At 42.7% G+C, this 121,896-nt stretch overlaps 2 protein-coding genes and 1 long non-coding RNA gene across 7 annotated transcripts; 1 reads left to right on the forward strand and 2 right to left on the reverse strand.

Moving 5' to 3' along the window:
• Positions 1-9,474: 9,474 nt before the first annotated feature.
• MCCC1 (methylcrotonyl-CoA carboxylase subunit 1) lies at positions 9,475-72,948 on the reverse strand. Its single transcript, XM_007534040.3, has 19 exons — positions 72,745-72,948; positions 70,128-70,174; positions 68,973-69,109; positions 65,005-65,100; positions 64,399-64,520; positions 62,341-62,488; positions 62,132-62,253; positions 54,438-54,549; positions 51,182-51,263; positions 45,014-45,141; positions 38,097-38,280; positions 36,256-36,365; positions 33,648-33,864; positions 30,953-31,039; positions 25,224-25,273; positions 19,332-19,469; positions 17,096-17,203; positions 12,603-12,674; positions 9,475-9,939 (listed from the first exon to the last, which is right to left on the reverse strand). The coding sequence occupies exons 1-19, from the start codon at positions 72,831-72,833 to the stop codon at positions 9,811-9,813; spliced, it is 2,178 nt and encodes a 725-aa protein (XP_007534102.1). The 5' UTR covers positions 72,834-72,948; the 3' UTR covers positions 9,475-9,810.
• A 158-nt stretch (positions 72,949-73,106) lies between these two features.
• LOC132532814 (uncharacterized) lies at positions 73,107-93,827 on the forward strand. 4 transcript variants are annotated; one of them, XR_009544753.1, is made up of 7 exons: positions 73,123-73,246; positions 74,991-75,445; positions 76,087-76,177; positions 86,548-86,663; positions 88,940-89,007; positions 89,141-92,638; positions 93,012-93,243. It is a non-coding gene; the product is annotated as an uncharacterized LOC132532814 (long non-coding RNA). The 4 variants fall into 4 exon arrangements; XR_009544754.1 differs by having other exon boundaries at positions 73,107-73,246; positions 75,359-75,445; positions 88,940-92,638; XR_009544751.1 differs by lacking the exon at positions 93,012-93,243 and adding an exon at positions 93,326-93,827 and having other exon boundaries at positions 88,940-89,376.
• On the reverse strand, positions 78,206-109,835 carry LAMP3 (lysosomal associated membrane protein 3). 2 transcript variants are annotated; one of them, XM_016192923.2, is made up of 6 exons: positions 109,657-109,835; positions 100,946-101,649; positions 100,161-100,289; positions 93,375-93,432; positions 89,217-89,387; positions 78,206-78,755 (listed from the first exon to the last, which is right to left on the reverse strand). In XM_016192923.2, exons 1-6 carry the CDS (start codon positions 109,703-109,705, stop codon positions 78,622-78,624), a joined length of 1,245 nt encoding a protein of 414 aa, XP_016048409.2. In that variant the 5' UTR covers positions 109,706-109,835; the 3' UTR covers positions 78,206-78,621. The 2 variants fall into 2 exon arrangements, with proteins under 2 accessions (XP_016048409.2, XP_060028021.1); XM_060172038.1 differs by lacking the exon at positions 78,206-78,755 and adding an exon at positions 84,847-85,628.
• Between the last annotated feature and the right edge of the window lie 12,061 nt (positions 109,836-121,896).

The following is a 121,896-nucleotide window of genomic DNA, read 5'->3' on the forward strand; positions in this document are numbered from 1 at the left end:
GCCCCCGTGTCAATCAAAAATTTAAAAGGAATATTGCCAATCTTTACTGTCATAGAAGGGTGACCTTGTTCTAAAACAGGAGTGGTCCACAAAATCTCAGGCCCCGAATTTGTACCATTCAGGGGCGAACCATCTTTATGAAATTGGGACCAACAATCTCTCTTCCAATGAAACCCCTTACGACATTTTGGACAAACAGTACGTGGTCTCTGGCTCCCTGACTGAAAGCGGGGTTGCTCTGGCTGGAGGCGTGGTTTCCCTGACTGGAGGCGTGGTCGCAACTTATCAGGACATTGGTTACGCCAATGTCCTTGGCGACCGCACTGAAAGCAGGCCCCGTTTTGCTTACGTGGGGCAACTGCATAGACCTGCGTCGTAGCGGGTGTCCCATAATTGCCTGATGTAAGCTCCTGTGTCGCTAGAATCCAATTATCTGGGTGTAGGTGTTTAAGATTAAGGCATACCTGACGGAATTGTGGTGTCATGCCTTCCCAGACAATAGAGCGCAGGAGTAGTGTGCGGACGTCAGGATTATAAACCTTTCTCTCTAAGCTTCTCTTCACCCTTGAGATGAAGCTCGCCAATGACTCATCAGAGCCTTGGTGAAAAGAGTTAATGGGAGCTGATGGATCTACATCAGGTGTGGTCACCCTTTCCCATGCTTGTGTTGCACAGATGCGTACCTGTTCAAAATAACCAGTTGGAAACCTGGCTTCTGCCTGCTGAGCTCCAGATTCATAAGCTCCTGCTCCAAACAAAGCATCAGAATTCCATTCTATCTGTTTGTTACTATTTTCCTGCGATTGCCTAGAGCACTCATCGCGGAAACATGCCTGTCACTGAAGATAGAGAGGGTCTGGGAGTGCAGCACGAGCCAGTTCTTTCCAGTCTTGTGGTGTATTTAAATGCTGGTAAAAGCTTCTCAAAACGGACTTGGTCCATGGAGAGTGCATACCGTCCTCCCTGACTGCTTGCCTGAGCGTTCCAAGTTCTTTCGAGGAATATGGCTGCCACGGCTGAGGGTTTTGTTTAGAAGGGGCCAAGTTTACCGGGAATGTGTGGATTTGGTCCGGTGGCGCGGGAGAGGGAGCTACAGAAGTGGAAAGTTCAGTAGAAACTGCTGTAGTGGCTGCAGGGGAGACTAAACGCATATCTACGGGGACGGAGCTCCCGGGGTGGACTGCACATGGTTTAAAATCCTTAAATGCTGAAAAAATATCCTTTAGCTCTCGTATCTCAGCCACTAGATCTCTTAATGGTGATGTATCAGCAGGGGGCGGGGTCAGGGACGAGGAAGCCTCAGGCGGAGCTGAAACCGCGGCAGCAGGGGCCGGGGGCGGGGTCAGGAAAATGGAAGCTGCAGGCGGAGCTGAAACTGGGACAGCAGGGGCAGGGGCGGGGTTCAGGAACGCAGAAGCTGCAGGCAGAGTTGAAACCGCGGAGGCAGGGGCCGTGGGCGAAGCTGAAACCGGGACGGAAGGGGCAGGGTTCAGGAACGCAGGCGGAGCTGAAACCGGGACGGAAGGGGCGGGGTTCAGGAACGCAGGCGCCTCAGGCGGAGCTGAAACGGAAGCTGAAACCGGGACGGAAGGGGCAGGGTTCAGGAACGCAGGCTGAGCTGAAACCTGAACGGCGGAAGGGGGTGGGGTCAGAGGAGGAGCGTCCGAACACGTGTGCGTGTCTGTGGGAACGGAATTCTTGGGTTTAGCCGCTGATCGCTTAGGATGTCTAAGTCTTAAGCACATGTGATTTAACTCTCGTACCTCAGCCTCAAGGTCACTTATCCTTATGGCATACCACGTTTTACATATCTTGAAAGTGGCGACCACAGTTAAAAAAATCCAAGGGGTAGCGAAAATTAAACCTTTTATGACAGCGGGAATCTGTCCCAGGTCAAGAAATAATGACTGGGACACCTCCTCATAAAACGAGAAATTTCCCATAGTGGAGGGAAACGCGGGGCCACAGAAGTGGGCGGATGCCACTTACCTGTGTCTGGGCGGTTTCGGAGACCTCAGGCCGGGCATGGTGTGGGTACGGAACACGATGGGCGCCAGATGTTGTTGAGGTGGTCTGGTGTCGGGCTGCACCGCGGAGAAGAGAGCGGACGTCCAGAGCAAAGGGGTACACAGATCTTTATTATAGGATGGGGGGGGAGGTTTGGTTCAGACCACGTGGAGCCAGCCAGCAATGGCCGACCACGGGGGGAGAGCAGGGAGCGAGACCTCAGAGAGGGAGAGCCGAGAGCCCAGAGAGAGAGGGGGGGAGGGGTGAGGGGGCTTTTTATTGGGCGACAACCAGGGGTGACGTGTAGGGCCAGGATTGGTTGAAAGGGGGCACTCTAGGATTTAGCGAGGCATAGGAAAACCTGGGGGCGGAGCCAGGATTGGTTGAAAGGGGGCACTCTAGGATTTAGCGGGGCATAGAAAAACCTGGGGGCGGAGACTGCATCAGAATAAGTCCTCAGCAACAACTGACTCTGGATTCCACTTGCCAGTTGGTATGGCAGCCAGTGGATAGAAGAACAAAAACCAAACAAAAAACCAACTTTGAAACTCTTGTCTGTGGGCTCAGCAGTGGTGCATCCAGTTAAGCTCATACATTACTGTGCACAAGGACCAGGGTTCAAGCCTCAACTCCCCATGTGCAGGGGGGAAGTTTCACAAGTGATGAAGCAGTACTGTAGGTATCTCTCTCTCTCTTTCTGTCTTCCTCTCTCCTCTCAATTTCTCTGCCTCTGTCCAACAACTAAATAAAATATATAAAAAACAAAACAAAACACTTGTCTGTTTGAAAATCTCCAGGACACACAGCTGCTGATTGGAGTATGTCCTCTCTGTGCGCCCAGGGGCCAAGCCCACGTTGGCTTACTCGGGGCTTGAACACTGACTGCACTTTCACGCCTTACTGTTATTATTAGCCCTTGCTAGTGCCGCCCCTTGCATTGGCCTTGTCTTACCTTCTTTTTCCAGCTGGCAAATGGCATTCCTCCAAAGTCTAGTTCAGATGTCATTGCCTCTCCCTCAGCTTCCTGACCCAGAGGAGAACTTATTACTCCACTTGCTGCCCCCTGACCAAGCTCCCCTACAGCACCTATTTTCCAGATGATCCACCACTTACTGTTGAGTGTATCATGTTTTTGTTTTTTTTCCCCTCTGGAGCTGGATTCTGTTTCTCACCAGTGAGAGCTGGGGCAAACACCATTTATTTTTTCTTTTTTTAATTTTTATTTATAAAATGGAAACACGAACAAGACCATAGGATAAGAGGGGTACAATTCCACACAATTCCCACCACCAGAACTCCATATCCCCTTCCCTCTCCTGATAGCTTTCCTATTCTTTAACCCTCTGGGAGCATGGACCCAGGGTCTTTGTGGGGCCAAATCTTCATCCCAAGCACCATTTCTTACTGCCTTTGCTTCCATTTCATCTGCAGCAAACTCTCTCTTTGGAGGAAACAAATACAGTCAAGTGCAAAGGAATTCTGTCCACATAGAAACACAACTTGCAAAGTTTGTAGCGAATTCCACTGATGTGTGGGTTCTGGGCTAGCTGGCCTCAAATTCCTTCCATATACCATTCTCTGTGATCAACAGTCACCTAACGATGCAATAGAGGACTCCATCTTGTTTCTTGGGCAAAGGGCAACCCAAAGTGTCTCCAGAAAGCAGCTCTGTGTCTCCCTCCTGTAAACAGGGAAGGTTTTATTTGCATGAAGGGAAAGGCTCTGTTGCTAAAAATACAGCTTTGAAAGCACTGGGTTATCTTAGTCTTTTATTACATCATGCCCAAGTATCTCTAAGAACTTCCTAAGTGGCTTTCTAGTCTCCTCTCTTTTGCCTCACTATCCAACCTGTGTACTGATATCAGATAAAAACTTAATAAATTGAATTTTGGGGCCAGGCAAAGCACCCTGCTGGGCACACCTGTTACCTTATGCAAGGACCTGGCTTCCAGCCCCCATCCCCATGTCCAGGAGGGAAGGTAAAGCTGTGTGGCAGTTGTCTCAACTTTTCTCTCTCTCTGCTTTCCCCTCCCACCTCAATTTCTCTGACCTATCCAATAAAAAATAAAGGGGAGGGAATGGCTTCCAGGAGTGGTGGCTTCATAGTGCTGGTATTGAGCCCCAGTGATAACCAGTGGTGGCAATAAAAAAATTAAATTAAATTAAAAAAAAGAAATACACACATGGCACTTTGTGAACCAAGAATGCTCAGAACCACATCACCCAGGGTTGCAAAGCATTGACAACAATGTGAGTTGTATGTACTCATGACAATATAAGTACATGGAGGAAGTAACTGGCATGGCACACAGCATAAGACTAGTAGCTAAAACTAGTGGGATAGGAGTACTCACATGGATGAATCTTAATCATAAGGCTTTGTGAAATATCAAGAGTATATTCCAGGAGATACAACACGGTACCACTTTTATAGAATTCCAAAATTAATAATGCAATGTGTATGACCGCATGTGTAATAAAGCTATCATTTAATTTTTTAAAAATATTTTTTATTTTATTTATTTATTCCCTTTTGTTGCCCTTGTTGTTTTATTGTTGTAGTTATTATTGTTGTTGTCGTCATTGTTGGATAGGACAGAGAGAAATGGAGAGAGGAGGGGAAGACAGAGAGGGGGAGAGAAAGATAGACACCTGTAGACCTGCTTCACTGCCTGTGAAGCAACTCCCCTGCAGGTGGGGAGCCGGGGTTCGATCCGGGATCCTTATGCTGGTCCTTGTGCTTTGCGCCATGTGCACTTAACCTGCTGCACCACCGCCCGACTCCCGTGATTTAATATTTATTAACAACATTGTAAGATAATAGGGGTACAATTCCATACAGTTGCCACCACCACAGTTCTGTGTCCCGTCCCATCCCCTCCATTGGAAGCGTCCCTGTTTTTTATCCCTCTAAGAGTATGGACCCAGGATTGTTATGGGGTGCATAAGGTGGCAGGTCTGGCTTCTATGTAATTGCTTCTTCGCTGGACATGGGCATTGGCAAGTCAATCTATACTCCCAGTCTGTTTCTATCTTTCCCTAGTGGGGTAGGACTCTGGAGAGGTGGGGTTCCAGGACACACTGGTGAGGTCGTCTGCCCAGGGAAGTCAAGATGGAGTCATGGCAGCATCAGCAACTTGGTGGCTGAAAAGCATTAAGATATAAAGCAGGGGGAGTCGGGCTGTAGTACAGTGGGCTAAGCGCAGGTGGCGCAAAGCACAAAGACCGGCATAAGGATCCCGGTTCGAACCCCGGCTCCCCACCTGCAGGGGAGTTGCTTCACAGGTGGTGAATCAGGCCTGCAGGTGTCTATCTTTCTCTCCCCCTCTCTGTCTTCCCCTCCCTCTCTCCATTTCTCTCTGTCCTATCCAACAACAACAACAATAATAACTACAACAATAAAACAACAAGAGCAACAAAAGGGAAAAAATAAAATAAATATTAAAAAATTATTAAAAAAAAGATATAAAGCAGGACAAGTTGTTTAATAATCAGGAACTTAAAGGTAAGAATTTAGCAGATGAGATTTGGGGTCTTCATGTTGGAAAAAGCCGTTCCTGGAGTCTATTTTAGGCATATTCTGATGGGCCCGTGACTTTACTATTTTTTTGCCTGGGCCAGACAGCTAACATGTAGGTGGGCTACAAGTATTGTCTGGGAAGATTGTATCAGAGTTGGGAATAGGACTAGAAAGCTGGATCTGCGCAGAGTAGCTCCCAAGTATGGGGAAAGTATGTAAACACTGCTAACTAGAAACCCCATCAATCTGACCCACGGCCCAAGCCCATTCATCACATCTAGCACAGGAGCCCGTGTAACCTCTGCATTTTAAATTATTTTTCTGGGAGGATTAGAGAGCTAGCTCATGCTGTAGTGCACTTACCTCACCTTGTGGGCAGCCTGGGTTTGAGCTCTGGCACTATAGGGGAAGTCCTAGGGCATGAGGGAGAGCTGCAGTGCTGTGGTGTCTGTCTGTCCGTCTATCTGAATGACAAAGTGACCCAGAGGGGAGAAATCGTACATGTGCAAGGACCTGTCTTTTCAGGGAGAGAAAAAAATAAGGATGATTTTCTTTTCAAAATGAGAGGGTAAGGATGTAGCTCAGTTGTAAAGCATATGCTTCGAATGTATGTGGCCCTGGGTTTAATCTCTGACATCCTTCTCCAGCTAACTCAGTGTTAAGTTAAAGACAGTGATTAGTCCCAGGTATTGGGCAAAATGTTGAGCTAAGTGACATAGCCACAGGCAACTGTAAGCTACTGTTACTGTTCAGGGTACAGGACCGAACAGTTGCTTGGTTTCTGCACAGCCATGTTTCCATTACTAACATGTTATATATAAAGTTTATTTTATTTTAGTCACTGGGGTTATTGCCTCCAGCATTTCAAACCCCATATTTCTGGTTGCTATCGCCCCCCCCCCCTTATCTATTTTTATTTGATAGGATAGAGAGAAATTGAGGAGGGAGAGGAAGACTGAGAGGGAGTCAGAGAGACATCTGCAGACCTACTTCCCCCCCCGCAGGTGGGGAACAGGGTCTCAAACCTGGGTTTCCGCACATGGTAATAAGTGTGCTTAACTAGAAGTGGGATATCAGGGTAAAATGTTTGCAAATGCCTAAACTTGTGAAATAATGTCGAAGTTCCTTAAAAGGGCTCTAATAGCTAGGTAGTCTTTCTCTTCAAAAACTACTACTGCTCTAAAACTACTGCTTTCCCTGCTTAAAAAAAGGGGGGGGGGGGCTAGGGAGACAGCATTATGCTTATGTGAAAAGACTTTCATTCCCGAAGCACCAAATGTCCCAAGTTCAATTCCCAGCACCACCATAAGCCAGAACTAAGCAGTGCTCTGGTAAAATGAAGTAATTCAACTGAACTACTACCTACAAGATAAAATATAAATGTCACTTCATGCCAGTTATAACCCAGCTCCCACTTACATCATACACACCTTTCTTCTTCCAGGAAGGACTCCTTCATGTGCCTTCACCAGAAGCAACTTGCATTCCAGCTGGGCAGGTGAGCTCCTGGACACAGGACAGATCTTGCTCATTGTCAAGACCAAGGTGCTCCTGTCCTGGAATTCCTAGTCTATAACTCTCACCCCCCTACTCTTGCCCCTCGTTCTCCTTCCTTTCAGACACAGACCCCATCAACACCTGCCCGCAGCACTGTTTCATCCCAGTTCTTAAAAATATCTATTTTCGGCACCAATCCTAAGACATCATCTCCACCACTTCCCACCTACATCTTAGGATATTGAGTTTCGTGTTGTCTTGCTGGAAAAATGGACTTTCTGGCTAAGCTGTGTAATCAGATTTATCTGGGAACGCAGCATTTCCAATTTTAGCAGTGGGTACCTATCTCAATGCTCACTTGGCAATGGGGTTGCTTCCTTGGCAGCCAGTGTAAAGATTAAGTTTGGATTTGGTATTATCCTACCTAACTTTTGACATGCCTATGTCTTATTTTCCCAATTAAATATAAGGGCTCTTAAAGGACAGTGACCAACTTTTATATTTCTTTGACTTCTCCACATATGACATAAATTAAAAATATATTTATTGGATAGAGACAGAGAGAAATGGAGAAGGGAGAGAGAAAAGCAGCAACACTGCCTCACCACTCGTGAAGCTTACCCCCTGTAGGTGGGGAGCAGGGGCTTGAACCTGGGTCCTTGGCACATCGCAATATGTGTACTTAACTGGCTGCACTGTTGCCTGGCTCCTGACAACATTTTTTATAAGATAGATAGGACGAAGAGCCAGGTGGTGGCACATCTGGTTAAGGACACACATTTTAGTGTGCAAGGACCCAGGTTCAAGCCCTGGTCCCCACCTGTAAGGGGAAAGCTTCATGAGTGGTGAAGCAAGGCTGCAAGTGTCTCTCTCTCTTTCCCTCTCTATGTATTCCTCCCCTCTAAATTTCTGTCTCTAATAAATAAATATTTCTTAAAATAGGCAGAGAAAGAGAGAGACCACAGCATTAAAATGTACTTTTTTTTTTTTTAAAAGCCACCATGAATCCACTATTCCCAGGGAGCTTTTTTCTCTTTTTGACAGACACAAAAAGAAATTAAGAAGGAAGGGGGAGATACAGAGGGAGAAAGAGAAAATACCTGCAGCACTGCTTCCACCTGTAGGTGGGGATGGCGGGTGGGTGGGCTTGAACCCAAGTCCTTGTGTATGGTAACGTGTGCATTCTACTGGGCATATCACTGCCCAGCCACCCTCCCCCAAGTGTGCTATTTTGTTCGCCTTTAACATGATTTAAAAAAAAATTTATATTATCTTAACTTTATAGAGACAGCCAGAAATCGAGAGGGATGACAGTGATAGAGAGGGAGACAGAGAGATGCCTGCAGCCCTGCTTCACCACTCATGAATCTTCCCACCACCACTCATGAATCTAGAACCTTGGTCCTTGAGCATTGTGACATGTGTACTCAACCAGGTGTGCCACCACCAGCCCACATGATTCTTTTTAATAGTTCTCTCAATGTACTTCAATATATGTAAGGAATTTCTTTTTCTTTTCTTTTTCTTTTTTTTTTTTTTTTTGCCTCCAGGGTCATTGCTGGGGCTGGTTGCCTACACCACAAATCCACTGCTCCTGGAGGCTTTTTCCCCCAATTGTTGCCCTTGTTGTTTTATTGTTGTTGTGGTCATTATTGTTGTGTTGTGGTCATTATTGTTGTTGTGGTCCTTATTGGTGTCATTGTTGTTGGATAGGACAGGGAGAAATGGAGAGAGGAGGGGAAGACAGAGAGGGGGAGAGAAAGATAGACACCTGCAGACCTGCTTCACTGCTTGTGAAGCGACCCCCCTGCAGGTAGGGAGCAGGGGCTCACACAGGTCCTTCCGCTTCATGCCATGTGCACTTAACCTGCTGTGCTACTGCCTGACCCCCCCCCAACATGATTTTTATAAATGCAACAAAGATTTGGTTTAACAAGCATTTAACACTTTAGTGACTACATGAAAATGCAGACCATTCTGCCTATCTGTTAATAGTAGCAAGAAACACACCTAGAACAAAGTGAATAAATAGATTTGAAGGAATTTTTTTCCCCTAGTGAAAATCTGTTTCTAGAAAAAAATTATTCAGCAGTGTCAGATTTTTCACTTTTCTGTAAAATCATTTAAAAAATTATCCAAGTTAAATATTAATATACTCTAACATGTACTAATTTAAATATATTTTACAAACATATGTAAAATTAAATACAGAGTTTGCGTGTTTGTGTAGATATATCTGCCTAAGTTTAGAAAATACAGTACATGGAGACATCTCAGAGAGAGGTCACTCAATCCCAAGGATGAGAGAGCATCCAATCGCAAAGCTGCCTCACAAGAGGCTCTTCAGTGAAAAGAAAACCTTGGTTGATTTGAGCTCGGTGACATCCGTCTTCAAGGTACACTGGCATCCCTTTCACCAAGACTTGTTAAAGAATTCACTTCACACAGCCTTTTTCTTTTCCAATCATTCTCTTTTAATCAAATGGTTTCCTGTCTTCCTAAAAACATTACAATCAGTGAGACAGGCTGTGGCAAACACTACATTGGTCACCACTGAAAAAGTACAATTCAATTTCATTCGTGTGAAATATTTTGAGATCATTTATTGTATTAGCAACCCACATACACGATTCTTAAGTCTGAAAGGGTTTTAGCATGATTATACATTCACTTGATAACGGACTATTAACCTGGAGGAAAGCAGGAAGGCACTTTTTCTTTGTGGTGGAGAGACACTGTACTTGAAATATACTGCTGAGGTGAGGCAGCCATTTCTCTGAGAGAGTTCATTCTGCGTCCCTTCTCTCCGATTCCTCTTCCTCAAACTCCACTAGTGGTGCGTGTCTGTTGGCCTGAGAACCTTCTTTGTAGAACACCTTCTTGACTGTGCCATCCTTGGGAGCCTTGATGGTGTGCTACAGGACAAAAGGCAGGATGACAATGGTTGTGCTACTCACTGAGCACCTGGCCAGTGAAGAAAGTAAAGACAAAGGAGGCCAGGCGGTGGCGCACCTGGTTAAGCGCACACATTACAGTGCACAAGGACCCAGGTTCAAGCCCCCACCTGCAGGAGGAAATCTTCACGAGTGGTGAAATAGAGCTGTAGGTGTCTCTCTACCTCTATCCCTCTCCATCTCCCTCTGCCTTTCAATTTCTCTCTGTCTCTATCCCGTAATAAATTTTTTAAAAAAGGAAATAAGCACAAAGAGAAAAATGGGAAGCAGTAGCACATAGGACTTGCATTGGTTTCAGGCTTGATCCCTAGGAACTCCAACAGCCAGAGCTGAGAAGTGTGTGGTAATAAATAAATACATAAGTGAAAAGTGAAGCTATTTCTTTATTTAATTTTTTTTTTTTTTTTGCCTCCAGGGTTATTTCTGGGGCTGGGTGCCTGCACCACGAATCCACTGCTCCTGGAGATAATTTTTCACCTTTTGTTGCCCTTGTTGTTTTATCACTGTTGTGGTTATTATTGTTGTTGTTGTTGCTGCTGTCATTGGATAAGACAGAGAAATGTAGAGAGGAGGGGAAGACAGAGAGGGGGAGAGAAAGATACACACCTGCAGACCTGCTTCACCGCCTGTGAAGGAACTCCCCTGCAGGTGGGGAGCCAGAGGCTTGGACCAGGATCCTTATGCCGGTCCTTGCGCTTCGCGCTTAACCCTCTGAGCTACCGCCCAACTCCCTACTTCTTTATTTGTTTAGTGCCTCCAGGGTTATCACTGGTTATCACTATGAATCCTGGCAGCAATTCCACCCCCCCATTTTGTTGTTATGTTAATGATGTCATTGAGAAATCGAGAGAGGACTGGACAGAGAGGAGGAGAGAGAGAGACACCTGCAGACTTGCTTCACCGCTTGTGAAGCGACCCCCCTACAGGTGGGGGTGGGGGGCTGGAACCCAGATCCTTACTTACACCTGGCATTTCTTGCCATGTGTGCTTAACCTGGTGCGCCACCACCCAGCCCCTCTTATATATTTATTTTTTGATAGAGGTAGAGAGTGAAAGAGTGAGAGACAGAGAGAGAGAAAGAGAGAGAGAAAGAGAGAGAGAGAGAGAGAGAGAGAAACCATAGCACCAAAACTTCTTTCAGTGTGATACCTACTGGGCTTGAACCTGGGTCACTCACATGCAAATCAGTGCACTATCCAAGTGAGCTATAAAAATGGCTCTGAAGCCATTTTAAAAAAAATGTTGTATCAACCTTCAATACCTTTTTCATATCACAACCCATAGAGAATAATGGTTTTATGGCGTGCTTTTGGGTTTGTGGATCATTGCTACTGTCACACATCTGTACTTAGTTCTCAACTCCAGCTTCAAGTAGATAAAAATCTTACCTAAGGGAGTCGGGCGGTAGCACAGCAGGTTAAGTGCACGGGGCGTGAAGTGCAAGGACTGACTTAAGGATACCCTACCTGTTCAATCCCCTGGCTCCCCACCTGCAGGGGAGTCGCTTCACAGGCTTTAGCAGGTCTACAGGTGTCTATCTTTCTCTCCCCCTCTGTCTTCCCCTCTTCTTTCCATTTCTCTCTGTCCTATCCAACAACGATGACATCAATATCAACAACAATCACTACAACAATAAAAAAACAAGGGCAACAAAAGGGAATAAATAAATATTAAAAGCAACTTACATAAGAGAAGATAAGTCTTTAAAAACCACTGCAGGTGATTCAATGTAATATGTGGCCAGAGTTGAGAACTACTGGCTTAATAATTTCCAGCTATCTAAAAACTTAACCAGTGAATTTAATTTACTTGAGCTTTTCATTTATTTTAAATAAGTGAATCTTATTTATATATTTATTTGTATTGCTACCAGGGTTATTGCTGGAGTTCAGTGCCTGCACAACAGATCCACTGCTCCAGCGGTGGCCATTGTTTTTTCCTTTCTATTTGTTTATTTATTACAGGACAGAGAGAAATTGGGGGGAGTAAGAGGGAATAGAGAGGGAGAAAGACAGAAATATCTGCAGACCTGCTTCACCACTTGCGAAGTGTTCCCCCCCCCCCCCCCCCCGCAAACAGGGAATGGGAGCTTGAACCTAGGTCCTTGCACACGGTAGTATCTGTGCTCAACTGGGTGCACTACCGCCCAGCCCAGTGAGCTTTTCATTTTGATATTGATGTTTGGCATCCTGAGCTCAGGCTTAGAAAATACTAATAGTTAGGGTTGGCAAATAGCTCGCTTGGATAGGGAGTGCACTGCTTTGCCATGTGGAAGACCCAGGTTGGAGCCTGGCCCCCACTTACATGAAGGAAGTTTTAGTGCTGTGACTTCTTTCCCTCTCTGTCTCCATCTTTAAAAAGAGTAAACAGAGAAAATACCAGTAACTAGCACCTACAGAACCTTTGTGAATGATGATTTCATTAATTACAAGGGCTGTTTCATAAAATTAAAAAGCATTTATTTAAGAGAGGGATGGTTTGTTCTGTCTTCTGCAGGTGATACCCTACCAATTCATAGCTCTTAATATTGACAAATGACATTCACTGAAAGAATGTGGTAAGAGAATAATTAAACACAACAGCTTTGAAAGTTAGCTCATGACTGAACTCACGATTTCTCTTACCTCCATTTTCATGGCAATCATAACCATTAGAGAATCTCCAGCTTTCACTCTGTCTCCTGCTTTCACAAACACCTGGAGATTCAGAGTAACAGGTTACTATCAAGACACAGAAGTCCCTCATAGTCCAGGGCTGGTTCATACATGTACAGAAGTAGAGTCTATGCAACTGACTTGTCTGTCAAAGACAGATGTACTGGTTAAACCATTCAGTTTTCCTTGCATCAAATAAATATATTTTATATATTGTCTTGATTTTTTTTCCATGAGTGTACAGATCACACATACCAAAAGGAATAACTATACTTAAATTAAATTATACTTAGATTAATTAAATAGCTATGTGGGCCGGGAAGAGATTTTTTTGTTGTTTGTTTTATTAGGGAAGTAATGACTTAAAAAACAATGGGTGTCACATGGATACAATTTCTCATCAATTTTCCCCATAAGCAGTGTAGAGGGGTCTCATCTGGCCTTCAGGTTGTCTAGGAGATTATTTTAAGTCCTCAGGGCACTGTTTAATAAGTGTGTGGAAAATCTTCATGTGAAATAATTTGATTTACTGGCAACCATGTAAAAACAGCCCACCCTCTTTTCCTGCCTTCCCTCCTTCCTTCCATCTTCCCTCCCTTCCTTCCCTTGCCTTCTCACAGCACCACTGCTCAGCTCTAGCTTATGGTGGAGCTAGGGACTGAACCTGGCACCTCTGGTCTCGGGTGTGAAAGTCTTTTTGCATAATCATTAGTCTATCTCTTCAGCAATCTACTTTCTTTTTCACATGTACAAATGAACTTATATATCACATATGGTCTCTGTGTCTCCTGGGTTCTCATGACTTTCAAGGCACTTTTGGAAACATCACTCAGCAGAATCAGATTGGAAAAAATAAAAGCGCCCACCTGGGGATGCTCTGGTGAAATCAATGGTCTGGGTTCAGAAGCCAATCATAAGGAAGGTGTGTATCATTAAAGAAATATCAGACTGTTTCCAGGAATGCTGACAATTACAAGAGGCCTGAAAAGACTTAGATTGAATGAGCTGAAAGGAGATCAAAGTTCCTAACTGATACTGCCTCTGGGGCAGACATTTCCTGAGGTGAGGTGGTTGAAATCTCTTACATTAATTAAATAGCTATTTGGGCTGGGAAGAGAATTTTTGTTGTTTGTTTTATTAGGGAAGTAATTATTTAAAAAACAGTGAGTGTCACATGGATACAATTTCTCATCCTTCTGAGGTAGAGGTACTTGTCTACTCACTAATGCAACCACCAACTTAGGGTCTCCTCCACCATCAGACAGACACTGGGTCCCCAGTGCAGCTCAGGCCCTTACCCTCACCTGCCAAGTCCTTGGCTTTGCTGCAGCAGACCATGTCTAGCTCAATTTTCACTCAGGGTTTTGCCTTTCTCTCCTTGTTTCATTAAGTTCTACCCATAGTGAGATCATTTGGTGCCCATTTTTCTTCTGGCTGATCTCACTGAACACAATTCCTTTGAATGCAACAGATGTTTATGACAAAACTTTACAGGTCCCGGGCTCAGTCCCTGGAACTACCATAAGCCAGAGCTAAATAGCACTCTGGTAAATAAATTGAAAGTCGTTCCTTCTGTTTTTCCTTGGTGTCAAGAATATACCATTGAAATTTTAGGAGACACTTGAGGGAACTCTACTGCAGATAAGTACGTAAAAGGAGATGATTAATCTACTGCCACTCGGAGTTTATCATTGTGGAGCTCAACTCTGTGCCTCTTCACTACTAGCCTTTCTTTCATTCTTTCTTTCTTTCTCTCTTTCTTTCTTTCTTTCTATAATTGTGGAGCTCAACTCTGTGCCTCTTCACTACTAGCCTTTCTTCCTTTCTTTCTTTCTCACACTACTAGCCTTTCAAATGTTAGCACAGATGCAATTATGTAGAAATGCATTACTTTCTTAATTAGGGAAAATGCCATAATTAAATTTAACTAAAAAAAAAAAACTTTTTATGTTAATGCTTACTGTAGTCTGTTTTAATCCCAAGAAGACTGTTTAGCTTATCGGTACTTTGACAAAAATTCCCAAATTACAAAAACAATAGTCCTGGGAGTTGGGTGGTAGCGCAGCAGGTTAAGCACAGGTGGCGCAAAGCACAAGGACCGGCGTAAGGATTCCAGTTCGAGCCCCTGGCTCCCCACCTGCAGGGGGGTCGCTTCACAGGTGGTGAAGCAGGTCTGCAGGTGTCTCTCTTACTCTCCCCCTCTCTGTCTTCCCCTCTTCTCTCCATTTTTCTCTGTCCTAGCCAACAACAACGACATCAATAACAACAATAATAACTACAACAATAAAACAAGGGCAACAAAAGGGAACAAATAAATTTCTTCTTCTAGTGTTTGCCCTTCTTCCGTAGCCAGTCAACAGCATCAGGTTGAGCCTGATGTAAAGTTTCGAGACCTCCTTTGAATCTGGAGAGGTGGCAGTCGTTGACTATGTGGGTCATAGTCTGTCTGTAGCCGCAGGGGCAGTTCGGGTCATCTCTGGCTCCCCAGCGATGGAACATAGCGGCGCACCGGCCATGGCCTGTTTGATAGCGATTGAGGAGGGCCCAATCATAACGTGCTAGGTCAAAGCCGGGTTGACGCTTGCAGGGGTCTGTGATGAGGTGTTTGTTCTTTACCTCAGCTGACTGCCAGCTCTGTTTCCAAGAGTCTGGAACAGAGAAGTTCAGTGTAGGTGTAGGGGACCAGATTGGGTGACGAGACGTCAAGCGTTGAACAGGGTGGGTGAAGATATCCGCGTATATTGGCAGGTCCGGTCGAGCGTAGACGTGGGAAATGAACTTAGATGATGCCGCATCCCGACGAACCGGGGTGGAACGGATGGTTCCAGAAATGATCCTCATGGAGGAATATAATTTGGAATCGACCAAGTGGACATGGGGGCTACGGAACCATACTGGGGCACAGTATTCTGCAGTGGAATAGCATAATGCCAGAGATGATGATCGTAGTGTGGAAGCGCTCGCGCCCCATGAGGAGCTGGCCAGTCTTACAATGATGTTATTCCTCGCGCCCACCTTTGCTGCAGTTTTTGTGATGTTTGTGAAATGACAGAGTGCGATCGAGAGTAACGCCAAGATAGACTGGCTGGGCTTCATGTCAGATTCTCGTATCGCCAAGCTGCACATTAAGCTCCCGCGAGGCCGAGGCATGGTGTAGATGGAAAACAGATGATACCGTTTTAGCAGTGCTAGGAATTAGTCGCCATTTTTTACAGTAATCAGATATCAGAAACATGTCTTTCGTGAGTGTTTCCTCGAGGATGTCGAACTTTGATGCCTGAGTTGCACAGCAGATGTCATCAGCGTAGATGAACTTCCTTGAAGAAGTTTCTGGGAGGTCATTAATGTAAATATTAAATAGCGTAGGAGCCAGAACAGAGACCTGGGGGAGGCCACTTGAGACAAGTCTCCATCTGCTAGACTTGTCACCCAGATGTACCCGGAATCTTCTGTTTTGGAGAAGAAACGATACAGTGTTGGCCACCCATGGAGGCAGGCATCTTGAGATCTTGACCAGGAGACCACGGTGCCAGACCTTGTCATAGGCTGCTGTGAGATCAACAAAGACAGCACCCGTCTTTAAATTCTTCTGGAATCCATTTTCAATGTAAGTTGAGAGGGCCAGGGCTTGTTCGCAGGTAGATCTTCCTGGGCGGAAACCAGCTTGGACGGGTGATAGGAATTTCTCTGTAAGATGAGAAATACGTGATAGAAGCAGCCTCTCAAGGAGTTTGTAACACACGGAGAGGAGAGAAATTGGTCTATAGCTGGCAGCCAGTGTTGGGTCTTTCTTTGGTTTCAAAACCGCTATAATCTTCGCACGACGCCAAACTTTGGGCATAGACTCAGATTCCAAGATGTGGGACAGGAATGAAGCGAGCCACTTCTTTGCCGCGGGACCCAGGTTAAGAATGAGTTCTGGGGTGATGTTATCATAGCCAGCAGCTGTTCCCGGTTTAACCCTCTTCAAAGCGTCTTCCAGTTCAGACAGTGTAAAGGGAGAGAGTTTTGGAGATGGACAAGATAACCGGAAGTGGGATGACCACTCATGGGAAATTTCTCTTTTCCAGACTGGGTCGATCTTAGCACATCCAACTTGAGTTAGGTGACTGGCCACTGAGTTTGGAGATACGGGAGGATGGGAGATGGGAGGGGGTTGGCTACCGGCACCCAGTCTGTGAAGAAGCTTCCAGGCCTTCCTACTTGAGTGGGTGAAGTTCAGACTTTCCGTGAGTTGTTACAAATAAATAAAATAAATATTCAGAAACAACAGTCCTTATCATTAATTGGACAAATGAATATTTTCATCAAAGACTCTAATACAGGACATGGATCTATCAAAGATCCAGTAATTTTCTTTCTGATGAGTAAGATTTAGAGAGGGAAACAGGATAGATATGAATTCAATAGGAACACTTAGTGAGTTTCACCGGACATCAACGTACATCCATTCATGTGATTACCTTTTCAATTGTCCCAGTCATGGGGGCGACGGTACCTCCCTGAGTTCCTTCTGAGCTCACTGAAGACAAGTACTTGGGGACTGAGATGTCAATCTGAATACTGCCTTCCTGATAAATAGAAGACAGAGGGAAAATGAAAGTAAAACCTATTGTTTTTCCTAACATCCTGAGGCAGAGATTGTTTTCAAGTTATTTGGTAAATACTATTCATCTTTTAAAAAATTTTCATAATCTTTATTTATTTATTGCATAGAGACAGCCAGAAATCAAGGAAAGGAGGAGATAGAAAGGAAGAAAGACAGAGAGACAGCTTCAGCCCTGCTTCTCCACTTGCAAAGCTTTTCCCCTGCAGGTGGGGACTGGGGGCTTGAACCTGGGTCCTTGCACATTGTAACATGTGTGCTCAACCAGGTGCACCACTACCTGGCCCCAAATACCCATTTTTACAGTAGGGATCTAATTTAGTTTTGTGACCTTGGACAAACTACTAGACCCCTCTAAATCTTAGTGTCCCACTATACAGGAGTAGTTGTTTACATATTTCATAGAAGAGTGTGGGAGTTACGAGCTGAGTGGTGGCACACCTGGTAGAGAACATATGTTACAAAGTTCAAGGACTCTGGTTCAAGCCCCTGGTTCCCACCGGCTGGGGTGGGGGGAAGCTTCAGAAGTGGTGAAGCAGTGCAGCCGGTGTTTTTCCCACTTCTCTCTTAATTTCTCTGTCTCTATGCAAATTAAATGAGAGAGAGAGAGAGTATAGGAATTACTATATATAACCATAGGGAATGATGGATAATTTCTAGAGGCCATTTTCAACAGCATCCCTATTACTGAGTGTTGAGTCTATACCAGGAACTGTTGTTAATAAATGTAGATAATGGGAGTCGGGTGGCAGCTCAGCGGGTTAAGCTCACATGGCACAAAGCACAAGGACTGGCATAAGGATCCCGGTTCAAGCCTCTGCTCCCCACCTGTGGGGGGGGGGGGTCGCTTCACAAGCGGTGAAGCAGGTCTGCAGGTATCTATCTTTCTCTACCCCTCTCTGTCTTCCCCTCCTCTCTCTGTTTCTCTCTGTTCTATCTAACAACAATGACATCAGTAACAACAACAATAATAACTACAACAACAATAAAAGGGAAAATAAATAAATATAATTTTTTTTAAAAAGCACAAACTTAAAAAAAATAAATGTAGATAATATGTATAGACATTATCCAGTGATGAGACAGCTTTTAACAATTCTATGAGGTAGCTCTTAACACTGTTCTTATTTATAGGTGGGGGGAGGGAGGGAGCCTAGAGAGCCAAGATCACACAGTTAAGGGATAAGGTCAGGATTTGAATGAAAACAATTTCTCCTTTGAGAACTCATGCTCTTTAACCCCTAGATTCCTTCCTAATGGTCACCTCCTCCCAAATCTCCAGGATTCCAAGTGCCAGAAGACCAGTGACTGGGGAAAGTGCTCAACCATCAAATCCCTAAGAGGACACTGCCCATCCATCTTATTAAGACTGTTGGGTAAGAAGGATATAGGGACATGTTTCAGAATTAAAGGGAAAAAAATGCATGTGTTTGGCTGGGGAGATGGAATAATGGTTATGCAAAAAGCCATTCATACCTAAGGCACCAAAGGTCCCAGGTTCAATCCCCAGCACCATCATATGCCAGAACAGAGCAGTACTCTGGTAAAAAAGAAAGAAAATTCATGTGTTCAATGGCAAGAATCTCTGTGAACTAGGGGAATAGACTAAAGGAATGGTGAACTAAGGGTATGGAAGAACTAGAGAAGGGGGGACTGTAGCAAAGGGACAGAGTGAACAGGGAAATACAGCCATAACCAAAAGAACCAGCACTGCTCAGCTGTGGCTTGTGTGGTAGTGTTGGAGATTGAACCTGGGACCTCCTAGTCTCAGGCTGAAAGCTGTATGCATAACCACTGTGCTGTTTGCCCATCCCAGAAGCAATATCTTTCTTTCTTTTTTTTTTTTTTTTTTTAAAGATTTTATTTATTTATTTATGAGAAAGATAGGGGAGAGAGAGAAAGAACCAGACATCACTCTGGTACATGTGCTGCCAGGGATTGAACTCAGGACCTCATGCTTGAGAGTCTAGTGCCTTAGCCACTGCGCCACCTCCTGGACCACAAGCAATATCTTTCGAATCTTGTCTAGTGAAATGCTTTGGTCAAACACTTGTCTCCTAAATCATAACAGTGATATAAAGAGGAGATGCTACCATGGAAAATAGGTGGATAGTGTTCTCCAGGATAATCAGCTTAGTTTTACTAGCAGCTCCATTAACAGAACATTTCAGGTAGGTGCAGTCTTCCTCAGTGGAAAGGTAACCACGCACTTGGAAAATTTTATCTTCAATCTGAAAACACACAAACAAGAAAGATCCTTAAAATAAATCTCTGACATTAGAGATTTACTATTAAAGTTTCAAAGGTAATTTTCTTAAAGCCAGGTAGGAACTTTTCTACTAAGATTTATATCCAAAATGTTTTAGATAGGAACAGCAGTAAGATAGTGAAAATATAGGCATATAATATATAGCATATAAGGCTACAAGTAAGGTCCTGTTAAGAATAGCATTAAAATATAAAAAACAAGAATAAAGGGGAGTTATTAGATTCCAATTGAGTATGTTAAATGTTATTTCTAAATACTCAAATTCAAACTTAGTTTTACTGTGCTAAAGGTGAGTAATATAAAAAGTGAGAATCACACAATTAAATGGTCTATATTTTTATCTCACAAACATGTGGATCCAATTTATGAGTTTTAGTTATAAATTAAGAAGGTAAGTTAGCAGGATGTGGCTATAATTTTCTCACTCTAAAACAGAGTGCCAAGTGACAGACCTTACATTTAACCTCTCAGGGAAGCCGACAAAGACACGAGACCTTTCTGCTTCAAGGAATGTTTTCTCACATATACACTCAAGAAAAAAAAAATCCGGGAGTCGGGCGGTAGCGCAGCGGGTTAAGCACATGCGGCGCGAAGCGCAAGGACCCGCATAAGGATCCCAGTAAGCGCCCCTGGCTCCCCACCTACGGGGGAATTGCTTCACAGGCCGTGAAGCAGGTCTGCAGGTGCCTTTCTCTCCTCCTCTCTGTCTTCCCCTCCTCTCTCCATTTCTCTCTGTCCTATCCAACAACGACACCATCAATAACAACAACAATAACTACAACAACAATAAAAACAAGGGCAACAAAAGGGAAAATAAATATTAAAAAAAAAGGAAAAATCCATATACACAGAAAATCCGTTTATGTTACCACTCTCATTTCAAGTCCCACAATGTCAGTGCCAACATTTCTATGGCTATTCCTTATTTTTATGTTGGTTCTTATGAATCCTAAATTAAATATGACATTTTTCCCTGCTTTGTAATATACTATAAAAGCCAAGTAAATGTTTGTGAAACTCTCAGGACGTAAGGGTTAGATTGGGCATAGTTTTGTTGAGAGATTTACACAGGCCCATTCTCAATGTGTGAACACAGTTCCATGAGCACATGAGAATGAATCTTCAATTTCCATTACCATTTGCCAAGGGACAAGAGAGGACTGCAAGTGAGAAGTAGAGTGTGAATGACGACTTTTATATAGGTAAGTTTCTCATAGTTTTCCTCAATCCCAGAAAAAGAAAATGAATCTGTTTCAAAGTACTAGGAGATAAAACATTATCAATGACATATCTGCTCTGCAGGATTTAAAATCTCTTAGCTCATTTGTATGATTTATTAAAATAATTATCCTAGGAATTTTCACACTGCTTATGTAATGAACTTTTTAAAATTGAAGATTATTAGTTTTTGCACATTTTTTCTTTTTATTTATTTTCCCTTTTGTTGCCCTTGTTTTTTATTGTTGTTGTAATTATTATTGTTGTTACTGATGTCATCATTGTTAGATAGGACAGAGAGAAATGGAGAGAGGAGGGGAAGACAGAGAGGGAGAGAGAAAGACAGACACCTGCAGACCTGCTTCACTGCCTGTGAAATGACTCCCTGCAGGCGAGGAGCCGGGGGTTCAAACCAGTATCCTTACGCTGGTCCTTGTGCTTTGCACTACATGCACTTAACCCACTGTGCTACCACCAGACTCCCATACCTTTTTTCTTAGTGATTTAGCAGAGTTGGTTCAGAATTGAAACATTTCAGAGGTGTAATTTCACAACCACACATGGTCAGTGTGAGTCACCATAGCCTCCACCAAAATCCTGTGCCCCTTTGCCATCTCCACCCCCCACCCCCCGCCAACAGTCCAAGAGATAGATGGTATGGTTTCATTTTTTTTTCATTGTTGCAAATTCATTTGTTTTAGTCATTTATATGCCACACGTGAGTGACACCATCTGATAGTTCTCTACCTCTTAACTTATTTCACTTAGCACAGTCACCTCTAGTTCCATCCATTTTGCTCCACATAAAGACTACAATCTGGGGGTGGGGTAGTGGCACACCAGGTTAAACACACACAGTACAAAGCACAAGGACCTGTACAAGGATCCTGGTTCGAGCCCCTAACTCCCATCTGCAGGGGGGTTGCTTCAGTAGTCGGTGAAGCAGGTCTGCAGGTGTCTTTCTCTCTCCCTCTCTATATTTTCTCTCACCCCTCTCAATTTCTCTCTGTCCTATTTAATTAAAAAAATGGATAAAAAAGGCCTCCAGGAGCAGTAGTTTCTTAGTGCAGGGACAGAGTCCCAGGAATAACCCTGGAGGCCAAAAAAAAAAACAAACAAAAAACTATAGAGTTTCAAAATATGCTCTGCAGATTCCTTTTGTTTCCCAAGACTCTTTTAGGGATCAAGAAAGACAAAGTGCTCCAGTGCTCCATAAAAAAACTACTGTTACATATTTGCCTAGAAGGTTATCACTGGGACTTGGTGCCTGCACTACAAATCCACTGCTCCTGGAGGTCATTTTTCCCCTTTTGTTGCCCTTGTTGCTTATTATTGTTGTTGTTATTGCTGTCTTTGTTGTTGGATAGGACAGAGAGAAATGGAGAGAGGAGGGGTAGATAGAGAGGGGGAGAGAAAGATAGACACCTACAGACCTGCTTCCCCACTTGTGAAGCAACCACCCTGCAGGTGGGGAGCGTATTATATTTTTAATGGAAGAGAGACAGATACAGAAGGAAGGAGGGAAGGAAGGAGAGACAGAGAGAGAGAGAGAGAGAAGAGCTTTCCTCAGCTCTGGCTTATGTTGGTGCTGGGGATTGAACTTGGACTTTTTAAGAAAATATTTATTTACTCCCTTTTGTTGCCCTTGTTTTATTGTTGTAGTTATTATTGTTATTGATGTCGTTGTTGTTAGATAGGACAGAGAGAAATGGAGAGAGGCGGGGAAGACAGAGAGGGGGAGAGAAAGATAAGACACCTGTAGACCTGCTTCACCACTTGTGAAGTGACTCCCATGCAGGTGGGGAGCCGGGGCTCGAACCGGGATCCTTAGGCTGGTCCTTGCACTTTGTGTCACCTGCACTTAACCTGCTGCATTACTGCCTGACTCTTGAACCTGGACTTTAAAGAGTCTCAGACATGAAAGTCTTTTTGCATAACCATTATACTGTCCCCCCCCAACCCCCTTATTTGCTTTTGAAATTCTCATTCTCTCTTGAGCAAGTGGCATTTTCTAGAGAATACAGGACATGTGGTTTTTATTTTATTTTATTACTTTTATTTTTAGAAATGAGAAAGAGAGAGATAAACTATAGACTGAAGCTTCTTTAAATGAGTGGAGGCTAGGCCAACCTGGTTGTACACACAGCAAATTAGAGCACAATTCATGTGAGCTGTTTCACTGTTCTTTTTTTTTTTTTTTTGCTTCCCCCCTTTTGTTGCCCTTGTTTTTTTTTATTTTTGTTGTAGGTATTATTGTTGTTATTGATGTCATCATTGTTGGATAGGACAGAGAAAAGTGGAAAGAGGAGGGAAAGAGAAAGATAGACACTTGCAGACCCGCTTCACCACCTGAGAAGCGACTCCCCTGCAGGTGGGGAGCCGGGGGCTCGCACTGGGATCCTTAAGCTGGTCTTTGCTCTTCACACCACATGCACTTAATCTGCTGTGCTATCGCCTGACTCCTTGTTTTGCTGTTATCACTCTATAACTAATAGAACAGTTCCTCAATTTATTCTATAACTCAACAATGACAAAACCAACTGGATTAAAACAACAACAACAAAAAACAACAGGCAAAAGATTTCAGTGGAAGGCTGAGGAGACAGCATAATGGTTATGCAGAAAAACTTTCATGCCTGAGGCTTCAAAGTCTCAAGTTCAGTCTCCAGCACCACTGTAAACCAAAGCTGAGCAGTGCTCTGGTCTCTCATTCTATCTCTCTCTCATTAAAATAAATCAATACAAGCCATAATGATCCTGGGTCCAGGCTCCCAAAGGGATAAAGGATAGGAAAGCTTTAAAGGGAGGGGATGGGATGTGGAACTCTGGTGGTAGGAATTGTGTATAACTGTACCCCTCTCATCCTGTGGTCTTGTCAATGTTTTTTATTTTATAAATAAATTAATAAAAATAAATAAATAAAAATCCAATAGATATTTCTCAAAAGAAGATAGGAAACTGGGCTATTTGCATATGAACAGATGCTTACATTGTAGTCATTACAGAAATGAAAATAATGAAATTGAAAACCATAATGCAATGCCATTCCCATTAGCATGGCTATCAGATAAAGAAAAACTAAACATAAAAGATTTGTTGGCAGGGAAGTGAACTTGGAGCCCCTACGTGCTGCTGGTGAGAATGTGAAATGGTGCAGCCTCTACAGGAGACAGCATGGTAGCTCCACAAAAATAAATAAACAAATAAATAACAAAATAAAATAAAGCAGAATCATCATATGCCCCACAATCATACTTAAAGGAATATCCACCAAAGAAATGAACACAGGGCCTAGAAGAGGTATTTATACACTTAGTGTTTATAACGACATTATAGCTAAGAGTCAAATCATCAATAGATGTATAAACACAATGTGGGTTACATATATACTGGAACATTATTACACTGTTGCATGAAAGAGCCTTAAACAATCTTACTACCCACTATTAATCACAAATAAACAAATGGAAACATGCTAAATGAAATAAAGTAAACTTAAAAGGACAAATATGATTTCACTTACATGAGTTACTTAGAATAATCTAATTCATAGATACAGAAAATAGAATTCTGGTTGCCAGCATCTTGGGGGTAAGAGGGAGTGGGATGTTACTGTATTGGATACAGAGTTTAGGTTTTGAAAGGGGAAAAAATTGAGATGGCTGTCATGGCTATGAAACAGTCTGGATGTATTTAGCACTACTGAACTATACATGAGTAGTGGTTAACATGGCAATTTTTATGTGATGCATGTTTGAAATTTATTCACTAAAACAATGAAAAATACTCTAAGTTTAATTTTTCTCAACAGTAGATATTCATAGATGTAACCAATACACACAACAGCTCTTTGAGGAGTTTAAGTGATTTTTAAACATGTACAGAGGTCCTGAGACCAAAAAGGTTTGAGAATTGCTGCTTGAGACAAAAATACAAGCACATACTTGAGTGCTCTGAGAGGCGTCTTATCCAGACCTATAATGATAATAGTTATGATGATGTCAAGTTTTTATTCTTTTTTCTTTTGTGGAGTCTTTGGGATACTTTAAGATACTGTTTGATTCATGTTTTAATACCTGTATCAGAATGCTACTTAGAATGGATAGTTTCTTGGATGCAGTGAAAAGAGGTAACTCTGATTTATTTATTTATTTATTACTAGAGCACTGCTCAGCTCTGGCTATGATGGTGCTGGGGATTGAACCTGGGACCTTTGGTGCCATGAGCATGAAAGGCTCTTTGCATAACTGTTATGCTGTCTCCTCAGTCCATCAAGTTTTTATTTGTTTCTTAAGGAAACTACAACTAAATGAAATAATCTGAACCTGTATAGGAAGGGATAACTTCCCTATATTGGTCTGTAATAATGGCACATTGGATTTCCTCACTATGGTCTTAACAGTCAGAAGCTTAAGAGAAACCAGAGAGTGAGACCCTATACACAGTAGAAGACATCGGATTTAGCTCTCAACTGTAGAACAAAACCAGCCCAGCTTACCTGCATACTGTATGACCCATCATGGTGATATGTAACAGCAATGGCTACATCTGCATGGAAGAAGGGGAGAAATCAGAAGGCGTCATGGATTCACTGGCTGAATACCCCACTTTAAAGATTACAAGTTGTTAGAGAAGGTGGACAACTCCCTTCAAGTCCAGTAAAGATAAGGGATATTATCTAGTAGTAGTATGTAGCTTTCAATAGAAGCAAATCTCTCTCTCTTTTTTAAGAAATAGAATATTTTGTCTTTTTAAGGCTGTAGGATATTTTGGATATTTTTCTATTGTAAAAAAAAAAGGCTCTACCTCAACATGCTTCACCTCAGAATGTATCCAGAGACTTCACGTGTGGAATGACAACCCTTCAGCTTCATTACTCGGGTGAGACCTTTCCTTTAATAGTACACTCTAATTTCATCTCAGGTAGTTCACTTTCCAACAAAGTCCCATAACCTAGATATACACCAGTTTCTGTGAGAGAGAGCTTATGTGCACACGTATCCATAAACTACTGCAAAATATATACCTGAAAGCAGGACTACACTAGAGTTTGCAGTGAGTACCTCCCTAACACTTCCTCTCCACTATTCCAAGCTTGGGATCCATGATTGCTCAACAAATTGTTTGGCTTCATATGTTAACTCTCTTTTCAATCAACAGGTTCCAGATGCCACCAGGATGCTGGCTAGGCTTCCCTGGATTGAAGACCCCACCAATGTGTCCTGGAACTCAGCTTCCCCAGAGTCACACCCTACTAGGGAAAGAGAGAGGCAGACTGGGGGTATGGACCGACCAGTCAACGCCCATGTTCAGCGGGGAAGCAATTACAGAAGCCAGACCTTCTACCTTCTGCAACCCTCAACGACCCTGGGTCCATGCTCCCAGAGGGATAGAGAATGGGAAAGCTACCATGGGAGGGGGTGGGTTATGGGGATTGGGTGTTGAGAATTGTGTGGAGTTGTACCCCTTCTACCTTATGCTTTTGCTCACTAATCCTTTCTTAAATAAAAAATTAAAAAAAAAAAAAAAAAAGGCTACAGTGTGGGGCTGGGCAGTGGTGCACCTGGTTGAATGCACATGTTATCATACACCTTTGGGGTGGGAAAGTTTCACAAGCAAAGAAATACTGTGCAGGTGCTTCTCTTTCTCCTTCTCTATGTTCCCTTCCATTCTCATTTTCTCTGTGTAATCAAATTTGAAAACAACATGAAACATGGTGGCCTGGAGTGGTGGTGGATTTGTTGTGAAGGCACCAAGCTCCAGCAATAAGTCTGGCAGAACAACAAACTTCAGTGTTAATGGTTGAAAATGCAATGAATTAGATAAGAGAAGTTCTGGGTCAAAGATCTAAATCTATCATTTGTAGTATGACTATCTCTGAGAGTCTGAATTTTCTAATCCATATAGATCCATTAAATGGGTATGAGAATGAAACTACGAATAATCAGTGGAAAGCGCTTTATAAATAGCAAGAGACTGTACAAATACAATTATCTAATATACTCGTATTATTATCACATGAATACAGTATTGACTAAAAACTTTCTGTCCATCTATCTATGTGTCTATATATCTATCATTCTGGGGACTGAACCCAGGGCTTCAGACATGTTGGGCATTTGCTCTACTACTGAACTTCACCTCTGACCCTCAGACTTGTATTATTTTTAAACAATAATGCCAAAAGGGTGTAGTAAACAATAATCGTGTTGACTTTTCAGTTCTATTTACTTAACCTAAAAATTCCAGACACTACAGTATAATATAAATCACTGCTCAGAGCCTTAATGAAGACTCAGCACAAACAACATACTTGGCTCATGTGAATTAAATGACCCATGTGATTGCCCTGTTTAATGCAAGCTGAAGAGGCCACTCAGGCTTTCCTGCTGTTGATAGTTGTATTTGGCATATAGATGTCTAGAGTAACATAGTCTAGACTGGGGACACAGTGAGTAAATCCAGCTGTGTAAAGTGTTAACCATTTGCAGAATACTACTATACCAAAAAGTGTTTGCAAACCTTCTCAATGAAGACAGAGGCATATTCAACACACCTATGGTGATGAACACCGAGGCTTAGGATGAAGAAATAATGAAAGAGTCTGTCAATGTCTGTGAATGAAGACTTGTTATCATGTGAATGAGTGTCAATACAGAGTGGAGCCACGAAAGGCTCGACTAGTCCAGGCAGGAGGGTACCATGTGGAGTTGGCAGGATTCTGTTCTACCTGGCAGGCACATTACTATTTTTGCAATGGAGCTCTAACATTTCAGTGACAGCTCACATTCAAGGTTACCTAGCCTTTCCACCTCTGACTCCTTACCCATCTGATTTCCCAAGAAAACTGTCCTGCAGAAGGGACGTGGTCACCAGGTACCACAGGACTCTGTTCCTTCTGCTATACTGCTCCAGTCACAAGTTTACAAAATGCCTCTTGCACCAAAGTAAAAGACTCTGGGATGGGGAGAGGGTTCAGATACTAGAACATGATGGCAGAGGAGGACCTAGTGGGGGCTAAATTGTTATGTGGAAAACTGAGAAATGTTATGCATGTACAAACTATTGTACTTTACTACTGACTGTAAATCATTAATCCCCCAGTAAAGAAATTAAAAAAAAAAAAAAACACCTCTAGGCTTAGGAGTCAGTCTATTTTGACTTCAGTTACAATAAATCAGCGTACACACACACACACACACACACACACACACACACATACACATCCTGACCCTACTCAGACTACCAAAAAGATCAGTTTTCCATTATAAACCAGGTGCAACAGTATGGGAGACAAGGTCAGAAAGATTCTTCCAACTTACTAGCCTTGAGTAAGTTCCTCTATTTTCTGTGCTTCTATGTCATTAGACACACATGGGAGTCACAGTGACTTCCCTCAGGAGGTTGTTGTAAAGACAAGTATTTACAGGTGGGAGGAGGGGCTATGGAGCAGCAGCAGCTGTATTTCTCTCCTCTCCTCTACTGGGTCAACTAGGAATACCAAAGTAGACCATCTGGGACCGCAACAAGACAGGACTAGAACGACTTCAGGAACCCATCAAATCACCAGTGAGTACAAACAAGTGTGGCTCATGGACAGAGAGAAGCCTAGGGAAAGATTAAGTGGCTGGTAATAATCCAGCAGTTTACCAGTTAAGACACCACCTCCAGTCTGTTTCACCAACAAAAAAGATGGCTGTAGGGAGGAGAGAACTCCCCTAAGACTCACCAAATGCAACTATGAGTCTCCATTGCTACTGTTTCAAGAGTTCAATGAAAATGAAGACACAAGCTATCAAAATATTTGGGGCACAGCTAAGGCAGTACTGAGAGGGAAGTTCATAGCCACACAAGTACACATTAGGAGGCAAAAGGACAAATAAACAGCCTGATTGCACATGTTAATGACTTAGAAGAAGAGGAACAAAGGAACCCTAAAGCAACCAGAATGACAGAAATAACTAAAATTAAGGCAGAAATTAATAATATTGAAAATAAGAAAACCATACAAAAAAATCAACGAAAGTAAATGTTGGTTCTTCAAAAGAGTGAACAAAATCGACAAACCTTTAGCCAGACTCACAAAACAAAAAAGGGAGAAGACCCAAATAAATAGGATCATAAATGAAAGAGGAGATATCACAACAGACACCGCAGAAATTCAGCATATCATAAGAGATTTCTATGAACAACTATATGCCACCAAGCTAGAGAATCTGGAAGAAATGGACAATTTTCTAGATACCTATGAACTTCCAAAATTAAGTAAAGAGGAACTAGATAACATGAACAGGCCCATCACAGCTAATAAAATTGAAACAGTTATCAAAAACCTTCCCAAAAATAAAAGTCCTGGACCATAAGGTTTTACATATGAATCCTACAAAACCTTTAAAGAAGAACTAATACCTCTACTTTTAAAAGTCTTCCAGAAGATTAAAGACGCTGGAATACTCCCTTCCAGCTTCTATGAAGCCAACATCACTCTAATAGCAAAAGCAGATAGGGATTCAACCAAAAAAGAAAACCACAAACCAATATCTCTGATGAATATACATGCTAAAATACTGAACAAAATTGTAGCCAACCGGATACAGCAGTATATTAAAAAGATTGTTCATCATGACCAAATGGGGATTATCCCAGGGATGCAAGGTTGGTTTAATACATGTAAATCAATCAATGTGATCCACCACATCAACAAAAGCAAGACCAAAAACCACATGGTTATATCAATAGATGCAGAGAAATCCTTTGATAAAATACAACATCCCTTTATGATCAAAACATTACAAAAAATGGGAATAGATGGAAAATTCCTGAAGATAGTGGAGTCTATATATAGCAAACCTACAGCCAACATCATACTCGACGGTGAAAAAAATGGAAGCATTTCCCCTCAGATCAGGTACTAGACAGGGATGCCCACTATAATTAAAGAAAAAGGACTAAAACACGTTACTGTTGACTTGGTGGCTAAAATCACACCAAAAGGCAGAGCCCTGGTACCTGACAGTGTAAAGAAGGAGCTTCTACAAAGAATAACAACATTCCTTGCTCAGCATGCCAGCCTTTAAATTTGGATTAGATTGTGTTGTTTTGTGGTTTTGTTTCTGAAAGTAAAACTTGTCATAAATTAGAAATCAGTTTTCCAAAATAAAAACCTTTTTTCTATAATGGTATACAGCGTTCAGTAATGATGTATACATTGTATTGATTTTTTTTTTCCTAAATGTGTTATTTGAATAAGTATCTCATGAATGAGTTTGAAGTTTCAAAAAAAAAAAAGAAAAAGACAAGTATTTACAGGTGTTGAGATAGTTAATGTATTCTAGTTCTCTACCGATCCATTTCACCTGAAACACTGAGCCTTGGGAAATCCACCTTTCCTGGTGTCACTTTGGGTATTGATTTTCCGATTCACGAAGGAAAACATTCTCACTGAAGAGAAATTGCAAAGCACAGCAAGGTACAAAGAAGCGGGAGAAAACATTGCCATAATCCTATCACATAATGGTAACATAACCTCACTAATGTTTCAGCATATTTCATTTCAGTTTTTTTCTATGTATGCTTTATGACATTTTTAGAATAGTCAAACAAAATAAAGAAAACAGGTACTGAAGACAAGCATCATTAGCTCTATCTCCCAAACTAAATAAATTCTAGTGGTTTTTATTTTAAGGTTCTTATTTTTTTATTTTTTATTTGATAGGACAGAAAGAAACTGAGAGAGAAAGGGGAAAGAAGGGAAGAAAGATAAAGACAGAGACCCATAGCACTGCTTCTCCACTCATGAAGCTTTTCCCCTGCATGTGGGGACCAGGGGCTTGAACCCAGGTCCTTGCATGTGGTAACATGTGCACTTTACCAAATGTACCACTGCCCGGCTCCCCTGTCCTAGTTTTTTGACAGACAGCTCCCCACTATTTAAACTAAAGACTTATAGAAATGTAACTGATTAATCCAGAAGACTGAATGCTCCCTCCTGCCCCATGTAAATGTGAAGTGAATCACATTTCTCTTTTTTCAGTAAAACATTACTTTCACACCCCATAATGATCCTGGGTCCATACTCCCAGAGGGACAAAGAATAGGAAAGCTTTCAAGGGAGGGGATTGGATATGGAGTTCTAGTGGTGGGAATTATCTGGGATTATACCCCTCTTTTCCTATGGTCTTAATACTTCCACCATTTTATAAATAAATAAATAAAAGCATTACTTACTGTTTTTACCATCCCTGAGAGTTAAGTTTCTGGTATAATAACTATTCAATCTTCTCCCACTGCTGGATGCAAATGGAGAGTATCGATCTAGAAAAAAAATGTTAAATCCGAGAACACATTTATGAACACCAGACCTACCAGATTTACACCTCCCACAAGAAAATAGAAAGTACAATGCATCAACAACTGTTTTTTACTGTAAAGAAACCAAAACAACAACAACAACAAAGAAAGTAATGGTCCCATGTATGTTCTTCATTCTACTCATGGCAAACACTAGAAGAAGATTCTACTCATGGCTTAACATTTAAATTAGAAACAGGTTTCTCTGGCTATACAAAGGTGGAGTATTTCTATTTGGAATGATTGATAGTTTGCTTTGGGGAGTCCAGGAATGCTCAAATATCTCCATGTAGGTTAATAATAGAAATAGCATTCCTAGACCCCAAAATGACCAACCAAACGTACCAAGTAGGAGCACTGTCCTTTTAGACAGTTGAGGGAAGCTGCTCTTAACATTTCCATTTCAGGAAATCATAAATGAAAATTCCAGATTCTCTTTAAAAAAAAAAAAAAGAGAGTATTTGCAGTGTAAACACTCACCCTCTGGCAGCAAAATAGCAGAGACTGCCACTTGCTTTCCGACAGAGAAAATGCTTTCTGGGTCACTGGAATCTCTACCACTATTTTTCTATTACAGGACCTCTTTTACCCTTTCATTCCTCTATGTTACTGGCCCAGCTCGTAGGCACTTTCTGCTGGATACCATCCAGGAGTTACAGAACAGATAAACAGAAGCAATTTATTCTGAAGCTCATCTCTGTGTCAGTTATGAAATTCAAATTTAAAGCAGGAAGGTGAGGATAAGGGGACATTCCACTCTAAAATTCCCAAGTTCAGGCCCAGGAGCACTGTCAGAGGCATAGTTAGATGCCTTTTAGCTAGTGTAAAAAGACAAAATGAGGATACAGCACAAATCCAAAGAGGGAGCTCTACACTTTATGCTTTTAGTAGGAACCTAGAAATTTCATGACTAGATCATATAAGAAATCTAATAATAATGAAGAAAAAAATGGATTAAAAAAATTGTGTATGTATGCATGCACATACATTCAAGAGAAAGAAAGACAGAATAGGAGAATAGGACGGGGGAATAGTATAGGAATTATGTAAGATTTGTATGCCTGAGGCTCTGAAATCACAGGTTCAATCCCCAGCACCACCATAAGCCATACCTGAGTAGTGCTTTCATGAGTCTCTCTCTCTCCCTCTCTCTCTTTCTCTTTCTCCCCCCCCTCTCTTCCTCTGTGGCTTTCTTTCTGTATCTCTCTCACCAAAATTAAAAGAAGAAGAAATAAAAGAAGAAGAAGAAGAAGAAGGAGAAGGAGAAGGAGAAGGAGAAGGAGAAGGAGCAGCAGCAGCAAGACAGAATAGAGTTGCTCAGCTATTTTGTGCTGAGCTGGGGATTGGACCCAGGGCCACATGCATGCAAGGCAAGGGCTCTACCACTAAGCTATCTCTTGGCATCTCAAAAAAAATTTTTTTTTTTCCTTTTGCTTAGTCAAAAGGCCAGAGTTAGCCTAAAGTAAATATCATGGAACACTTTTGGGCTCAGTTTAAGGAAGTTTTTTTTTGTTTTTGTTTTATACTGGATCCTTCACTGAAACTGTAAAAAGCAACTAAATGTTCACTGTGGATTTATGGCTCCTAGAGGTGCTGGGAAGCGGCCAGGGTGACAACTGAGGAGAGCTGCTCAACCAGGGAAGCTACGTGAGGCAGCCGGGGAAGCCCGGCCACGGTCCTTCCTGGACTCAGATCCCATGACATGATCGAGTCTCTAGGTCTCTACTCAGTCTAAAATTTGATCACACATGGTTGATAAATGAAGGCATAACTACAGATTATTGATAACCTGATTTACCTCAGTTGCCTCAGGATCAGTCTCTGGGCAACAGGGCGTAGTGATTAAAAGACGTCAGAGGACGATTGGGAAGTGGGAAGAACTAGTGCTGAAGAGATCCAGCTCTCTCTCTCTCTCTCTCTCTCTTTCCTGTCAGGGTCCATTTGCTAAGGCATGTTTGCATGATCCCATGGCTCTTGGTGGGCTCTCAAAGTTCTTCAAACTCTTAAGAAGTTCAGTAGCAGGGGCCAGGTGGTAGCACACTAGGTTAAGCACACATGATGTGAAATGCAAAGACTGGTGTAAGGATCCTGGTTCCAGCCCCTGGCTCCCTACCTGCAGGGGGGCTGCTTTACAGGTGGTGAAGCAGGTCTGCAGGTGTCTCTCTTTCTCTGTCTTCCCCTCCTCTCTTGATTTCTCTCTGTCCTATCCAACAACAACAGCAATGACAACAATAATAATAAGAACAACAAAAATGGGGAAAAAATGGCCTCCAGGAGCAGTGGATTCGTAGTGCAGGTACCAAGCCTCCCATGAGGTGGCTAGGGGGAATGGGCCCTCTACTTGTCCTCTACCTTTTTTTTTGGGGGGGGGGTAGTTGATTAAGTTACATTTAATGAGTGAGAAAGTGTGTATCCATGATATGCAAAGAGTTCTACTTGATGCTGAAAACGTATCTGTAGAGGATGAGGTTGATCACTGGAAGGAAAGTGAGGCGAATGACTTAAAGGAAGATAGCTATGCAGGACCCATGAAATCTTGACAAGCAGAGGGAAGGGAAAAAACACTCTGTACCTTGTGTCTGAGTTTTGAAAACCTCAGACATAGCTTTCTCCTTGAGGATGAGACCCAGAGCTGCCCGGCATAACAGCTCTTTGTTGAAGGCCTTCCGACTGGGTAAGAGTTCTTCCCGGTGTTGAGGGATGAAATCAGTGTGCACATTTCCAGCTTCAAACTCTGGGTGGCCGGCCAGGCTGAGAAGGAAGTCAATGTTGGTGTGTAGCCCGACGATCTGGGGAAAAAAGCAAAGGGCAGGTCCCCAGTGAGTGGGGAAAAAAATATATTCAGAAAGCATTGCTATGACATCTGCTCTTTCCACTAAGATGATGATGATGATTACTATGGTCAACTCTCAGGAAAAAAATGACCCCTACTAAGGTAGCCAATGGTGATAGGACAACCCCCAAGAAAACCAAAACTTAAAATTCCAGCTGACCCCCACTATACATTTGGACTCTGGTGGTGGGAACTATATGAAATTGTATTCCTGTTATCTTACAATCTTGTTGATCATTATTAAATCACTAAGAAAAAAAATGACCTTTTATCTTAAAGGAACCATGTTAAGTGAGACAAGTCAGGAGGAGAAGGAAAAATACTGGATGATCTCACTCATAGGAGGAGCTTCAGAAACAAAACAGAAGGGGGAAACACAGAGTTTTGAACCTATGGCTCATTGCTCCTATGGGTGTGTCTGAGGAGTGGTAAGGAAATAGACTAGTGTGGTCTACAGCAGCAGAACCAGGGACTCTAGAGGGAGGAAGATGGGGGGGAGTTGAAAGGGTGTTGGGGGCCCAGTACATGATGGTGGAGGAATGTATCAATGAGTGGTGGGAATGGTGTGCAGATGCCTATCACTGGGAGAGAGAAAATTGTACTCACAAAACAACAGTCTCTTAAATCATTATCACCCCTCCCCAGACAAGTGATTAAAGAAATCCATCTATTTTTTAGTGGTGGGATTAAACTGACTCTGACAGGAAAATCATAAAAGAAACTTCATTGAGGGGATGGGCGGTGGCATACTTGGTAGAGCACACGTATTCCAAGGTGCAAGGACCCAAGTTCAAGCCCTTGGTCCCCACCTGCAGGGGGAAAGTTTCATGAGTGGGGAAGCAGTGTTGTTGGTGTCTCTCTCTATCTCTCTCTATCTCTATCTTTCCCTATCCCCTCTTTCTGTTTGTCTCTATCCAATAAATTAAAAAAAAATTAAAAAGAAACTTATATGAGATTTATTTGAAAAGTCCTGAAGCTCCTTACAACACTCAAAATAAGTGGACATCAGACAGGCAGGATGGTTTCTTCAGGGTGGGAATAGGATTAAGGAACCTCAAAATAAAAGGTATAAAATCAACCCAAACCAGTATAATATGTCAGATCAAGGATAAAACCAGCTATCTGAGCCCTGGGCGAAGAGGCTGCAGGTGTCTTTTTCCCTCTACCTGCTCCTCCCACCACTTTATTTCTCTATCTCCTTCAAAATTAAAAAACAAGGGGGGGGGGTAATGGCCACTGGGAGTGGTGAATTTGTTGTGTAGGGATCAAGAGTCAACAATAACCCTGGTAACTAAAAAAAAAGAATTCTGAAAGAGAGAGCAGGAACCAAACCTATGGTTCTTTGCTGGGTGGGTATGTCTGAGGTGTGACAAGGACACAGAATGGTTAGACAGGAGTTTTGGCATAACGGCTGAATGCCATAGGTTAATAAGACATTGTGTTCTGTTTTGTTTTGTTTAAATCTGTTTTCTTTTACTCCCTAAACACCAGCATTGTACGTATGTGACTTCATGATATAAATATATACCGAGTGGGGTACGTGTGTGGGAGGAAACAGACAGACATACAAACAAACAACAGCACCAGAGTTTGCCTCAGTGCGTTGACACCTCCATGCTGTGCCGGCGTTCAGCCCTGAGCTGCACATGGTAAGGTGTGTGCCCTTCTGGGTCAGCTATTTTTCCAGCCCACCAAGACACCTTTTTATGAATCCATATCAGTGTGGCATGAAATCCACTGCACCAAGGAATTTAAAGTGCTAGAGAAAAGCAACACGCCCTATCAAATGGAGAAAACTAAACACATCTTTTTTCCTTTGGAGAAAAACAAAAAGTCAGATGGTAGGCCATTTGTATAACTGGCTTTATCAATAGGATCCAAGAACTTTTAAAACCAGACCTCACTGAGAACATAACACCAACCCCAATAGTTTTAGTCCCATCACTGCTCTTTTATAATAGCTGATTTTTTTTTTTCTAATGAGCAAGAGCTAGAGAGAGAAAGATACAGACTGACCAGAGCCACTGCTCAGCTCTGACTTATGACAGTGCTGGGGTTTGAACTCGGGACCTCAGAGCCTGAGACATGAAAGTCATTTGGATAACCATTACACCATTGTCTCCTCAGCCCTTGACTGTTTTTTTTTTTTTTCCTCTAATGCAAATCAGCCCTCTTCCCTACCTGTACCCATAGGAAACTCTCCCATGTAAAATCATTTTGTTGTGATTTATGGGCAACTGGTGGAGAGGAGTTGACAAAGACTCAGGACAGACATGCTTGGCTTTAGAGACACAGAGAGCACAGGCCTCAGCCCCAGTCACTGGTGTGCTGACCCCCCGTAACTCACATTGTACTGTCGAAGGCTGTACCTCAGTTTTGTCAGAGCTGCCTGGCGGTCTGCAGCCCACACCACCAGCTTCGCAATCATGGGATCGTAATATACTGACACTTCGTCTCCTGAAAGTGAAAAACCACAGCAATGATATCAGGTCAAAACTAAAAATGGTTTGGTTATTTTTTAATTTTTATTTAACAATCTCATGCCTTTTAAAAAAATATTTTAAAATTTATTTTATTATTGGTTAGAGACAGAGAAATTGAGAGGAGGGGGGGAGATGGAGAGGGAGAAAGACAGAGAGACACTTGCAGTCCTGCTTCACCACTAGTGACACTTTCTCCCTGCAGGTGGGGACCAGGGGCTTAAACGTGAGTCCTTGAGCACTGTAATGTGAGCATTGACCCCAAATGGTTCAGTTATGAGGAACGAGATGTTCTGCTAGAGGTTTATGCAGGTTTCATACTCATCCCTCACAAACACTTGTGTGGCAGGTATTATAACCACCATCTTATTCACAAACAACTGAAGTCTCCAGTAGTTTAATAACTTATCCAAGGTCTTAGGGGATATGGCCATTTACGAATGTGTGGCCCTCACACAGGGGATTTAATGACATAATCTACTCTTTCCCCATCCTATCTTTTCACTTCTTTTCTCATCCTGGAAGTCAGTGCTAACTCCCTGAACCCTCTTCCTATCACTTCTGCCTTTAGCATTCCCCTCTCTCTACCGCCTCAGTTTCCTCACCAGAAAAACAAGATAATTTCTTTGTATAGTAGGACTGTAGGAATAAATGACAGTAACCTGCCAAGTGTTATACCTGGCAAAGTCAATAAACACAGTAGTTGTTGGTACTACAATAATTTTAGCAAACAAGAAGTAGAACTATGCACAGTTCACTGGTTATAAAGGACAAAAAGGGTATGTTGTAATACAAAGAATACTATTCTAGGAGATTTAGCAGGTCATTTGACCTCTCTAATCCTCAGGGTCTTCAGCTTACTATCCATTACTAGCCATCCACACACCCAACCACCCCTACTCACTAACACAAAGGCCTCCTAGGCCTTGTCTTGAACAAAGGTGCAACAAATGTAACATGGATATATATATATAGTCCCTTTGGAATCAGGCAAAGTCAAAACATCAAAAAATATATACATGAGATATCTGATGCTAAGTTTTAACCAAACAACTGTGGCACTTCAAACTAGAGTACTGGGGCCAGGCAGTGGTACACCTGGTTAAGAGCACATGTGTGCAAGGACTGGGTTCACAGCCCTTGGTCCCCACCTGCAGAGGGAAAGTTGGTGAAGAAAGGTTGCAGCTATCTCTCTGTCTCTTTCCCTCTATCTCCTTTCCTCTCTTCTCAATTTTCTCTTTGTCTCTATCCAATAATAATAATTTTGGGAGTCAGGCGGTAGCACAGTGGGTTAAACGCAGGTTAAGGACCGGCTAAGGATCCTGGTTTGAGCCCCCAATCTCCCCACCTGCAGGGGAGTCACTTCACAGGCAGTGAAGCAGGTCTGCAGGTGTCTATCTTTCTCTCCTGTCTCCATTTCTCTCTGTCCTATCCAACAATGATGACATCAATAACAACAACAGTGATAACTATAACAATAAAACAAGGGCAACAAAAGGGAATAAATAAATATTATTAATAATAATAATTTTAAAAAGCACTGGTTTAAAAATTCAAGAAAAAAATTATTATTCTATCAGGAAAAATAAACATTGTTGAGAAATCAATCAATTAGCTCCTTTAGAGTAAAATATTCTAGACATTTCCAGAAGGCACAGAGAAAAGACCTTATCCCCAAACTGGAAAGCACTGAAAACACTCACTTTACCTTGCCGCACCCCAGTTTCAATCCTAGTGGACAGGTCTGCCTGAGGGGTGGAGAGGTGCATGAGTGGGCCAGCCCCTGGCATAAAGTTATTGTTCGGATCTTCTGCATATATTCGAGCTTCAAAGGCGTGGCCTTGCAGGGGTATTTCTTCCTGGCTCAAAGGAATTTTCTCTCCTGCTGCAACCTGGAAAATGAGTATGTATGTATGAAAATTCACCCTTTAGCGGCTTTCAGGCTTAGTACATTCATGGTCTTGCCTTTTTTCTACATACAGTGTAGCTTTGGATTTTATAAGGAAGTCAAATAAAAACTGTCACTTTTCCACCAGTGAAAGTACCAGACAAAATCAAAAACAGATTTGAAAAGAGATGTACTTTGAAAAAACACATTCATTACAATAGGTTTGTAATGTTTTTAAATAGGAAAGCAGGTAAATTGATGCTAAATTATAAACATAAAACGAGTGTCTTCTAAAAATATAATTGGGGAAATAAGAATTTCTGATCCCCACACCTATGGACATCTAATCTTTGATAAGGGGGCCCAAAGGATTAAATGGAAGAAGGAGGCTCTCTTCAATAAATGGTGCTGGGAAAACTGGGTTGTAACATGCAGAAGAATGAAATTGAACCACTTTATCTCACCAGAAACAAAAATCAACTCCAAATGGATCAAAGACCTGGATGTCAGACCAGAAACAATCAAATACTTAGAGGAAAACATTGGTAAAACACTTTCCCACCTACACCTCAAGGACATCTTTGATGAATCAAACCCAATTGCAAGGAAGACTAAAGCAGAAACAAACCAATGGGACTACATCAAATTGAAAAGCTTCTGTACATCCAAAGAAACTATTAAACAAACAAAGAGACCCCTTAGAGAATGGGAGAAGATCTTCACATGCCATACATCAGACAAGAAACTAATCACCAAAATATATTAAGAGCTCAGCAAACTTAGCACCAAAAAAGCAAATAACCCCATCCAAAAATGGGCAGAGGATATGAACAAAACATTCACCTCAGAGGAGATCCAAAAGGCTAACAAACACATGAAAAACTGCTCTAGGTCACTGATTGTCAGAGAAATGCAAATTAAGACAACACTAAGATACCACCTCACTCCTGTAAGAATGGCATCCATCAAAAAGGACAGCAGCAACAAATGCTGGAGAGGCTGTGGGGAAAGAGGAACCCTTTTGCATTGCTGGTGGGAATGTAAATTGGTACAGCCTCTATGGAGAGCAGTCTGGAAAACTCTCAGAAGGCTAGACATGGACCTTCCATATGATCCAGTAATTCCTCTCCTGGGCTTATACCCCAAGGACTCCATAACACCCAACCAAAAGGAGGTGTGTACTCCTATGTTCATAGCAGCACAATTCATAATAGCTATAACCTGGAAGCAACCCAGGTGCCCAACAACAGATGAGTGGCTGAGAAAGCTGTGGTATATATACACAATGGAATACTATGCAGCTGTCAAGAACAATGAACCCACCTTCTCTGACCCATCTTGGACAGAGGTAGAAGGAATTATGTTAAGTGAGCTAAGTCAGAAAGATAAAGATGAGTATGGGATGATCCCACTCATCAACAGACGTTGAGTAAGAAGATCTGAAAGGGAAACTAAAAGCAGGACCTGACCAAATTGTAAGTAGGGCACCAAAGTAAAAACCCTGTGGTGAGGGGTAGACATGCAGCTTTCTGGGCCAGTGGGGGGTGGGAGTGGGTGGGAGGGATGGGTCACAGTCTTTCGGTGGTAGGAATGGTGTTTATGTACACTCTTAGTAAAATGTAGTCATATAAATCACTAGTTAATTAATATGAGAGGGGAAAATTGTATGTCTCGAAGTTTTTTAAAACACAGACTTAGTCTTTTTAATATATAGGCTGTGTATTTGATATGCGGACTCTCTCAAAAGCCTAGACCAAGTAGATCAGAAGCATCCAATAGCACAGCTATATACAAGATACTGGGTACTGTACAGCAAACCATAACAAAAGGACTTTTCAAAGTTAACCCAATTACCAAGTAATGTGATGATAACATTAACTATCGATTGTCTTTTGGAACCCTAAGACAGCAGGAACCTCACATCTCCACTATAGAGCCTCTACTTCCCCCAGTCCTGGAACCCTTGGATAGGGCCCACTTTCCCGTATGCCTCTCTCAATCCATATCAAATAATGTTGCATCTGCTGATCGCAACCTAATCAACGCAACGATTGCCACCTTAACATGCTTCACTTCAGACTGTGTCCAGAGACTTCACGTGTGGAATGACAACCCTTCAGCTTCATTACTTGGGTGAGACCTTTCCTTTCATAGTATACTCTAATTCCATCCCAGGTGGCTCACTTTCTAACAAAGTCCCAAAACCTATATATACACCAGTTTCTATGAGAGAGCATATGTTCACACATATCCGTAAACTACTGCAAAATATATACCTGAAAGCAGAAGTCCACTAGAGTTTGCAGTGAGTACCCCCCTAACACTTCCTCTCCACTATTCCAAGCATTGGGTCCATGATTGCTCAACAATTTGGCCTCGTATGTTAACTCTCTTTTCAGTCACCGGGTTCCAGATGTCATCAGGATGCCGGCCAGTTTTCCCTGGACTGAAGACCCCACCAATGTGTTCTGGAGCTCAGCTTCCCCAGAGACACACCCTACTAGGGAAAGAGAGAGGCAGACTGGGAGTATGGACCGACCAGTCAACGCCCATGTTCAGCAGGGAAGCAATTACAGAAGCCAGACCTTCTACCTTCTGCAACCCTCAATGACCCTGGGTCCATGCTCCCAGAGGGATGGAGAATGGGAAAGCTATCAGGGGAGGGGGTGGGATATGGAGATTGGGTTGTGGGAATTGTATGGAGTTGTACCCCTCCTACCCTATGGTTTTGTTAATTTATCCTTTCTTAAATAAAAAAAATAAAATAAAATAATTAAAAAAAAAAGAATTTCTGGGGGGTCGGGTGGTGGCTCACCAGGTTTAGCGCACATAGTACGAAGCACAAGGATGTGTGCAAGGATCCCAGTTCGAGCCCCGTTTGAGCCCCCAGCTCCCCACCTGCAAGGAGGATGCTTCACAAGCAGGTCTACAAGTATCTATCTTTCTTTCTCCCTCTATCTCCGTGACCTCTCTCAATTTCTCTATGTCCTGTCTAATAAAATGAAGAAGAAATACAAAAAAACGGCTGCCAAGAGCAGTGGATTAATAGTGCCAACACTGAGCCCCAGTAATAACCTTGGAGGCAAAAAAAAAAAAAAAAAGGATTTCTTACTAGCAAGATTTTCTCAGTTTTAATTTAATACATTATCACTCCACTACCCATTACCAAATCAACTTTCTTTCTTTCTTCCTTTTTTTCTTTCTTTATAGTAAATTTTTAGTTGGTGTACAGAACTCTATCCACAGCGATGGCTAATGTGTGCCATTCTTTTCATTTTTCTTAGTAATTTCCATCACCAAATGAGTGAAGAAAGTGGACCAAGATGACTGTTCAGTTTTATTAGGTTCATGTATGAAAAACCAGATTACAAGTGGGATGATCACCACATTACTATCATTGTTATATTGGCTATTATGTGCCAACACAACAAACCTCTTCCTTCAACTAGCATAATTTGGAAAAAGGCTATTGGAGGACATATTGCCACTCTCTCTCCTTATTCCACCCTTAAATGTTTCTCCCAGATGAGAAAAAGCAAAAGACACAGAGGAAAGAACTCTAATTTAACATCACCTGGAATTAAACAGGTAAGGATAAGACACACATGACAGGTTTCTCTCTCTCTTTTAAAAAATATTTTCATTTATTATTGGACAGAAACAGAGAGAAATTGAGAGGGGAGGGGGAGATAGAGGGGGAGAGAGACAGAGAGACACCTGCAGCCCTGCTTCATCACTCATGAAGTTTTCCCCCTGAAGGTGGGGACCAGGGGCTTGAACCTGGGTCCTTGCACCTGTAATATGTGTGCTTAACCAGGTGTGCCAGCACCTGGTCCCTGGCTTTATCTCTTTAAATTTGTAAATAAGTAACATTGGGAACCATCATAGTTAGAAGGAAGAGGGATTAAAATGAACATCTGTATGTCTTTGCTTCTCAAACCATGGGTGCTGCAGTTGTATTTCTTGGGTTCAAATTCTGTCTCAACACTTCCTCTGTCTAGAATACCAGGCATGTTTATTTTTTTAAAATATTTATTTATTCTCTTTTGTTGCCCTTGTTGTTTTATTGTTGTAGTTATTATTATTGTCATTGTTAGATAGGAAAGAAAGAAATGGAGAGAGGAGGGGAAGACAGAGAAGGGGAGAGAAAGACAGACACCTGCAGACCTGCTTCACCGCCTGTGAAGTGACTCCCCTGCAGGTGGGAAGCCGGGGGCTCAAACCGGGATCCTTAAGCCGGTCCTTGCACTTTGCGCCATGTGCGCTTAACCTGCTGTGCTACTGCCCAACTCCCCTGGCATGTTTCTTAATCTTGATGCTTCATGTATGTATTAGCTATTGATATTATCATTTGATTCTAATCTTTTATAATGAAATTGGATTTAATGTTTTAATAAAAGGCTCAAATTTTGCTTTGTATGTTCATATTGTAAGATGCTATTACAGCCCCATTTCAACTTGGCTTATCTTGCTCATTTATTTCCCACTGAAGTTCGCTAAGCCCACATATTGTCTGTCTGAGCCCTGAACCTTGGGCATTTCCATCAGCTCCCAGACACTGCTAATCATCTGCACGTGCGCCCAGGATGCTCATGTCACTGCAACCTCATCTTAAGAAGCCTTTCACTCTAGAGGTAAGTCTTGGGGCTTTAGCTCCTGGTCTACCACATGGAAAATCCAAAGTGCCCAGAACTTTATAAATCAAGTCCAAGTCCAGCAGTATCCCTGAGCTCCAGAACCTCCCCAAATGCCAGTAATTGAACCCAAAGCCCTACACATATCTAGCACTAAGCTGTATTCCCAACCCAGAGCTCTTACAATTTCTCGGTGTTGACTCCCCTTATATACAAAAACTTTCTCCCTCTTAATGCTTAGAAACCTTTTTTCTTCCATGATTTTCAAGATCCAACACACACACACACACACACACACACACACACACACACACACACACACACACACACACCACAAATATCAAGACCTTTTTCATATTAAAAAAGAAGACTAAGGTAATACCATTTTTTTTCAGTGAAGAAAACAAATAAAGACCAAACTATTACTGTTAATATTTGAAGAGAGAACCATGGCCCTGGAACCTATCTAAAATGAACTGCCTCTCTTCTTCCCACACCAAGACCTTTAGCTTCATCTGCTCTATTCTGACCTTTAGGTTCCTTATTATTAAACATTTTGTCCTATTTCCATCTTACTGCTTTTCAGCCACCAAGTTGCAGATGCTACCATGATGCTATCCTGACTTCTCTGAGCAGACGACCTCACCATGTATCCTGGAACCTCACCTCCCAGAGCCCTGCCCCACTAGAGAAAGATAGAAACAGGCTGGGGGCATGGATTGACCTGCCAACATGTTCAACAGAGAAGCAATTACAGAAGCCAGACCTTCCACCTTCTGCACCCCAGGAAAAATTTTGGTCCATACTCCCAGAGGGATAAAGAATAGGGAAGCTTCCAATGGAGGGGATGGGACATGAAACTTGGTGGTGGGAATTGTGTGGGACTGTACCCCTCTTATCCTACAATACTGTTAATGATTATTTTTAGTTAAAAAAATATTTGAAGGAATTTGCTTTGTGGAACTCTAGTTTATACCTTTTTAATGTTATTGGCTATTTTGATTTTTTAAAGATATATTTCTTTAAAATATATATATTACTATTTATTGGACAGAAACAGAAAGAAGTCAAGAGGGGAGGGGAGGGGAGGTGGAGGAAGGGAGAGAGACACAGAGAGACCAGCAGCCCTTCTTCATCACTTGCACAGCTTTCCCGCAGGGCCCTCCCACTTTGTAACACGTGTGATCAACTGAGTATGCCGCCGCCTGAGCCCCAGAACTCAGGTTACCTGCCTGTGCTTTCAGAAGGCACTCAGAACAAAGAGACAGTTGTGGACTTCTATTTGTAATACACGGTACAATGCTCGAACATTTTAAAAGCTTAACGTTTTCTTTCTTTTAATATTTTAAAATTTTTTAATATTTTTTCCCTTTTGTTGCCCTTGTTGTTGTAGTTATGACTGTTGTTGTTATTGATGTCGTCGTTAGGACAGAGGGAAATGGAGAGAGGAGGGGAAGAAAAAGACACCTGCAGACCTGCTTCACCACCTATGAAGCGACTCCCCTGCAGGTGGGGAGCTGGGGACTCGAACCGGCATCCTTGCACCGGTCCTTGCGCTTTGTGTCACGTGCGCTTAACCCGCTGCACTACCACCTGACTCCCAGCTTAACATTTTCTAAGCATGTATTCTGAATGGTTCGACTGTCCTTCCATGGGCCAGCAAGTCTGTATGTCAGCTCTTGCTGACTGGACCACTGTCTTGGTTGAAATCATCCCCAAGACTCTTCATTCCTAGTCCCACCTTAGCTCATTCTATTTTGGAAAGTACCTGCCTGACCCCTAAAATCTGATAGTGGCCTGGTCCCAAACGATGCGGTCGTGGACACAGCAGAATGTGGTGAGATGAGCCTCACAGGCAGCTGCTTACCCACTGGCTGCCCTCTGTCTCAGGCGAGATGGTGTTAAGGACACATCAGGAGTCTGAGTCCAGAAAGTGAAGACACTGTCATAGCATCACATGCTTTGACCTCCCATTTTCCTGCCCTTAGCACAACCACCAAGAACGGAACCCTGGTACAACATGCCCTGGTATAGACTGACACCTTTTTAGAAGCATGAAGGTAATATACTCTCAAGACTGATTTTAATAGAAAATGTTCCCACCCTGAGTTGCCACTCCACCAAGTCAGTTCCTGTGATCATCTCAGTGACAGGATGTTCCACTTGCAGCCTTGTATTCATCTCCATGAAGTAGAAATTGTGCTTGGAGTCCATAATAAACTCCACAGTTCCTACAAGATAACATACAGGGGTCATGTCCCGACAACAGAGAATCAGTGGCAAATCAGAATCTCCATTTATGCACTACTTGTCAGTAAGGCATTGAGTCAATGGTTAAATAACTTTGTTTATTGTGAAGGCAACATAGCCACAGTTTGCAACCGATGGTTCTTCGTCAGAAATAGAGAGCCCATAAACTTTAACAGTAGAAAGTAGATCTGGGGCTTTGAAGAAATGGCAAGCCTAAGCCTGAATCCGTCCCATCTGTCGTAGAAGCAAGAGCACAGCTAGACATGTGTGACAGCTTAGTGAACCAAGGTCCCTTGGGCCTTCACACCGTGGCATTCCATCCCATTCTGAGAAGACGAATACAACTTTTTCTTTTCCTCATTATGGGCCTTTGGAAGGTTCCTACAAAGCCCCTTTACTGGTGACTCATTAAAAGATTGCTTTGGGGAGTCAGGCGGTAGCTCAGCGGGTTAAGTGCACATGGCGCAAAGCGCAAGGACTGGCGTTAGGATCCTGGTTCGAGCCCCCGGCTCCCCACCTGCAGGGGAGTTGCTTCACAAGCGGTGAAGCAGGTCTGCAGGTGTCTATTTTTCTCTCTCCCTCTCTGTCTTCCCCTCCCCTCTCCATTTCTCTCTGTCCTATCCAACAACAACGGCATCAATAACAATAATACAAATAAATAAAGAAAATATATTTTTAAAAAATTGCTTCACAGCTAAAGCTTATATTAGTTTTATCTAGCATTTCTTGAAGCGCTATAACAGTTTCTCTACTTTTATTAAGGTGTACATGTAACATTACATTTTAGCCATTTAAAGTGTATATGTGCTATGGGGGCCAGGCAGTGGCATAGCCAGTAATGTGCACAAATTACAGTGTGCAAGGACCCAGGTTCAAGACCCTGGTCCCTACCTGCAGGGGGAAGCTTCATAACCAGTGAGACAGTGCTGCAGGTGTCTCTCTTATTTTCCCTTTCCCTTTCAATTTCTTACTGCCTCTATCAATAAAGAAAAAAAAGTATATGTGTGCTGAGCTTGGCAGCTGAATACTTTTATATAACCCACACCACAATGACAATATAGTCTATTTCCATTATCCAAATGTTCCCTTGTTCTCCTAATGATCAGTTCTTTCCCTGAGCCTTGGCTCAAAGCAATAACTGGTTTGCTTCCTGTCATTATGTTTTTCAAAAAAAATCATATACATGAGATTGTATCATATGTAGTTTTCCATGCTTTAGATTTATTATTATTATTATTTATTATTATTATTTAGACTCAATATAGTTTTCTATAATTTTAAACTGTGTGTCATCACTCATTAGTAGATGCTAAAAAGTTAGTAAAGAATTCCAGCATTTGAGGAGATTATCAGTCACCAATCATTCATGATGACAAGTAAAAAATCAAATAAACCAGGCTGGGAGACAGCATAACGGTCATGCAAAAAGACATTAATTCCTGAGGCCCCAGGAGCCCCAGGTACAATCCGCAGCGTGACCATAAGCCAAAGCTGAGCAGTACTCTGGTTTAACAAAGAAGGAAAAATAAAATCTAAACAATTCCCTATTAAAAAAAAAAAATCAAATACCTCCAAACCCAACAAACACACACACACAAAACAACAGTAAGATCATGACTATATAAATGGAGGAGATAGACAGGAAGCTACAGAGGGTCACACTTTACCAGGCAGAAGCATGCAAGCAACACCTCTGCGGGAGAGAGCATCCTGTGATAGGAAAACCTGGAGTGTAATTGTTGAGTTACTGGAGACCCAGCAAAGACAATGCTGGGAGCTAAATGGGACACAGTCACAGGGCTGGGAGGTGGGCAATACTCACATTTTTGGAGAGTTTTAGCTCCAGGAGATATATCAAGTCTTCACAATAAATATTTGAGTAAACCCTCAAGTTTCTACCAGTATGTATGGCATGCTAAAGTTCTGTTCTCAATAGGGAAAGAGAGAGACAGGCTAGGAGTATGGATCGACCAGTCAACGCCCATGTTCAGTGGGGAAACAATTACATAAGCCAGACCTTCCACCTTCTGCACCCCATAATGTCCCTTGGTCCATACTTCCAGAGGGTGAAAGAATAGGAAAGCTATCAGGGGAGGGGATGGGATACGGAGCTCTGGTGGTGGGAATTGTACTCCTTTTATCCTATGGTCTTCTCAAATATTTCCATTTTATAAATAAAAATTAAAAAAGAAAAATAAAAATTATTTTATCAGAGTCTAAGCTATGGGGCTATCAGATTCAATTTAACATAACTGGGAGGAGCTGAGGTACCCAATTCCAGTCCCCTCCACCTATCCTGTTCCACCTAAGCAAATAAATCAAAACCAAAACCAGAAAAGCACAGATGAAGTTCTCATGCCGGGCCACAATTTACTAAAAGACTTAGACCTAACCATAAGATTAGTTCCCTCCTCCATTACATTACTAAAGACTTATTTATCACAGTTCCTTCTGCCCAGTGTATTTTATCAGCATATCAAGAAGAAAGGCAGGGCATGAAAAGGGCAGGTAACAGTTTGAAGAGTCTGAAAAAGCATCAGAACCAGACTCAGTTATGGAAGGAATGTTGAAATCATCAGGCCAGGAACTCAAAAAAAATTTTATAAATATGATAAAGGACATACTGGGGAAAAGACAGCATGTAAGAACAGATGGATAATGTAAGTAGAGAGATAGAATTTCTAAAACAGAATACAAATAGGTGCTAGTTGTCAAAACTACTGTAACAGAAATTAAGAAAATCTTTGTTCAGCTCATCAGTAAACTGGACAAGGAAAAAGATCTTTGAACTTGAGGCTATCATAACAGATATTCCTAAAGCTGAATGCAAAAAGCATAAACCCTGGGGGGATGAACAAAGAACAGACTATCCAAGAACTGTAGGATAAGCAGGAAAGGTGTAACAGACTACCGATACCAGGAGAAGACTGGAGCCGAAGTAATATTTGAAACAGCAGGAATTAAGGACATCTCTGTGATAATGCTGGGTACTAAAATACAGATTCAGGAAGCTAAGGAGTCACTAAGCAAGACAAATGCCAGACAGTCCAATCAAAACTAAGGAAAGGAATCCTGAGAAAACTCAAATGAGGGAAGACCTATTATATATATAAAGGGAGGAAGATAAGAATTACATCTGACTCGCCCTCAGAAATTATGCACTCACAATGAAAGTAGAGCAAACTAAAGTGCTGAAATCATCAATCTAGAATGCTGTACTTTTCAAAATTATCTTCTAAAAGTAAAGTACAAATAAAGACTTTCTCAACAAAGACTGAGGGAAATTATTACCTTCCTTTGTAATAAATATCAAAATAACTTCTTTAGAGAGACAAAAAATGGAATGCACACGCACATATTGGAATGTAAATACATGAGAAAAAAAAAGAAATGTAAAGGAAAATATTCACTAACAGAGGTAGAGACATTAAGACCCCTCTCTGTCAGAAATGAATAAATCCAGTAGGCAGAAAAAAAAGTGAAGATATAGTTTAACTTAAGACCATAATCAAAACGCTAAATATAACTGACACTAACAGTCTGCCTCAATCAACAATAGCAGATTATAAAATTTCAGGCTGCTTTGTAATATTCAATCAGAGAGACCATACTCAGGGTCAAAACAAACAAACAACAAAAACCAATGAGACAAAAGGCACCTGAAGGACTTAAGAGATAGCATAGCAGTAGCATATTAGACTTCTCTTCCTAAGGCTCCACAGGTCCCAGGTTCAATCCCCTACAGCAACTTATATTAGAGCTGAGCAGTACTCTGTCTTCTCTGTCTCATGAAAGCAAAAAAAAAATCATTTATCTAATTTAAATCAAATCATGGGAGTCAGGCAGTGGCGCAGTAGGTTAAGTGCACATGGTGCAAAGCTCAAGGATTGGCATAAGGATCCTGGTTCGAGCCCCTGGCTCCCCACCTGCAGGGGAGTCGCTTTACAAATGGTGAAGCAGGTCTGCAGGTGTCTATCTTTCTCTCCCCCTCTCTGTCTTCCCCTCCTCTCTCCATTTCTCTCTCTCCTATCCAACAACAACAACATCAATAACCACAACAATGTTAAACAACAAGGGCAACGAAAGGGAAAATAAATAAATATAAAAAAAAGAAAAGGGAGTCTTTGCAGAACCATTCTGCTGTATCCTCCACCTTTTAAATCAAGTCATATAATGTCTACTCTCAGCCACAATTAAACTAAAAACTGACTAACTAAGAAACCTAAAAGCAGACCTAGAATTGCCAAAACAATCTTGAGAAGAAAGAACAGAACCGGAGGTATCACACTCCCAGATCTCAAATTGTATTCTAGGGCTATTGTCATCAAAACTGCTTGATACTGAAACATGAATAGACGCACTGACCAGTGGAACAGAACTGAGAGTCTGGAAGTAAGTCCCCACACCTATGGACATGTAAATTTGACAAACATGCCCAGACTATTAAATGGGAAAAGCAGAGTCACTCCAACAAATGGTGTTGGAAACAATGGGTTGAAACATGCAGAAGAATGAAACTGAATCACTATATTTCACCAAATACAAAAGTAAATTCCAAGTGGATCAAGGACTTGGATGTTAGACCAGAAATTATCAGATACTTAGAGGAAAATATTGGCAGAACACTTTTCTGCATACATTTTACATCTTCAATGAAACAAATCCAATTACAAAGAAGACTAAGGCAAGCATAAACCTATGGGACTACATAAAATTAAAAAGCCTCTGCATAGCAAAAGAAAGCACTACCCAAACCAAGAGACCCCTCACAGAATGGGAGAAGATCTTTAAATGCCATACATCAGACAAGAGGCTAATAACCAAAATATATAAAGAGCTTGCCAAACTCAACAACAAGACAAAAAATAACCCCATCCAAAAATGGGGGGAGGACATGGACAGAATATTCACCACAGAAGAGATCCAAAAGGCCGAGAAACACATGAAAAAATGCTCCAAGTCTCTGATTGTCAGAGAAATGCAAATCAAGACAACAATGAGATACCACTTCACTCCTGTGAGAATGTCATACATCAGAAAAGGTAACAGCAGCAAATGCTGGAGAGGGTGTGGGGTCAAAGGAACCCTCATGCACTGCTGGTGGGAATGTCAATTGATCCAACCTCTGTGGAGAACAGTCTGGAGAACTCTCAGTAGGCTAGAAATGGACCTACCCTATGATCCTGCAATTCCTCTCCTGGGGATATATCCTAAGGAACCCAACACATCCATTCAAAAAGATCTGTGTACACATATGTTCTTAGCAGCACAATCTGTAATAGCCAAAACTTATAAGCAACCCAGGTGTCCAACAACAGAGGAGTGGCTGAGCAAGTTGTGGTATATATACACAATGGAATATTACTCAGCTATAAAAAACAGTGGCTTCACTGTTTTCAGCCGATTTTGGATAGACCTTGAAAATTCATGTTAAGTGAAATAAGTCAGAAACAGAAGGATGACTATGGGATGATCTCACTCTCAGACAGAAGTTGAAAAATAATATCAGAAGAGAAAACACAAGTAGAACCTGAACTGGAATTGGCGTGTTGCACCAACCAAAGTAAAAGACTCTGGGGTTGGTGGTGGTGGTGGGGGAGAGAATACAGGTCCAAGAAGGATGACAGAGGGCCTAGTGGGGGTTGTATTGTTATATGGAGACCTGGGAAATGTTATGCATGTACAAACTATTGTATTTACTGTCGAATGTAAAACATTAATTCCCCAATAAAGAAATTTAAAAAAAAAGAAACCTGAAAGCAATATCAAAATGCTTACAAAATTAAATAGCACTATTAGATACATGGCCCCCAAATCTCAAGAAATATTAAGTGAACGTAAAAATCCAACTTGTCACAATTTTGGAAATTCACTGAAAGCAGTGTCAAAAGGGAATCCGTAGCACTGAATCCAAGGATTGAAGAGAAGACCTAAACCAACGAGCTACTCGCCTTTGGCTATACTGAATGGAAGTTCAGGGGTCACACTTAGCGGCATGAAACGAAGAAAGCTTAAACATACCTGCTCCAACATAATTTACAGCCTTAGCAGCTCTGACTGCAGCCTCTCCAAGTTTTTTTCTTACTTCAGGCTCAATGCCAGGCTATTAAAAACATTAAAATACATTTCCATTAGGACCTCACCCTTCTAGAAGTTCTCCTTAAGAGGCAGTATCATGCTTCTATGTATTAAATCTCACACTGAAGAGATAAAGACAAAAGCTAATGGTGTACACTTAGCAAGTAACACTACCCTGTACCACAGTTTAACTGTGACTATATCAAAGTTTAATGCTTCTGTATGTAAATTCTACACTGCAAACATTACCTAGAATAATGGCAAGCCTTTGTCCTATACCTGCACAACACATTCCATGACTACATGCTGAATATTCACTTACAATTATATGCATCAATATAAAAGCCTTGAATAATCCTTATTTTGCTTTAAATTGATGACCTGATCATGTGCCTAGTAGTAGGTGGTCTTGGATATAATGACAAATCTTAAAGATTCTAAGTTAACAGGAAAGGGTTATTTTTATTTATTATTGTTACTATTATTATTTGCCTATTATTATTTATCACTGGGGCTCGGTGCCTGAACTATGAATCCACAGCTCCTGAGGGCACTCCCCCCCCCCCATTTTATTGGACAGGACAAAGAGAAGTTGAGAGAGTAGGGGGAGATAGAAAGGGAGAAAGATAGACACCTGCAGACCTGTTTCACCACTTGTGAAGCACCCCCCACACACAGGTAGGAAGCTAGGGGCTCGAACCAGGATTCTTTCATGGGTTCTTGCACTTAGAACTATGTGTGCTTAACCCAGTGCACCACCCCCTGAATACCTATTTATTATTATTTTTTTTGCTCTTCTATTTTGTAATATATCTTGTACATCTCTATAGAATTGATAAATAATACTGTAGTTTAATGTGTATAAGTTTACATACATAGCTTCCATTTTTAAAAAAATATTTATTTATTCCTTTTTGTTGCCCTTGTTTTATTGTTGTAGTTATTATTGTTGTTATTGATGTCATTGTTGTTGAATAGGACATAGAGAAATGGAGAGAGGAGGGGAAGACAGAGATGGGGGACAGAAAGACACCAGCAGACTGCTTCACCACCTGTGAAGCGACTCCCCTGCAGGTGGGGAGCCAGGGGCTCAAACCGGGATCCTTATGCTGGTCCTTGCGCTTTGCGCCACCTACGCTTAACCCACTGCGCTACCGCCCGACTCCCATATCTTCCATTTTTATAGCTAATTTTCACAATAATGATATGTGAAAGAGCAACTTTTTCTACTCGGGGATTAATTTTTTACAGTTGACAATAAATACAATAGTTCTGTACATGCATACCATTTCCTAGTTTTCCACATAACAATACAACTCCCACTGGGTCCTCTGCCATCATATTCTAGGACCTGAGCCCTCCCCCCTACCCCAGAGTCTTTTACTTTAGTGTATTTTTTTTTTTTTAAAGTAGGCAAGTACCAGATGGTTTAACTCATATGTGGAACAGATCATAAAAATACACAAACTTGGAAAAAGAAAGTAACCAAGCAATCTCTCAGTGTTTGTGAGAACTATGGTGATTATGGGGTGGGGGCACAGAACCTTGGTGGCAGGTGCAGTGTGAAACTATATCCTTGTAATCTTAAAATTTTAGGAACCATTATCAAATCAATCATAAAAATCGGTGCCCAAGGAGGTATACCTGGTAGGGCACACATGGTACCATGTGTTAAGACCTGGATTCACACCCACGATCCCCACTTGTAGGGAGGAAGGGCAGCTTCCTAAGGGATGGAGCAGTGCTGCAGTCATTTCTCTTTCTCCCTCTCCTTCCCTCTCCTTCATTTCACTCTGTCTCTATAAGAAAGAAGGGCACAAAGCACAAGGACTGGTGGAAGGATCCGGTTCGAGCCCCCAATTCCCCACCTACAGGGGAGTCGCTTCACAAGTGGTGAAGCAGGTCTGCATCTTTCTCTCCCCCCTCTGTCTTTCCCTCCTCTCTCCATTTCTCTCTGTCCTATCCAACAACAATGACATCAATAACCACAACAGTATTAAACAACAAGGGCAACAAAAGGGAAAATAAATAAATAAATAAAAAGAAAAGAGAGGGAAAAAAAAGTCCACCAGGAGCACTGGAATTGTCCTGCAAACACCAAGCCCCAGTGATAACCCTGGTGGCAAAATAACAGCAACAGCAGTAACAGTAATAGTAGTAGTAGCAGTAGTAGTAATTTATAAGGTAGGCAAACTTATGAAAAAATCAGTGCTCTATAGACAGCTATTTAAACACTAACTTCTTCACAGTTAAGTGAAATGGTTGTTGATATTTACTTCAAATGCCATGATCTGCAATAGAAATTAAAATTTGAACACCAACTAACCAGAAAACCTCAGATTTATGATCTTTTAGAAATACATGGTAAACAAACAAACATATATATAGCTTTGGCTGAGGAAGAAATCTAGAGCAATAAACAGGCTGCAATCCCGGAATAGGTAAGCCTAGGGGAAGGCTTTGACCCGCACCACACCTTAAACCAGTAGAGGTAATCTTAAGGCTGGGAGATAATTAGCCAGGTAGCATGCACACTATGCCATGGCTGAGGAACAGGTGTGAACCTGTGAAACCAGAAGGGAGCACTATACACAGGGGAAGCTTCATTAGAAGTGGATGGAGAGGGGCTCCGGTGAAAGAGAGTTTGCCCTAGGCGGTCCATGGAGCCCTAGCAGTCACAAAAGAGGTAGGTTCCCAGAGGTGTAAACAATTAACTCTGAGGTGGCAAAAGCTGCCCAGGAAAAGCAAGTCTCACTCCTTCCCCACAATCTAACCTCTAAAGCAGGAAGGTGAGTAAGTATTCCAAAATCACCCGCAACAAGAATGAGAAGAATCGTCTTTATAAAAAAATCATATTCAACTCACCAAGTCATTCCATTCCTCAACAGAATTTAAAATTGGCCTGCAAGTACTCCATAGTCAGAAACCTGGGTCAGAGCAGACCTTCCTAGCTCCCATCCAATGGGAACATGGCCCTGTCACTACGTATCCTCTATATGACAGCCAGGATGATCATAACCTTCTTCCCACTGCCCACACTGTGTGAGGTGTGTGTCTGTGTGTTTCCTATTAATAGGGAGTGGTTGTCCATTAGGACTTTAGAGGAGGTACTAGCTTTACACATTTCTGATGGGGGAAAAATAATTGTCAGAGGTTTATATTACAGAGAAGCTTACAAACCTCTTCACAAGGTCCTTACCCCTGGGGCCTCCTCGATGATCTTCTGATGTCTCCTCTGCACACTGCAGTCTCTTTCAAACAAGTACACGGCATTGCCATGGTGATCTCCAAACACCTGGACCTCTACATGCCTATGGAAACGTGAACACAAGGGGCCGGGTGGTGGTGCACCAGGTTGAGTGCCCATGTTACCATGTACAAATGCCCAGGATCAAGTCCCCAGTTCCCACCTGTTGGGGGGAGAGTTTCAGGATTGGTGTAGTAGGGCTGCCGGTGTCTCTCTTTCTCTCTCCCCCAGTTTCTATAAATAAAAAATAATTGGGAGACAGGTGGTAGCATACTGGGTTAAGCGCACATAGAGCAAAGCACAAGAACCAATGTAAGGATGCCGGGTCAAGCCTCTGGCTCCCCACCTCCAGGGAGGTCGCTTCGCAAGCAGTGAAGCAGGTGTCTATCTCTCCCCCTCTCTGTCTTTCCTTCCTCTCACAGTTTCTCTGTCCTATCCAACAACAACAGCAACAGCAACAGCAACAACAACAATGGAAAAATGGCCACCAGGAGCAGTGGATTGGTAGTGCAAGCACTGAGCTCCAGAGATAACCCTGGAGGCCAAAAAAAACAAAACAAAACAAAAAAAACCCCACACAACAATAACAATAAACACATTAAAATTATGAATTTTTGTTTTTTTTTAAAAAAGGAACACAAGTGAACATACTTGGTAAGGGCTACAAATGCCATATTCAGTAAGCCAAGTTCTAAGCCAAGGTGAACAGAGTTCCTTTAGTTTTATTTTAAGATGTGATACTTTTACATCAGCAGAGAGGATATGAGTTATGAATTTAGAAACAGAGATGCAGCCAGTCTTGTAAAATTCCAATGAAGTTCTTTTTTTCTAGTTGTAAGATGAACATTAAAGAAAAATTATGTAAGTGAAATGGCTGAGAAATAAGACAGAAAACATGAAATCACAGTTATAACCTCAGAGTAGTGTAAGTTATAAAAAGTGCAAAATTCTCCAGGAAAAGACAAGAACCTGGGTATGTCAGCATCATATATTAAAAGTCATAATCCATATATCCTCTAAAAAGCTAATGAAAGTTTGTTTGTTTTTTTGCAGTTACAAGATTAAAAAAAAAAAATCAAGGAGTCATGTGTGTACATGTTAAAATGAGCACGGACCCGGGTTCAAGCTCCCGGTCCCCATCTGTGTGTGTGTGGAGGGGGGAGCTTCATGAACAGTGAAACAGTGCTGCAGTGTCTCTCTCTCTCTCCCCTCCTCTCAATTTCTGTCTCTATCCAAAATAAGTAAATAAAACTAACAAAAAAAAAGTCAACTCTTAAGAGTAAGGTTATAAATTATGGAAGACCAAAAAATGTACTCATGCAAAAGTAAAGAAGAATTAATATGGCTAACTTATTTTAAGAATATACTTGCATTAACTTATACAACCAAAGAGGCACTTTAAATGTGAGTACAAAAGAGTAAAATCATGGAAATCTTATTAAGAATAGATGATGCGCATAGTCATTATGAAAATAAGACAAGCATAGATTATACTTCTCAGTGGATTTATTTTGATATAAATGGCGTAGTCACCACCATGATACAGAAACGACTGATCAGCAAATGCTGTTCCTTTTGACTTTGTAAATAATACCTACCAAACCTAGGATAAATTAAAAGCACAGAAAGTCTTATGAATCTGTTTCAATATAGTGGCTCATTTCTTTGCCTTGTTTTCTTAAATAAATAAAACACTTGAGAGAAAGGATGTTCTCTCTTAATCTACCAGCATCTCTTGACAAAAGAATGAAGTCCGTCTCTTCCACTTGGATTTCTTAGCCCTACTTGACATTTCCGTGTTTTTTATTTTATTTTATTTTATTGTTGTAGTTATTGTTGTTGTTGATGTCGTTGTTGTTGGATAGGACAGAGAGAAACTGAGAGAGGAAGGGAAGACAGAGAGAGGGAGAGAAAGATACCTGCAGACCTGCGGACCTTTAGACCTGCTTCACTACCTGTGAAGCGACTCCCCAGCAGGTGGGGAGCCAGGAGCTTGAACCCGGGTCCACACGCCAGTCCTTGCGTTTTCTTCTCTTTTTACATATCCATAAAATGCCATCACCAATGTCACCAAATTCTCTCAGTTAGCATTTTGAACAAATGATTATCTATTAGGTCAGTTAAGAGTAAGAAACTAGGGGCTGAGTGGTGGTGCAACTGGTTGAGCTCATACGTTATAAGGTGCAAGGATTCAGGTTCAAGGCCCCTGTCCCCACTTGCAGGGAAAAAGCTCTGCGAGTGGTGAAGCAGTGTTGCAGCTGTCTCTCTGCCTCTCTCCCTCTCTACCTCCTCTTACTCTCTTGATTTCTGGCTTTCTCTATCCAATTAATAAAGATAATAATAAAAAATTAAAATAGAATAAAATAAAGACATTTAAAAAAGAATAAGAAAACTAGTATTCTGTCATTGTGGATTTACTTCACTTTAATACTCTTAACTATAAATAGTTTTTCTTTCTCCACACAAATGACAAAAAAGGGGGGAGACTATTATAATTTATTTTTTTCATATTTATTTATTTATTTATTCCCTTTGGGAGTCGGGCGATAGCAACAGCGGGTTAAGTGCAGGTGGCGCAAAGCGAAAGGATGGGCATAAGGATCCTGGTTCAAGCCCCTGACTCTCCAACCTGCAGGGGAGTCACTTCACAAGTGGTGAAGCAGGTCTGCAGGTGTCTATCTTTCTCTTCCCCTCTCTGTCTTCCCCTCCTCTCTCCATTTCTCTCTGTCCTTTCCAACAACGACATCAACAACAACAATAATAACTACAACTATAAACAACAAGGGCAACAAAAGGGAATAATTTCTTTTTTAAAGTTAGAGATGGGGTGGGGGAGAGAGAGAGAAAGAAACCACAGCACCAAAGCTTTCTTCATCGCAGTGGGGGTTGGGCTCAAACCCAGGTCATGCTCATGGCAGTGCAGCTCACCATACAAGTGAGTGTTCCACCAGCCCCAGAAAGTTTTATTTCTTCATTTTCCCTCTTCAGTGTTTGTCCTTTCATTATGCTGATCAAGTTTCTAACCTATATCATGTTTCTCCTGAAGAAATTCTGTTTTTGTTTCTCAATAGATAAAGTGATTTTTCCCTCACTGACCCCCACCCCCTCAAAAATTTTCTATTTGTCTTTGGTTTCCTACAGTTACATAATTAATTTTTTTTTCATATTTACGCTACTTGGTTTCCTTGGAGCTCCCTGGTTCTGTGGTTCGGTGTCTGTCATTAAAATGGAAAACTGTTGTCCATTATTACTTTAAATATCTCACTACTCCTTTCTCTTTTCTTGTAGTGTTAAAAAAAAAAAAACAAACATGTTCTGTCTCTTAAAAATTGTTCTACTGTTCTTGGGCACTGTTTTGTTTTTGTCTTTATTTCATTTGCAATTTAGTTTGGAAAGTCTCAAGGTCACAGATTCCTTCCTTGGCTTTGTCCAGTCCATCCACTGCAAGCTTCATTTACAATGCTTTTCATTGCTGGCATTTTGCTTATTTGCCTGCTACCTTTGAGTTGCCACCTCTCTGTTTATACTGCCCATCTTTCCTCGCAAGGGTTCACAGTGCACTTGACAAATTAATCAGCTACTTTAAATTAACTATTTAATAATTCTCAGACTATGTGCCATGTCGAGGTTGAATACTTGCTTTACCTCTTCAGATTTTTTCCTCGTCTTTGATATGTCTTATAATTAAAAAAAAGCTTATATGTCAGATATCACATAATAGGAACTGAACAGACCTTTAGTGAGAGGTTTGACAAGGAGGTTAACACTGTGTTTTACATTTGCAGTAATTAAAGGCACAAGAAAATTCAGTTTCCCCCAGTGTTCTTCTTTTGTTTTACTCTAACTGTCTCTGGGTTCTCCTTAAAAACCCTTCTTAAATAAAGTCAGTGTCTTATAGCACTTTTAGTTTCAGTCTACCAGTACTACCCTGGGGTTCTGTGATAAAATAGTAGGCGTGGGAGACTATATTCTTGTGATTATATCTGTCTGCTCATGGGCCTGTGTCCTAGGGCTAGAGTGCTTCTTAGTGTTTGTTTGTTTGTTGTTTTTCTTCTTATTAAATAAAACAGAGGGCTAAGAGATTTAGAGAGGGTTAACTGCTCATCCCCCCAAAGGAAAGGGTCTTAGCAAAGTTTCCCTTGAGGTACTGTTCAAAAGAACACACTGTTCTGAGTTTATTTCAAATGGTTACTCTTCTTTTTCTGCCCTAAAATTTGATGATTTTTTTTTTCCTAGAGCTTTTACTGTGAGAATCTCTTGAGGTTTCTAGAGGTAAAGTATATGAAAGTCTATTTGTCCTCTAAACACTGAGCCCCACAGTGTTTCTGACTGCCATACTTCATGTTCAGCCTCCAGTCATTTGTTAAAATTCCCTCTGAGGTGTTTGATCAGTTAATGGCTCAAGTAGATCTCAGTCATGACTGTCTGGGTCCAGATGCTGTCCAGTTGTGGAGAGGTGGTTTGCCCTGTGATTTCCACTCTCTGTCACTGATTGGGACTGGGATGTGGCACACCCAGTTGAATACACATGTTGCCATGTTCAAGGACTCCTGGTTCAAGTTCAGGGGAGGAGCTTCATGAACAGTGAAGCAGTGCTGCAGGTCTCTCTCTTTCCCCCTCTCCCCTCTTAATTTCTCTGCCTCTACCAATAAATAAATAAAATTTAAAAAGCCACTGACAATCCTTTTGCCTTGATTTTTTACTTGCTTCTCAAATGTGAGTGATCATTTGTCATCTCTTTATGTTAGAGCTGACCTATTTTCCAAATTTGAATAAAATCCTACTGTTCCACCGTCCCTTAACTTCTAGCCGCTCCAGGGTGACGCTACAGCAGTGACACCAGAGGTTCTGAAAGAAGCAGGGGGGGCCGTGTCAGCAGCACACAGTCATTGTGATTCAGAGTGCTCAGAGGTTGCAGAACATTTTTCAATTGTCTGCTTGTAGGGAAAGCTCAGAAGGTCTCAGTAGTCATCAAGTTATGTTATTTTTCCTGTTGTCCTTTTTTTTTTTTTTTTTTTTCCTGTGCTGCTTTATCTAACCCAGTTTTTGGAGCCCATGACTGAGAAGTATGAGGTGTATGAAATCCTAGCTGTTCTAACCAGCCACTACTGGGGTCTGGCTAGACTGACAGATGCAACTGCATTCTATCAGGAATGCCTTGCTATTTTCTGTGCATCCTCAAGATTTTGCTTTTTTAATACAGGGAGAATGTATACTGAATATGAAATGAAGCAGAGATCTGTTCTTTTTCTGAGCCTCTATGTTAACATACTTTGAGATTACTTAATAGCCCTGCCTTTAAGTATTCTTGATCAGATTTTTCAGATATCTTGATGTCTACTTTCATCAGGTAATAACTGGGACCATCTCGCCAATCTTCAGATACTTTTGTTAATTTGATAACTAGTAACCACATGAAACAGTATATATAGTATGATTGTCATGATTTCAAAAGATTACTAGAAAATACAGAATGGAAATATTGTTCACCAGAAAATGAAATTGCAAGTCACTTTGCTTTCTATTTCCTGTATATGCTAGGTTGTGGGCGTATTCACATTATCTCTGTATTTCAAAAAATATTGTTGATATCAATCATGAAGAAAGTAGTGTGCAAGGTGATCTATAGGGGGACTATAAAGACATCCAGCCCTGGGCCCCTGGTTTCCCAGAACTTCTCAGATACCAGAAGAAGAGTCAGCTACAGCACCAGGTAATAAATAGTTAGTTTCACATGGAAGTACTTTACACTGTAGGCATTGAATTACAGTCTCTGAAATACCTAGTCTTCACAATTCGAACACTGCAGTGCTAATATAAACAGTCAACCTTTCTTTTTATTTGTACAATTAATTTTTTAATTGTTTTATTGCGAGGCTAATGATTTATAGTAAAATTGTTAACACATGGGTACACTTTCTCATTTTCCGCTGATAGCTGTCTGCAAAAACATTCTCACCCCCAGCTTAGGTCCTTTCCTTCTTTTAAAGATATGAAAGCGGGCTGGGGAGACAGCTAGATGGTTATGCAAAAGCGCTTTCATGCCTGAGGCACCAAAGGTCCCAGGTTTAACCCTCAGCACCACCATAAGCTAGAGCTGAGCAGTGCTCTGGTTTAAAAAAATTGTCAGTCATCAGTTTATCTGCCAGCTCCCCCCACCCCCCGCCCCCGTCTATTTCCTACTTCCCATCAGTTGGTGGCATATCCTGTACTCTCCTACTCGAATGGCCTGTTTTGAGAGTGAACTTCTTTTTCTGCCATCAACCTCTAAATTAACTTAATTTATCATGTGATATTCAGGGACAGTTCTAGGTTCTTTAGTGCTTGAAATAAGAAAAATCTGGGGACCTTCCTAAGACACAGGCTCTTGAAAGAGGTCCATGTAAGGGAAGGGCTTGAAGCTTCAGTCTATTACCTTCAAAGTCCCTCTCTGGTTATAGTTCCCAAATGTATCATTCTTTACAAAGTCAGTTAACTTACCAAAAATATCTACAAGATAGGAAGCTTTTATAGCTAGCTTCTTAGTTTAAGCATGGAGGCCGGGTGGTGATGCACTTAACATCATCACTTTAAGCAACAGAAATGTGGATAAAACCCTAGAAAGCAAAATTTAGAAATCTGTACTTGCTATATCTGTACCTTGGAGAAGTAGTTTAATTCAGTGGCTTAGAGTAAGAATTCTAGAGTCAAACTGCCTGAGTTCAAATGCCAACTGTCCTGTTTCTCAGCTGGGAAACCTTAGGCAAGTCACATGACTACTCTGTTGCTCAATATCCTCACCTACAACATGGGAATAGTACCTACCAGTGGGGCTGCTGTGAAGACTAGAACTCAGTTAGGAAGACAAGATCACTTAGTATAACGAAAATGCCTAGAATCTGGCACATGCTAAGTGCAATATAAGAATGGTCTGTTGACATTATTATTTGTTAATATATCATTTATAATTCAGTTTGGATAACTATTTCCATTTGCCATGCATCTCAACTGAGGTTCAGAATTCTGTGAAATGTGGCTAATTCCTTTTAAAAATAAAAAGACTCCAAGTGTCATCAATATGAAGTAGCTTACATGAATTAATGTCACGTTAATATCATGGAATCATTTTGCACAATAAAAAAATAAGGTTGATCTATGACTACAATATTAACATATAATATTATATAAGATTTGATTCTGTATGAATGAATACATATAAATGTTTCTATATACACAGAAAATAGAAGGATGTACACCATGCAACGGTTACATTGGAGGTAAGACTGGGGAATGTAACATATTACACAGTATTGGAAATATTTTCTACCATGTGCATGAATCTTTGTTTAGCTATTTAATTTTAAAAATCAGATTCAGGGGACTGGGAGATAGCTCACCTCATCTTAATATGAATGAGGCCTTAAGTTCCAGTCCTGACACTACATGGGAACACCATGGACATCAAAGGGACATTCTATGGATGTAGAGTCAGTCTCTCTCTCTCTCTCTCTCTCTCTCCCTCTCCCTGTTACTCTCAGAAAAATAATGAATGAAAAATTAGGCTTCAGAGACTTCTCCAGGAATATGACACAGGAGGAGGCCTTGGCTTCATTTCCCAGAATAACAACAATAAAATCTGAGCCGGAATCAAAAAAAGTTGAGCCCACCTGGGTGTGTCCACAAACTTCTCGATCAGCATGGCATCGTCGTTGAAAGACTTCTTAGCTTCTCTCCGTGCTGATTCTAGCTGTTCTTGAAATTCTTGTTCTGATCTAGCAATCCTCATTCCCTAGGACGAAAAGATGGTTATGAATGCAACAGAAATTGAAGCCAGCAGAGCAGTCTGAAGTAGAAACACACACAAGCTCGGTCTTACCTTTCCCCCACCGCCCCGGACAGCTTTGATCATGACGGGATAGCCAATCCTCGCAGCGTGCTGCTTCAGGCACTGGTCTGCCTGGTCCTCTCCATGATACCCTTCTACAACAGGGACTCCGGCGGCAGCCATTATGGCCTTGGATGTGCTTAAGAACAAAAAAACCCCAGGTGCCCCAATGCTATGAATTATTTCACACAGCAGAAACAAATACTGCTCAGACTATAAAAATGCAATGCAGCTCTTTAAATGCTTTGTTTTGTTTTAATCATACAAACAGAGAGGGAAGGGCCGGATGGTGGTGCACCAAGTTGAGTGTACATGTTACCATGTTCCAAGACCAGGATTCAAACCCCTGCTCTCACCTGCAGAGGGGAAGCTTCAGGAGTGGTGAAGCAGGGCTAGAGGTGTCTGTCTCTCTCTTTCCTTCTATCTCCCCCTCCTCTCTCAATTTCTCTGTTCTATCCAAAAAAGAAAAAGAAAGGAAACGGAAGAAAGAGAGAAAAGGAAAAGAAATGAAGAGGAGGAAGGAAGGCAGGTAGGAAAGGAGGGAAAGAGAGAGAGAGAGGAGAGAGATACTACAGCAGCAAGGCACTGTTCATGAAGCATCCTTTTGCACAGTGCTCTCATGTGCTGACTGAGGCCTTGAATGTGGTCCTGGGGTACAGTAAACTGAGTAAGTTATCCCTAGCCTCCTTGACTGGAGCCCTTAACTAAAGCATCTCATAGGTAAGGGGCAGGAAGATAGCACAGTGATTGCACCAGTGAGGACCCCAGTGGTCCATGTTTCAATCTCTGGCACCACTATATATGCCAGAGCTGAGCAGTGCTCCAGGGCCTGTTTCTTACTTTCTCTCATGAAACTTAACATTAGGGCTGGGGAGACAGTATAACTGTCATGCAAAAAGGCTTTCATGCCTGAGGCTCCAAGGTCCTAGGTTCAATCTTCAGAACTACCATAAACCATAGCTGAACAGTGCTCTGGTTAAAAAAAGAAAAAAAGCGTGTGTGTAGGTGGGGTAGTGGCACACTTGGTGAACATGCACATTACAGTGTGCACAGACCATGGTTCAAAGACCCGGGTCCCCACTTGCAGGGCTGCAGGAAGCAGTGAAGCAGGTGTCTTTCTTTCTCACTATCTCCACCTTCCTTCTCAACTTCTCTCCATTCAAAATAAAAACGAATAAGTATTTTTAAAAAGAAAATCATTTAAAAAGTCTTATAAAGATCCACAGTCTAAAAGAAAAGACTAGTGTACAAATATTAAAATGTCTTCAATTAAAATTGCTTCAATCCAGCTTTAAGTGATAGTCATCCCATCTTGCTTTTATTCCTCCAAAACTGGTATATATTCACACACACACACACACACACACACACACACACACACGTGTGTGTGTGTATGTATTAGAAAGACTAGCTAATTTTTTTTCTTACCTCACTTGGGTAGTATATAAATAACTTATAGCTGCAAAAAAAAAAAAGGGGGTAAAATTGATGGGTCTGTTATAAGCAAACCAAACCCTTTCAGTTGATTTTCCTGTAGGCTGAGAAATAATAGAAATAATAGAGGGGCCAGGTGGTTGTGCACCTGATTAAGAGTACATGTGACAATGAGCAAGGACCAAGGTTCAAGTCCCTGGTCCCTACCTACAGGGGAAAGCTTTGCTTTGCAAGTGGAAAAGCAGGGCTACAGATGTTTGTCTATCTCTCTTCTTTGCTATCTTCCCCATCCCTTTGGATTTCTCTCTGCCTCTATCCAATAAACAGAAAATTAAAAAAAAAAAAAAAAAAAAGAAAGAAAAGAAATAAGAATCGAGGGGAAACACAAAACAGAACTTGGACTGCGTTTGGAGTGTTACATCAGAGTAAAGGACTCTTGGGGCAGGGGTGGGGAGTAGGTCCTGGTGCACGATGGTGGAGGAGGACCTAGGAAGGGCGTGAAAGTGTTTTGCAAAAAACTGAGACATTTTACACATGTACCAACAATTGTATTTACTGTTGACTGTACACCATTAATCCCTCCCCCATAAAAAAAAAAAAAAAAGATGAACTCACCTCTTTATGCCCATGTCTCTAATTGCAGCTGAAGGAGGGCCTATAAAAATAATTCCTTCTTGCTTGCAAAGTTCAGCAAATTCCATATTTTCTGAAAGAAAACCATATCCTGGATGGATTGCCTAGAAGTGAGAAATGGAAGGCTAGACTTACTCCGCTGTCCACTGGTACACTGTGACTTGGGTGATGTCCCCTTCTGGGGAGACTTCACCAAAAGATGCTGGTGTCTATCAAACCTGTTTCAATTCTATTTTTATTTATTTAGATATGATTGGATAGAGATAGAAACTAAGAGGGGAGATAGCGGCATGATAGCTCTCCTGGGAGGGAGGCTGCTTTGCTGTGCTTAAAACCCAGATTTGAGACATAATCAATTTAATTTACAATCTAGACTCTGCCTCTGTGTGTTTCTCCAAAGATGTGAAGAACAGAGGAATCAGTAAGAAAGACAAGTTCCTGGAAAAGGAGAAGAGATGTGCCTATTTTACAAAAACCCAGTAATGAAATGTGAAAATCCTGGGAGCAGCTCAAAGAGTGTAAATGACGCCTGTGAGTAATAAGCAATTTTGTGCAGGTCGTAACAAGCCTTATTCCTAAGACTCTTACCTGGGCAGCAGAGATCTTAGCCACCTGAATGATTTTCTCCATGGAAAGGTAGCTCTGCTGGGAGGGAGCGGGGCCAATGCAATATGCCTCGTCTGCCTGTTTAAGAAACATTACATGTTTAAAGGAGCCACACAGCCAGAGCACATTACCACACCAGAAAGAACAGCTTCAGGGTCACTTTGCTGTTAGAGATATAAAGTGCTAGCTCCCCAAGGCCCGTTGAAACAGGAACCAAGAAACAAAGCAGCAGCTCAAGGCTATGCTGCCAAGTGTCAGTCTTGGAATTTTGCACTGGAAGACACCAGTATTTGCTTTTATGTATAATTCACATGCTAGAATTAAATTAAAGTATCTTGGATTAGAAAGCAACAAACATTAATCCTGGCATTTTTAGTAACAATACTACTAATATTACTATATTAGTTGATTCACCCAAGGTGAATATTACAATGACTACTAATGCTAACATTAATTAGCAACAATAATAACTTTTTATGTATTTAGTGTGGTAAAATGTACATTTTGAAAAAAATTTACATTTTGATAATAGATGTGTAGTAAGAAATGAAATTACAAAGTTTACTAATTACTACACAATCAGCAGAGTGGGATGACAGTGCTCCTTGTGTATATCTGTGGGCTATTTTACACTTTCCCTTACGTCTTTCAGATAGTCACAACATCCCTTGAGGCAGATCCTTGAAGACAGGAAATTATCATTCATTCAGAGACATACTAAATGCCAACTATGTGCCATGCTTTGAGGTAGGAATTGTCTGGAAAGCAGTAAATAAGACAAACATCCCTGTCTATAGGCAGAGACAGACAGCAAACGTTGACATATTTAATAACAACTATCAATTAATTGCAGAACATTCTACACTATGAAGTTACCATGGTTCATCTAATCATATACCTATGAACTTAGATCATAATGGCAGAAAACTAGATGTGGGTCACCATTCTCATTCAAGCTTCTATTTGTAAACACACACACACACACACACACACACACATCAGTGGGAATGTTTCCAGGGTTAGGCTAAACCATATAATATTTTATCAGATCCTGGTTAGTCATTCCTTGAAATAGTGTTACCAACATGCATTTCCATCAGCATACTAACTTTCTAACTATCTTACCCAATGTTGAATGCTAACCACATTTAAAATAATTACTAATCTGGTAGATCATTAAAAGACTTAAAGCAGAGGAACGAAACAAATAGTTTATTTTATTTATTTATTACTGGAGACAGAGAAAGTGAGAGGAAAAAGGACATGGGGGAGAGAGGGAGAGTGAGGGAGAGAGGGAGGGGGGAGGCCTGCAGCTTGACTCATCATATGTGAAGCTTTCCACCTGCATGTGGGGTCTGGGATTTTCAACCTGGGCCCTTGCACATGGTAATGTGTGCTCAGTCTGGTGCACCACTGCCCAGCCCCTTGACTTTTTAATTTAATTTATTTTTCTTATATTTGATAGGACAGAGACTAATTAAGAGGGGAGGGGAGGGAGAAAAAGAGAGAGACAAAGACAGCTGCAGCTCTGCTTCACTGCTCATGAAACTTCCCCTTGCAGGTGAGTACAGGGGACTTGAACTCAGGTCCTAGTGAAGGGTGATACATGTACTCAACCAAGTGCGCTATCGCCCAGCCCCAACAATTTTTTTTTTTTATTTTAAGCTATCAGTCTTAATGAACTGCAGAAAAAGAAAAATAAATGAGGGAGGAGGTCAAGCGTAGAAGTGGAAAGAACACTTAAGAGGCTAGATTTTTTTTCTTTTAAGACTTTTTAATAAATTTATATAATTTGATAGGACAGAGAGATTAAGAGGGAAGGAGGAGAGAAGAGACAGAGAGACACCATAGTGTAGACAGACACTGCTCCCCCCACGGGTGGGGATCGGAGATTTGAACTAGGGTCCTTATGCATGGTAATGTGCACTTAACCAGGTGTGCCACTGCCTAGCCCCTAGGCTATAGTTTTCAAAGATCAAGAGATGATAGTGTATTTGACTCAGGCTATATGTACTAAAGGGCAAAATAATAATAATGATGATGTTGAAGATTCACTTTATTTATTTCATAAGATCAAAGTGTCACTCTGACATACACAGTGCTGGCCATTAAACTTGGGGCCTCACACATGTAAATCTAGCACTCTACCACTGCACCCACTCCTCAGGTGCAGAAACATTTAATGCAAAGAATTAATAGCACTTGGTGACTGTCCCCATGGAGGAGGGTGAAGGCTATAGAGTGAGAAGGGAGAAAGAGAGATTTAAAGACAACCCCCCTCCCAGATTTGTCATGATTATTTTTGTGAGCTGTGATGTTATCTACTGGGTTAAATGACTCTGCAAGGACAGCAGGGTTAGTAGAAATGAAAGGTCATATGAGTTCAATGTTAGACGTAACAGTCTGTTGCCTGGGACGCATCAGGTGGAGATGTTGAGTGGGCAAATGTATATGCACGTATCAAACACAGAACAAAGTCTGGAAATAGAAATATGGAGATTTTTGGCAAGGCCACAGAGATAGATGATATTAAAGTGAAAATATACAGTAAGAAAAAAAAAGATCCTTTACTTGAAGAGAGAAGGAGGACTAAGCACAGGTAGGCAATGGCCTTGGAGAGGAAAAGGGTAAGAACAAAGGCAGGTGAACAGACTCAATGGCAGGAAGCGGGGTTATATTTTTCTGTTGGGAAACTGTACAGATGCAGTCACATCCACCATGTTGTCCTCTCAGGGTACTGTCAATTCCTGCGAGAGTTGAAATTCTATTACCGGAGTGCCTTGTTCCACCATGTTGTCCCCTCAGGGTATTGTCAATTCCCTCTAGAAACCCTATTCCCGGAGTGCCTTGTTTCCTAGCCAATCCTGTCCTGACTTGTCACTTCCGGAATTTCTCTCATAAAAGCCCTTCTGCTTCTGCCCCTCTCTCTCTTTGCCCTTTTTCACTTCCGCGACTAGACACAGAGAAGGGTGCTGCGTGTAGCTGGAGGCGGCCATTTTGCTAGCTCCATGTGGCCCAAACTGCTGCGCTCTCACCCAACTCTGAGGTGCCCACCTGAATAAAGATTTGTGTTCCCTCTCCGCTCAGATCCCTTCTCTCTCTCCCCCGTGACGCAGTCTGACATTTTTCTGTGTGAAACCAACATCGTCTGTGGAAGACATGTGGCTAGAGAGAGACTGAGAGGTGGAGATGGAGCAAAAGAGGTTTGAGATAGCCATGGCACAGAGGAAGAAGAATAACGACTTGGGGAAACCATGGGTCTGCTATGCAGTGCAGCAAGCATGGTGCCATGACTTTACGTCAGCCCTTGAGTCTGGCTGGAGGCCCTATGGTTGGAGTCTGTCTGGTGGGTCGTAGCAGGTGAGAATTACTAACCTTTCCAAATCTTAGGGTCATTTTAGTTATACTTTATAATAAACCAAGGTTCAGAAACACTAAGTGACTTGTTTAAGATCCTTTTGCCAGAAAGTAGTAGTTGCTAAGAATAAAACTTTGGATTCTTTTTCTTGTACCTCAGGGATCTGGTTATGTGTCAGTACAAGAACAATCTGTGAACAATTTTTGCCTTTTGATGACATAGGGTCGTGCCTACATAAGTCAACTACACCACAAAGCAAACTTTTTTTTCCTTTTACTAGAGCACTGCTTAGGTCTGGTTTATGGTGGTGCCAGGGACTGAACCTGAGACCGAATCTGGGACCTTCAGTGCCTCAGGCATGAAAGTCTTTTTTGCATAACCATTATGCTATCTCTCCAGCCCAAAGCAAACTATTTGATTCAACTGGTGTAGTTTGGAAAATGTTCCAAGAGGAATAATTAGAAGTTTGAATTTAATGCACAAAATGAACACTAGCAGATGTCAGCTGTCAACATAAAGGTCTAAACCATGGGTGCAGTAAACATAAATAAAATTACTTCCAGTGTTTGAATTCCGGTGTTTAACAACATACCATGTCCACATGCAAGGCATTCTTGTCCGCCTCGCTGTAAACAGCCACAGACTGCACACCCATTTTCCGGGCTGTTCGTATCACTCTGCAGGCAATTTCTCCTCGGTTTGCAATAAGCACCTTGGTAATGTTCTGTCCTGTTTAAGACATCATGTAAATTATATACAGAAGTTACTGGGGAGGAAGGAGTGAGAATGAAAAATAAATATTCTATGAAAATTACCAGCTATTAAACACTTTTTATTTTTGGTAACAGCCTAATGGAATCTTAAATAACCATTAAATAACTACTAGTCGGCAAAGCATAGCTTTACACAGAAATTCAAAACCTTTATTAACATAAATTCTTAAATCACACAACTTTACACTTAAGACGACTTTAGTTTCTATGTATTTAGTTTGATAGGACAGAGAGAATTTGAGAATGGAAAGACTGAAAGAGAGGGAGAGAAAACGAGAGCACCTGCAGCGCTGCTTCACCATTAGTGAGGCTCCCCTCCTCCTGCACATGGAGTCTGGGGATCTGAACCTGTGTCCTTGCACATGGTAGCGTGTGTGCTCAACCAAGTGTTTCACTACCCAGCCCTTTCTTTAAACTTAAAACAAACAAAAACCCAGGGACTATGTGATTTAAAAGCTTGGAGTTTTTTTTTTAGTGAAAAAAAAAATCTACAGACCCTATTGTCACAGATTGAGAGTTGCTGGGATGAAGTGTGTGTGTGTGTGGATGTGGGTGTGGGTGGGAATGGAATACACACAACCAACTAAAAGTTATACTTAATGTTTGAGAGTTGGTAATTCATTTAAAAAAAGGCTACTACTTCAAAGAACTACTTTGAAGTACAGACTTAGACAACCATGGTTATGCTTTTCTAAACCAAAACACAAATGAGGGTCAAACAAACAGAAACAACAACAAATGCACCATGTCCTCAAGTATTTCCTTACATATATTATACCCAGGGGCAAGAGATTTCATTTAAAAAGAGAGAGAGAGAGAGAAAAAACCATGACTCAATACTTAAGGAGAAAATATGTGAAAATCCCAAAGTTCAGCAATATATGCAAACATTTCATTATGTAAAAGAAAGTAAATATTTTCCTTAGGTCTCAATCAGAAAGAAAGCCAAATAAAGCACCAAACACTGCCAGTACCTGTGGATGCTGAATACTTCATGGTTCTTTGTTTCCATGTCCATCTCCTATGAAGTGAATCAAAATGGAATTACAGAGAGGATATACAGACCAGTCACTGCTCTTTCAAAAGCATCTGAACCTTTTAAAACTTGAAACTAAGTCTACAGACAGCTTAGTTAACCTTAAACCTACAAGGTGATTTAGTAAGACTTTGTGTGTGGGGGTGGTGGTAGGGGACTAATCTAGAAATCAGAAGTTATTTCTGGCTGTTCACCCTGCACTACCTGTCCTTGAAAGGATCACTTAGTCTGCTTGTTCCTGAGTTTGGTGTATGACCACAGAATCTGAGTTGATTAAAAAGTCACTTACAGAGAAGGAACTGAACAAGTACAACAGAGAGAATGCCACCAATTCGCCAGCTGCTGATGACCCTAGAAAGTCATTTTATAACAGTCTTGCTCTCCCCCACCCCTAATGATAAAACTTAAATACTAATGAATGAGATTGAGGAGTTGACTTTTCAATTTTTTTTTTTACCTCCAGGGTTATTACTGGGGTTTGTCACCTGCAAGGGAGTCGTTTTGCAAGTGGTGAAGCGGGTCTGCAGGCGTCTATCTTTTCCTCCCCCCTCTGGCTTCCCCTCCTCTTTCGATTTCTCTCTGTCCTATCCAGCAACAACAGCTATGACAACAATAACAATAACAACTACAACAAGTGCAACAACAAGAGCAACAAAGTGGGAAAAACGGCCTCTGGGAGCAGTGGATTTGTAGTGCAGTCATTGAACCCCGGCAATAACCTTAGAGGCAAAAAAAATCCATTGCTCCTGGCGGGATTTGTTTTTTTTTTTTCATTTTTGTTGTTGTTGGATATGACAGAGAGAAATTGAGAGAGGAGGGAAAGATAGGGAAAGAGAAAGAGAGACACCTGCGGACTTACTTCACCGCTTGCAAAGCGATTCTCTCTCAGGTGGGGAATTGGGGGCTCGAACCTGGATCGTTATGCCAGTCCCTGCACTTCATACTATGTGCACTTAACAATATTCTCTCTGTCCTATCCAACAACAATGACAGTAACAACAACAACAATAATAATAATAACAACAACGATAAACAACAAGGGCAACAAAAGGGAAAAAATAACCTCCAGGAGCAGTGGATTCATAGAGCAGGCATGGAGCCCCAGCAATAACCCTGGAGACAAAAAGAAAAAAAAGAAAAAGAAAAAGAAACAAACAAATAAACTGAAACTACATGATGGAGACTGCACAGGCTCCACCTCTGGAATGACTCATGACCCAGATTTGGAGTGAGCCTCTTTCCCAGATATTAATGCTATCTCCAATCAGTCCTTGTACTGTTACCTTCTCCTAGATGGGGAAATTGAAGTGCACAGAGCTATTAAGTAACTGTCCAAGGTTTCTCACAAAGTTGAAAGAGCTGCCTTCTAATTACAGTGTTTCTTTCAGCACTAAGCTATACTGTCTTTCCAGAACAACAGAGGCAAATGATAACGATGAAGCAACGTTTAAACAAATTAAGCCTGCTACCAGTTATCACTAAAGTTTACAGCTCAAAATGTAAAAAGTGATGTGGCAGGGTAAATAGCTCAGTTGTCAGAGCACTGGGCTTTTATGCCTGAGGTCCCACGTTCCACTCCAGCCATGCACATACCAGAGTGGTGCTCTGGCTCCATCCCCCTTCCCTCCCTCCCTCATGTGAAACTCTCTATGTGACAAGTAAATTAAACATTAAAAAAAAAAAGTCAGAAGTGGCTGGGTGGCAATACACATAGTAGAGCACAAGTTACCATGCACAAGGACCCAGGCTCATGGCCCTGGCACTCAACCTGCAAGGGAGACGCTTCATAAGTAATGAAGCAGTGTTGCAGCTGTCTCTTTTTCTCTACCTCTCTGTCTCCCCCTTCCTTTTCATTTTCTCTCTGTATCCAGAATAAATAAAATATTTAAAAAATTAAAGGTGATCTGAAATCAGGTTAGGTAGAGTGAGTTAACTGGTAGGTGTGTACGAACTTGCAAACAAGAGCTTTTGAGAATAAAGCACTTCTCAGTCCATTCGAAGATAAACTTCCTTTTGATAACTTAGTTCCAACAAAGAAGAAGGACTACAGATTGTTTTGTTTTCTTGAAGTAGACACCCTGTGGAGCACGACTGAACAGACAGGGGCTTTGAGGCTCCATTTCTTTCCAAGTCGTTGAACCCCCTGGACATCACCAGAGCCGGGGTCACAATGCTTCCACACAGGAACGGCAGTGCCGGCAGGGTGTAAACAGGAGCCATACCAGCCAGCATTATTCACGGCCTCGTGCCTGAAAGAGCAGGGAGACAGGCCTAGTGCCACCCGCCATATGAGAAAAGCAAATAAAAAGCTGGAGAATAGATGTAAAGAAGCGGGGGGGGGGGGGGAGGTATGAAAAGGGACGGGATGGGTATGGGGTACCCCTCAATGCCAAGGCCGAAAGCAGAATCCCAGGAAAGGGTCTGGGGTTCATTCTTTCTGTGCTCCTTGCCCCAGATCTCCCTGCATCTCTCACCACACCCAGGTGTCCTTTCACCTCCGCCCACCTGCCCCCAACACCGATCCAATGCCCCCTGCCCACTCCACCCCCCCATACCTAGTCGAAAACAGCAGGCTGGGGACGCTCTGCCAGCGGTTCCTCTCCACGGACACCAGCCGCACAGACACCGCAGAGGCCGCCGTCATGACCTGCAGCCCAGCCGCCCTCCCACACCTGGACAGGCTGGCAGTGTCCCACACCAGGCAAAACCTTGCCTCCGCCCCGCAAGTCTATTGTCCTCTGCGGGCCACCGTCCAGCTCAGAATCAGGCGACGGGTCGTCCTAAAGTTGTGGGGGCGGAACCGCCAGAGCCAATCAGGAATCAGAGCAGAGATTCCCTGGCGACGATTGGCCAATTAGTCGCATGCCCTAGAGGTGTGGCTCCCGCCAACCCTGTGGGTTGTGTTCCCAGCCTACTCGGGAAGAGTTCGTAGCTTCCGCACCCTCTTCCGCAGTTCCCTTAGATGCAGGAATTTGCCTTCAATCTGTGCCATGTCTCAGGATCCAAGATTGTCCCCAGCAGGGCTCCATCTTCAGCATGTCAGCCTGCCTAAGCTAGGTATTCACTGTCTCTGGATCCTTACAGCTAACCCAATTCTTGGCCTTCAATCTACGCTCAGGGATGTTTCAGATATCTATAGTCATTCCCTCATCTAATGGCCACAAGTCCCTTTTGGGGTAGAACTAGGAACCTAATATTTCCACAGGGTCTTCCTCCTAATATTATTGCTCCTTCCTTCTTGTTTTGTGGTGGTTTTGTTTTGTCTTGGCTTATAGATGCTGAGCAATGCCTGCACTGGCCGTCTATCTAGTTTTGCTCCTAAGAACACCATGCTCCCCTACGCATACCTACAATCCCAAGCAAGTCCCCCAAGTACTTGCCCTTCTGCCTTTGTCAGTGGCTCGTGGTGATGGCAGCTCCCAGCATATGGAAGCTAAATGCCTCGCCAGTTCACTGTCCACTCTCTCGCCATTTTCCCTGGGCTACAGAGAAGCGTCTCATTGTGGTTCACAGTGACATTGAAGTTTCTCTTCTCAGTGCATTCTGATGACTCCCATAAACAGTGTCCCCTCAGCCCTCTGGGGGAACATAATCGTATGATGATGTGCTGGGAGGCCTCCCCCACTGGTTTACCAATACCAATGGTGAACTGGAAAGACTCAGCAGACAAGTGGACACGAGGTTTATTGCTTATTGTTCAGAGGTGATTCAGCCTCAATCAGATCTGAGCTTTTGAAAGGGAGAGGATATGTACACAAACAGAAAAGCAGGACCACTGACTAATAAACAGGGTGTGACTATGGTGCTGAGCCATTTGGATTAACTCATAAACTTAGTGTGGATCTTGATAATTGTGCAGGTACTCTGCTAGCCACCTGGACAGCATCATCGACAAAGGTCTCACCTCACAAAATATATCCATCCCAATATACCCACTTTCCTCAGCCTCCTCACTCCTTCATTTACTATCTGCTGAGGAAAGGTACTTTCAGTTTGCCAAGAGTTGGGGGGGGGGGGGATTCCAGGCCTCTAAAAGCCATCCTGTAGTGATTATGCCCTTACCCTTTGGGGTCCTTACTTGAGTTAGAAATACTATGTTCTGGGGCCTGGCATTAGCGCACCAGGTTAAGTGCACATTGTGCACATCTCAAGGATCTGGGTTTGAGCCCCCGGTTCCCCACCTGCTGGAGGGTCACTTCACAAACTATGAAGCAGGTCTGCAGGTGTCTGCCTTTCTCTCTCCTTCCCTATCTCCCCCTCATCTCTCAATTTATCTCTGTCTTATCCTATTAAAAAAAATAAAAAGGGGGGGGAGTGAAGCACACAGGTGGGCATAAGGATCCCAGTTCAAGCTCCATCTCCTCCACCTGCAGGGGAGTAGCTTCATGGACAGTGAAGCAGGTCTGCAGGTGTCTATATTTCTCTCCCCCTCTCTGTCTTCCTGTCCTCTCTTGATTTCTTTCAGTCCTATCCAGCAACAATGACAGCAATAACAACAACAATAACAACCAGGGAAACAAAAGGGAGAAGATAGCCTCCAGGAGCCATGGATTTGTAGTACTGGCACTGAGCCCCAGTGATAACCCTGGAAGCAAAAAAAAAAAAAAAAAACTGGTCTGCAAGAGGAGTAGATTCATATCCATAGTGCCCACAGCAAGCCTCAGCAATAACCCTGGAGGCAAAATAAAATAAACAGATAAATAAATACCATGTTCTAAGAATATATTTTCAGAACCAGAGATGATGGTCAATGATAAAGCATATTTTTCTTTTTTTTTTTTTTCTTTTTCTGTTTTTCCAGGGTTATCTCTGGGGCTCAAGTCCTGAACAATGAATCCACAGCTCCTGACAGCCATTTTTCCATTTTGTTGTTGTTGGATAGTACAGAGAGAAATCAAGAGAGAAAGTGTCTCTGTCTAGAGAACGAGAGTGAAAGATAGACACCTGCAGATCTGCATCACCACTTGTGAGGCAACCTCCCCCCCTGCAGTTGGGGAGCTGGGGTCGAACCGGGATCCTTACGCCAGTCCTTGCACTACTTCCTGGTCCCCTGTGTTTGAGGCCGTGAGTTTTATTCCCAGCACCTTAAGCACAGACCCCCCCAAAAAAATTGCCTTCAAGTCAGAGTTCTTGCTTATCCAGATTTACGTTCTGATCTCTCTAATTAAGCACCTTCAAAATCAAGTTTAGAAACATTCACCTGGCTCCCAGCTGTGCATGGCTGCTGGCGCTTACGTGGAGTTCCTCCAACCTGAGGTAAGCTGCTGGCCTTCCCATCCAGGGTTCAAGGGACCAAGGATGCTGAAAGAAGCGCCAGGAGAGGTTCAAGCTGAGATTTCACTCTAGTTCTTCAATCTGTCAACCAGCAGAGAAGGTGGGGCCACTCTTGTGGGGTGACCCCAATACCGCTGAGAGACTTCATCTGCATCTATTAGGTAGACTAAGTGCTTGCATCTGTTAGAGAAGGGGAATGGGCATCTCTGAAATCTCATGGCTCTAGGCTTTCACAGATTCAATATCTTCAAGTTTCCATCTAGATGTCACCGTGTCACGTCTCAGGACCAAGACTGTCCCAGCAGAGTTCCATCTTCAGCATGTCAGCCTGCCTAAGCTAGGGTACTGACTATCTCTGGATCCTTGTAGCTAACCCAATTCATTTAAAATTTATTGATATAATACATTATAACATTACATAAGTTTTAGGTATACATCATCATAAATAAACACCTATAGACATTTATGTCTCTAAAATTCTAATTCTCTCCCTCACCATGCAATTAACTTAGTTTACCCTTCCCTTCTGGCAACCACTGATTTGGTCTTACAATCTAGAAATTTATTTCGGTTCTACTTTAATCAATGTTTATTTGATTTTTTTTCCCCCCTCCATACTGGAGGAAAGTACCAGGACCAGCAAGAAAGATACAAGAGGGGTGAGTTGTAGTATGGAGCAGAGACTTTGGAACTTCAACTGCTGCCAGAATGTCTGTAAGTCCTTCATTGATTGGCGAAGGATGGATGGATGGATGGATGGATGGATGGATGAATGGACAAATTGGGGTAGCATGTAAAAAAGCCTGAAATCTATCCAGTCTGAACTAAGAGTTGAAAGATTTCACTTGTAACTTTAATGAAGTTTGTCTTCTCAGAAATTCAGCATTTTTCAGAGTCTCTCTTCATAGTAATTGTGTGTCAGTGAGTAATAGAACAAAATAAATTATTTACTGAAAGATTATTTAGCTAACCAGTTCACATGATAACCATCATATTAAAAATCTACCATTAAGATTCTGAACAAAACATCTACAGCAGGAAAACTGAACTATAAGAGATGAATGAATATCCAAAGTAGGTTTTTATCACAAAAATTTTAATACAATTTTATATATTCTTTTAAAAATATTTATTCCCTTTTGTTGCCTTTGTTGTTTTATTGTTGTAGTTATTATTGTTGTTACTGACGTCATCATTGTTGAATAGGACAGAGAGAAATGGAGAGAGGAGGGGAAGACAGAGAGAGGGAGAGAAAGATAGACACCTGCAGACCTGCTTCATCGCCTGTGAAGCAACTCCCCTGCAGGTGAGGAGCACGCAGGGCTCAAACTGGTATCCTTATGCTGGTCCTTGTGCTTTGTGCCATCTGCGCTTAACCCGCTGTGCTACACTCAACTCTGAATTTTATATATTCTTAAGACCAAAATCAGAAACTTAGCAAAAACAACTACTCTTAAAAGAATGAGTTAGGAAAATTGAAATGAATTCTGGGGTGACTTATTACTTTACTGTTAAATGTTAGGTAAAAACATTCTAAGAAGGAGTCGGGCGGTAGCACTGCAGTTTAAGCACACGTGGTGAAGGGCAAAACATGCTAAGTGTATGTGGCCTTTTCTACTAATTATCCTAACTTAGTTATTTTCTTTAATAGTAAAATTAACTAGTAATAAAGCCCTGGACAGACTGCTCTAAGAAATAAAATGAACTGCTGTAGTAAATACAGCTAAGGGGCTGGGCTGTAGCGCAGTGGGTTAAGTGCACAAGGCGCAAAGTGCCAGGACCGGTGTAAGGATCCAGGTTCCAGCCCCCAGCTCTCCACCTACAGGGAGGTTGCTTCGCAAGCAGTGAAGCAGGTCTTCAGGTGTCTTTCTCTCCTCCTCTCTCAATTTCTCTCTGTCCTATCTAACGACAACAACAGCTATAACAACAATAACAATAACAACCACAACAAGGGCAACAAAATGGGAAAAATAACCTCCAGGATCAGTGGATTCATAGTGCTGACACCAATCCCCATGATAACCCTGGAGGTAAAAAAAGAAAAACAAAATACAGTTAAAATTGTGAAGAAAAAGCAAGTTACCACAAGAGGGGGCTCTACATTCAAGGAAGAAAAATAAACTGCAATCTTCCGTTTTCAAAGAAGTAGGGGGGGAAATGCACAGGACTTGTATGCAAGAGGTTCCAGGTTCAATTCCTGGCACCATCGATATGTAGAGCTGAGTGGTCCTCTGATAAAAATGAAAAACAAAAGTGGAAAAAAAACACAAAAACTTGAGAAGCATTCCCCATTACATCATCTTTACAGCTACAGCTAAATAATCCTATGAAAACAAGAAACTAAAGCTGCAAGGGGGCAGAACTCCCATCCATGATGTTTTATTTCAGGATCTCGTTCCCCTTACATCTATCCCAGTCTCTCACTCACTGTGTAAAACTGGAGCATAAGCCAGTGTAAAGCTTCAAGTAGCAGTGTCTTTGTCTCTGTAGGAAACTGGGTAAAGTGAAAAGGCCAGAGACCTTGATGCTGGACCACTGGTGGTCAGCATCTATCACTTGTTAACAGGGTGACACATAAGCGATCAGTTTCCTGAAGTCTGAGACTACTAGTCTATAAATTGTGAACATTAAGTGAGATGTATGTACATTGTTTAACTTTCATTCTGGTTTTTTTTTCTGATACATATGTATATATGTATATTCTGATACATATGTATTCAATAATTAAAGGTCATCATTATTGCTTCTTGCTTATAATTTGGATATAAAATTCCCGTTGTGAATGCAGGAACTTTACTTACAACAGATACTTTGGTTTATAAAATGAGGTATATACTACTTTGCATATATTATGCTAATTGAAGATAGCTCAAATGGTGACTCTGTGTGGCTAAAATATTTTGAAGGAAACTAGAAAATACCCTTTAAACAACTCACTAGATCTTCCATAAGATGAACAAAAGGGAAAAAAAAGGATGAACAAAAGGTATTCAGTAATCAATTCTTTGCTTGACCTTAAGTCAGAAACAACTAGGTTTTGTGAGAGCATGGCGGTGAACATTGCAGGATAGATGAACACTCTAAGGGAAAGCCCTAAGAAGCTGGAGACAAGGAAGGAATTCTGTAAACTCCATTCTTTTCTTTTCCCTGGGCACCAATTAGATTCTCTGGTATCCAGATGATTCACGCCTTAGGCGGACTCCATAGATAATCAAACCCACAGCGCACAGACCAAGCACGATGGCCCCAATCACAGGAAGCACAATTGTGTAGTCAGACGAACACTCATCCACTAAGAGAAAAAACAAATACAACATAGCTGGTAAGGTTTGGTGATGACAGGCCAGAATGCAGACTAGACTAAAGCAGCAAAAACAATTGAGCTTGGGAGTCAAATCTAGGCTCAACTTTGAATTCCATCACTAACTATGTGACCTTGAATACAAACTTGTAATTTTCTCATCCATAAAGTAAGCATAAGTAATATATAAGATTGTTGGTCCCCCAATAAGGAAATTAAAAATAAGATTGTTGGAGGGCTCAGTAAGATGACCTATTCTTAGAAGTTAACAGATACATAGTAATCACTAAATCTACTTCCAGGTGTGCTCTTTGCAAAGCGGGATGTACTTATACAAAAGACACTGTCACAAAATTACACACGAGAGCTTAAGAAGACATGATGCTCATTCACTTTATGATCACACTTTTGGGACAGTTCTCCTATTGCTTTTGCTGAGCCAAAAGGGAGGGGGGTCAATAGGCATGATTTTTTATGAGAGCCTAAGAGTTTGTAAACTTATCAAACTGTTTCCCTTTATTGCATTAGAGGATACTTATTGGCTGATTTAGGATGTAATCAGTCTTAGCTGGGGATAAAGGGAAGTCTGACCAAAAAAAAGTAAATGGAGGATAATCAAGATTATTCAAGAAAAGCACAAATGAAAGAAAATTAAAAAAAAAAAAAGGTTGGGGAAGGAATTCATCAAGTAAGTCTCTCTCACCTTGCCATGCTCGAGGTCCAGATTTGAGCCCTGACTCTGTCTGCATGGGAGGGTCTATGACATTGACCTTCCCCTGGGTGTTATGGTGTCTCTCCCTCTCTGTCTTGCTCCCTCTGTCTCTAGCTGAATGAAAAAGTTTCCTGGAGGGTGAGATCACACATGCATGAGGTTCAGGATCCAATAAATAAGTAGGTAAATAAATGAATAAAATAAATAACACCTATCACCCCAGAAAATATCACTACTAACATTATTTCAGGCACACTTTCTTTACAACTGTAAAGCTAAAGTGGAAGAGAAATAAAGAAAAGTAACTTTATCAAAAGAGGAACACCCTAACATAATTTTAGCAAGATGGTTCATTTTCATCTCCTTGTAGTTATTAAAAGCAAAAAAGCAAAACAAGACTGGTGGGATTATTGCATAGCCTGGGCTTTACTTTATAACTTATTTATAACTGAATATAAGCACACATTAAAAGACTTTGAAATTTATTGAGGTGAAAAAATTAAGTAGGAGCTTTTGGATTTTCTAAATTTGTGTTTGCAATTTAGTGCTTATTGTTCTGCCTTGAAAGATCAGCACTAACAGATGCCCTTCTACCTCTCTACTCCCTAAATCTAAATGTTGAGAGTTATTTAACATTGTTCATGTTTTCAGTACTTAAGCTCTATTTCAAAACTATTATTCCTATAGTCAAAAATACCAGATATGTATTTAGAAAGAGAAGCAATACAAAATAGTGAATATCAGGAAGTGTCACTTCTAATCTCAGTCCGCCTTCTTAGTTCCCTGTTTCCCATTAGATAACTCTTAGTTTTTAAATATAGTTTCTAGTACTTCTTTGTTTAGATAAAATAAAGTGATTCTTTTATTTTCCTCATTCTCAATATACGTTATGCTTTTCTTCATTTTACAGCATATTTGGATATATTTTCCTTACATATACACAGTAATGCAGTTCTCATTTTTTTTTTTTTATACCTGTATAGCATTTCATTGTGGAAGGTATGGTGTTTTCATTTTAGTCTGTTCCTGATTGGTGGCTTGTGTTCAACTGTTTGCTATTATATATAACACTGTAAAGAACAACCATGACCATATATTATTTCATACATGAGATGTATCTTTATGATAAATTCCCACATCAATATGTGTTGAGCACTCTTTAGACTCAAAAATTAAAAGAAGAAATAGCCCAGTTGGTAGAGCATGGGATTATCTTGCTGAGGTGTCCGGCTAGATCCCTGATGTCTGGCTTTTCTCTCGTCATCTTTCTATCTTATGTGAAAAATCTCTCTCTCTCATAACAACTAAAAAAAATCTTTTAAAAATTAAATTTTCAAAATACTTTAGAAAAGGTGCCTATGCCTCCAGTCTCCACCTGCAAGGGGAAAAGCTTTGGGAATGGTAAAACAGGGCTGTAGGTATCTCTCTGTCTCTCTCCCTCTCTGTCTCCCCCTTCCCTCTTGATTTCTGGATGTCTCTATCCAATAAATAAAGATAATAAAACACTTAAGCAGTGCCTACTAAAATCACTGAATTTCACCAATAAATAGAGTCTTTGAGAAGATCTCATTGGTGTTGCACCACTTGAATCATTTTACGTTTGAGAATATCTTCTCTATTGTCCTTTTTCCTATATTATCCTTATACTTGCCTATTATACTATATACTTAAAGAATAATTTTGACTGAGATAGTGGCTTGCCTGGGACTTCAGTTTGAGCCCCCCATCTACCAAATATGGGTATCACACAAAGAAGCAACTTCATGAGCGGTGAATCAAGTGTTGTGGTGTCTCTTCTCTGTTTCTCTCTTTCTCTCTCTCTCTGGTGCTGTTCTTTTTAGCATGCACTGTGATTATCTCTACAAAATAATTCACTTTTCAGCTCTATCTATTGTTGCAAGTTTATTGTTTTGATTCTCAACTTGTTTCCTTAGGAGTGGAATGTAACCACCTCACATACAACATCTCATCTGTGTATGACCTCTGGCTATATGGAATTCACATTTTGCCCTCCTCCTCCTCATTCTTTTTTTTCTTTTTCATCATCCTCATTATCCACCAGTGTTATTTTTGGGACTCAGTGATTGCACAACTCTACCATTCCAAGAAACTGTATATTTTTCTTTCCTCTAGATAGAGTATGAGAACCAGAGAGAAGTAGAGACACAGAGAGAAGGAGAGACACCATAGGACTGCTCCACCACTCATGAAACAATCCCACCACCCCCCAAGGCTCTCCCATGTGGTGACCTGGGGTTTGAACCCACTCCCTGCACATGATAAGGTGTGTGCTCTAACCAGTGAGCCACCTACTGGCCCTGAAATTCACATTTACATTAAGTGACTCTCAGCATGGAATATCTGTCAGGGGTTTCATCTTGCGCATGGCTGAACATCTAATCCAGACATTACATTTCTTGTTATACTGTTTGGGTGTGTGCTTTGCTTCTGTTGTGTCTGTGATGGGTTAACATTTCCCCTTGAACTAACTACCTAGCTGGAGTCTACTTTTGGAGTTTCTCTGTAATTAGTTACAGCCTGGGGGTACTGTGGTGTTTTTTTTGTTTTGTTTTGTTTTGTTTTGTTTTGTTTTTTGGTGGGGAGGTTCTGTCAGTTCATAGCCATCAGTCTCTGTTTATTCTGTCTGGTGTCCCCAGTGGTAATTTTCACCACCCTAGAAAAGAAGAGGACAAAGATAAAGTGAGCTCTCTTCTCCTATGTTTTAGTAATGGTAGGAAGGGGTCTGGGGTTGTCTTCTCTCATTACATGACTTTTTTTGGTGAGATGTGTTGACAGAGGAGAAGTTAGGAACTCACTTCTGTTGACCCTCTCCATTCTTCCTCTGAATATTTTCTGTTATGTTTGCCAATTTTAAAAGCTTATAGCATTAGATCAGATCTCTTGGCTCACCAATGCTAATTTAAAAATTTCTCCTCCCTCAATCCAATAAATAACAAAGAAGAGATAGTCTGCAAAACTAATTCTAGCCAACATTAAGTCCAATTTGTCAACGTGTGTATTTTCTGTAGTGCTCACAATTTTAAAACTATCTATACATGTTCCCTTTGTTTCCATATTTCATAAAAATTGATTTATACTATAGAAAAAAGTACAACCACTTAAAAATGATTTACTCTATGAAGCCAAAGAAGTTTAATCTTAACATTCACACAGTCTGTTAGTCAGTTTGCTCTGTATGTAATTCATATGTAGTTTTCTGATGACATAGTTGTGAAGACCTAGAAATGAACATTCTCAACAATAACAGAACAGAGAAGCAAATGAAAAGCATAAAGTTGATGGCACATTCATGGTATCAGGCACACACACACACAAATCCTACTTTCCACCTCTGTCTAGAGGGAGAAGTGCTTAGACTGTACTGGCAGAAAGGGACAAAAGGTGTTCTCTATGTCCTTCCAGTGTGAAGAGTAGCACTCAGGGGAGAAGTCCAAGTGAACGAACAATGGAGAGGCCTCTCCCAGAAGCCTGGGTTACCATTTCTATCTTGGAGGTGCAAAGAGGTCAGAAAAAGGGCCTTGCGGGGGCTGAAGACACTGCACCTACAGCCGCTAGACAGAACTTGGCCTGGTAGGGAGCTGGGAGTGGGCTTAGCATAACACTGGCTCCTCACATCACAATCCAGCACTGCCCATCTGGACAGACATGGGTAGAAGTGTGAGGTAAGATCATTTGAATGTCATTCAAATGACACCTACACCCTTTTAGTTGCTAGAATACTAATTTTAATTTAAATATGTGTGAGGGTTGATAGGTATTTCTTTACTAGTGGTTCAAAGGAAACCTATGTATGCCCTTTTTGATCACTAGAATGTTCATTTTAATTTTAAATTAATTGTCTGGGGAGGAAAGGCTCAGCTAGTAAGATTCTTTTTTTTTTTTTAATATTTATTTGTCCCCTTTTGTTGCCCTTGTTGTTTTATTGTTGTAATTACTATTGATGTTGTTGTTGTTGGATAGGACAGAGAGAAATCTAGAGGAGGGGAAGACAGAGAGGGAGAGAGAAAGATAGACACCTGCAGACCTGCTTCACTGCCTGTGAAGCGACTTCCCTACAGGTGGGGAGCCAGGGGCTCGAACCAAAATCCTTACGCCAGTCCTTGTGCTTTGCGCCACATGTGCTTAACCCGCTGGGCTACTGCCCAGCTCCCAGCTAGAAAGAGTCTAAGTAGTCCTATTAACCCTCAAAAAGTTCTTGACTATGTTAGAAAGTGCACTGCCTTACCCTTCTTCCCCCTTTTTTATTCTTTTTATAAAAAAAGAAATAGAAAAGGCAGAAGGAGAGAGAAAGAGAGAGAGAAAGAGAGAGAGGCACGGAAGCTTCCTTCAGCACCATATAGGCCAAGTTGGAACCTGGTTCTGCACATGACCCAGCAGTGTGCTATCCCCGTGAACTATTTCTCAGGCCCTGTTTTATCCCTCTTGATTTTAAAATCATACCTTTCTTAGGTGCCATGGGAATTTGTTTTCACTCACTGGAAGGTTTTCCTTGCTCTAACCATTCTAGAAAGTGTTTGGTGGCAGGTACAGTGCTTAAACAACTCTTGCAGTGTGGACCCTTTCAGACCACTTAAGCCGGGGCTGGTACAGACTAGCACTTACTGCCGGTGGAGGAAGGAGCTGAGTGGAGGTGCTTCTCTCCAAAGCCAGGGCCTCGTGGTTAATCTGAGTCACTTTGGGGAAACTCAAAAGTGGGTTCTCAAAAATTCACATTTTCATCACATTCCCTGTTGTAAGAAGGAAGCAGGAATTTCCTGCCCCTCTAAATACCTTCAAGGGCTCTTCCAGCCCCTTGGCAGCCTCTGTGTGCCCTCCCCACTGGCCTCTTCTGAGAAAGTGGAGAAAACTTAAACACCTCGAGGGAAAGGTAGTAAGCAACCTAGAGAGATAAACGGTGGTGAGAGAGATGTTGCAGTGTTATAAATACTGAACGGCATCTCAGGGAAGGTGGATAAACAAGGACACTTCCTGCTATAATATCCATTAGAATATCCCAGAATTCATTATTCTCCCTTTTCTCTGGAATAAAAACCTGATCCTCACACTCAAACAGCTAATAGAATAGAAAGAAAACCATGCAGGCTCATATGTTCATAGAATGTTTCCTTCCAAACACCTATCACTCCTAATCAGGAAGGTCCAGATTTATATATTGTTTGTAGATCATTTCCTGAAAAAATAAAGTGAGTAATAACCTGGGTGGGTATATGTCTCCCGTTTCTGACTGTTCTGTTGCTTTGCCCATTTCTCCCCAAAGGCCTAAACTAGCACATTTGCAAGGACAAACTAGAATAAGATAGAGGTGTGTGAGAACAAAGGACATCTAAAGGTCAGAGCTTCTTTTTTTTTTTTTTTCTTGTCAAGATCTTTGGTCTGTCTCAGTACATTTGAAAAGTGAAATGTTGGCAAATCTTTATTTTTTAATCTATCACTATATTAAAACAGTGTTAATATATCTCTTTTTAAGATGGCAGTATACTAAGGCCATATTATACAATTTTAAATAAATCAGGATGTGGATGAAACTGTGGAATTTAAAATCACTTTGACTCTCCTTTGAAATGCATTTGTTTTTAAAAGAGTATAAACAAACTAACAAAACACTGGGTGTTGAACTCTTAACACATGCTTAAGAAAAACCAATGTGAAATGAAAATGCCTTCTCCAGTTTTCCCTTTGGATATATTCCTTCTCCCTCTCACAAGCACCCCACTCATGCCTCTGCCTCCTGTCCCCTAATTCTTGTAACCAGTTCTGTAGCAGTAGGGAGGGGAGTAGGGGAAATGGAATGCACAGCCCCAAGGTATAGTCTCCCCAAATCCACATGAGAAAGTGGGGTGGGGGCTCCATTCTTGCTTATCTTCGGTGGAAAGCTAGATTTCCTAGTCAGACTGGGAAGGTGGGACAGGAGACTAGAAAAGGCAGTCCCTGCACAGAGGGCTGAGGAGGCCAGGATTCCCAAGGGCTTGAGCTTTTGAAGCCGCTGGGCCTTCACATGCGTTCATATCCTCTAGGGGGCCTCATTCTGGCCACCAGGCACGCTGTTAGCAAAACACCAAGCAGTCCTGCAATACTCAGGCCCACGGCCACAGGGATCTCTCTCCTGTTTCTGTCACTGAAGCACTCGTCCGCTGTAAGTGAAGTCAGATTAACAGGTGTTACAGGCTGCCCACAATGTTGGGATGGGGGTGGGGATGTCCCTGTCTGCCTCAGGGCCACATGGAAGGACCTAGGGAGTGATGGAGCTGCAGGGCTTCCCACTTGCTGCCCACAGAAAAAACAAGGAGGGAGGGAGGGAGGGAGGGAAGGACAGTGCTATGGTGTGAGACTTGCAGTGATGCTGATCACTTAGGAATCAGACTCAGTGGATCACAGGTAGGGCTCAGGTCATTCTGGGGGGGAGGGTAAAGGAAGCAAAGGGAAAGAGATAGGGAAAGAGACAGACACCTAGAGCATTGCTTCACAACTTGCAAAGCTTCCCCCTTACAGGTGGGGACCAGGGGCTTGAACCTGGGTGATTGTACATAGTTCTGTGTGCATTCAACTGGGGTCTAGCCCCGAGTATCTTGATTCTCAAACCAGGGAAAGCCCTGGAGCCACTGAAATGGGACTTGCACCAAATCATCGGGGCATCGTTTTCTGCTTAAAGTCTGGGACTACACACTTCATCACATACGAAAACTCAGGTTCTAGCCTCAGCACCACATGGGAGCACCATGGAAAGCATCCAGTGGGGGCACTGCAGATCGCACAGTGGTTCTGTGGTGTCTCACCTCTCTCTTGTTTCTCTCTGAGATGGAATAGGGGTGGGGGGAGTGTTTGCGGGATGCAGAGAAATCAGGTAAGCATGAAGCCTTGGCAACAATAAATAATCAAAATAAGTCAATCAAACTCTAGCCTCTTAAAGGGGCTGTTGGACAGCCAGAGACTCCTGGTACCAGGGACACTTTGGCAGTCCCTGGGATTTTAGGGAGGAGGGGCTGAGAGTGTCAGAATTTGTCTTTGCGTTAAGCAGGTTGAACACTTATACTTGCTGTATTCTCCCCCCAGTTCTTCAAGCCTTTGCTGAAATGTCCTCAGTTGCCGAGAACTTCCCAGACTCTCTCCAGCCTCCAATGAGCCGACAGTGCTTTGCAGAAATGTCTTTCAAAAAACTATATACTTAGGTGGGTAGTTTTATTCCTTCCTTCTTTCCTTCCTTCCTTTATTTTTTTTTTAAACTTTTAAAAAATTTTATTATTTTTATTTATTTATTCCCTTTTGTTGCCCTTGTTGTTTTATTGTTGTACTTATTCTTTTTGTCATCATTGTTGGATAGGACAGAGAGAAATGGAGAGAGATGGGGAAGACAGAGAGGGGGAGAGAAAGATAGACACCTGCAGACCTGCTTCACCGATTGTGAAGTGATTCCCCTGCAGGTAGGGAGCCAGGGGCTTGAACTGGGATCCTTACGCCGGTCCTTGAGCTTTGCACCATGTGCCCTTAACCTGCTGCGCTACCACCCAACTCCCTTCTTTCTTTCTTTTTATACTAGGTCCTTTAACCTTTTCTTTTGCTCTCTGATAGAAAACATTATTTAGGTGGTCTGGGAGGTGGTGCAGTGATAAAGCTTTGGACTCCCAAGCATGAGGTCCCAAGTTCAATCCCCAGCCAACACATGTGCCAGACTGATGTCTGGTTCTCTCTCTCTCTCCTCCTATCTTTCTAAAAAATAAATAAAATATTTAAAAAAAAAAAAGAAAAAAAAAGAAAACATTATTTAGGGGCTAGACGGTGGCCCACTAGGTTGAACACAAGGACCTGGATTTCAGCCCTTGCTCCCCGCCTGCAAGGAGGAAGCTTTATGAGCAATGAAACTACTGCAGGTTCCTCTCTCTCTCTCTCCTTTATAACTCTGCTTCCCCTCTCCATTTCTCTCTGTCCTATCAAATAAATAAACAAATAGAGTAAGAAAGAAAAGAAATTTTATTCACAGAATGATACACACCTTCACATTTGAACATTTTTAGTGACATTTGAAGCACATGGAATATGGGGTCAAGCTGAAAATCAATGACAATAGAATGAAGGAGAGAAATATGTTGGAGGCAGAATGCATTAGGCTATGTGACTATTTGTGTGGGAAGGTGTGGGGTGGAAAAGATGTTAAAAAAAAAAAAACCTTTTCTTCAGAGGAACTGCTAAGAGTCAGATGTGAGTCGCTGGAACTGTTGCCACTGAGAGTGTCCCAGGCCTGTAAGCTTCCTGAGTAGGAGAAAGGGCAAGCTTGCCACGGACTTTTAAGAGTGCATGTTTATTTACAGTAATTGCTCTGCCTTTCTTTATTAATCTTAAAAGAGTTTCTCCAAATTGGAAGTTTCTGGGTGAGGTATCAAAATGGGGGTAATGCCTGCCAGCAATTTTTAAGCTTATTCTTAATGTTTTGATAAAGTTCCAAAATGAACTCAAGATTCTAAGACTGAGACCAAATCTACAGAAATCAGGGCAAGTACAGGGCATCTAAGGAAAGTACAGCTTTGAACTCTCCTTCACTAACTGCGTGCCGCCAAGTGTTATCAGATGCTCTCTGATAGGCACAGCTGTAGTTTTGGAACGGACTCAAAGAGGAATCATGCTTACTGTATAGACAGTTAGCCTACAGCTTAAATGAGTTAAGTCAGCTTTTGACAATGAAAGTTACCTGTAATTTCATTGAATTACCATGAGAGGCATGTGTTAAGAAGTGAACTTCAGTTCCTACTCATATGATGAAATCCCTTCTTTTTTTTTTCTTTAATTGAGGTACGAATTCCTTTAACACTTTTCCTAACCGGAATTTTTTTTTAATGCCACTTTCTTGGAAAGTAAGCCTTTTCTTCCCAGGACTTTCTTTTTAGGACCCACTTCCCTCTGTGGGTAAAACCCAAAGCAGAAGCTGGATGGAAACAAAGACTAACTGAGGTGGCACTCCTTGGTTGGACAAAACTGTGACTGAGAAGAGGGAGCTCAAGAGTGTATTTATTTCTTTTTGTTAAAATTAAATTTAATTGGGAGTCAGGCAGCAGCACAGCAGGTTAAGCACATGTGGTGCAAAGCACAAGGACTGACATAGGATCCCGGTCCAAGCCCCCAGCTCCCCATCTGCAGGGGGTTCGCTTCATAGGTGGTGAAGCAGGTCTGCAGGTGTCTGTCTTTCTCTTCCCCTCTCTGTCTTCCCCTCCACCCTCCATTTCTGTCTTATCCAACAACGACGACATCAATAACAACAACAATAATAACTACAACAACAAGAAACAACAAGAGCAACAAAAGTGAAAATAAATAAATACTAAAAATTTTTTAAAAAATAAATTAAATTATTCTTGGATGGAGAGTCCACAGCTTGTAGAGGGGAGGTTGCAGATGGTGCTCTGAGATTTTGGAATTTATGTGTTTAAATGAGTTGGAATATGTATTCTGACAGGATGAGGAGAACATGTCCAGCTGTGAGAGGACAGTAACCATGAGGGGATGAAGGTGTTTGATTCAAGGGTTGGCTTTGACTTGTAGGGAGGGATGGGAGGGAGGGAGGGCTGGCTGGCTAGAGAAACCTAGCTCTAAGAGCTTTGTGCAAACACCTTGTTCTAAGAAGCACATGAGATTGTCCGTGATTTCACAATTTCAGACCCAAACAAACAAACCAAAGAGCTGGAAGCCACCCTTGAAGTTTATGTGCGTGCCATGATGAGCCTCTAGCTTACCATTTCCAAAGTGGGCACCTTCAAAGTCAAAGGCTTGAAGCTGGACATTGACTGTCTGCAGCTGCAGCTGGGAGGACAGCTGGATGCTCTGCTCACTCACACACTTGAAGGAATGTCCGACCACTGTCTCAAACATCACCACTGCACTTTTCTTTCCATGGTAATTTTTCTCTGGAAACACAAAGGCGAGATACAGACAAATAAGAATCTTGCTAAGGAGCTGGTTGGTAGTGCGTCTGGTAGAGCATACAGGTTACCATGCTTGACAACCAGAGTTCAAGTCCTGCAGGGGGGACCTCTCATGAGCAGTGAGTGATGTTGCAGGTGTCTCTCCCCTCTCTCTCTTTTTCCCTGTTTCTGCTTTCTCTCTCTCTCTCTCTCTTTCTCTCCCTCTCTCTCTCTCTCTCTCTCTTTCTCACACACACACACACACACACACACACACACACACACCCTGTATTAAGAAAAAAAAAAATAGCTGGGAATTGCCGAAGTCTTGCAAGCACTGAGCCTCAGCAATAACTTTGCTGGGAAAATAACAAAAAGAAAAAAAAGAATTTTGTCAAATAAACAGCGAGTCCCAGCTGTAGCTGGTCCATGTGCTGCTCAATGGCTTTTCTTTAGACTCCCTGGGTTCCAGACAGCTCCTGAGAAATCACTCTGGCATCCACCAAGGGTTTTTCTGCTATTGTGTTTGGAGAAGACATGACTGTAATGGATACCACCACTGGCACACAAACCATCGTGGCAGCGACCACTGCAGTTCCTGTTCCTACTGCTGGGCCTTGATGACTGGAACCTGGAATTGCTCTAGTCTCTCCGTCACCATGAGACCTGCACTGCATTTGGCCTGACTTTCTCTTCCCCTGCTTTTTGAGAGATTACTAAAATCTGACCTGTGTCTAGTGACAAACTGAGCTAGTGTCTGCTAACACTCAAACTACATATCCCCAGCCCATTGTGGGAGACTTGCTGAAGCCAGTCAATATGTGTGAAAGTGAGTTGTAAATGACGCCTTCTCACATTAAGTTAATAATCATTGGAAGCATCCTTTGGTTCAGTATCAGTATGTGATAGCTAATATTACTGATAGATGATGTCTATATTTTTATTTATGGGAAGATTTTCATAACTATTAAAATAATAAGCTTGAGCCAGTCAAGAAAAACATAATTTTCAAAAGGAGAAGACAGATATGAATTCTCTTGGTACAGTACCAGGTGCAGAGGAGATAGTAAATACATGTGTGTGATCAAAACCTTCCATTTCTAGAAAGATAAATAAATAAATAAACACTTGAGAGCTCTGAGAAATCTCCAGGATTTGACTGGGGACATTACTTTCTTCTTCTCTTCCCCCTCCTCCTTCTTTATTTTTATTGTTTGTTTGTTTTGCCAGAGTACTGGTCAGCTCTGGTTTATAGTAGTGGCGGTGGGGATTTGAACCTGGGAGCTTGAAGCCTCAGGCATGAAAGTCATTTGCATGATCATTATGCTGTCTCCTCAGTCCTTTCTGCAGCTGAATATTGTAGGAGCTCTCTCAGCTTACTGCACTATGGGAAATTTTCCATATAGTTTCAGAAGTGAGTCTTTATAAATATAACCTTAGATATTATTTCCCTTAGATATTATGTGGATGAGCCCCCTGAAATTTTAATATACCCTTCCTTTGTTTTTAATTACATTTTTATTAGTGATTTAATAGTGATGCACCCTATTATGAGATCACAGATGTCTAATTCTACACCACTTCTACCACCAGAGTTCTGTGTCCCCACCCCTCTTCCAGCGATAACTACCATAGTCCTCCCAAGCTCACAGATATGTGTTCTCTCACTCTCCATATATGTATTCTTTTCAAATTCATGTGTTTCAACTCTGTATAGTCCACATATAAGTGAAATTATCATATAATTGTCCCTCACTTCCTTCCTTACTTCACTAAGCATAATTACTGCCAGTTCCATTAATTTTGTCCCAAAGGACACAATAAAGTCTTTTTTTTCTTTTTTTTAATTCTTGGATAGTCAAAACTCCATTGGGTATATGTCCCATGATTATTCCTTCTCCTTCTGCTTCTTTTATATTTATAAGACTCAAATTAATGATTTTTATTCCACTGTTTGTTAAAGGTTTCCCCCACCCTGAACTCTAGGTATTCCTCATAGGGTTTTCTTTTTTCTTTCTTCCTTCCTTTCTCTCTCTCTCTCCCTCTCTATCTTTCTCTCTCTCATTCTTTCTTTCTTTTTTCATATATTTTGAACTTTTATTCAGGAAAAATGAAAGGGCAGGGCTAGAGAAGCACATGGGCCATTCGAACAAAGATGGCCGACCCATGTATAAATTCCTTTCTTTGTAGGTAACTTGAACTAGAATCACTGGGGCCCCTGTTTCTAAAGCCCAGCAGTGACCTGTTCACGTATTATTTGTACATGATATAGTTCAGGATCCTGGGAAATAATTTATAAATTGGCTTTGCAGAAGAAGCTAATACTCCTCTTAAAGGTGCAGCCACCAGGTAACCTAGTCTGGACTGCTGCCATCTTGTTCCCAGGTCCTGCAACATACCTTGCCTCTGTTTTTCCAAGTAGCTTTGAGAGGCTTTGCTCTCCAGTTCCCATTTTAGCCAGTTGTCAGTAAAGTCCTGCCTCTTTCCCTAATGCACCCATGCTTCATGTTTGACTTCAGTTGCACAAGCCCAAGTTGGGGCTTCTCAGGAAACCTCCAATGGCATCTCTTTACATGTTAGAGGGAAGGCTGAAGTCTTCATCTGCCTTTGTGCTCTCAATCACAAGCTGTTGCTGGGCCCTGCTATGCTTCCCTGCTTCCTCTCTCACTTGCGTGGGCTTCTGGTGCCCCCTGAACACGCCAGCAGGCTCAGCCCTTAGGGGCTGTGCATTGTTCTTCCCACCGTCTGGAAAGAGCCTCTCTAGGCCCAAATGTTTACAGTGGGGTCATTTCTCTGCTCAGACTTCACATCCTTGATTATGCTAAGTGAAATAAGAAGAGAAATATGGAACAGAGATGATTAAAGTAGGTGAACTTGCCAAAAATAGTAAGTGACCAAACGGATCCTGGGGCTCTGCAAAAAATTAATACTGGTTATCTGAGAAAAGGAAGGAAGGAGAGAAAGAGTGAAGGGGGTAGGTGGAATGATGGTGTGATGGCATAGGAACCCTGGTGGTGGGTGAGGTGAATAACACACACACACACACACACACACACACACACACACACACACACACACACACGTGAAATTATACCCTTAAAGTCTTATAGTATTGTAAACTAACAATGAATCCATAAAAAATTAATCGAAATTGAACAAACTTGGCCTAAGGGAGGTCTTCCTTTTCTGAAGACCCTACCTAAAATAATTTCCCATTCCTATCTATCCCATGCTGCCTACGTGGTTCCATAGAAGTTGTTTTTTTCGGGGGTCGGGCGGTGGCTCAGTGGGTTAAGCGCATGTGGCGCAAAGCACAGGGACCGGCGTAAGGATCCCGGTTCGAGCCCCCGGCTCCCCACCTGCAGGGGAGTCGCTTCACAGGCGGTGAAGCAGGTCTGCAGGTGTCTATCTTTCTCTCTCCTTCTCTGTCTTCCCCTCCTCTCTCCATTTCTCTCTGTCCTATCTAACAACGAATTGCGTCAACAAGGGCAATAATAATGACCACAACGAAGCTACAACAAGGGCAACAAAAGGGGGAAAAAAATGGCCTCCAGGAGTGGTGGATTCATGGTGCAGGCACCGAGCCCAGCAATAACCCTGGAGGAGGGAAAAAAAAAAAAAAAGAAGTTGTTTTTTTCACTGTATGTTGTAATGCAACATGTGTATTTATAATCCTCTCCCCTCTGCCCTGCTGGATGAGGGTAGGGACTATATGCATAACTGTGGACCCCTGGTGCCTCACACCTTAACATTTAGCAGGCACGAAACCCATGTTAGAATGAGAGTGTGATTCTGGAACGTAGCATAAACTAACCCACCAATAGCAGTCTGCCAAAATGTCCCTGTGTGCTGCCCATGATGCCCTCTGACAGAATCTGGTCTGGATTCTCGTTTGAGCAAACAAGCAAATGAAAGAACGCAAACATGTGATTTCTCCCAAGCACAAGCACAGCATCCTCACTACTGGAACAGCCTTCGTGGAGTACTAACCTGGATGAGAGACGATCAGAGAGGCTCCTACTTCACTGATGTAATACAAGTTTTCATCCTGCAAAGCATGAATGTGTTAGCTTTCAGGTTTGATTTCCATTTTTATCTCTCTGATCCTGTGTGAAAGTTGAGAAATAGCACATATGGAAGTCATCTTGGATAAAGACATTGTTAGTGCTTTGCTTTGCCAGTGCCAGGCAGAAGACCGCCAAGAGAGAAACAATAGCTCGTTTCCTCTGCTTAAGACAGCAGAAATACATAGTGTGTTTTTGCTCTGCTTATTAAACTGAAAAACAGCTGGAAAGGACAAGTATTGTCTAGCTAGCAGGAAATAACAGTGTGCATTATTTCTTAGAAACAATGCAAATGTAACTGCAAAACATGTCTCGGAAATAACTGTAAAGCATACTGATTCTAAGATTCTGATTCAAATAAATATGGGTCCAAAACTCAGGTCAAGTCGCTCAGTTCTCCACTGTTCGCCTCCCTTGTTTTTGTCGTTTCTCTACCAGAGTCTCTGGTAATCATTCCGGTCGCCATCATAGATTCTGCTGGCTGGAACCCAGCAAGACAATCCTGGCTTACAAACTTCATTCAGTTAGGATTCCCTTTCTTACATATTTGAGATAGGGGACTGAGGATGAACATGATTGTGATTAAAACATAAAGAAAAAGATAAATACTAAGTAATGACTCCCCGAGCCTGACACCTCTTTCCTGCATACTTGGGGAGAGAGTCTGAAATTCAAAATTGCAGCAACAACTTGAGATCTTTTAGATGGACCATGCTTCCTCTTTTATTATTTTGGTAGTTATATTCTCTTTTTTAAATGTCTTTATTGGGGAATTAATGGTTTACAGTAAGCAGTAAAATACAATAGTTTGGACATGCATAACATTTCCCAGTTTTCCACATAACAATTCAACCCCCACTAGGTTTTCTTCCTCCATCCTAATGTAGGCCCTAAACCCCCCCCCCACCCCAGTCTTTTACTTTGGTTCAATACACCAACTCCAGTCCAAGTTCTGCTCAGTGTTTTCCCTTTGGTAATTATATTCTAACCAGAAATGCTGATTTACAAGATAACTGTTGTCACAGGTGCACACTTTCACATCTCCCCATGATAAACATCAACACAGGACACCTCCCACCAACTTGTCCTCTGTCTTTCTCCACCATAGGACACTCCCTTCTACCAACGTATCTTATTTTTGCTACTCTGTTTTTTGTACCTCTTTCTTGTGGGTAGCCTTTCTCTCTCTTTCTGTGGATGTTTTCTAATGCATGTTTAAAAGCAGTGTGACGCGGGGGGGGGGGGGTGTCCTTCCGAGGTGGGGAGACACGTTCCTTCCATGTGTAAGAGTCCTGGTTTGAAGGGCCAGGCAGTGGCACACCCAGTTAAGCACATAGTACTAAGCGCAAGAATCTGGGTTCAAGCCTCTGGCTCCTCACCTGCAGGGGGGGAAAGGGGAGCCGATTCACAAGCGGTGAAACAGTACTGCAGGTGTTTTTCTCTCTCCCTTCATATGTCCCCCTCTCTTCTCAATTTTTCTCTGTGCTGTCGCATAAAAATAGAAAGGAGGTAGGGAAGGAAAAACGGCCATTTTGCAAGCGATGAAGCAGTGCTGCTCCCACTTATCTCCCCCTTCTCTCTAGATTTCTCTGTTTCTATCAAATAAACAAGTAAACAAATAAATAAACATTTAAAACACCAGAAAGAGAAGGATGAGTACTGGAGGATCTCACTCATAGGTGGAAATTGAGGAGCAAGAACAGAAAAGCAAAACAGAAGGAGAAATTTGGACTGCGTGTGGAGTATGTACCAAAGCAAAGGACTCTCAGGAAGGGGGGCTGAGAAGAGGTGAGGGGGGGTGGCTAGGACCCTGGGTATGATGGCAGAAGGAGACCTAGGTTGGAGGAGAGGGTATCTTGTGGGCACCTGTCATGGAGAGAAGAGAGGTTTCATTTATGCGTTAACAACTGTACTGCAACCATTAACCGCCAGTAAAGTGGGGGTGGGGACAGAGAACACGCAAGTCTTCTGGGCTAACGCTCAGCATGAAGCCTCCCACCAGCAGGGCAGAGTGCTTTCTGGGTGAGTTCATCTGAGATGGAACAGGCAGTCTGGAGCTTACTTTCCGGTCACCTTGTATTTTGACCAAGTCAAAACTCGCCAATTTTTTTTTTTAACTGGGATAGGGCTGAGCTCTATTTTTATGGTCAAGGAAAGGCATTTGTTAGGTGAGCTAATGCAGACTAAACCAAGTATAGGCGGCTGTTTAGTATACTACATTTTTGTTTCCTTTGGAAAAATTCCCAGGATAACAATTGCTAATCATAGGGCAGGTTCATGTAGTCAGACAACAGTGTAGACTAGGAAGAGCATGAAGGTGAGGTCAGAAATCCTTGGTGTGTGTGTGTGTGTGTGTGTGTGTCTGTGTGTGTGTGTCTGTATGTGTGTGTGTCTGTATGTGTGTGTCTGTATGTGTGTGTGTCTGTGTTGTGTGTGTGTCTGTGTGTGTGTGTGTGTCTGTGTGTGTGTGAGACAAACAGATCCTGGGAAGGGAGAATGCAGACTTTGGGATCAGACAAGCCAAGATGGACTCCAGAGACTGTAATATTTACTAACTGTATAATCTCAGGGCCTGTTTCCTCAGTTGTAACATAGAAATTACTACACTTATCTAGTAGGACTCTTGGAAGAATTAGAAATAGTATCAGTAAGCCATCTTTTCCTTTAAGGAGAAAGAGAGAGAGAGAGGCTACACTACTAAATCTTCCCTTAGTATAGTGAGGCTGGGCTTGAACCTGGATAATGCACATGGCAAAGCAGCGCACTAGCCAAGTGAGCTATGTCCCCAGCCCCAGGAAGCCATCTAGCTTAGTATTTGGTGCAGAACAACATTTAATAAAGGGGTGTTGCTATTACTATTGTTTTTATTCACTGGATCTCAAAAGCAGTATTCTACTCACTACACTTGACTCCTTAAATTGTAAATAGTTTTATGTCAATGTCCGTAAGCCCATGAGCTACTAGCACAGTGGTTATGCCAAGAACTTTCCTGCCTTAGATTCTAAGGTCCCAGGTTCAACCCCCAATACCACCATAAGCCAGAACTTAACAGTACTCTGTAAAAGAATAAAAAGAAGTGAAGGAGGAGGAAGAGAATTAAGAGGAAGAAAAAGAATTGGATAAAATGGTGATAGTAGTAGTAGTAGTAGTTGTTGTTGTTGTTCTTTTGATACTAAATATGAAAAATAACCTTTCCTACCAGAAGAATGTTCAGGGCAGAGTAGGTTTCCATTCCTAAGACAACTGAAATCTGACTACACAGGCATCAGAAAGTGTTAGAAAGCTGCTTCAGCAAAATGGCAGAGGAGATAAGCATGAACACTCCCGCGTCAGCTCCCCAGCCCTTCCCGCCTGGACCACTGCCCTGTGAACAGCTGCCTGCGTGTGTGACACCACACAGTCATGGCTGCCCCACCGTGGGCAGAGCTGCAAGTGGGGTGTCTGGGACTCTCTCAAGTCTCTTCTTACAACTGTCCCATGTTCAGATGCTCCCACTCCAGCCCTACTGATGCTTCAGGCTGTACTCTGAGCTGGTGTCCACTCCCTCTTTTTCTGGAAGTCCTCAGAGATGTGGTCTAGAGTTGCAGTGTCTGCTTCACCTGAGGCTCACCCAATTCACCTCACCTTACTCACATCCTCCCCCAACACCAAATTCCCCAGCAACTGCCTTTAGCTCTGTGGCCAGAGGAAAGCAAAGAGGCTCATAGATGGTTCCTGTCTACCTCAGTACTGGTGGGGTGAGTGGGGATTTCTGCATGTTGAAAAGGAACTAGTTCATGGCTGGGGTGGTAGCTCAGTGGGTAGAGTATATGCTTTGTAAACCTGAAACTTCCTATTCAACCTCGGCCACCTCACTTAGCCAGAGCAGCACTCTGGTTTCTGTCTGCCAATATCTTTTTTCTCTCATTAAATAGATAAATCTTAAAAAACAAAACAAACAAAAAATGACCAAGAGATGAATACACGTATCACTATAACCAAGGACATAGGTTTGAGTCCCTGATTCCAACTCAGAAGGGGGAAGCAGGGCTGGAGGTATCTCTCTGTCCCTGTCTCCCTCTATCTCTCTCTCCCCCACCCCTCTCTATTTCTCTGTCTCTATTAAAAAGAAGAAAAAAGGAAAGAGGGAGGGGAGGAAGGAGGAAGGGAGAATAAAAGACTCTTAAGAATGGTGGATTTTTTGTGCAGATATAGAAACCTGATAATAAACCTGGTGGCAAAAGTGAAAATAATAAAATAAAATAAATAAAATTGTACTAATTTAATTAAAGTTAAAAGAGGGGAATTTACTTAAACCAGACCAGTGGCCACGAAGTCAAAGGTCATGAAGGCTTGGCCTAGAATTTAATGAGTAAAGTAGGTCAATGAAATAGAGCACATGCTAAGTCAGAGTGTTAGTGCAGCCCTGATTTACCATCTGCTCCTTTACAGAAGTTTGTAAAGCCCCCAGATAGAATACACTTTATCCCTAGTCCTATTTAGATCACATCAGATTCTGAACTTCCAAGTCCTATGGGGGAAAAAAATTCTGCTCTAGTTTACATAAGACAGTTATATTTCTTTCTTTTGTTTTCATTTTGGATAGAGACAGAATATGAGAGGGAAGGAGGTGATAGAGAGGGAGAGAGACAACTGCAGACCTGCTTCACCACTCCTAAAACTCCTCCCCACTCCCCCGTGCAGGTGGGGACCAGAGTTTTGAGCTGGGATCCTCACGCACTGTAATGTATGTGCTTATAACCAGGTGTGCCACTCCCCAGTCCCAACAACTGTATTCTTTTGAGGACATCCTGGGGCTGGGAAGATAAGCTGCCGGATACATGGAGGGGAGCCAGGACTGACCCCCAGTACCACTCACAGACAGTGCTCTGCTTTAAGAAGAAAAACAAAAGCCAGTGGGCAGCACCCTGTAACACTGCCATTCTACAGAACTGATACTCTTCTTAATTCTCCCGAGAGTCCTGCTAGACAGGTGTAGTAATTTCTATCTCAGAACTGAGGGCACAGGCCCTGAGATTGCACAGCAAATATTATGGCTGCCAGAGCCCCTCTTGGCTTGTCTGACCCCAAAATCTGCACTCTCCCTTCCAAGGATCTGCTTGTCTCTAATGTTCAGGGTCACATTCGGTAACATGAAGGCTCACACCTACTTCCAGCTGCTGGGGGCCACTGAGCACCCCCTTTGCTGGCTCTTCCTCTTCCTCTCAAGAGCACTTTGAGATAAATGGGGGTCTCTCCCCTGAGTGATCTGGCCAACACTGTCCCCCTAATATGTCTGCCCACTTTAGTCACTTCCATGAGTTATTAGAAGCACCCATCCCTGTCCATGTAATGGGCAGCGTTCCTTACACAGGTAGTCACTGGTTCCTTCCCTCCCCCACTTTTCAAATGATCACAGCTCAGACAGATGAAACTGGCTGTCTGACATCACAAAGAGAAAAGGCAAGAGAGAGAGAGAGAGAGAGAGAGAGCGCTGGGATCTCTGACCTCACCTTCATATTCTTTTTGTTCTACATGTTATCAGCCTACATGAGCCAGCAATTTTTATCCTGGGCATTTATCCAAAGGAAGCAAATACCCATCCAAAGAGATCTATGTTCATAGCAACACAATTTGCAATAGCCAAAACTTAGAAGCAACCCAGATACCCAACAGCGGAAGAATAGCTAAGAAAGTTGTGCTATATATACATTATGAATACCAGTCATCTGTTTAAAATGACGTTATCTCCTAAGCCTCATCTCAGACAGAACCTGAAGGAATCATCTTAAGTGGGATAAACCAAAAAGAGAAGGACAAATATTGGCTGATCTCAGTTATAGGTGGAACTTAAGAAATAAAGACAGAAAATAAAATGCAAGATGAAATTTGGACTGTGTGTGGTATATTGCACCAAAGCAAGGAACTCTGGGGGAGGAGGAGATGGAGAGGGCATTGGGGACACTGTGTACAATGTTATAAAAGGACCTGTTTAGGAGCAAGAGTGTTTTGCAGACTTCTGACACAGGGAAGATGAGAAATTGCAGCCATGTGTCAACTGTATTGCAAATTTTTATCCCCCAGTAAAATGATTTTAAAAATTGCTAACATCAGGTCAGGTGGTGGCACACCTGGTGAAGCACACATATTACCACATGCAGGAACCTGAGTTCAAGCCTCCACTCCCCACCTGCAGAGAGGAAGCTTCATGAACAGTAAAATAAGTACTGCAAGCACCTTTCTGTGTCTTTCTCCCTCTCTATCTTCCCTCCCCTCTCAATTTCCCTCTGTCCTGTCAAAGAAAAAACATGTTAACACAGAAAGGAAGGAAGAAAGAAAGAAAGAAAGAGAGAAAGAGAGGAAGAAAGAAAGAAAGAAAGAGAGAGAGAGAGAGAGAGAGAGAGGAAGAAAAGGAAACCTAACATCGGGACTTTTAAATCTCTGGTTGCCATGACTGTTCCCTACCCTGACTGGAAAGAACCATTCTGACATTTGATTTTGACCTGAGAATACCCTAGAATCTCCCATGACCACTGGGAATTTTCATGGGTATGTTCTCCTGTGCAACTTCCTCCTTGGGGTGCTTTGCAAAGGTCAAACCAGGCCCATTCCCTTATCATAACACCTCAAAAGGTTCCAGGTCTGCATCTCTGGGAACTTAAGGTGAAGTGTGGTATTGCACCACTCGGCCATGGTGAGGAGGACACAGCATGTGAAGGAGCATGGGCCTCACCTTGGTAAATGTGAGATTCACACATCCACCCGGGAAATTCAGGAGAAGGTTGGCTTTTCGAGAGTCACAGTTCCCAGAGGCTTGGGTTGCGTTGGGGTCTACGTTGAAGTAGCTCTTGGATGAAAACATCTGAATGAAATAAAAACAAGTCAGCTCTGTGGGGTACAGAACAATTCCTGGTAGAGCGTTCATTCTGGGGGTTCAGAGATCAGCTGTGTGGGACTGATTTTTTTGTTGTTGTGGTTGTTGTTAAATGTGTTCAAAATACACTACCAGAAAGACTTTGCTCTCTACTGTCGTCTTTCAAATGAAAACCTGAACATGAAAATTTTATTTGGAACCATAGAGACTGTACAGACAAGAAAAGCATTTTTTTTTTTGTAGCCTGCAAGGTGGTATAGTGGATAAAGTGTTGTACTCTCGAACAAGAGGTTCTAAGTTCAATCCTTGGCATCATATGTGCCAGAGCAATGTTCTTTTTCATTATCTCCTGTTTTTCATGTTAAAAATAAATAAATCATTTCTCAAAAAGGAAAGTATTGGGGATCAGGCAGTGGTGCATTTGGTTGAGTGCATGTTATACATTATTATGCACAAGAACCTGGGTTCAAGCGAGCCCCCCTACTCCCCACCTGTAGGGGTACACTTCAGGAGTGGTGAAGCAAGTCTGTAGGTGTCTCTCTGCCTCTCTCCAGCTCTATCTCCCCTCCCCTGGCAAATTCTTTCTCTATCCAAAATAAATAAATAATATAAAAATTTTTTTTAATTGCGAGTCCCCAACTTACCAACTCCATGTCTTGGACGATCAGTTGCACTCCCATCTCTGCTTTTATGCAAAGCCTGCTCCCATTGAGAACCTGGTACATGCCTGTCTTGGCAGCTGTGGGTCTGGGTACAAGGCTGGGCCCTGGAGCCATGGTGGAGGGCGTCTTGGTGGTGTTGTGTGGCACTGTGGTTGGACCAGGCCCATGAGTGAGCTGAGCAGATGTCTGACCAGACATGCTGGTGTTTGGTGGGGTGGATGAGGACACAGCTGCTGACAGGGGTGTCTGGCTACTACTGGGCTGGGGGGCTCCTCCAGTTGTGGGGTTGCTGGCTGGGGTGTTGGTTCCAGTTGTAGGTACAGGTGGGGTGGTTCTGGTTGCCTGGGAAGTGACCCCTGGGCCTATGGTGGCTTCAGTGACTTGGGTGGTCGTGTGTGAGGTGCTGGCTGTGGCCAGGGAGGTGACAGGGACCTGGGTGACAGGGCTTGTGGAGGGGGTCCCATTGATAGTAACAAGGAAGGTTGTGGCTGGAGTTTTTGCCATATGTGTGGCCAGGCTGTCAGAGGAGGAGGTTGAGGTAACTCCTTGAGGGGATGCCATGCTCCTTGGCTGCAAAAGAGAAGGCTTCCCTCCCAATGGGACTGTTGCTGCTGTGGTAGGTTGAGGAGGGTCTGTTAGGTCCGCTGTTCCTTTGGCTCCTATCTGATGACTGTGATGCAGAATCACTGCAAATTAGGAGATGGAAGTGTCAACACACTGATAGCTCTCCAACTCTCACTGCAATGTTTCTTCACCCCAAAATTAACATGCATGCTTCCAGATTGGGGGAAGTTGACAAGAATATTGCAACAATGTGAAAGTCACCTAAGGTTCTTCCTCAGGCTACATCATAATACTTGGGGTAGACCCATGTTTTTCACAGGGTCAAACCAGTCTTCGGCTCCCAGCCCCTTTGATTGTGAGAGGCTCAGCTAGAGGGCTAAATGTCTGACCCCTTCCCCCACAGCTCCAACTCCCCAGCTTCCAACAGGGACACAAGTGGCTCTGGGTAGGACTCTGTTCTTCTGTCCTGAAGGAGCTGGGACAGCACGAATAATGGCCATCAGAATCCCAGGCTTAGAAAGGGACCTTTAAATATATATATATATATATATATATATTATTTATTTAGGATAGAGACAGAGAAATTGAAAGGATGGAGAGGTGATAGAAAGAGAGAAAGAGGGGGTTGGGCAGTAGTACAGTGGGTTAAGCGCACATGGCACAGAGCTCAAGGATCGGCATAAAGCTTCATAGGTGGTGAAGCAGGTCTACAGGTGTCTGTCTTTCTCTTCCCATCTCTGTCTTCCCTCCTCTCTTGATTTCTCTCTGTCCTATCCAACAACAGCAGCAGCAATGACAACAATAATAATGACAACAACAGGGTATAAACTACAAGGGCAACAAAATGGGAAAAATGGCTTCCAGGAGCAGTGGATTCGTAGTGCAGGCACTGAGCTCCAGCAATAGCCCTGGAGGGAAAATGAAAGAAAGAAAGAAAGAAAGAAAGAAAGAAAGAAAGAAAGGAAGGAAGGAAGAAAGAAAGAAAAGAGAGAGAGAGAGAATATGAAAGAAAGAGAAAGGAAGAGAGAGACATTAGCAACCCTGCTTCACCACTCGTGAAGCTCACCCCTTGATCCCAGATCCTTGTGCATGGTAGCGCGTGCCTTCAACTGGCGGTACCACCTCCCAGCCCTGCTCAGAAGGGATCTTAAAGGTCATTTGGCCCAAACTCTAGCCTGACAGGTAAATTAAACCTGAAGACATTTGCTTTTTGTTCATCCAGTCAGTACTTAATTACTCCCAATGATGGTTGATGAATTTCCCTTCTATGTTTCTCTCCTGAATCAGTTTTTCTAAATAAAAGCCAGTTCCCATCATCCCCTTACTTAACCGTTTAAGTGACTCAGACTTTTTCAACTAAGAAAGAAAATTATCTTCCCTTCCCTTCACTCCCGAACCCAAAACTTATGCATATGCTATGTCACCACTCCAGGATATTCTTTCATTGGGGGTGGGGGGAGGTAGAGGGGACAGGAGAGGGAGAGAGAGAGAGAGAGAGAGACTGTAAGAGACCACAGCACTGAAGCTTCTTTCAATGTGGTGGGGGTCAGGTTCGAACCTTGGTTGCACAGGTGGCAAAGCAGAGCACTGCCCAAGTGAGCGATTTCACCAGCCCGCTGGGCATTTCTTATAAAGTTGGTCTCAGGTCACAGGTCACTTCATCTTTTTAAACTAATTTCTCTCAGGAACCTCTGCTGAGTGCTGTCTTCATCCATTTCTCAAACTAAGAAACTCAGGCATAGATCAACTGACCAGAGCTCTGGAGTCCTGGCCTGAGGCATGGCCAGCCTGTGGATTTAAGGGTAGGTGAGGGAAAGTGCATTACCAGGAACAATGGTGAGAAAAGAGACATGAACAGAGAAGTTATTTGCTCCTCCAGGGACCTCAGTGCTCCTTACATGGTCGGTCCTTCATGAAGTTTTTCGAAGCTAAAAGGTGAGACTTTTCCAGAAGAAAGAAAAACACATGTGAATATTTCTTTTCTTTTTTTTTTTTTTAAGATTTTATTTATTTATGAGAAAGGAGGAAAGAGAAAGAACTAGACATCACTCTGGCACATGTGCTGCCGGGGATTGAACTTGGGACCTTAAGCTTGAGAGTCTAATGCTTTATCACTGTGCCACCTCCCAGACCAATATTTCTACACAGCTGGCTTGCAAAATGACACTGGCGGGGCTGGGTGGTAGCGCAGACAGTTAAGCGCACATGACATGAAGCGCAAGGACCGGCTCAAGGATCCAGGTTCGAGCCCCTGGCTCGCTTCACAAATGTTGAAGCAGGTCTGCAGGTGTCTGTCTTTGTGTCTCCTCCTCGATTTCTATCTGTTCTATCCAACAACAATAATAACAACAATGGCAACAAAAGGGAAAAAATAGCCTCCAGGAACAGTGGATGGATTCATAGTGCAGGCACCAAGCCCCAGCAATAACCCTGGAGACAGAAAGAAAGAAAGAAAGAAAAAAAGAAAAAAAGAAAGGAAGGAAGGAAGGAAGGAAGGAAGGAAGGAAGGGAAAACAAAATGACACTGGCAAAATCATCAGCTCAAATGTCACCTTTTATAAGTTTTTAAAAATTATTGTTTAGTAAATATATTCATCCTTATGAGAGACACCAGAATACTCCTCAGCTCTAACATGTGCCGCTGGGCATCAGACCTGGGGCCTCGTGCATGCAAGTCCTAGGCTCTGACATTGAGAAATCTCCCCATACTTCAGACATTCTCTCAGAAAGATGTGACTATGGGGCCAGGAGCTAGCGCACCTGGCACAGCACTTGCCTTATCATGAACAAGACCCCAGGCTTGAACACAGTACCATAGAGGAGCACCAGGTCACCCGGGAAGCTCTGCAGATGGTGGTACAGAGCTGTTCTCTCTCACTCTCGCTCTCACTCTCATTCTTGTTCTATCTGAACTAAAAAGAGTGAAATATGCCACTCCAGGAGCTATAAAATTACTGTGAGATCCTGACACTGCAAAAAAAAAAAAACAACACACACATAATTAAGTCACTCAGTTACTTACAACTATTACTAAATAGTCTTTTTTATCTAAAATGTTAATTTGGCAGGCCTGGAGGTGGTTCATCTGGCCAAGCACACACACCACTATGTGGAGGATCCAGGTTCGAGCCTCAGCTCCTTACCTGCAGGGAGGAAGCTTCACAAATGGTGAATCAGGTCTGCAGGTGCCTCTCCATCTCTCTCCCTCTCTATCTCCCCCTTCTCTTTCAATTTCTATCTGTCCTATCGCATATAAAAAAATTAAAATAAAAAAGGAAAAATAGTCAAGCACTGCAGGTGTCTGTCTCTCTCCCTCTTTATATCCTCTCCCCTCTCACTTTCTCTGTGTTCTGTCAAAGAAAAATAATAATAAGGAAAAAAAAAGCCACTGGGAGCGGTGGATTCATTGCGCAGGTGTTGAGTCCCAGTGGCAGCCCTGACATACATACTTGAGAGTGGAGACTTTATAGCTGTAGGGTTACTCTGCAAACCTTCATCAGTTCAGTGTTTGTGAAACCTTTATGTCCTTATTGTAGGACTCACAGAAACAAGATTTTTCCCTTTAAGGTTGTCACCAAGGTGTTGAAGATTTACTTTCACACCTCAGTTGAGTTAAAGTCAATTTACTGGATCTTTGGCCAGAAGCCCAAAAGGAACTTAAGCTCACCGGCCTGGGTTCACACTAGTACAACGGGGAAGAAGAATTCAGTCTCAACTGTGGTTTCCAGGAATAGCTTGTGATGAAAGCAACAGTTGCATCAGAGGACTCTTGGAGGCTAGAAACTTCTTGCCTGTTTTTCTGTGGAGAGGAAACTGATAAAAGACCACTGTGCACTTGTGCTGGTTTTTATGTATTTATTTTACCTTCAGGGTTATTGCTGGGGACTCTGTGTCTGCATTATTCCACTGCTTCTGGAAGACCACACACACACACCTTGATTTTAAAAAAATAGATGTTGAGAAAGAGAGAGGGTGGGAGGTGGAGGGATGAAGAGAGAGAGAGAGAGAGAGAGACCACAGCACTATCCCACTGCTCTTAAAGTTTCCTTTATTCCTGGTGCTCCTATGTGCAGGCTGTGGACTTGAACCTGGGTCCTTGCACATGGCTCGTGAGTCATCTCCTGGTCCTCTCAAATTTAATCTTTTTTATTGCCACTAGAGTTATTGTTGGGGCTCAGTGCTTGCACAATGAGTCCACCACTTCCAGTATCTGTTTTTCCTTTTTTAACTTTTTCCTTTGATAGGATACAGAGAAAGTGAGAGGGAAGGAAAACTAGAGAGGGAGAGACACAGAGAGAGAGAGAACTGCAGTACTTGCTTCACTGCTCACAAGGCTTTCCCCCTACAGGTGGGGAGTAGGGGCTCAAATCCTGGTTCCTGTGCATGGTCATGTGTGTGCTAAGCCGGATATACCACCACCCAAAACTCCAAAACTGGTTTTTAAATAGGGCCTTTGACCTGCTCACAGGCAAGTAGACTGGGACCAGCTTAGAGGGCAGAAGGCCAATGCAGGGCCAGGGGCGTAGTACAAAATCACACTCACCCCCTCCCCCATTAAAAATGCAGCCCTGGGCCCTCCTGCTAGATTGTCAAGGCCCCACTTTCACTCCCACCCCAGCTTCTCTCACTCCTCTTGATGGTGAGTGGCAGGGAGAGGAATGAGATGGTTTGATTCTCCTAAACCCACAGGAAATGAATCAGGGCTCAGACCCTGGGAAAACCAGAGACCACACAGAGGCTGCAGGGACTGTGGGTACTTCCCAGCCAGTGTGCTCTCCCTGCCTCACCAGCCTCCACAGACCTGGTGTGGGGAGAGGGGCTCCCTGCAAGCCTCACAGAGGGAACTGGGAACTGGCCCTTACTCCGAGGAGTTCCAGGCCTCAAGAGGCAGATGCTTCAATGGACAGCAGTCAGCATGATGAATGTCCTCCCTAAAGACTAGGACTGGGGAGCTCAGTACAAAGAAATTTCAGGCAGCTGAGAAAGGAAATAGCACCCCAGGCAGCTGTAAGACATGTGCAAAGGAACAGAGAGTTCAGAAGCTGTCGTCACGTGTGGACAGGGAATGGGGGCTGGTTCTGCCACTCCCCCTTTACCCTGCCACCCAACTGAGCACCTTCCCTGGCACTTCCTGGAAGTAGCCCCAGTAGGTGTGGGCCTGGGCAAAGGTGTGCTCTAAGCAGGGTTCTCCTCATGGTCCGATACTAGGCCTTTTAGCAGAGATGTGGATCTGACCTCTGTGTATTTGCCCCAGGGACCTTGATATTCAAAAAGAACTCTTATAAGGAAAGGGTTCCTGGGGCTGGGCAGTGGCACACCTGGTAGAGCACACACACGTTACCATGCACAGGGGACCTGGGTTCAAACCCCTGCTCCTCATCTGCAGTGGGGAAGCTTCATGAACAGTGGAGCAGTGCTGCAGGTGTCTCTTGTCTCTCTGTCTCTCACTTCTACTAAAACAAACAAAAAGCAGAAAGAGTGGAGGGGGGCAGGCCCCATGGAGCAGTGAAGCCATGCATACACTATCCCAACAATAACTCTGGTGGAAAAATAAACAAATGGTAGTCTGGGAGGTGACGCAGTGGATAAAGCACTGGACTCTCAAGCATGAGGTCCTGAGTTCAATCCTGGCAACACATGTGCCAGAGTGTTGTCTGGTTCTTTCTCTCCTCCTATCTTTCTCATGAATAAATAAACAAAATCTTTTAAAAAATAAAATAAAATAAACAAATGAATGGATTGGGCTCCAGCCCTATGACACTGAACATTGGCTGACTATCCCAAAATGTAGTCTCCCCTTTAACCTAATAATGGGATTGTACTGATGGAATAAAGAACCTAGTCCAGGCCTCCTTTCCCACTGAGTGGGAGCATGTAGCTGAATTTGACCACAGCAGTCAAACTTTAATGACAGCAAGTGGTTTAACCAGTCAAACATTACCACAGCAAGTGGTTAGCAGATATTGAGTCCTCTGGGGGAGGCTGCTTGGAGGAAACTCAATCACTTGGGCGTGAGGTCTCCAATGTTGTCTAGACTTTCTTCCTTCAGTCAGCCTGTAATCTGTATGTGATGGCCGGAGCCCGAGCAGCTATACAGAAATATAAAATAACTTGAGAGTGGAGGTCAAATATGCCCCATTTTCTTTCTTTCTTTTTTTTTAAACTCTGTATTTGTATATATTTGCCCATATTTGTATATGGTTCTGCTTTCTCTTTCTCCCTTTCTCTCTTTCTTTCTTTCTTTTTTCTTTCTTTGCTTCCAGTGTTATTGCTGACACTCAGTGCCTGCACTACAAATCTACTGCTCCTGGAGGCCATATTTCCCACTCTGTTGTCCTTGTTAACATTTGTTGTTATTATTATTGTTGTTGTTGTTGTTGGATAGGACAGCGAGAAATCGAGAGAAGAGGGGAAGACAGAGAAGGGGAGAGAAAGATAGACACCTGCAGACCTGCTTCACGGCTTATGAAGCAATCCCCCTTCTTCTTCTAGTGTTTGCCCTTCTTCCGTAGCCAGTCAACAGCGTCAGGTTGAAAGCTGTCAGGAGCTGCTTGTTGCTGGCTTTGAAAGTGACTGGGATCCTTGTGGATTCAGTCGGCTAGGAAGGATCGTCAGTTTCCCCAATGAATGGGTACTCACGGGATGCACCACGAGAAGGTTGATCCAATGCATCCCAAAGGATGCATTGGTGGGGAGGTGGGGGCTGCAGGTGGGGAGCTGGGGGCTTGAACCGGGAACCTTACGCCAGTCTTAAGCACACCATGTGTGCTTAGCCCAATGTGCTACTGCCCAGCCCCTAGTCCCCCTTTTCTTAATACTTCACATGACAAGCAGGCACCACTGGCCAGGCCCCCCATCTGGGGAAGCTTGCAGGGCCAACCCCCACCTCACACACACATTCACTCAGCAGCTTTAGAAGGAACTGGTTCAACCAACAAAGCCAATCACCACACACAAAAGTATTTGACTCCTTTGGGAGAAAAGCAGGAAGTGGGCACATAGAAGAATCAAATCACCATTCAAGGTTCCCAGACAGATTCTCTGTTCTGAAAAATAATGGTTATTTAAAGAAAGTCTTTGGGTGGAGGGGCGGTAGGCAGTGGTGTACCTCCTTAAGTGCACGTATTACCATGCGCAAAGACCCAGGTTCAAGCCTCTGGTCTCCACCTGTAGGGGGGAAGCTTTAGGAGCAGTGAAGCAAATCCTGCAGGTGTGTCTCTGCTTCTCTCCCTCTCTATTTCCCTCTCCCTTCTCAATGTCTTTCTGTTCTGTCAAAGAAAGAGAAGGGGGGAAAAAAGAAAGAAGAAAAAAAATGGCTACCAGGGGTGTTAGATTCATGATGCAGGTATAGAGATAATCCTTGTGGCAATGAAAATTATAAAGTCCTTGATGCTCTGTGTTACACCTTTCCAAAGTGGTACAACTCATTAGCTAACACCTCACACATCTAAACTATTTACTGCCCACAGAAAATAATAAACACAATATTTCCACTGGAGAAAATCAGGGGAAATAAGGCACTGTGTGTTTTTCCTGGACAGTGTAGTGGCTGAGTTTTCTGACACTAAAATCAAAATGATTTTTATTCACACTCCCTGAGAAGGTGCCCAGGTCCCATTGGGGAACAAAGGGCACTATCACTGTCCTCTGGGTTGATACCTAGTCTCATGATGCATGGAAAACAAGTCCAAACCATGACGATCCATTGGGGCAGTGGGTAGGGGAGTGGGATGAAGATGTGGGCCAGCAAGAGAGCTCACTTGGGTGGTGTGTCTGCTTTAGCAAGCTTGCATCCCAGATTGGAGCCTAGTCACCATTGCTCTGGAGGAAGCTTCAGTGCTGTGGTATCTTTCCTGATACCTCTCTCTCTCTCTCCTCTGTGTGTCTGGAATAAATCCAATCTGCCAGAAAAAAGCAAAAATGCCAGAGAACCAATTCTCTCTCTCTCTCTCTCTCTCTCTCTCTCTCCCCCTCAGTGTGTCAGGTAACAGACATTCTTACATCAAAGGTCCAAATCTGGCAGCTGAACCTTCCCAATCATCTACAGGTCTGCCTTGCCTTGCCTTGGCCAATAGTACCAGAAGGTGCTTAAATGTCATAAGGCCAGGCAGGGCCATTGAGTCACTCACCAGCCAGGGACAGCAGGCAGGCTGCCATTGGAGAGAGCAGCCTGGCCATGACTGGGGAGCGCAGGGGAGCTGCTGGTGGGCTGGGTGCTGCTCTGGCTCTGCTGCTCCCAATTTGCTGGAAGCCTGGAGGGTGAAACAGGGAAGCCACTGCTCTTTGCTCCTCAGTCTCTTGTGGCCAAAATGCCTGCACCACTTATGTTATGAGAAGTAGCTGTGAGGCCCTCCCACTGGCAGGCTGGTGGGGGAGGGCCCCCACAAGTGGCCCATGTACAGAAGCCGGTGCTTTCATCTCTGCCCTGAGTGTTTGCAAGGGGCAGGCCCAGGGTGTGGTGGGGTGGGGGTGGCCAAGGTCAAGGCTGAGATCATTTCTCAAAAAAACGAAGTGGAGCACCAAGTTCCTTCTTTCGCAAGTAGGGTCTCCATTTTCCTCCAAGATCTTGAGTATATTAAAAATAAATCTTCTTGTTTACAATCAGCAATATCTATACGCCTTTCCTATATTTGGGAGCTACTCTTTTCCCTGATCCAGCTTTCTGGTCCTCTTTCTAGCCATGACATCATCTCCCCTGACAATAACTTGGATCCACCTGCACATCAGATTTCAGGCTCAGGGGAAAAAAAAACTAGTATGGTCATGGGCCCTTTGGAGTATAACTAAAATATGCCCACCAGCTATCTACAAAACAGAGACCCCCCCCAACTCTTCATCAGCACTATTCTAGTCTTTAGGTTCATGATTAGTCAACAATTTGTTTGACTTTATATGTTAACTCTCTTTTCAGCCACCAGGTTCCAGATGCTACCATGATGCCAGTCAGACTTCCCTGGACAGACAACCTCAGCAGTGTGTCCTGGAGCTCCACTTCCCCAGAGCCCTTCCCCACTAGGGAAAGAGAGAGGCAGGCTGGGAGTATGGATCGACCTGTCAACGCCCATGTTCATCGGGAAGCAATTACAGAAGCCAGACCTTCAACGTCTGCATCCCACAATGACCTTGAGTCCATACTCCCAGAGGGATAAAGAATAGGAAAGCTATCAGGGGAGGGGATGAGATAACGGAGTTCTGGTGGTGGGGATTGTGTGGAGTTGTACCCCTCTTATCCTATGGTTTTGTCAGTGTTTCCTTTTTATAAATAAAAAAAAAGTCTTCTTTTCTTTTTTCTGTTTTGACTAAAGTAACATTGACTTCCAATGGTATATAAGTATTACAAAAATAAATCTAATTCTTCTCAGAGAAACCAATCTCTCGCTCCTTAGGGAGAGCAGGTACCATAAGACTTTGGGGCTGGGCAGTGGCACACATGGCTGAGTACATGTGTTACAGCGTACAAGGACCCAGTTCAAGCACCTCACCACCTACAGCAGGGGAAGCTTTACAAGTGGTGAAGCACATCTGCAGGTGCCTCTCTTTTTCTCACACTCCCTCTCTTCTCATCTCTCTTTCCCATCAAATAAATAAATAAATACTCCCCCCCCCAAAAAAAAAAACACACACACACACACCTCAGTGACTAGGGGACCAGGAGATGGCTCAGATGGTAGAGCTCACTTCACCATGTCTGGGAATGTGGTTGAAATGTCAAGTTAGTTCCAGATTGGAAGAGGTAATGAAAGTCAGATGAGTCTACAAATTCAAATCAAGATGGTACACAGCATGTCTGAGGGCCACATAGTGGGGTCCTGGGTAAAGAGAGAGACAGAAAGCAGGAATCTGAGGCTCTGACTTTACTAGGGTCGAGATAATGATGTCTAAGGTCTGGAGGGTTGATATTTACTGATTTAAAGGCATAAGAACAGGAATTAGGGTAGGGGTACTAGAGAACAACTTGAATGCATGTAAAGTACCAGTAAACAGAATGACAGCGATAATGGAGACTGACATCATGAATGTGTGTTTTGTTAGTCTCAGTTCCAGCTATCACAACAAATCACTATAGACTGACTGACTTAAGCAACAGGAATTTGCTTCTTGCAGTTCTTAAGACCAGGAGGTCAGAGTGCCTGTGTGGCTGGGTCACGGTGAGGGTTCCTTTCCTGCCTAACAGACAGCCACCTTCTCTGTGTCCTCATAGGGTGAAGAACAGAGAGAGAGAGAGAAAGAGAGAGAGAGAGAGAGAGAGAGAGAGAGAGAGAGTGAGCTAAACGCATGGTGTCACTTTCCTTATGACCAGTTACCTAAGACCCTGCCACCAAAGATCAAGTTAACACTTCAGTGTATAAATTCTGTGGAAGCACATTCATTCAGTCTACAGAACTGTTTGTAACGCTTCCCAACCCCTTACCCAGTGTAAAAGATCATTATGAATCCATAAGTATATACTGGGTAAAAATGTAATTTGTGTATTGTGACAATAACAGCAAAACGTGTGTGTGTGTGTGTGTGTGTGTGTGTGTGTGTGTGTGTGTGTAAAGAGAAACTATACAGAATGCAAAAACTTCATTGTCTGAAGCTCCCAGGTGTCAGGTTCGATCCCCAGACCACCATAAGCCACAGATGAGCAGTGCTCTGAGTGGGGGGTAGGAGGCGGGGGAGGAAAATTCGTCTCTAAGATCTTGAGAGAACTAGGGTGGTTATTGTTGGGAATGGGGGCACAGAACTCTGGTGGTCAGAGTGATGTGGAACTATACTCCTATTATTTTATAGTCTTGTAAATCACTATTAAAATTAAAAGAATTATATACAGCAAAGTTTGTATATGTTATTGAAATCAAGGTGCTGTTTGTCCAAACTAGATGGCTGTAGGCTGATACGTTGACCATAATTTTTAGGATAATCGCCCCATGCAATTCTACCCAATGACATCAGTGTTAGTGGGCTTGTGGCCACAACATGGTGGGCAAGAGGGCACAGTTCAGTTCAGAACCACGGCCTGTCTGTGGAGGGGTTTCTGTGCAATGAAGAACGAGTGCCCCTGCTGATACTGGGTACAGGGACCCAAAGATGTTAACTAGGCTACATTCAAGTAGTGCTGCTCAAGTATTCTGTATGTTTACTGTTTTTTTTCTCTTTCTTTTTACCTTTTTTTTTTTTTTGACAGAGATAGAGGCAGAAAAACAATGAAAGCAACCACAGCACCAAAGCTTCCTTCAATGCAGCAAGGGTTGGGCTCAAACCGGGGTCAGGCACATGGCAAAGCAGCACATCATCTAAGTGAGCTATCCTGCCAGTCCCATCTTACCAGTTCTTAGAAGCGATGGATAGAAATATTTGACTAGCTGTGGATTGACCTATTTCTTGTTGTAGTCCTGCTTCTGTGTGGCATAATCAGAAGTTCTGATGTGATGTATAAGCCTTTAAAATTGATAGGTCCAGGAGCTGGGTTAAGCGCAGGTGTTGCAAAGCGCAAGGACCAGCGTAAGGATCCCAGTTTGAGCCCCCGGCAGGGGAGTCACTTCACAAGCGGTGAAGCAGGTCTGCAGGTGTCTATATTTCTCTCTCCTTCTCTGTCTTCCCCTCCTCTCTCCATTTCTCTCTGTCCTATCCAACAACGACAGCATCAGTAACAACAACAATAATAACTGCAACAATAAAACAACAAGGGCAACAAAAGGGAATAAATAAATAAATATTAATAAAATAAGATAAAATTGATAGGTTTAGTACCAGATGGTTTTCTTCATATGTGGGATCTAGAGATCTAATTTCCACGAACTTGCCAACAACAACAAAATCCAAAAAGAAGCAATCAAACAGTTTGTAAGACTTATGAGAACATGCTGGTCATCTTTGGGAGGGCAGGGACACAGAACTCTGGTGGTGGGTGTGATGTGGAGCTATATACTATAATCTTACAATCCTATAACAAACTACTAATAACAAAAATATTTTTTAAATGTATGTGTCCTCTTCACAGATTAACCATGGTATCCTTTTTAAAAGGATCTTCTTTATTTTAGGTCAGATTCTTGATTGCTCTGAGATCCATTTTTAAAAATTTCTTTTAAAAAATTGTTTTTTATATTTATTTACTCTCTTTTGTTGCCCTTGTTGTTTTATTGTTGTAGATATTATTGTTGTTAGTGAGGTCATCATTGTTGGATAGGACAGAAAGAAATGGAGAGAGGAGGGGAAGACAGAGAAGGGGAGAGAAAGACAGACACCTGCAGAGCTGCTTCACCACTTGTGAAGCGACTCCCCTGCAGGTGGGGAGCCAGGGGTTTGAACTGGATCCTTGTGCTTTGCGCCAACTGTGCTTTAACCCGCTGCACTTTAACCCGCTGCGCTACTGCCTGACTTCCTTTTTTTTAACTTTTTTAAATTATCTATATTTGTTTATTGAATAGAGACAGCCAGAAATCGAGAGGGAAGGGTGTGACAGAGAAAAAAAAGAAGGGTGTGACAGAGAGATACTTGCAATGCTGCTTCACTACTTGCAAAGCTTTCCTCCTGCAGGTGGAGACCAGGGGCTCGAACCCAGGTCCTTGGGTATTTTAACATGTGCACTTAATCAGCCCTGTCCATTTTGTTTTGTATTAAGAATTTTCCTGGTTTTCCTTTTATTACTGTTAACGTGACATACATTTTGCTATCCTTTTTATCTATTTGGTTTTTACACTGGGTAAGAGGCACACTGAGATATATTAATTTTTAAAGTTTATTTGGGTAAATATCAATTCAATTTAGGCAGCATCAAGACTGAAGTGGTCTAGAGCTTTACTGATAGGAGCTTGGGGCAGGAATTTATGAAAAGGGGAAGTGAAACAAAGCAAGTAATTGACTGGATGAAGTGTAAGTGTTTGCATTATCTGAAGAAGACTTTGTGGCTAGCTGTGACAGGTTGTCCTTTGTTTCAATTTCTTTTCTTTTTGCCTCCAGGGTTATTGCTGGGGCTCGGTTCCTGCAACACAAATCCACTGCTCCTGGAGGCCATTTTTCCCCTTTTGTTACCTGGTTGTTCTTATCATTGTTGTGGTTTTGAAAGTGACTGGGATCCATGTGGATTCAGTCGGCTAGGAAGGATCGTCAGTTTCCTCAATGAATGGGTACTCATGAGATGCACCACGGGAAGGTCGATCCAATGCATCCCGATGGAATAAAGACTCGTCACCCGACCTGTGCTGGATTAGCACAGTCAACGGCCAAGCCTTTCCTGCTATGAGACAAGTTCTCAAGATCTTCCCGCACAGTCATCACCGCCCAGCTATCATCCACATTGGTCTCCAGCTCCCACTGATTCTGTGCTCAGAGAAACTAAGATGGAACTTTCGGAAAGCAAACTGGCGTCTGTTCAGTGATCTTACCAACAAATCTATTCCTGCAATTCCAATTAACCCTATCCCCTCTGAAGATTCCTACAGGCGCCTCCGCCAAGCCATCTTCAAAGCAGCTTCCCAAGCCATTCCTCGTGGGAGACGTGCTAACTATACGCCTTGTCTTGATGCTGAATGCGAGCAACTACTAAAGCAGTATGATGAGTCGGGCGACCCAGATGTGGCTGACCATCTCATTGCCTCCCTGGATGCAGCACGCCAAGCCCGCTGGCAACAACTCACGGAAAGTCTGAACTTCACCCACTCAAGTAGGAAGGCCTGGAAGCTTCTTCACAGACTGGGTGCCGGTAGCCAACCCCCTTCCGTCTCCCATCCTCCCGTATCTCCAAACTCAGTGGCCAGTCACCTAACTCAAGTTGGATGTGCTAAGATCGACCCAGTCTGGAAAAGAGAAATTTCCCATGAGTGGTCATCCCACTTCCGGTTATCTTGTCCATCTCCAAAACTCTCTCCCTTTACACTGTCTGAACTGGAAGACGCTTTGAAGAGGGTTAAACCGGGAACAGCTGCTGGCTATGATAACATCACCCCAGAACTCATTCTTAACCTGGGCCCCGCGGCAAAGAAGTGGCTCACTTCATTCCTGTCCCACATCTTGGAATCTGAGTCTATGCCCAAAGTTTGGCGTCGTGCGAAGATTATAGCGGTTTTGAAACCAAAGAAAGACCCAACACTGGCCGCCAGCTATAGACCAATTTCTCTCCTCTCCGTGTGTTACAAACTCCTTGAGAGGCTGCTTCTGTCACGTATTTCTCATCTTACAGAGAAATTCCTATCACCCGCCCAAGCTGGTTTCCGCCCAGGAAGATCTACCTGCGAACAAGCCCTGGCACTCTCAACTTACATTGAAAATGGATTCCAGAAGAATTTAAAGACGGGTGCTGTCTTTGTTGATCTCACAGCAGCCTATGACACGGTCTGGCACCGTGGTCTCCTAGTCAAGATCTCAAGATGCCTGCCTCCATGGGTGGCCAACACTATATCGTTTCTTCTCCAAAACAGAAGATTCCGGGTACATCTGGGTGACAAGTCTAGCAGATGGAGACTTGTCTCAAGTGGCCTCCCCCAGGGCTCTGTTCTGGCTCCTACGCTATTTAATATTTACATTAATGACCTCCCAGAAACTTCTTCAAGGAAGTTCATCTACGCCGATGACATCTGCTGTGCAACTCAGGCATCCAAGTTCGACATCCTCGAGGAAACACTCATGAAAGACATGTCTCTGATATCTGATTACTGTAAAAAATGGCAACTAATCCCTAGCACTGCAAAAACGGTATCATCTGTTTTCCATCTACACCATGCCTCGGCCTCGCGTGAGCTTAATGTGCAGCTTGGCGATATGAGAATCCGACATGAAGCCCAGCCAGTCTATCTTGGCGTTACTCTCGATTGCACCCTGTCATTTCACAAACATCTCATAAAAACTGCAGCAAAGGTGGGCGCGAGGAATCACATCATTGCAAGACTGGCCAGCTCCTCATGGGGCGCGAGCGCTTCCACACTACGATCATCATCTCTGGCATTATGCTATTCCACTGCAGAATACTGTGCCCCAGTATGGTTCCGTAGCCCCCATGTCCACTTGGTCGATTCCAAATTATATTTCTCCATGAGGATAATTTCTGGAACCATCCGTTCCACCCTGGTTCCATGGCTGCCAGTTCTTAGCAACATCGCCCCGCCAGATAGTCATCGGGATGCGGCATCGTCTAAGTTCATTTCCCACGTCTACGCTCGACCGGACCTGACAATATACGCGGATATCTTCACCCACCCTGTTCAACGCTTGACGTCTCGTCACCCAATCTGGTCCCCTACGCCTACACTGAGCTTCTCTGTTCCAGTCTCTTGGAAACAGAGCTGGCAGTCAGCTGAGGTAAAGAACAAACACCTCATCACAGACCCCTGCAAGCGTCAACCTGGCTTTGACCTAGCACATTATGATTGGGCCCTCCTCAATCGCTATCGAACAGGCCATGGCCGGTGCACCGCTATGTTCCATCGCTGGGGAGCCAGAGACGACCCGAACTGCCCCTGCGGCTACAGACAATGACCCACATAGTCAATGACTGCCACCTCTCCAGACTCAAAGGAGGTCTCGAAACTTTACATCAGGCTCAACCTGATGCTGTTGACTGGCTACGGAAGAAGGGCAAACGCTAGAAGAAATTGTTGTGGTTATTATTATCATCATTGCTATTGATGTTGTTGTTGGATAGGACAGAGAGAAATGGAGAGAGGAGGGGAAGACAGAGAGGGGGATAGAAAGACAGACACCCGGAGACCTGTTTCACTGCCTATGAAGCGACTCCCCTGCAGGTGGGGTGCCGGGGGCTCGAACCGGGATCCTTATGCTGGTCCTTGTGCTTTGTGCCACCTGCGCTTAACCCGCTGCACTACCGCCAGACCCCGTTTCAATTTCTTAACTTGGGGAATTACAGGATTGGTTTTTGGTCTGTTCATGTAGGTTTCTAAGGCATCCAAGTCAGCAAGCAATGGCTTCCTTGTATACTCAACACTTTGAAGTTTCTTGTAAGCCACAAAAGTGGTCTTAAAAAAAAAACTCACTCCATTTTAATTGGCATCTTTAAACCAGTTGAGTATTGATATAGTTATATCATCCTGGGTTGAGGGTGAGGGTGGATGTTCAGCTTCACGGGGCGGGGGCAAGGTAGGGGAGGATGGATGGGACACCGTCTTTTTGTAGTGGGAATGGTGTTTATGTACACTTCTACTAATTCGTAATCATATAAATTTAATTATTTCAAAAAGAATTAAAGACTTTGACTTGCTGTTTTGCAAGGAGGGGACCACACAGCTGCTATAAATCAAAGTCTAGGCACACATGATTGAAACATTAAGTGATGAAAACCCCATGAAGAGAAAAAAATTAGATCTTAATTACCTAATACTTCTGGTAGTAGAAAATATATCCCAAACTCCTAAAACAAAAAATTTGAACTTTTTTTCTCTAGCCTTTCCAAGCTGTCACTCAAATTAGTCTTTCAAATGTAAGTACCTAGAAGAAAACCACTTATTTCCCTAAAAGACTAAGGAGAAAAAGTGAACAGTAAGTAATTTTAAAATACAAACTGCTAAAAGGTACATTTCCTAGACTTTTGTGTTGATTAGGGATCAAGCTTTTTTTGTTGTTGTTGTTTGTTTTTTAAACTGTAATACTGCTCACGGCTTATTTATGATGGTACGGGGATTGTTGAAACTTCAGAGCTTCAGGCATTAACGTCATTTTTTTTTTTTGCCTCCAGGGTTATCGCTGGGGCTTGGTACCTGCATTACAAATCCACTGCTCCTGGAGGCCATTTTTTTTTCCTTTTTTTGTTTATTGTTGTTACTTTTTTTTTTTTTTGCCATCTCCTAGGTTTTCTTTTTTTTTTTTCTTTTTTATTTATAAAAAAAAACCCATAGGATAACATGGGTACAACTTTGCACAATTCCCACCACCAGATCTCAGTATTCCATCCTCTCCCCTGATAGGTTTCCTATTCTTTAACCCTCTGGGAGTATGGACCCAAGATCACTGTGGGATGCAGAAGGTGGAAGGTCTGGCTTCTGTAATTGCTTCCCCGCTGAACATGGGCGTTGACAGGTCGATCCATACTCCCAGCCTGTCTCTCTCTTTCCCTAGTGGGGCAGGGCTCTGGGAAAGCAGAGCTCCAAGGCACATTGGTGGGGTTGTCTGTCTAGGGGAGTCTGACTGGCATCCTGCTGGCATCTGGAACCTGGTGGCTGAAAAGAGAGTTAACATACAAAGCCAAACAAATTGTTGAGCAATCATGGATCTAAAGCCTGGAATAGTGCAGATGCAGTGTTGGAGGGTCCTCCATTTTGTGGATAGCTAGTAGGCATATTTTAGTTATATTTCAAAGGGCCTGTAGCTATACTAGTGGGTTTTTTTTTGTTGTTATTATTGCTATCATTATTGTTCGATAGGACAGAGAGAAATTGAAGGAGGACGGGAAGACACAGAGGGAGAAAGACAGACACCTGCAGACCTGCTTCACCCTTGTGAAGCGACCCCCACCCTACAGGTGGGGAGCCGGGGGCTCGAACCAGGATCATCGCGCCAGTCCTTGAGCTTTGCGCCATGTGCGCTTAACTCGCTGTGCTGTCGCTCGCCCCGGCATTAAAGTATTTTTCAGAGCCATTTTGCGAAGCATTAGAATATTTTATTTAATTATTTGTTAGAGACAGAAAAACTGATAGTGAAAGGGAGACAGACATCTGCAAGGTGCCCTGTGGTGGCCACCTGATTGAGCGCCCATGTTACAATGTGCAAAGTTCGAGTCCCTGTCCCCACCTGAAGGGGGCATGCTTTGCCAATGATGGAGCAGGCTTGAAGGTGTTTCTCTGTCTCTCCCTATCACCCCCTTTAGTCTAGATTTCTGGCTGTCTCTATCCGACAAATAAAATATGAATAAAACAATTTAGAGAGAGAGAGACACCTGCAGTATGAAGCTTCCCCAAGCTTACTCTCTGCAGGTGGGTACTGGGACTTTGAAACTTGATCCTTGAGCACTGGAGCATTTGCCCTCTTCCATGTCCACCACTGCCCAGCCCCAATAAAACATCTTTACTAGCTAAGAAAGGATAGTGAAATAAAAGAAAGCCTGTGTGTGTGTGTGTGTGTGTGTGTGTGTCAGAAGGTTATGAGACCAGAGCTTCTTAGAGTCAAGCTAAATAAGATGGAATGCATTGTTAAAGGAATTTTAAAAATACTTTACTTATTATAAAGACAGAATTGAGAGGAAAGGGAGAGATAGACAGACAGACAGGCACCTCAGCAGTCTCACTGCTTGTGAGGCTTCTCCTCTGCAAGTGCGGCTTGGGGGCTTGCACTGGGGTCCATGAACACTAGAACGTGTGTGCTCACCTCAGTGGGCTACCACCCAACCCTGAAGGAATTTTTTTTTCTTTTTTATTTAAGAAAGGATTAATTAACAAAACCATAGGGTAGGAGGGGTACAACTCCACACAATTCCCACCACCCAATCTCCATATCCCACCCCCTCCCCTGATAGTTTTCCCATTCTCTATCCCTCTGGGAACATGGACCCAGGGTCTTTGTGGGTTGCAGAAGGTAGAAGGTCTGGCTTCTGTAATTGCTTCCCACCTGAACATGGACATTGACTGGTCGGTCCATACTCCCAGTCTGCCTCTCTCTTTCCCTAGTAGGGTGGGTCTCTGGGGAAGCGGAGCTCCAGGACACATTGGGGTCTTCAGTCCAGGGAAGCCTGGCCGGCATCCTGATGGCATCTGGAACCTGGTGACTGAAAAGAGAGTTAACATACAAAGCCAAACAATTTGTTGAGCAATCATGGACCCAAAGCTTGGAATAGTGGAGAGGAAGTGTTAGGGGGGTACTCACTGCAAACTCTAGTGTACTTCTGCTTTCAGGTATATATTTTGCAGTAGTTTATGGATACATGTGAACATATGCTCTCTCTCACAGAAACTGGTGTATATCTAGGTTTTGGGACTTTGTTAGAAAGTGAACCACCTAAGATGGAATTAGAGTATACTATGAAAGGAAAGGTCTCACCCGAGTAATGAAGCCGAAGGGTTGTCATTCCACACGTGAAGTCTCTGGACACAGTCTGAAGTGAAGCATGTTGAGGTGGCAATCATTGCGTTGGTTAGGTTGTGATCGGCAGATGCAATATTATTTGATATGGATTGGGAGAGGCATACGGGAAAGTGGGCCCTATCCAAGGGTTCCAGGACTGGGGGAAGTAGAGGCTCTATAGTGGAGATGTGAGGTTCCTGCTGTCTTAGGGTTCCAAAAGACAATCGATAGTTAATGTTATCATCACATTATTTGGTAATTGGGTTAACTTTGAAAAGTCCTTTTGTTAGAGTTTGCTGTACAGTACCCAGTATCTTGTATATAGCTGTGCTATTGGTTGCTTCTGATCTACTTGGTCTAGGCTTTTGAGAGAGTCTGCATATCAATTACATAGCCTATATATTAAAAAGATTCAGTTTGTGTTTTGAAAAACTTCGAGACATACAATTAATTTCCCCCCTCTCATATTAATTAACTAGTGATTTATATGACTACATTTTACTAGGAGTGTACATAAACACCATTCCCACCACCAAAAGACTGTGACCCATCCTTCCCACCCACTCCCACCCCCCCACTTGCTGGTATGCTTCTAATTCTGCTTTTAAAAACCGCTTCTGTTTCATTTGGTTTAATCCCCCCTGCATTCTATTTACATAACACTGTATTCTATTTACATAACCTCTTCTTCTTCTTCTAGCGTCTGCCCTTCTTCCGTAGCCAGTCAACAGCATCAGGTTGAGCCTGATGTAAAGTTTCGAGACCTCCTTTGAATCTGGAGAGGTGGCAGTCATTGACTATGTGGGTCATAGTCTGTCTGGAGCCGCAGGGGCAGTTCGGGTCGTCTCTGGCTCCCCAGCGATGGAACATAGCGGTGCACCGGCCATGGCCTGTTCGATAGCGATTGAGGAGGGCCCAATCATAACGTGCTAGGTCAAAGCCGGGTTGACGCTTGCAGGGGTCTGTGATGAGGTGTTTGTTCTTGACCTCAGCTGACTGCCAACTCTGTTTCCAAGAGTCTGGAACAGAGAAGTTCAGTGTAGGCGTAGGGGACCAGATTGGGTGACGAGACGTCAAGCATTGGACAGGGTGGGCGAAGATATCTGCGTATATTGGGCACCTGGGTTGCTTCCAGGTTTTAGCTATGGTGAATTGTGCTGCTATGAACATAGGAGTACACACCTCTTTTTGTTTGGGTGTTATGGAGTCCTTGGGGTATAAGCCCAGGAGAAGAATTACTGGATCATATGGAAGGTCCATGTCTAGCCTTCTGAGAGTTTTCCAGACTGCTCTCCACAGAGGCTGTACCAATTTACATTCCCACCAGCAATGTAAAAGGGTTCCTCTGTCCCCACAACCTCTCCAGCATTTGTTGCTGCTGT

The sequence above is a fragment of the Erinaceus europaeus genome, chromosome 14 (assembly GCF_950295315.1).
Source record: "Erinaceus europaeus chromosome 14, mEriEur2.1, whole genome shotgun sequence".
Taxonomy (NCBI): domain Eukaryota; kingdom Metazoa; phylum Chordata; class Mammalia; order Eulipotyphla; family Erinaceidae; genus Erinaceus; species Erinaceus europaeus.

Excerpts from the sequence above, each read along its gene's own strand:
- MCCC1 (XM_007534040.3), bottom strand. The coding sequence starts at position 72,833 with ATGACGGCGGCCTCTGCGGTGTCTGTGCGGCTGGTGTCCGTGGAGAGG. Across the intron at positions 45,142-51,181 it reads TGTAAATTATGTTGGAGCAG|GAACTGTGGAGTTTATTATG; the intron begins GTATGTTTAAGC and ends GTTATCTTGTAG. Across the intron at positions 17,204-19,331 it reads CTATCCACCTATTTTCCATG|GAAGGCAGTATTCAGATTGA; the intron begins GTAGCATCTCCT and ends TCTATTTATCAG.
- LAMP3 (XM_060172038.1), bottom strand. The coding sequence starts at position 109,705 with ATGGCCAGGCTGCTCTCTCCAATGGCAGCCTGCCTGCTGTCCCTGGCT. Across the intron at positions 100,290-100,945 it reads TCGTCCAAGACATGGAGTTG|ATGTTTTCATCCAAGAGCTA; the intron begins GTAAGTTGGGGA and ends TATTTCATTCAG. Across the intron at positions 89,388-93,374 it reads TCTGATCGTCTCTCATCCAG|AGAAAAATTACCATGGAAAG; the intron begins GTTAGTACTCCA and ends TTGTGTTTCCAG.